The sequence below is a fragment of the Phoenix dactylifera genome, chromosome 8 (genome assembly GCF_009389715.1).
Source record: "Phoenix dactylifera cultivar Barhee BC4 chromosome 8, palm_55x_up_171113_PBpolish2nd_filt_p, whole genome shotgun sequence".
NCBI lineage: Eukaryota > Viridiplantae > Streptophyta > Magnoliopsida > Arecales > Arecaceae > Phoenix > Phoenix dactylifera.
The window spans coordinates 30678933-30821423 of record NC_052399.1 but is presented as its reverse complement, the minus strand read 5'-3'; the positions used below and the strand labels follow the sequence as shown (position 1 = coordinate 30821423).

At 37.7% G+C, this 142491-nt stretch overlaps 11 protein-coding genes across 30 annotated transcripts in view; 5 read left to right on the top strand and 6 right to left on the bottom strand.

Annotated features, from left to right (window-relative positions):
- Positions 1-14832, bottom strand: part of LOC103707572 (nuclear pore complex protein NUP1-like) — a 27485-nt gene extending 12653 nt beyond the window's left edge. Inside the window, exons 1-2 of one of the 2 annotated variants that reach the window (XM_008792109.4) lie at positions 14410-14832; positions 4963-5009 (exon numbers count right to left, since the gene is read on the bottom strand). In XM_008792109.4, the coding sequence (XP_008790331.2) occupies positions 4963-5009; positions 14410-14665 (303 nt within the window). In that variant the 5' untranslated portion in view covers positions 14666-14832. The remainder of the gene's footprint in view (positions 1-4962; positions 5010-14409) is intronic. The other variant, XM_008792117.4, reaches the window with a different exon arrangement.
- Positions 14833-22752: 7920 nt separating this feature from the next.
- On the top strand, positions 22753-34793 carry LOC103707495. 11 transcript variants are annotated; one of them, XM_008792087.4, is made up of 12 exons: positions 22767-23379; positions 23514-23639; positions 23743-26039; positions 26561-26685; positions 27857-27965; positions 28073-28112; positions 30422-30511; positions 30620-30719; positions 30839-30978; positions 32741-32843; positions 33502-34079; positions 34266-34793. In XM_008792087.4, the coding sequence occupies exons 3-12, from the start codon at positions 25889-25891 to the stop codon at positions 34546-34548; spliced, it is 1719 nt and encodes a 572-aa protein (XP_008790309.2). In that variant the 5' UTR covers positions 22767-23379; positions 23514-23639; positions 23743-25888; the 3' UTR covers positions 34549-34793. The 11 variants fall into 11 exon arrangements, 10 of the variants coding, with proteins under 10 accessions (XP_008790309.2, XP_008790316.2, XP_008790301.2 ...); XM_008792094.4 differs by having other exon boundaries at positions 22767-23639; positions 23743-23819; positions 25839-26039; XM_008792065.4 differs by having other exon boundaries at positions 22768-23639; positions 23743-23819; positions 25836-26039.
- Positions 34794-44040: 9247 nt separating this feature from the next.
- Positions 44041-51333, top strand: LOC103707486 (protein WVD2-like 4). The gene is made up of 10 exons (XM_008791997.4): positions 44041-44470; positions 44915-45207; positions 45300-45501; positions 45628-45686; positions 45818-45876; positions 46239-46316; positions 46417-46510; positions 46594-46665; positions 46766-46876; positions 50577-51333. The coding sequence occupies exons 2-10, from the start codon at positions 44956-44958 to the stop codon at positions 51093-51095; spliced, it is 1446 nt and encodes a 481-aa protein (XP_008790219.1). The 5' UTR covers positions 44041-44470; positions 44915-44955; the 3' UTR covers positions 51096-51333.
- Positions 51334-57547: 6214 nt separating this feature from the next.
- On the top strand, positions 57548-79427 carry LOC103707452 (replication factor C subunit 1). 5 transcript variants are annotated; one of them, XM_026804996.2, is made up of 24 exons: positions 57548-57654; positions 58080-58215; positions 58335-58460; positions 58912-59415; positions 59506-59573; positions 59698-59773; positions 59853-59914; positions 60005-60156; positions 63585-63745; positions 63831-64019; positions 64149-64270; positions 64358-64565; positions 65411-65464; positions 65787-65956; positions 68732-68822; positions 69994-70175; positions 70324-70363; positions 71295-71419; positions 73438-73510; positions 73607-73699; positions 77387-77633; positions 78323-78391; positions 78483-78658; positions 78925-79427. In XM_026804996.2, exons 2-23 carry the CDS (start codon positions 58213-58215, stop codon positions 78626-78628), a joined length of 2961 nt encoding a protein of 986 aa, XP_026660797.1. In that variant the 5' UTR covers positions 57548-57654; positions 58080-58212; the 3' UTR covers positions 78629-78658; positions 78925-79427. The 5 variants fall into 5 exon arrangements, with proteins under 5 accessions (XP_026660797.1, XP_008790189.1, XP_008790185.1 ...); XM_008791967.4 differs by having other exon boundaries at positions 63603-63745; positions 79032-79423; XM_008791963.4 differs by having other exon boundaries at positions 78326-78391; positions 79032-79423.
- A 3088-nt stretch (positions 79428-82515) lies between these two features.
- On the bottom strand, positions 82516-85141 carry LOC103707446 (fasciclin-like arabinogalactan protein 16). The gene is made up of 3 exons (XM_008791940.3): positions 83629-85141; positions 82922-83040; positions 82516-82829 (listed from the first exon to the last, which is right to left on the bottom strand). Exons 1-2 carry the CDS (start codon positions 85124-85126, stop codon positions 82967-82969), a joined length of 1572 nt encoding a protein of 523 aa, XP_008790162.2. The 5' UTR covers positions 85127-85141; the 3' UTR covers positions 82516-82829; positions 82922-82966.
- A 4471-nt stretch (positions 85142-89612) lies between these two features.
- On the top strand, positions 89613-99166 carry LOC103707438 (sialyltransferase-like protein 5). Its single transcript, XM_008791928.4, has 11 exons — positions 89613-89829; positions 89916-89992; positions 92124-92210; positions 92339-92416; positions 92491-92582; positions 92685-92886; positions 94139-94229; positions 96855-96913; positions 97157-97305; positions 97992-98073; positions 98159-99166. Exons 1-11 carry the CDS (start codon positions 89706-89708, stop codon positions 98549-98551), a joined length of 1434 nt encoding a protein of 477 aa, XP_008790150.2. The 5' UTR covers positions 89613-89705; the 3' UTR covers positions 98552-99166.
- Positions 99167-104350: 5184 nt separating this feature from the next.
- Positions 104351-114603, top strand: LOC103707430 (E3 ubiquitin-protein ligase RHF2A). Of its 2 annotated transcripts, XM_039129540.1 has the most exons (10): positions 104351-104559; positions 105002-105142; positions 105265-105311; positions 105888-105950; positions 106043-106151; positions 106276-106661; positions 106760-106867; positions 106965-107334; positions 113940-114252; positions 114378-114603. In XM_039129540.1, the coding sequence occupies exons 2-8, from the start codon at positions 105011-105013 to the stop codon at positions 107278-107280; spliced, it is 1161 nt and encodes a 386-aa protein (XP_038985468.1). In that variant the 5' UTR covers positions 104351-104559; positions 105002-105010; the 3' UTR covers positions 107281-107334; positions 113940-114252; positions 114378-114603. The 2 variants fall into 2 exon arrangements, with proteins under 2 accessions (XP_038985468.1, XP_008790136.2); XM_008791914.4 differs by lacking the exon at positions 114378-114603 and having other exon boundaries at positions 113940-114316.
- Positions 114604-119168: 4565 nt separating this feature from the next.
- Positions 119169-120467, bottom strand: LOC103700136. The gene has a single exon (XM_017841168.3). It carries the CDS (start codon positions 120005-120007, stop codon positions 119438-119440), a length of 570 nt encoding a protein of 189 aa, XP_017696657.1. The 5' UTR covers positions 120008-120467; the 3' UTR covers positions 119169-119437.
- A 5164-nt stretch (positions 120468-125631) lies between these two features.
- On the bottom strand, positions 125632-126620 carry LOC103707422. Its single transcript, XM_008791902.3, has 2 exons — positions 126369-126620; positions 125632-125927 (listed from the first exon to the last, which is right to left on the bottom strand). Exons 1-2 carry the CDS (start codon positions 126547-126549, stop codon positions 125767-125769), a joined length of 342 nt encoding a protein of 113 aa, XP_008790124.1. The 5' UTR covers positions 126550-126620; the 3' UTR covers positions 125632-125766.
- Positions 126621-128373: 1753 nt separating this feature from the next.
- LOC103707401 (sucrose-phosphatase 2-like) lies at positions 128374-135163 on the bottom strand. Of its 4 annotated transcripts, none has more exons than XM_008791874.3 (9): positions 135016-135163; positions 134055-134129; positions 133666-133965; positions 133437-133538; positions 133084-133278; positions 132676-132966; positions 132124-132310; positions 128755-128801; positions 128374-128663 (listed from the first exon to the last, which is right to left on the bottom strand). In XM_008791874.3, the coding sequence occupies exons 2-9, from the start codon at positions 134112-134114 to the stop codon at positions 128571-128573; spliced, it is 1275 nt and encodes a 424-aa protein (XP_008790096.2). In that variant the 5' UTR covers positions 134115-134129; positions 135016-135163; the 3' UTR covers positions 128374-128570. The 4 variants fall into 4 exon arrangements, with proteins under 4 accessions (XP_008790096.2, XP_038985466.1, XP_026660772.2 ...); XM_039129538.1 differs by having other exon boundaries at positions 134055-134341; positions 135016-135154; XM_026804971.2 differs by lacking the exon at positions 135016-135163 and having other exon boundaries at positions 133666-133978.
- A 1152-nt stretch (positions 135164-136315) lies between these two features.
- LOC103707368 (E3 ubiquitin-protein ligase DIS1-like) lies at positions 136316-141330 on the bottom strand. The gene is made up of 5 exons (XM_008791832.4): positions 141175-141330; positions 140031-140256; positions 137858-138202; positions 137343-137729; positions 136316-137233 (listed from the first exon to the last, which is right to left on the bottom strand). Exons 3-5 carry the CDS (start codon positions 138155-138157, stop codon positions 136880-136882), a joined length of 1041 nt encoding a protein of 346 aa, XP_008790054.2. The 5' UTR covers positions 138158-138202; positions 140031-140256; positions 141175-141330; the 3' UTR covers positions 136316-136879.
- Between the last annotated feature and the right edge of the window lie 1161 nt (positions 141331-142491).

Genomic DNA, 142491 nt, shown 5'->3' with positions numbered 1-142491 from the left:
GAAGTTGATATCATATATGAGTGAAATTCATAAATTACACCTATAGAGTACTTTGAATTTCAATTATTTGAAAATTCAACTTATATAGCAACTGTGAAGCTTTTCAGTGCCTGGTGTATGTCTTTTTCTTCATTACTTTCTAGTATAACCAGAAAACACGTTGAATTTGGAATTTCTCTCAAATTTTGGAGGTTAGGTGGCCATTTATAAATGTAAGTAGTTATAAAAATATTATATTATTCTATATAAAAAGTTATTATTGTGGAAGATAGTAATTTGTATTTTGTTATTAGCATTAGTGTTTATTAAGCACTACAATAGGGTCCTTGCCTGAGGCCATGGCCTTTCAAGGGTTATAATTGTCATCTGTGAGTAAAAATTACCTCTTTTAACTTCAAAAAATAATGAAAATTGATACTACCTTTATGTACCAACAAATGTAGAAAGGATCAACATATCATATAACATCAAAATAAAACTTTAAAAAGAAAGCATCTATGACTAATGTCAGTCAATTTTGAGCATAATTAAGTCAAAACTGGTCAATTTCAGCTGAAGCCAATCAAAACTGCCGAAACCGAGCGTCAAGATTTCAGCTCACTTCCAACCAAAATAAATCGTTTCACCTGATATGGATCAATTTTGGCTCAAACTTCAAACCTTGGTACCAAAGCAAGTTCATCAGGGTATAGGTTTGCAAAAGAAGAGACTAGTCACCTAGAGTAGAAATAATGGTTGTTCAAGATTAAAGTCCGCCAAACCGGTACTAGGACCCGTACCGGTCAGTGCTTGGTACAGTTCAGTACCGGTTTAGTATTGTGCCAAACTAGTACGGATAGGGACGGTTCACGGACCGGCACACCCAATTTTTTTGGAAGTTTTCAAAAATATTTAATTAGTAATCACTCTTTTTGAACTTTTTCGATTATTTTAAGTCTAATTTGATATTTTTTTGATGTTTTCTTGGTGTTTTTTGATGTTTCTACGATCTCGAGTTAACCTAGATGATGTATCTTACTGCTTTAAAATGATACAAATCATAAAATGAACATAAAATATCCTCAAATCAAGTAGTAACATGAAAATAAAAAAATAATACAATCAATTACATATATTTAAAGTCCAACATACATACCAATTTCTAAAATCGGGTCGAGCGGCGATGCCTCTCGTATATATTCAGATCATTTGCATAGTCAGGAGGCACATCAACCTATCCCTCCAACCAAGCGGCGTTGTAGTCTTATACGTTCATCCCATAAGGAACGTGTGTCGGATTATAAGCACTCTCGAATCTTTCACTGAAGCTCTGGCTCTAAGAGGTGTCCTCTGGCTGATACTACGGCTGTGGAGGGGGCCATCCGAATATGCCGACAGCCAAATCTGGCACATAAGATGCTCCAGGCTATGTAGGGTATTAGCCGTCAGAAAATATCTCAGACGCACCATATTTATATCCATATCCGTACGGGTCATAGGTTGCTTATGGCTGCAGGTAATAGGATCTAGTATACGACTCGAAACCTGATACATATATAGATCCTACTCCACGTGCGAAATCATCTACAGCTGCATCGTGTCCTCTCGAATGACCTCGAAGAGCCCATCTTTTATACACAATCATATCCTTGTGGGCTCTACCAGATCGTGCACCGTGGTTCCTGTCCTATGTAGTATGCATAAACTGAGACTCATCGATGAATCAAAGACCACCCTGCAACTGTGTCTCATAAGCAGTGGTCTCCTGTCCTCCACTTTCTTCCCGGCCGACAGATCATGACACCAGAACTATCATCATTGCTGCTCCTGGTCTCTGAATTTGAGTGTACTAACTCCTCCTCAACTCTCCATTTGAGATGCCGGCGTCTTTTGTTTTTATTTTTTAGTGTGTTGGGCAGCTTACTAACTCCTCAACTCTCCATTTGAGATGCCGGCGTCTTTTGTTTTTATTTTTTAGTGTGTTGGGCAGCTACCTTCTTACCCTTCGTGCCCCTCTATCTAGTTATGCTGGAAGAATATATGTCGCCCTCCTGACTGAGTCAATTGGATAGCGTAGTGGCCTCGTCTAAGCATCTCTCGATTATATCTCTAAGAGGATGTATTGGACGAGTCATGTGGTGATTGGCTCTCCTGTGACCGTGACTGATCAGCTAGAAGAACGCATGAAATATTGCGCTCAGCCTATTGCCCTGCATCGATCTTAGCCTCGCTGGCTATGAAACTGGCCGGTCATGGAGGCGATCCTCGCTTATCAGCTTCGGCTTCTACTACTGGCCCACAAGCTATCCGATCATAGGATCATCCTCATCATCAACAATTAATGTTATATTTTTTTTTAGGCCATCGGACATGCATCAAAGGCTACTTATTTCTTAATTTTTTTAAATTTCGGCCTAGGCTATTATACGCATGATCGCATCAAAACATGAATGATTGGACACCAAATTTTTATGAAGAGTAGCTTGCATGCCCTTAAATACATTTCTGATTTTACGATTTTTTATTTTTATTTATTTTTAAATTTTTATTTTTAATCCAAATATATTTTTAATTTTTAAAAATTATATATAATCCAAAAATTAAAATTTTTATGCCGTGTAGATCGTCCATAGATCCACAAGATATAATAAAATCAAGCCCAAATCAAAAAATTTGGCATGATCTTCCTTTATTTTGCAATTTTTGAGCTATTTTTTAAAGCAAAAAAAAGAGAAAATGAGGTAGGAAAGAGGAAGCACACCTTATTTAGCCTTGGATCTTCTTCTGATAACGTGAATCGGTGTTATTTTTGAAGTATTTGAGAAGAAGAAGTGGCAGAGCCTCTTTCAAATGGTGTTGGAAAGGCCTTCTCGAGCCTTCCCAATGGCCACCTGATATTTTAAATCATCAAGAAGCAATAGTTTTAGGAATAGTGTCAACCCGGTTTCAATGCGATCGGCCGGTTCACACCAAGCTTGCATCGAACTGGCCGGTTCGGACACTTATCGGCCGGTTCTGGTCAGTAAAAGACTCATTTCGACCGGTTCTGTAGGGGTTCGGCTGGTACAGGGCCGAAACCAAAAGTATTAGCCAAACCAACCCAATGGTAAGTGTCGGTTCTGGTCGGTAAGAGACCGGTTCAAACCGGTTTTGTAGGGGTTTCAGCTAGTACGGGGCCGAAACCAAAAATATTAGTCGAACCGACCTCCAGCTAGTACGGGGTCAGAACCAAAAATATTAGTCGAACCGACTCGGTTTCGCACCGAGTCGGCTAGGCACTGCCCGAACTGGACGGTTCAGCCCGATTCGGCAGCCTTTGTTCAAGATGATTGGTGTATAGGTTGATAACATAAAGTAGGATACAACCCCATAATGTGATATATCAGCATGTATTGATGCATATCAAAGCGAGGTGTACCTACACAAGCTGATACACATTAAAATAGTGCAACCGTGAACAATTATGGTGACCTACCCATGTGGTACCTACTACCTACAATAGACAAAATATAGTACATAGCACTTCAACCCTTAGTTCCATTATGTTCTCATGAATGAATATCTCTTGATTCGAGAATTTGAGTACTGAAACTTGCTATGTTATTTACTTTCAATTTTATTATATAAACCTATTTTAGATTTTGAAACAATAAATGAATCCTTAGTTTATTTACTCTATCAGCAAATCAAGATGCATGTTGAGCACCATACAAGACAATATTTTTTTTCAATGTATTTGTTATGTGAGTACTTGTTTTTAGTACACTAACCAAATATCTTCTCCGTTTTCAGTATTAAAACAGATTCCTCTGAAAACTCCAAAGAAATTTTATGCCATGAAAAAAACATATTATGTTGAACAGGAGAAAATGATTTGGCTTAAAAGCAGAGGTAGTTTATCCTATAAATTTAACTGATAGGTGTACTTAACTAGAATAACCCATACTCAACATAAGAAAAAAATCATAAAAAATACTTAATGCAAACTTTGCAAATAATAACTCAAGAAAACGTGACTGGTATGAAGTACAACACCCTGCTTTTAACTTCTAGCAAGTTTCAAGAAAAATTTGATCTGATTAATAATTATTTCTTATAAAGACACAAAAATCAAACAGCTGAAAACCTTCCAGGTCAGTTTCTTCATGAAATATACACAAGCAAAAGATTTTTTTAAAATCATAATACTTGTAAAATGTCACTGACTGCTTAGCCAATTTGCTAGGACATGAGAACCCTAATCCCTTAAGGCAAGGAATAAACAATTCTGTAGGGATGTAATTACATTGTCAAAAAGATAGAAATTTGAGATTTATTTAGGTAAAAAAGAAAAAAATATAAAAATTACACCAAAAATTAATTTTTCCAGCAAAAAAAATATGTTATTGTCAAACAGATAGGTTCAGAACTCGTGCTGTAGGTATACCACCCACAGGAAGAGACTGCTGAAATTCCAGGTGCTGAGTTGTTGAAACATGAGAACATCAACATGACACACAAATGAAGTTTCAGGAATTGTCATGCATAATTGCCGGTAAAGACCCAACAAGATCAAGAAACCAAGGATATAAACATCGATTAAATATTTTCATTAAAATCAATAAATCAACAATTATCGTATTGTTAATGTCCAAGCACAGAATCCATTTTCTGAAAAGAGGTCTCCAATACGATAATTTTGGCAATGTTGACATATAAAGAAAATGACAGAATTCTCTGTTGTAGCTCAAAGTAGCAAACAGCTATAAAAGCAACCTAGAATCAAAGCCAACAATTTAAACCATTACCGTAAAGAAGAAGAACACCTCATTAGTTCAAGACAGATTTCCATATTAAATGAGAAAATTTAAAAAAAGACCCTGGATGTTCTAGTGATGAAGAGAGAAAAGTTCACCATTGGCAGTGGAAGAAAGGCTTACACGAACGAGACTAATATGTAGATATAATACATATATGCAAAGTAATCCATTTAACGTTGCTTACAGTAGAAGGCACTTCAGGATCTTCTTGTCTGGATCGGTGGTTTTCTTCTGCGCATATAACAAAGTTGTAAGCATATTGCAGCTAAGAAAAAAAAATTAGATGCTTCATTTATGAAACAATAGATAGCTAAATAGAGATCACATCAATGTGAGAAAACAAGACAAATAGGATGAATTACTTAGGAAATGTTATAATCACAAACATGAAGAAGGCAGATTGCCATTTAGAAAATAATCAAAAAAAAAAAGACAACATAAGCCAACCCCAAATGATCTTGCACAAATACATGAAGTAACTAACTAAAAGCACATATGTGAAAGGCGGTTGTGGCATATGGTCAGTCAAGGAACCACATAGTGCATATGCAAAATGCAGATGAATATGCAATATGGAGGTGATAAAATAATGTATATAAAAATATGGATATAATAACAATGGCAAATAATAAACATCACCGGCTATTTAGCATTTAGTAGCTATAGAAATATTTATGACATTTTTAACAAATTAACATTATTAACAACACTTACATCTAGCCCAACCATAACCCACGTATAGTCGCCTATCAATCAAATCCACGCCGCTCATATGGGTCACATAAAAGTAGGCCACAAATTGCTAAGCAGGCTGCATACGCAGCTGCAATGTACCAGGCGAACCGCCTTTTGGCCCACATGCAGCTCAGTTGCATACAGCAAGCACCATGGTTTTCACTCGGTATCAGTTCCCATATTGGTAGCTTACTCATGCAGTCAGGTCAGTACAGTACACCCCCGTATTAACAGAGTACACTATTGGGAGTGAGACAACAACTACACATATGGATATGGTTTCATGCTGAGCCTCTATATTGTATCAATACCTGATCGAGTCAGCATGGTACTCCCAATATCAGCCAGTACAAGTCAATACAAAAAACCTTTTTAACCATATATGGATAATGCAATCGGGTCAGAAGACCACATTCACATATGTGGGCCACCCTACCAGTTTTTAAATCAATGGCTAAAAGCTAACCAATGGACAAGATTTTTCAAGAAACAAATGACTAGCCTTGGGTAAATGGTAGCACCATATAAAAATGATAATATGAAGCAACGCATTCTAAATGTCTTCAATATTCTTGACTCCAAATACCTCTATGGGTCATCAGAATTTAAGAGTTATGAAATAGAAAAAACAAAAGTAATCACAACAGCAATCATTAATGCTGAAGTCTTGATGTTCATAGGTTACATGTTCCTGCTACTTCTGACGATGATAAGCATCGGACCAGAAAAAACAAGAAGAAATCTACCATCTTTTAAACAATAAATGCATTCAGTTACATTTTATCATTTGCCATGTACTACACTTTGATGCTTTAATTAGTTGTCACTGGAATTGAGCTCCACACAAGTGCCATAAACAATATATATTGAAAAAATGATGACGTTGGAAAATAATAATAATAATATACCTAGCATTATGACAATTATAAGATTACAAATAGCAAATATCTGCTGATTATATAGAATTGGTTTAGAGGAGTAATTGAAACTAATACTGACAGCATGTGATACCCCTGGAAGATCCACGGGCCAGTCCTAATAAATGAACCGTCTGTTACTTATTTCACTAGAATGGAAGGTCTAGTCATCAAATATGAAATAGAGGCAAGGGAAGGGAGGAGGAAGAGAGTTGGATAATTCTTGTTTTCTACTTTGTTGTGTTATCGTAGAGTGAGCAAGTCATCACAACACAAGTCCACTGCAACTGCAACGCCTCGTAGCATAAGCAAGTCTTAGGTATGGTTTCCTACAACCTAAATAAAAACATGAGTACATCAAGTTTCTAATGAGCAATTACAACCAGGAAAACGACTAACTTGCACTTGTGCTTAATTTGAATACCTTACAAAGTCAACCGTAGACTCATTAGATAATCATTCTAAGCCAACCTCACCCATTTCCAGCACATACCTTTATACTTTTCCTAGCATAGGAACATGTACTGTAATCAAGTTACCTGTGCTATTAGAATTTTAAATGGCATATTGGTTTTATACTCATTTATGTCTATTTTTTGCCTACCAGCTGAACGCAGCTTCCTACAGCAAAAGATATGTTCTTCCCCTTCATCTAGACTATTTCAACATCTAAGGGAATATTTGGCGTTGCTCCTCAGTTACGTGAGCCTAAGGTAGACCTCCCTAGCAAGCCCCTCTCTTGCCTAGATTTGCCTTGGCTAAGACTTTGGCACCAATTTCTAAGAGATTGATGTCAAGTTGACAGCAAGTTGTAGAAGCTATTCAATCCAGTAAGCCTTTCCAGCTTTGAGTTGTTAAATGCACCAGACCACATCTTTTACAAAAACATTCTTAAGAGTTGTTTCTTTGTGACCAGTTTAGCAGCATTGAGCCTTAGAATATTAAGTTTTACGTGTTAAACATGATGCAACTTGAGTTGCAGTAGTCCAAACTCAACTCAATCGGAATGTAGGTTAGATTAATTTGAGGATGTGTGAATAATTTGAGTTGGGCCAGCGTTAGATAATGCCTAACCTATGTTTCTTAGACACACGCATCTAGCTCCAAAAAATCCATCTCAAATACTAACTGAGTCGGTACATATCAAACACTTGGATACATATGACGTTCTTTTATAGCGACTTTTAAAGATTGGGATAGAATTCAACCCTCTTCCAACAATACACTTGATCCCTCATTCTGATGTTAGGAGTGAGTATTTTTTTCCTTTTTAGAGATTGGTCAAGGATGTAGATATTAAAACAAGTTTGCAAAATATTATTTTCTTATATCCTTAAGTGGGATGTTTGAATGAGAATCATGTATGTTGAAAGATCTTAACAGCTAATATAATTTTAAAACTTTAATTTTAATGTTTAAAAAAAAACAATGTTCAAAAGTATAAATATATAATTTATTTAAGATTATATTTATCCTATGTATTCATGTATTTCCTTTTTTCCCTCTTGGCAAGTTAGATACTTGGATGCACTCCTGAATCCGATTCTCATATCCATGCCCCTTCAACATGCATCAAACTGATACCAAGGTAGTAAGTCTACAACAACCTGTCCCATCATGAAGATAATATATTGACTGGAGCTTCCAACTGGACCCAGACTACGATATTACAAAGCTAACACATGTTTCTATAGTAAAGCACCCAACCCAACCTAAACAAGACAAAAATTTAACTATTAATAATTGAAGTCCTACCAGGATACAACTCAAAGCAGAATGATTCCACTAAGCCTAGCCTAACCCAACCCAAACAGTATTTTGGTTAAAATAAGCAGGGCTAGTTGGTTCCAGATCTGATTCAAGTTTTTTATTAAGTTGGATCAAATTATGGTTCCCCATGTTGTTGGTTAATTTGGATCTGGATTGTTCTGCATCACGCAAAATCCATCCAATTTGAACCAAAGTCTTAAATGAGAGATCAATTGTGAATTTCCTAGTCTGGGTTACATTTTTTGAAATTACATTTGGAGTAATTCTAGAAGTTTTAAAGGGTCAAATAGGTATTAAAACATAAGAAAAAGGTCTTGTATTTTAGGGGAAAAAATCTTTTTGATTCCCATTCCTGTAACTCTTTCTGCTGTTATTGGCCTCTCATCACAATAACTACAATAGGATCCACATTTCTATGTCCTTACAAAGGCCATGATGTAATAAATTAAAATTATTTTTTTCAAAATAAACATAGTGACTTCAAAGGAATCACCTAATAGAGCGCCAACTGGTTGAGTTGGTTAAGGCCCCATTTGGCAGAGTTGTTGGCAATAAAGCTTTCGGAAGTAAAGCTTTTTTGAAGTAGAGTTTTTTAAAGTAGAGCTTTTATAAAAAGCTATTTGCTGTTTTGTAACTACATTTCTAATGTATTATGAAACTTTAACATGTGTTTGGTAAACAAACTGATAAAGTACTTTTAGTATGACAAAATGACCATAAAGGATATTGCATAGTATTATACAACAGAACATAATAAAATATAATATATATTAATACATAAATATATAATATAGTATAATATTACTTTAATGTATTATAATATTATTATAATAAAGTAATATAATATTGTATACTATAGCATAATAATATAACATAATTTGATAATATATATCATAATATATCAATGTATTATGATATAATATAATATTATATTATATTTATAGTATAATACAATAATAAAGATATAAAATATTATATTATTATCATTTTTTATAATTATTATATTTTATCATGGGTATTTTGCTCCAAAAAGAAAAAAATTTATAACTCAAAACAGCTTTCCGACGGGGCCTAAAAGTATTTTTAGCTTTGCTACAAAGCTAAAACAGCTTTTCCGTTTTTTACCAAACGCTCCTATTCAATCTAAAAGTGCTTTCTGGCCCTCCAAAAGCTCTGCCAAACGAAGCCTAAGGTCCCGTTTGGTAGAACTATTGGCAGTAGAGCTTTCAGAAGTAGAGCTTTTCGAAGTAAAGCTTTTGAAGTAGGACTTTTATAGAAAGTTATTTGTTGTTTGGTAACTACAATTCTAAAGTACCGTAAAACTTTAATATATATTTGGTAAATAAACTAAGAAAATACTTTTGGTATGACAAAATAGCCATAAAGGACATTACATAGTATTATACAACAGAGCATAATAAAATATAATATGTACTACTACATAATTATATAATATAGTAGAATATTAATGTAATGTAATATAATATTATTATAATATAGTAATATATATTGTATACTATAGCATAATAATATAACATAATTTGATACTATATAACATAATATATCAATGTATTATGATATAATGTAATATAATATTATATTTATAGTATAATACAATAATAAAGGTATAAAATATTATAATTATTATTATATATTAATATTATCATTTTCTATAATTATTATATTTTATCATGGGTATTTTGGTTCAAAAAAAATTTATAACTCAAAATAGTTTTTCGACAAGGCCTAAAAGTGCTTTTTTGGAGAAGCTCCAAACCAAAAGGAAGTTTTAGCTTTCTAGCAAAGCTAAAACAGCTTTCTGATTTTTTTACTAAATATCCCTATTCCATCTAAAAGTGCTTTTGGAGGACCAAAAGGTACAAAAGCTCTGCCAAACAGGGCCTAAGTCATTAGCTGTTGGATACTAATGATCTAGGTCCTAAGCCACCTTCATCCTCGCTCAAGAAACAAACCCCCATGATGAGCCCCCATTAAGCAAGTAACACATGACCATGAATGACCCTGTGATGGTCTTTTATAGCCTTCTTCACTCCCTTGACCACCTTGGAGATGAACAGGTCATACAACTACGATGCCTTGGTGGCTTTACCTAACTTCAATGTTACCTGGATACACAATACAGATGTCAAGTGTCCAAGTGTTCAGAAGTATCCACATGGGAACCTTTTAAAATCATATACGGGGAGACATCTATATCTTATATATGTTCGTGTAAATATGCATTGTTTTATGTCTACATGAGCTAATAAGTAGGAGCCTATGGCTCTTTTAGTTCACAAAATTGATAAAAGGTTAGTTAATTGATATGTTAAGCTTCATGTAGAATTGACAAAAATAGACTTGGACTAATGATGACATTATGATCTAGTGGTACGAAGCGCCAAGGAGCATCATGAAGTGTCCTAAGTGTCCAGGTATTCAACATGTCAATAAACCTAAATTGTCTCCAAGTAATGCTACTCAACTTCGCCAGCCTTCCTCAATTTCCTAATAGCATAAGAAGGGCAACTATTTTATAAATTAGAATGCAATTCATGCAGCCATGTGTGTGCCCAAATATGCGAATGGTGCCTAGCAACCATTGCATTGGAGCTAGGCCTCATGGTGAGCCACATGCACCTACATAGGGCTAAGGGCCCCATATGTTGATTGATGCATATTTATCATGATGATGGTAGATGATAAGTCATATCCGAAGTAAAAGATTCACTTTCGGGTGTCTTTTTGAAAATTAATAAATACAACATGTTTGATGTATTAGCTAGGTATCTTGAACCTAACAATAAGCTAAGCATCATTGCTATTTTTATTTGTTGTTCATCATTTGATAATTCATAAATTTTGATTATCTAATTTTTTTAGCATAGTTCATAAGGAAATATTGTTAATATTGTAGGCACTCCACCATACCCAGGGTTATCAAAGGAGGATTGCCAAAGCTTTCCATAAGAAGGTAAAGATCAGACATGTGCAACAAGGGGATCTGGTCTTAAAAGAGAATCGGGCTCGAATTAGGCTCTCAGAATAATTGTGGATTCTTATTTTTCCTTATCTTTTACTTATTTATTTTTTATATTTAACTTAAATTTATCTGTTTTAATAAATCATAAATATATTCCTAAACTTTTCAAAAGAACCAACCAAATAGGCACCCAGTATGCAACTGTATACAACATATGCACTATGTAATTCAATACCTAAAACCTTGGGAAAGATTGATGCAAAACAGAGGGACCAAGCTCAAGCCTATGCTAACGACATGATTCGTGCAATAGGCACTCCATGAAACTAAAGACGTGGATTTTGCAATGAGTTCCTTCCAAGCTAGATGGCCTCCAATATGAATGCCTAGGCCACCCTTGATTACATATTTTCTTGCTAGGCTAGTGCTCTTCTTGAAAACAATGTAGCTATAGCATATGTATTGGATGCAATGGAAATCCACATAGCAATACTTCAGCTTGCCTAATGGGTTAAAGGCTACAGTTCTTGTTAAGCAAATAAAGATGTCAACACTCAATTCAAAATCTATTAAGCAGACTAGAGTAAGAATTTAAGCCTTGGTGGGGTGACGAGGCATCCCACCTTATTGAGTGTCGGGATGGGATCAATAAAAGATGAGGGTCGGGATGGACAGGATATCCACTATCGCGAGTGTCAAGATGCCGGACATCCCGTTCCATGAGAAAAGAAAGGAGTGGCTCAATATTGATGTGGTTGTTACCCTTGATAATGAGAAAAAATTTGTTGAATGAATCTGGAATAATGTTGCTTAACCGAATACATTAAAATAATTATATTTTCATGATTTTTCTAATATTTTATTCATGCTTGCATTCATAGGAAAAGAAATCCAATATCTCACCTAATTATCCCCACATCCCTTTGAACCTAACTTCTCTCACCAATTTATATCATTCACCTTTTTGAAAGATCTCTATCTTTCTCTCCTTAGAAAAAAATTGTTACCTTATTAGTTCCTTTTATAGTAGCATTGAATAATATAAATCACCTTTTTAAAATCGCTATCATTAGGATCCCCTCAACTCTGAATTATACCTCCAACTTTTCACTCCTTCATGTTACTTGATGCATAGGATAACATCTTATATTTTCTAATTCCTAAACTATTGTACTAGGTGGTAAATGTATCAAGATTACTTTTTCATGTCATTTTCGCTCATTGTTGAAAGATTCACTTGCTCAAATCCATCTATTCAATAAATTGTCTTCTAAAATCACTATATATCATTAGGATCCCCTCAACTTTGAATTATACCTCCAATTTTTTACTTCTCCATGTTACTTGATGCATAGGATAACATCTTACATTTTCTAATTCCTAAATTGTTGTACTAGGTGGTAAATGTATCAAGATTGTTTTTTCATGTAATTTTCGCCCATTGTTGAAGATTCACTTGCTTGGATCCATCTGTTCAATAAACATTATCAGATCCATCTTTTTGAATGTTTTACATTTTAGGGGGAAATAACTTAAAATTGTCCTTATAAGAACTCCAGACACCTAATGATATCAACACTAAACATAGAAAAATAGGGTTTCAGAAATCAGATGTTGTTTCCTAAAATTTAGCTCAAGTACCTATGTGAAAGATGGGGATGATATGGGCCAGTGGGACAGGGAGGGGGTTGAATGGTTGTCCCATGACCAAGAGCCAATCCTTCTAACTACAATAGGGTAGAAACAAACCCTCAAATACATAGAATATATGTAATGGCAGCACATCCCTTACGTATATTTTAGTCAGCGTGATACTTTAAAGTTTTTTTTTTTTTACAGGGTACTCTCCTTATGATGTTATTAAGATACTTAAGTTGATGAATAGCTATGAAAGCTTTATCAGGGAAAAAAACATAACAGCAGTTTTCTTGAAATGTCCAACACTTGAAACTAAGAGTTTCCGACAGTGCCCTCTCAGAAAGTTGCCAAGTGTTTGCACCTTTTGCTAACAAAAGTAAGAAACTCCATCCAATTTCATGCTCTCATGTACAAGCGTCTAAAAGTGGTGGCACTACCCGTAACTTGAATAAATGGAGTGCCCAAACAACCTGTTATGTGGCAAACAACTACCAAACAATGATGAATAACTTTCCTTATGTGTAGACCCTCTGACTTTAATCATATCCTATTCAGTCAAAAATTGCTTTCCCTCATACCACTCCCTTCTTAACAGTCAAGACAGCAGGATTTAGTTGGGGATATATCTTTCCCAGATTAGTAAGTCCAACCTGACCCTTTGTATAACAACTCTTGACCATGAGCATTGAATAGTTGTGTATCTGTTTATGCATAAACTTACAATTGATGGCATAATTAGTGACTGACTTGACTTTAATGTAATTCCCTATGTAACAGAAGAAACTAGGTCTATTCTGAAAACATAGTAAAGAATCCATGAAGACAAGTCATATTATTTGTGTGAATGAATTCAAGAAAGAATATAAACTACTTGGCTCTGTGGCATGCTCCACAGCATACATAAACATAAAAACACAGAAGCATATGCACAAGCATCCATATAATTGAATTGCAACAGCAGCCAGCTCTACAGCCAGAGGTAGCAAGTAGCAAAGGCACAACTCCAATTGAAATTAAGTTACTTCCAGAATCCGTCACAGAGGAGAAAAATAATCATACAAAAATAACAAAACACATGTGACAAATACAACTTAAATCAACAATGGAATCCTATAACAGCAACCTGTTCAGCTGCAAGTAAGCAAATCCAGCCTGCTCGCAGCTTCCAACAAGCTGCAGACATGCACTTCGCTTTAATGATATAAACTTTGAAATCACAAAAATAGAATAAACTCTAAAAATGATACTATGCTAGAAAAACCCTTGGAGGCCTGTATAAGGACTTGGACAGCATCTTTTCTCCTAAAAAATCCTATTTTCCTATCACAATACAAAATCTTATGGTTCCAAGATGACTTAATAATACTTCAAGGGATTGAATTGCTGTTCAAATTTAGTTTTGAAAAATCAACACGAACCGCTCGTCCGAGTGACAAAAGGCGGTCATTTTCGTATCGAGTACAACGCATATAGCCACTACACAAGCAAGAGATTAGACAAGAACCCTAGAAATGGAAAACCCTAACGAAGAAAGTCCGGCTAACCGAGCTAGCAACACAACAGTCAAGAAAGGGTTAAGGAATTCAACCTGGGGCTGCCGGTGGAGCGGCGAGGCGTTTGCGGAAGACGGAGGAGAAGAGGCGGGAGGCGCTCCGGGCGATGATCCGGGAGGCGGGATCGACGAGCTTGGACAGCCAGCGGCTCCCGCCGGGCTCGGCCGCAGCAGGGTGGCGGCCCCCACGTGCCGCGGCCGAAGGGCGGTCGTAGGGCGTCGCGGGAGCCCGGCGGGAGGGGCGTTTCGGGAACTTCCCCCCGGCGCCGCCCTCGTACGCCGCCGCCGCCATGCGATGAATCGAAGGCGCAAGAGAGAAGAGAAGGGAGAGACAGAAGAGAGGGGTGGGGGGCGAGAAAATCCGAGCGGAGACGGAGGCGAGAAAGTTCGCGAGGAGGCGGAGGTGGAGGAGAATAAAAATCCGAGATTCGGCTTCTGTTATTACATACGATACAGTGGATGGAACGAGGGAGAAGGGAGGGGGAAAGGGGGCCGAGGGTTTGGAACCGCCTACGACGCCGCGAGGCCGTATGGATACGGATTCGCCTGTCTTTCTACGTATTTCTTGGCACTACGGTCTTGCTCATACGAGTCCTGAGGAACATCGCTGCAAATCCTAGTAGGGCTACGGGCCCGGGTGTCCGGCTCGAACCAGGTCTTGGCTCCAAGTCTAAGATCCAGACCCAGATCCACCTGACCACTTGATGGGTGGGTCGGTTCGTGTTTCCTTTGAGATGGTTTAGCTCTAAGTTTCTGCAAGTCAAATCGGGTACGTTCGTACTTGATGGCCTTGGTGGATATCATCCACGCCCAGCTAAATTGGAGGTTGAGTCCAAGCCTCATGCCCGACCCCTGATTCTAAACTTTCTATATGAAGCCAACTCACGTTCAAACTCAAATTTGAGCTCGCTCGATCCAATTGCTGCTTTTTGTTCAGCGTTGGAAGGTGAGGTTTTATCCCCAGAGCCTAGCAACTTTAGATAACTCTTTATTTTATCCTAGAACCACATCGACAAAGGATCTAAAGAAAACACGATCTCTAACTTCAATGCCAAAAATTGGTGCAGGCAGTGATAATCTATGACAACCTCCTCCAACAAAAACTTTGGCGAGATTTTTACTAAATCCATATCTGCAATCAGAGTCAATCAAGAAATCAAACACATAATATAATAACATAAAAAAGGACAAAACATTGATCTTCAGAAAAAAAATTTGGCAATAAAATTTTGGCATTTAAATGGATGTTTAAATATCCATTCACATATGCCAACCAGAATAAAAACAGGATCTAACCCAAAGAAGTAATATGCTGATAATGAATTATAAGAAAAATTATCTAAAACTTTTGATAATATTTACAAGATAGCTGCACAACAACAGATAGAATTTAATTTAATTTCATAAATAATAGAATAAGCAAGGAAAAAGCAGTAATTAAATAGAATAAATAATTATGTCACATGATAACCAACATAAACATAAACTTAGGGCAAAATAATAATGCGAGATGATTTTTTACGGACAACATACAAAGCAGATGAACCAAGGCATTTTGCAAGCATAGAAAGAAAAAACAAAAAATGAATTTTATTTATCCTAGGGAATAAAACAGAGGTTGCATCAACATGTGGAAAAAAAATGAATATAACATAAAAAAAAAGTCAGAAATTTTTTTCCCAATCTACATGTACAAAAAAGGATAAACAAGGTAAATATTCATAGAAGTGTTTTTTTTCTAATTTTGCTGTCATTTTTTTGAGGAAAGGTGGACATCGTTCGAATAACGTGACATGCACAAGTTTAGACGCACAAATAAAGCAGCCAGAAGGCTATGCAGTTTTTTTTTTTTTGCAAAATTTATTTGTAAAGGAAAAAATGCGCTAGCTATTGGTTGAGCTTTTCTATGCACAACTCAGAGGGTGCATCCCCTAAGGTCTTTTGAAAAAATAAGAGAGGGCATCTGGCACTATCCGTTGTGTGTTGCAATCACCACTGCAAAAGGTAATCTAATCTGGCTTTGTTTCTTACAATATTACTATTTTCATCTAATTTATTCCTAAATACCCGCTCTATTCCAATTATAGGATGATCCAAGGGCCTTTTAACTAAATTCCATATTTTATTTCTTTCAAATTGATTTAGTTCCTCTTGCAAAGTATTTATCCAATTATGATCTTGTTCAGCTTATTTTATGCTTTTAGGTTTAATTTGAAGCAGATGGCCTGGACTACATGGGTGTAATAGCAGTTGCGCAGCATAACGGATACAACTTCATACAGGACAAACTCTCTAAAAGATACGGGCATGCTATTGTCAAGTTCTTCAATGAAAAGGTTGTGGAATCATTTTGGAATAGTGGGACTACTTTGAGGAAATGAGCAGCAAACCCTCCTCAGATGAGCCTCTTTATGAACAAAGAGTTTCACTTGCACCTAGAGGCTTGCTATCTGACTGTATGGTCATCGTTTTGAGTCTCGTATTCTAAAAGAGATGCAATTTGATTCCCAGAAGACTCTTTGATACAAATGAGATACCTCCTACTATATAAATAAGTAAAGGGGCTCTTATATCTCAACTCCATCAAGTTGCACTCTATTAGAAAAAAGTACTCCCACAATCCGATGAAAGTCACATCGTCCACACAAATGTAGTACTCACATCGATTACATAATTCCTCCCTAGTCGTCACCAAATCCAGAAGAAGTAGTCGCCACCATTGCCCAGTCCTTTCCTTTACTAAAAAGAGATTTTCACACTTCTTTCATTCAAGACAAGATGGATTCTACATTGATCATTAACCAACTCGAATTCATCAACATCAAAGCCCATCATGTGGGAGGGGTCGAGGCATGCCTTAAAGTATAATAGTTTGCATCATCGATAAGAGTGATTTGATATAAAGATCTTCTCCTCAAACATTCCATTTTGTATTTTGAAAAAGAACTTCCCGAGTAACATCTTTTATTTGGAAAAAAGGAACCAACGCCATTAGGCAAGACTACAACGGGTGTGGGAAATGATCTCTCAAATAAGCAGGTCCAAAGCATATGTTTTAAGTGCATACAGCTATTAATTTGAACGTAGGACACCGGCCTTGAAGAAGAGCCCCTCTAGAGAGTTCTTTTGTAAAATAGAGTCAAGACCAAGGAAATGGGGTGCCACTATGTGTGATATTTTGTATAGATTAATCTCCAGACATTGGCTTATAAAAGCTAGCCTAACACCTCTCTTTAAGAGCATGCCCTAGGAATAGAGAAAAAAAAATTCTTTATGACTACTGCAGAGTTTTTCGTTCCTTTGGTCTTTCGATCACTTCAAAGCCATCCCCAACTGTGTTCGAAGAATGATACGCTTCACCTTTTGGTTCAAAGTAATGCCTTTGGCAGCGCCTCATGCTAGTAATAAACATGTTCATAGATGAAATATGCTCCAAGTGACTTAGGCCCTGTTTGGGGGAGCTTTTGGAGGGCCCTCCAAAAGTACTTTTATATGAAAAACTGTGTTTGGTAAATTTTTCAAAAAGCTGTTTCAGCTTTTGCGGGAAGCTGAAAACAGCTTTTGGGAGGAAGCTCCAATTTGGAGCTTTTGGGAGGAAGCTGTTTCAGCTTTTTCGGAAAGCTGTATTTTTGACAAAAATGCCCATATTAAAATATAATAATTACATACCTTGTCCCTTTATAAATCTAAAAATTTGCTGGAGCCAAGAACCCTAGCCGTCAGACTCCCTTCCATAAGAAAAGGTATTTTTCTCTTCAATTTTTGTATGCATCTCTTGAACCACATTTTAGAAGAAAAAATTTTTAATCCTTCTCCGTACTTTCCAAAATCAATTATTGTTTTTTTTTTTAATCATCAACCTCGCGGCCCACGCTGAGGTCCTCCTCGAGCGTGGACCATGAAGAAGAGCCCCTGGACCGCGAGAAATATCAATATGTTATTTTAAATAATTTAATATTATGTTATATTATAAAAAATAATTTATACTAATAATTATAATATTTTATACCTTTATTATTGTATTATACTATAAATATTATATTATATTACATTACATTATAATACATTAATATGTTATTTTAAATAATTTAATATTATGTTATATTATGAGAAATTAATTTATATTAATAATTATAACATTTTATACTTTTATTATTGTATTATACTATAAATATAATATATATTACATTATATCATAATACATTAATATGTTATGTTAAATAATTTAATATTATGTTATATTACCAAATATTAATTTACTCTAATAATTATATTACTATTATGCTATATTAACATAATATTAATTTATATTACAATAATATTATACTATATCGTATATTTATATATTAATTTATGTTATGTTTTATTATGTTCTGTTGTATAATACTATGCAATGTCCTTTATGGTAATTTTGTCATAAAAAAAGTGCTTTCTCAGTTTGTTTACCAAACATAAAACAAAGTACCACAGCACTTTACAAATGTAGTTACCAAACAGTAAACAGCTTTTTATAACAGCTCTACTTCAGACAGCTCTACTTTCAACAGCTCTACTTCCAACAGCTCTACTGCCAACAGCTCCCCCAAACAGGGCCTTAGTTTCTTGGTATCGAAGGCTTCCCAGTCACTACTAAGATGCATTTTGCAGGACATAAAGAATGACAATTCTAAAACTCGGTGAAGACCTATTCGATGGAGCAAGATCTCTCTTCTTCTTTATAGGAAAGTTTGATTAGTCGTAGCATGAAAGTAGATAACCGAGGTTAGAATAGTGGGGATTTGTTCCTCATAAATGATAGGTCGACCTCATGAATGAGTCGAGATGGCAAACACAATTCTTAAGATCAGTAAAGAACCTTTGGTATGTGGAGATTTTTCCCTTTCAAGTTCGATTATAGGAGAGATATAAGGCAAAAGGAAGAGTACTCTCCAGGCTTGGATATAGGTCCACAAGAAATTTTTCGGGCATTTTGAAGCTAGAAAAAAGATATAAGGAGGTCATAGCCCTAATGAAAGGCTTTCTCTATGCTTCTTGTGGTGTTTCTTGAGCTAAGGCAAGCATGCACTGTATCAAGTGATCCTAGCCATAGGTTCAAGCCCCAAGCCTTTGAACTAGCACTACAAGGCTCACCATAGGCCTCTAGAGCGAGGTTTTGAGCCTTATGACCAAAGCATAATTAGAAGTGGCCCTAGGGGGCCTTTTTCTAGCCATATCGAGTTAGAGCCTACCCATCCCTCATTGCAAGAGGAAATATTCTACTTACCATATCACAACACAATCATTGAATTAACTCTTCTAGCTTCTGCCATTGAAGCAATCTTGAGATCTTTCTATTTTTCATTTGGCACAGTACGCTGGTGTGACTATTTAACTCATCTTGATAGCTTGGGCTAACCCTCTTAGAGCATATCTTAAGAATAATTCTAGAAAGTGATCAAAGAGCGGGGAAAGGTGCATTTTGGGCTATTCCAATCAGTATAGTGGGCTCAAAATGAAGATTTGATTGCTATTGATGTATTAAAGCTTTGTTTCAAGAAAGAGAGATTTGATTGCTGTGATATAGGTTTTCTACCTACAATTAAATAAAATTAAAGATCGAAGCGAAAAGGAAGTGAACGTAATAGCTCCAACCCCTATAGCTCTCGAAGCTAACTTTAAAGAGGAGATTCTCACTACTTTCATTCTATCTGATGAGAGCACATTCAAGAGATGCTGCTTTGGCAAAGCATAGCCTTTGGTAAGGGACGGTTAATCTGCCTCCGGATCAATATGAGCATGATCACGTCATGGAAGACTCAAATCAAAGCAGACCTCCAGATTCGACGCAGTCAGATCGGTAGCCTTTGATAGGGTTGGCTCATCAAAGATTGTTCAAAGACAATTCTATAGCTTCAAGGGAAAGATTATTTTTTCACGACTTCGGAATCTGCATTGCCAGTTAACATCATCGATTGTAGCTTCAACTTTGGCAGTCGGCATTCCCTTCAGAGACTTGGACTATGTCAGAATGACTAAACCTTAGCAGAACTATAATTCATAGTGGAAGCTTTAGACCACTCATCAGAGACTAGTTTGAACTCTTATTAGAACAATTCAATATGCCAAAAAAATTTTGACCAAGCTATTGGCTACAACGACTATGACGATGGGGACAGACTAAACCTAAGCAAATAGGCATGGGATTTAGGCTCAACAGATCTGTAAGGCTCGAATAGAGCACTACCAGATATGGCAAGACTAGGGCGGGAAGAGGACTTAACTTAGCCTCTTTAGCATGGTACCTTGGAAGGATCTGGCCATAGCAACAAGAACTGGTCACCCTAGAAAGACGAGAAGGAGGGTGATGAGTGGGTCAAGCCCAGGCAAGTACGCTACTAAATTATAGCACTCGGAGTACCAAGGTATAGATCGAGACTAAGCTCCAAGCCAAGGATCACTTAAATGGGCATCTTTCAACTATGAAATCATGAGTTTAAGGGGCCCGGTAGGGGGACTGAAAACTCCATATTCTATACAAAGATCTAGCCAGAAGCTCTTCATTCAAACATGGAAAAATGCCTATGAAAGAAAGTACTTGGGTCATTCACCTAATACATTAATGTGTCAGTTGGATAGATGGAAAGATTCTATTGTTGAATGACTATGGTAGCACCTTCTTCAAGAAAGGGGTGCTCCTATTTATTCTCATCAGCTTTGGCAAATCCTATCGTAGTTCTTCAGCTGGTCTTGAATTATATGTTAGGCATTTCTACTATAAATATCTATCTGTGTCAGCATCTCTTCCTAAAGAACTACCAAATTGATCAGACCATGTTGATTCTAGCTTTAGCTTAAGCAGATGAAACTTACCTTAAATAAAGCTCTTTTTTTAGTTTTTGCCTATGCTTCAAATGCGGAACTTGGAACTATGCTTCTAGGCCTTAGTCTATGCTGGAATTTCTTTTCTTATGAACCATCCTTAGTATATCTTCCCTCCCTGCCTACCATCCTTCATCTTTGTTGGCTTAATTGTGTTATTTCCATGAGCCCTTAGGCCAAGGGCGAGTTTCTCTCTTTGTTATGGTTTTCTACCTCGGGCACAATAGCCCTAGAAAGGGCTTTATTCCTATGCCTTTGATTTAGTTTCAAGCTCCAATTAAGAGGTATTTCTAGTAGTGAAGACTAAGTGATTGATCTCATTATGGCTAAGCCAAGGCTTTTTCCGATATGGGTTTGGGTGCTCATGCTCCTATCTTATTTGCTTTGGATGTTGCAAGTCATAAAGATATTTCGGTTAGCACTTTATCGATATGATGTTGCTAGCAGAGGTTCCTATGTGCTCGTTTAACCTCTTTGTAAAAGATGGAAAGTCCAACTCATCTAAGTTGATGAAAAATATTACTAACTAGTGAGACCAACCTCTATGGTAGAGCTTGAAATCTTTTGTTCATCTAGATCCTACTATAGCTCCATGCTAGGACAAAGGACTCTTATTTCTTTCTCCCATGCTTTCCGTTGTTCAACAACCAACCATAGCTCTCTATAATTCTTCAGCTACTGCTCATATTGGAAAGAGAGTCTTTCTCTATCTGGAGTTTTTTTTTTTTTTTTTCAAACAATAATGCGTCAATTGGATAAATTCACATATTTTATATAATTATTATGGCCGTCCCATATGGTATACATGGGACCTCAAATCACAATTTGTGCCCGGAGAACCTTAAAGATCCCAACATCAGTTGGTCTCATGGCCACATGCTTGATGATAGGAGCATAAGTCCGATTCGAGCATAAGTCTGATTCTTTATCCCCAATGAAACCTCTTGCCCCCTTGAATGTTCCTCTCTACGAAGTACTCTGTTCGAGGGAATAAAGGCACAATGATCGACTGAATCCATGATGGAAAAAATAATTTTCTACTTTCAACGCGTTAAACTTGCAAATATTTGAAGACCGGAGATTGACCAGACGATGAGATTTTTTCTGGCAGCATTGAGAGATGCCGTCGGTCTCATACGGACAAGACAGAGCGCAACTCTGGAGGCGAGAACCTGCGGATTGTTGTGTGTGGTAAAGGCTTAAAAGGAATTGAGAATTTATATATAGAGAAGCATGCTTTTGAGGAATACTTTTTCCTTTTGAATAGTCTTTTAGAAAAAGAGCTTGCCTTTTTTTGGGTAAAAAAAGTATATGGGAGTTGGTCATTTTTCTATGGAATATGGTCCTACGCTGATGCCCCCAAGTTGGTAGAAGATCCCGACGGCCGCTTCGCTGCGCGGCGCACTTCACGTGACACACCTCGCCCATTCCATTTCCATCCTACCGTAATCCGTCCGCGTTTTGGACTGTCGTCCACCTGTCTCTCTGCTTTCTGCTGTACTAATCGCCTGCCGCCGAAGTAGACTATAAAGCTGTACCAAAAAAAAAGTAGACTTTAAAGCCAAAAGCTGCTTTCTTTGTACGCTCTGTTGTTGCCGTCGATCTTCCTTGTTTTCATTTCTTCTTGTTCGTTCACCGGTCCACCCACCGCTAAAAAGGAAACCCATTGATTTCTTTTCCGTAGGTACGTAGTTGGTTCCATCCTCGTATGCCCACTCTATTCGTCCAAATCCGCTCTTTTCATATCACGATGAAGATCTCTTGGTGCCGGTAGGTGTAAACTTAATTCTTGATTCTGCTGCGCTATCCGGGATCGAAGTGGGAAAAAAAACTGGTGGGAAGGGACAAGGGGTTGCCCCTAGATTGCCTTTTGTGGGGCGCGGGTCTTATCGCCATATATGGTTAAAAATATTTGTCCAAGTTGGAGCTCCCGCGACTTTTCTACAAACCAGAGCTGGAGCAGGAGGCAATCGTACTGGTAGGATGTAAAATTTTGATTGTTTACGAGATTAAAGTGGACAGGGCTTGCCCCGAAATTGGGTTTTGTCGGTGAAACTCTGCTCAAAATTAGATTTTGGATCTGAGTCTTTGGCTTGGGTGGCAAATTCTCGATGCTGGGGATCATTGGTAAAAAGGGCACAGATGTCGGTAAAGAGAACTCCTTGTATATTAGATTTGACTGAATTTCGTATATTTGTGAGGCATCTCTAATCGTTTCTTTGGTGCTTTCAGCTAGATGCTCTGTGGTGCATGCTGGTATGCCCTAATTGTTATTTTTACAGATTTTCTGTGTAGGGAGCTGGGGTGGGTGCTTAAAGTTTCCATGTGATGTGGGGGGACAGTGATAGCCTCAAGACAGCTATTTTGTCGGCAAATCTGGCATTGGAATCTGAAGATTTTGGATCTAGGTAAATAGCTTTCGTGGCTAATATACTAGTAAAGGTGCTGGGATATACGTGCAGGAATGCTATAAAGGGACTTCTCTAGATCAGATCTGATTGTTCTCTGCAGTCTGTGTAGATGATATGCGTGGATTGTTTCCTTTGGACTTAGATATCATGAATTGAGTGGACAAAGGATATGGGCAAGTAAATCCTCTCGCTCTTTATTTTCTTCTTTAAATTTGCTAATGGTGTCAATGGATTTGATAAATTCTTTTGGTTTTCTGTTCTTACAGAAGAAGTGGGTAGTTCCACAGGAGGTTTTGGTAGTCCCAAAATGGATTTTTTATTTTTTTTTTTAGTTTTTCTTTTTAATTTTTATGGTTTCGGACATACAGCAATGAGTTCTGCTAGTTCTTCATTACATGATGATAGAGGCCAGGGATAATCCAGAGAAAAGCTTTGTCCAGATAGAAGTTTTTTTATTATCAAATTATATTGTTTGAATTTCGGATTTGAATCAATACTTGACTGGTTTTTCTGTTGCATGAGATGTGCGAGGAGAGGTGTTGGTCTATGAAGAAACTTCTGTGATTGAACTTGATTTGATATAGGTTCACTGATTTTGTTGGTTTTTCCAGTAACATGTGACATGAGTGCAAAGCTGTTGACCCTACATATTTTCACATGTGTAGTTCTGATTCTTAGTGAGTGGGTGACATCTGCATCCTGCTTCTGTGGGATGCAAGAAAAGGTCTTTAGAATGATAATTAATGGTATAATTTGATCATTTTGGTTAGAGTTTCAGCGTAGCTTCATGCACTTTGTTGATGGTTTGAGACTATCCAGTGACTGAGAAAACAATAGTTTGTGGGAAAGTTCATGAAGGCAAACACTGGGTCAAAGCGTAGAGGTTGAAGATAGGCAACTTGCTTTTATTGCTGCTGTTTGTTAACTGATATGAGGGATAGCACATCTCTAATAGCATGTTGTGTTTAAGAATCTCTTCATCCATTGGATGTGCTTCGGTGAGTTTTCCTTGGGTTTGTTGCTTTTGTGTGATCAGGGAAACAATAGTTAGAAAGAACCATGCTTTTGGAAAAAAGATAGAAGTATGTCATGTTAATGCACCAGTTACAGTCTCGCTAAAGAACATTGACAATAGAAATGATGAGTGAGTTGTTACCATTCTTCCATTCATAAAATACAAAGCATACAGAAAGTTTCTTTTGAGTCATATACGATGAGCTTTGCTCAGTGGATTTTGTGTATGTTACATTGTGTATTTTTCTCATATCCATGGGTACTCCAGTTGGGAGATTAATTAAGATCTTTTTGTATTAGATATGTTAATACTGGAAAGGACAATGGCTTAGAAACTTTGTAAAGCAGAATGCTTTTACTTTCTTTACTACCACTCAGATTTACAATTCCTACGAATTTGTGCATATTGTGGGACCCTCGTGAAATATTGATAGGGTCTTTAGATTTGGCCTTTGTTCTTTGAGCAGACAAGGTGATGGAGCTTAGATAGCTTTTGCTAACAGTTATTTTTTTCAAGCATTTGTCTATGCATTCTTTTTCTTGGACATGAGCATGCACATACACTTTTTATTTGATATTTCAGCCATTCACAGAGAAACTATCAGAATAAACTTTGACTTTTACTTTATTTTTTTATTTTTTTAATTTTTTGGGTAAAAGATTGGTAATGCCTTCGCCATTTCATTAAGAGAATGAAGTGGAACATCAAAAACAGTGAGAAGGAAACAGAAGGCAAAACAAAAGGCATCCCCTGAAGGGAACCTACAGAGGAGGAACTTGAATTATTGGTTTAATTCTTTCATGTGATTTTTCCTATTTAAATTTCAAAAGCTTCTAGCTTGTTGGACTGTAGTTTTTATACTTTTGTCTGTCTATTTACTCTATTTGGTAATTTATAAATGGCGCTTGGTTAGCTCTCAAGTGTTTTCTTTGCAGAAGTTGGGCCTTTGTAGTTTTATTTACCACAAAAGAATAATCAGAAAACTTTTTGCTTTCGGAAGATGCAAGCCTTCTACTGGTACCTTAACCTGCATGTTATTCTCCATCTCAATATAATCGGGATCTTCTTAATAAGTAATTTTATTTTGAATACAGGGAGAATATCTATATAATATTTCTAATGATTTTGGTGATTCAGTTGGATTCATCTCTAACATATCTTTTTATATGGTCCAATAGTAGCATATGGTTGATACATAATTGGCTGGAGGTAAAAAATATTTGATAGCTGTATGGAGGTTAAAATGGAGAAGAAACAGAAAGTTCTAGAACTACGAGAAAGACTGGACAAGACTCTGGCTTTGCCTGATCTTGCAAATGAAGAGTCAATCAAGTCACTCGTTACAAAACAACTTCTACGCTCCTCGTGGTCTGGCATGAAAGGTTGGGATTTTGTTTAATGCACCTTCGAATTGCAACCAATTGTGATAGAATTTGCTGTAATAAATTCACAATTTTGTTTTTGTTTTTATTGCTTGTGTATGGTTCTTATTTTCCATCTTTCTGGTCTAGCAAGAATATTATCACTCAAACTTACAAATAAAGACCCTCATGTTGTCCAGCTGGTTACAGATTAGATTTGCACTTATATCTTCTATGAAATCCATGAAAGCAATATAGTATTACCTCTTGTGATTATTGTTTTCATAGATCAGCCAAGATTTAATATAGAGTAGTAGTACAAATTCTGAATGTAAATATCTGAGTTTTATATTGATCTGTTCCATATTGAGGTTTCTCCTTCAGATGGCTGTAGTTGCTAAGTGTTACATTTCTATCTCATGAAATTGTCTGATGTACTAATTTCTTTTCTTGTGGAGGCTGTAATGCTTAGTAATATTATTCCCTCACGATGTTATATATTCTTGGCATGCTCTAAATTTCTCTAACTTTGTGTTGGACAGGAGACATAGAGCCTGTTGTAGAAAAACGGGCAAGAGAGGTTTCCAATTTTCTTGAGATGTTGAGAAGTGCTTCAGGTGGAATGGAATCTCTTAAGGCTCATGGGACATCACAGAGTGATTGGAAGGTATCAGTATTATCTTGTATTTGTTTTTTCTTCAAAACATGATTTTTGAATTCTTGAAAAAATTTTAATTTAGATTATTAGTTTTGTTTTAATTCTTCATTATCAGCAGCATCAGATGTGAAGTCCTTCTACGTGATGCAATGAAATGGTAATATTAGTGCATCTGTTTCAATGGATATAAAAAATAATTTGATGATTTAGTCTATAGCTATGGAAGATTTAAATCCAGTTTACTCATAAAAAGTTAACCATATATTCATGTAGAATCTGTTTTTCTTATCTACGAGTCACAATGACGCCCGCTGAGTCTAAATATTTAGAACCCTAAACCTACAAAGTAAAAATTCAAGCTCATTCTGGTTGCCCATGCAGACATCCTAATTTTAGGTTACCGAGCTGAGTGGAATATCAATCATTGAAGACTTACCAAAAGAATCATCTGGGTCTCCAGGACATGCCAAAAAGACCAATTCTGTAAAACAATGACAAACAATACCTGTATCTGACTATGTTAAAGAAGGAAATAAGCAATGGCAATTCATCCAGCTGCTGCAAAATTGTTTATCCTGGAAAATTGGAGAATTCTTTTTTCACACTTAGCAATAAACTGTTTTTCTGTGATAACTTTTGTCACTTCATCCTTCACTTAGGCTCCCTCCTAAATTAGTTATCTAAAAAAAATTGTCATTTTCCCCATTGTCCTAAACTTCCCATCATGTTTCCTCACTCTTCATTCCTACAGTTCACCTTCTTCTTCAATTATAGCCTGTTTATAGCTCCATGAAATAAAGTAATACCCTTTTATGCATGTGGAAAAGCCTATCGTCCTCTCCTATATAGTCTACCTTATCCCCCTTCTGTTCTTCGATTTCCTTTAACATTTGCATATCTAAGTTCCTGATAGCAACTCTTCTTCTGATATCTAGTCCTTGTAATATGCTCCTGAACTGTTACATTTATCATCATTAATAATGTCATGATTGTATCTGATATTCATGAGAGTCTGTGGAGGATCCATACATGAATGTTTTCAAGTCATGAACTCGTCTTCTGCCCATTGGTCATCTGGTACTATCATTATTAACATGGAAGTGTCACTGTTCTTTTTTGTTCTTTTCATCATTACAAGTTACATGCTGGCATTATTTATTGATGTTTTTACACCTTCCAGATAAAACAAGATACAGATCGTTTTCGTGTGATGTATCGTGAAGGTCCCCATGGCACCCCATTTCATACTCTTCTTACTGAAGGTTACGTTGATGGACCTATTGATGTCTGTAAGTTGAAGCTTCAGTCTTATAAGACTGTTGTTTTTTGGCATTTGGTTGCCAAATAAAACTGACACTAAAGCATATATAAGACTAATGCTCTTTCTTTCTCATAGGTTTATGTGTTTCATGGGAGTCCACTCTCTATAAAAAATGGTGAGTGGATGGATTAACATGGCTGACATATTATTGCTTATTTATAATTTTTTTTCCTTATGCATAATGTTACATTTTCATGTTTTTGCTATTCATTTGCTTTCTCTTGTAGTTTTCTTTATTTCAATAGAAGCCTGGAGTTCTTTGAGATGATATATAATATCAAGATTTTAATTGGGTGCCCTTGGTTATTGGCCTTTGAGCAACATCAACTGTAGCTTGCTAAATTTTTGGTTTTAAATTTTATCGAGAACGAATATTATGTTTATGCTAGCAGCTCTTGTCCTAGAGGACTTGAATAGGGGTCAAGCAAATTGCTTTTCTAGATCTCAACAGTTTACCAGATTAGTCTTATTAAGAGCCATACTGATAATGAGCAAAAAATTAGCTGACTCCAGATTTTATTATGATATTGGAACTTTGTTTATATATTTTTAAAATTAGGTTTTCAAGAGTCCTGTCATAAGTAGGACTTGTCACAAGAGTCCTACTTTAGATACGTGTTGGGTTGGGTAAGTCATAAAATCATGAGGATGTGGTTTATGGGTATTTTAGGTGTCTTCATGTAGAGTTTTGTGTGGTTCCACTTTTTGCATTTTAGGAAAGGTTTTAGTGATTAGTTACTGGATTATTACAAGGCCTAGTTTACTTGTAAGTCATAAAAACAATAAAGTGGTCTTTGGCTGTCAACTAGAGGGTGCTGTATTTGAAATAATTGAATGAATGAAAGAGTTATTTTGCCAGGTTTGGCCCTTCCTATGATCCTATCCCCTCCAATCTCTCTCTTCTTTATCTCTCTTTTGTTATCTTCAATCTCTGCTAATATTATGTGTCTTTTGCTCTTATAAGTGTCATTTTACTCTTGTTTTTGCGATTACCAGAAAACACCTTTTCTGTGTTGTTTTTGTAACAGGACAGTAGGCTTTTTTTTTTATGTTTTTTGTTTTACCTAAACCCTTTTCTCATCCTCTTCTTAGGTCCGCCTAGCCCTCATAGGTCATCCTTAATTTTTCCTATATCACATATTCTTTTTTGTCAAATGAGGAGCCTTAAAACAATTTATGTGGATAATACTAGTGAGTCTTAGAATATCCCCAAAATATTTCTATCCTTTAGGCCTTGTGGCGCATTCTAGCAAATCTGTGTATACATTCTATTTGTATCATTTTGTTAGCAGCAAACTTATCTGGCATAGTTAAAAATAACTAAGAAAAAAACAGTTTGGAGTGCTTGATGCAAACAACAGTGATGCTATGGTCCTAGGCGAAACTAAGTTTTACGGGTTTTTTTAAAGTCTAATCAAACCCTCCTAGAATTGGCTGCACATTAATCTATGTGGGTCGTCCTGTTACCTATTTTAACTTGAATCAGTTGATTCATGTTTTTGTTCTTTAAATTTTTATTCGGTGAAGTATATATTATACAGCTTTGTCATCAATTCCATTCTATTCCATCCAGAAAGGCTCATATTTCATACCACATACAAAACCTATAGAACAATTACACAAGGTGGAACCACGTTGTGTGGATCAGAGTTTATTTCAATATATTTAGGGGAGTGAGGAGTGGAGTCAAATCCTGTTTTGCTCTGTTCCATTGTACATATTAATAATTACTTGTCCTTAGTTGGTGCAACTCCTAGTCCTCCTTTCATGTACTTGTTCCTCATCCTACTCTTCCTTGTTTTATCATGCATCAATTGTTTGACACATTCGTCTTGGACCTTCTTTATCACTGAACATTTTAAACTCTAGGTCCAGACCCTTCACACTACTTCCAAGAGCTAATTGATCTCTGATTTGTCATTTCCTTATGCAATAGTTCATTTTAGACTTCACTATACTTTGATTAGGCATTCATAAACATATTTTTGTGTGCCTCAAGCTGAGGTAGTGCAACAAGTTCTTGCACTTTGTGAGCCAGAAATGCTCCCAGCCCATAAGTTTCTTACAACTGTATTTGTATTTCCTCTGGTCGCCATAATCTAGTAATCCTTTTCTTTCCTATTTGAAGCAACCATGTAGTGCAACATGAATATTCGAACTAAAGGCAAATAACTTCGTACAGATGTCAAACCTTTCTTAACCCCTACGCATGATGATCTGGTTTTTAACAATAGCATAGGAAAAGATTATAAACAACTCCATATTGAGATGCCAGCAGTGCTTGAAGAATGATATGCCCTCAGTTAATTCACTTGTTTTGATAACTGGAACATTATTACAGCACTTGGGAGCAGTTTGGGCGTTAAGCTGACTAAAGATCATAGCTTCACGGCCCATATGCTGAACAAGTATCTTCTTTTCCAGGTGGCCACAGTACAACTTACCGACATTCAAAATTACCATGTCCACCTGTTTGCAAAAAGTCAGAATTGGTGAAGAAATATCTTTAGTAAGGTTGGTTAAGCTTTTTGTCGGTGAATGATTTTGGAGTCTTTCCTTGTGCTTGGTTTGCCTTAAAAGTTCGATGTATAAATTTTTGTTCTTTCACTATTTGGAAGAAAGAGTGAAGGTTGCCTGGCCAGTTTCAGATAGAGAGGCTCTTCTGCACTACTTTGAAATTGAATACTTGAAGGAAGATCTTATTCTTGTACTAATCAACACGGTAAAATCCCAATATTTTGCTTGTATTATTGTTGAACTAATTCAGTGATTCTCCTGTTGTTTAAAGCTTAACAGTCTAAGCTAGAAATCGATATACTTATGCTGTATATTCTCTTGTAGATTTCAGATTCGGAGCATATAGATATAAGCACTCATGGGTTCAGTAGAGATGGAATTCCTGAAGCAAAAGATACAGTACGGGTAGATTTAGTTGGAGGCTTCGTTTTGCAAAAAGCTAGTGCCAACAGAAGCTATTTCAGGTAAGTTGCATTACGAGATTGTCTAACCATCTAACCACATTCTCTCAGAAGATGGGATATGCTGGTAATATTATACCGAGATAAATCTTTGGTGAGGCTTGCTATGGTTTCCAGTTTCATCACTCAAACTACATCATGTTCAACTTGAGGAAATTACAATTTACCATCATCGTTTTTTCTCCATATTGCTTACAGGATAACTATGCTTAAGGATCCCCATGTTGTGTGCATTATTCAGGTGGCATGATGAAACAACCATTTGCCAGTCAAAAAAGCTAACCATCTCAAGTATCTAGGACTAGGTATCTAGAGAGAAAGGTTATATTTATCTTTGATAATTCTGCCAAAACTTAGCTGAATATTAATTACCAATAATAAAATCGTCATATACAACTGGTTTACCAGGTCTGGGACAAAGATCTAGCCATGACTGAAGTTTGGAAGATTTTATATTGTTTAATTAGGGACCATCAGTTAATTTTGTCTAGCTTCCTTTCTGCCAATGATGGAAGAATAGAGTAAACACTAACCTATTGCTTAATTTTGTTAATTGCAAAAACCATATGTTTTACTTGTCTGCTTTGAAGGATTTCTAAACTGCACAGTATTGTAATATAGATGCCCTTTTCACTTAATATTTTTATGCCATATGAAGGGAAATAGAGCTCATTTGTGTGCTGCAACCTTTCTCTCCAATTCCCATAATGGCTCCAAAGCTTCCACCCTATCTTAGATCACTTGTCATTGCTACTGTTTTTATATACATACTAATATCAGTATAATAGAATACAATGATTTAATGGATAGAAACAAACTATTCTAGAATATTTTAGTATTATTGTCCTAGGATCTTCCAATCCAAATATCCCCTTTCCCAATCCCATGGTTGCTCGTGATTGTAGAAATTTGACAGGATACCCGCAAGAACGTAACAATGATCTCTCTCTCTCTCTCTCTTGTTCTTTTTTTTGGGGGAGGCAAACAAGGATCTTCTTCAATGACCAACTGTATCTACTTGAATAAACATTCCAGCTTCAATATCTTGCTTGCACTCTTGCCCTTGTTGACACTTCTGCCTTCTCCATCAAACATCATATATTTTTTACCATTGTTAGTTAAATGGATATGCTGTATTACTTTTCTGATTCTTTTCATCTTATGTTGCTAAATGTGCAGCCATTGGAAATGTAGTCTCTTTTTTCCAATTTTATGTCAAAAAGCAGTACTTTCCAAAGTTGCTTAGTTGCCATATTCTCCATCTACACATTGAAGCAAAAGAAACAGTCAGATTAACAGAAGAATCTGCTCTCAAATTTTTATGTCCTCATGATATTGCTCTCAAATCCACTTATGCTTTAGGCTTCTAAGCTCTGCTATTTTCCTCCATAAATGTTCTCTACTTAGTAGTTGTTATGGCCAATGAGACAATATTTAACCTTGCCAAAAGATGATAAGTGTGTAATAGCAAAGTTATATGGAAAAATAGCAGTCATTTACTTTTCAAGTGTATGGAGTACTCATGAATGCCTGTATTTCGTTCATGGATAGTAAAAGTAACTTGTCGAGATGCGTACTAGTTTGTTGTTTATTTATTTCCTGCTATTAGAGTTTTTTTTGGAAATAAAAGAACCTTAAAGTAAAAGTAATTAGCAACTATACTTCGTTGATGATCTTCATAATATTACAAATCAACACCCATGCCCTAGTTTTAATATTTAGCTTTTTTTATCTTCTTTTTAATTTAGATTTTCTAGTTGTCCAGGGCTATAGCAAATATGGACATCAAGCTGGATTTTGTGCCTCCATCACTTATCAACTTCATATCAAGGCAGCTACTGGGCAGTGGATACAAGCTATATCAAAAGGTCTTATTTTCATTTGTTTAACGTGTACAGCTAGGGGACATTCATTATTGCTATCTTGTATTATATGTTCCACTTATTCAAAGAGAAAGGGGGAGGGAGTAACAGTTTATCTTCCAAAGATAAAGTAAAGCCAAAGACACAGCCGTACCCCATAAAAAAATATTATGCCACATAATAATAGCTAAGATTTTTTATATATTACAATTCAATTTCGTTATCATGAATTTCAAGTCAGCAGAAGTATAGTTTCGTTATCATGAATTTCAAGTCAGCAGAAGTATAGTTTTTCAATGCTTACCTCAAGGGTGGGTATGGTTGTAAAGAAAATTAAGTGGAAATCTTGTTTTTATTTGGCAAAAATAGTTTTTCATTTGTTTGTTCAACAGAAAATTTCAGATTCTTGAGAACGTCATGAGTATGTCTTTTGAAAATCTTTCTATTACATGGAAAAATTCTCCTTTTCCTTCTCCTTATTTTTCCTTGCAATTTAAATGACCTATAGCAGAGGGATAATCTAGTAATACCTGACTGTCATCGATATTGCATGCTTCTGCTGCCAATATTTGGCATACATTTAGTTTTTCAGTGTTAATCGTTTAATGCTGGAATCGAGGTCATCCAAAAATAACCTAGCAAAAATGATGAACATCCTTTGCAGGCTGTTGGAACTGTGGCCACCAGTGATGATGATTACCGCAGGGCTTTAGAAGGACCAATGTATATTCAGGTTCGTGAGGGCCTGGATTCACACAACAAATTCAAGACAGATTTAGTGGGAACAACAGGGGAGAAACTTACAGGCCCCATCCCTGGGGAGCATACAGTAAAAACCACTGTAGAAGCAACTGTAGAAGCAACACTAGTAACAGATAGTTCATTTGTCTCTGAGATTGTAGAGGAGGAGCCAGAACGGCATCAATGTTTGGAATTGGATCAAGTCAATAGTGCCCCTGCAACCAATCCAATCGCTGGTCAGGAGCATGTTGTCAGAGATGAAGCTTTTGTCAGTCCTGAGGTGGAACATGCTCTAGGCATATTAGATAGTGCAATTACTATTATTCGAAACCGAGGTTCTAACATCCTGACCAACTGTTCATCAGCTGATCAGCAGTTACTAGCTTCTGAAGCAGCTGCAGAGGCTGGTTCTGCCAGTGGTGGAGATGCAATTGAAATCGGTAGCAACATGGAAAAAACCTCGGCCAGTTCTGAAGCCAGGTCACTTGCGAAAGGTTCCAGGTCAGTTTAACTAATACAATGATACTTAAACCAAGTTGGATGCTAGAATTTTACATTCTTTATAATTTAATACTTCTCCATAAGCATATATTACGAAGTATCTCTGTCAAATGGAATTACATCTATCGCAGTACTGATATCACATGCAAGTTGATGTTCTCTTATTAATGCCTATAATCCTTGTAGAAACAGCACCGTGGAGTCTGCCCCACTATCGAAGGAGAGATTTGCGATTTTGGGCAACACAGAGGCAATTGATTTTAGGATTTCTTCCCATAACAAGTTGATAGAATCCAAAGTCACCATGGCACAGCCACCAGTGTTGGAGAGCATGAGAAGGGTGTGCGACGAAGGCAGCATCAAGACCGATTGTTTTCACGAGAATGGTCTTTATGAAGGAACGTTGGGGCGAAACAGGGAAAAGAAAAATTGGTTCTGTTGCTTCAGTTCAAGTTTCGTTAGAAGTTGAGAGAAGACATGCAATTATTTCAGTAAACTGTGACAGAGAGCTGCTGCTCTTTAGAATACAAATGAGATGTTATGGGATAGCTTAGAATTTGTCGTGTTGTTTGAAAACTTACCCCCTTAATTTCTCGAAAAGAAAAGATTCTGCCATATACAAATAAAGATGTAATGTCGTCATGTTTGTGGGGAAGATATATCATTGCTGATAGTTCAAACTCAAAATGATGAATCATTAAGTGTTTGATTGCATCTGAGGATTTAGCATCCAGGTTTAGTCTTTATGATTCATGGAAGCATCAGTCATGCATGGAGCATGTCTCCATGGCTACAGAAGCTAATTTTAATTCAATCTGCTTGATTAGGAATTAGTTTTAAACTAGAAGCTAATTTCAACTTGATGATGTGTCTTAAAAATCATTAATGTGAAACGATCCCTTAGCAAAGTCAATGGGATAGCCTCTAAACTTGTTTATCTCTCAAGATTTTGCTGGTATAAAAATATATTAATATCTTATGAACTTTTTTTTTTGTTTGAGTATAATACTATTTCAATATGTAATTTAAAATTTCTGGATGAGGCTAGTAAGTTCCTCTTACCAAAATGCTATCACTTGTCATCGTAGTTTCTCTTATGTAACATGTGGAAGTGTTTGATTTTCATCACCCTGTGAAAAAACACATGTTCATTGTTCTTTTTTTTAAAAAAAAAAGAGAAAGAAACTAGCATTACTGTAGTCTAGTTTACATGGGAAAAAAAGAAAAAAAAGAAAAAAAAAATGATCAAGAATTAAACAATAGCTAGGAAGGAAGAAACCCTTCTTGATCACGTTTGCATCATCTTGAATAAGCTGTATTGTTCCTCAAAAGAATGGAGCAGAGTTTCCACACATATATTTTTACATGCTTCGATTACAGGCATGTATCCACGAGCAACGATGGAGCAAATATTCCAGTACAAGAATAAAATCATCTTTTAAGAAAATTTTTATCATCTTGCGTCTGATACTTTTCTCGATCACAGGGCAAAAGAATATCACAAAACTCGTACAACACTTGGGAACCAGTTTTTTCTTTGCAAATTTGTCAAAAAAAAATCATGAAGCTAGAAGAAAAAAATCATCTTCAAGATGCGGTACGGTTGCTCGACACATGGGGCATGAATTGCTGCGCTGCAGCCAAGGCGAGATGCAGTTCAAGTGGAAGGCATGGTCGCACGGCAGTTGGATGGTCCGGATCCACTCCTCCTTGATCTCCTCGAGGCACACCGCGCAGGTCCCGATCGTCGATGATTCGGCATTCATGACGCGGCTCAAGTCCCGGAGAGGACGATCCAGGATGTCGTCCACCTCTAGGTGGCTCCGCAGCAAGTGGAGGTACTCGACGTCGGCGACCACTCTGATGGGCCCTTGCTCGCCGGCGCTCCCCGCTCTGGCCACCGTGGCCCGAGCGAAGCTGCCCACGGCCTCGCCGAGCATCAGGCCTAGTGTACAGCCGGGGGCCATTGCGGACGAGAACAACGGGGCGACGGTCTCGAGGGCCGCCTCCGGCGACGAGAAGTGCTGCGCCGGGTCGCCATGGATGGGGAGCTGATATCGACCCGCCGGCGCCTCGGCGGGCTCCAACAGATACGATCTTCCTTGCTCGGGCGAGGGCACCGTGAATCTCACTCGGAATCTCGGACGAACCTCCACTACCATGCGAACATCGTCGTCCTCGCTGTTGCTGCTGCAATGAGATGACTCCGACTGAAGGTGAAGCGTGAACTGCGACCGGCCGTCTACCCGCCGGAAGCGATGCAGCCAATTCGAAGTAGCAGGTGCAAGACCGTGTGGGCAGCAGGCCATCGCCGTCGCCGTCGCCGTCGCCGTCGCCATCCAACAAGAGAACAATATATCCCAGTCGCATAGGTTGAGAGGGGTATCTGATCATGGCATGAATTGGCATCATATATATAGGACATACAAATACCTATCCGTCTTCGGACTTATATTACTTTCCTCTTCCTAATAGGAATCGGTTTTCCATATATAAGATGATGGATATTGATGACTTGTCCCTCAGCAAAGTCTCTGATTAGAATCCACGGCATTCAAGTGCACCCACTGTGATGTAGCCACGTGGGAGTTTTTGATTTCTTTTTTTTTATTACCAGGTGATAAAACACTTTCAAGCATGTTCGCAAAGGATATATACAAGTTACTGATTAATTTTAGGATTGCTTGCCATAACTATGGGATCGATTCTAAAGTCGCTATAATGCAGCCACAGTACCGAGATTGGAATCATTAATTATGAAAAGGAAAAATAGTCCTGCTGCATAAGTCCTACCCCAATTACAAAATGAGAGAACGCATGCAAGAGGTAAAAAGTAAATTGTAGTATAGAATTGTTTGCTTATAATTTTTTTTGAAAGTACAAATTGAGGAGATATTGCAGGATAATTTAGAGTTTAATTTCTACTTTTTATTTAATTTTTTTTGAAAAAATGAACTAATTCGAACAACATATATGGTGAAACTTTTTTGTTTCTTATATTTTTTAGCAAAAAATATTGTTTTCAAGGAAAAAACATAAAAAATAGCAAAAAAATTAGGCAAATATTATCTTCGATATTGATTTCTATTCGGCATTTCACTTGTGTCCATCTAAAGTTATGTTGTGTGCTCTGAACTCAAGAAGGAAGAGATAGATCCCCACCCTTCCTACATAAAATTTGGAGCGAGCAAATTTCCATCTTATTACTATATTCTCATGCCTTCCTTTTGTTTTCAAGGAGCTGAAATAAAATCCTAGCAACTAGCATCATGATTATTTAAGAAAATATATTTCACCATTACATCGCTTGTATCGGATAGGAATTTCATCCCTTATTAATGGAGGGAGGGGTAGATGATTAAACTTTAAAACAGTCCTACATTATCTACAATAAATCAAAGTAAACCAGCATTTTCATGTGTCTTTTACATGAGGTAACAAAATTATTTGAAAAGGCACTATATGACGTCTTAGCTATGAAGAATTATCATATCTCATCTAGGCCGAACATGCATCGATAAATGTAATGTTATGTGTAATTGTTAGGATAGCACCTACTATTTCACAACTACTAATAGAAAGAGTGAGGGTGAAATCTGATCAAGCAAGAGAGCAGCCATTTAAAGGTGGATAAAAAAAGCCAAAGGAAGGTGAAACAAAGGAAGGTACTGCGAGCAGTCGAGGATGCTAACACCCTTGGTCAAGTCTTCCCCGTTGGAGATGCTGGGGAAGATGAAGGCTCACCGGAGGAGATGAAGGCTCGTCGAGGTTGGATGAAGCCTTGCTAAGAGTAGCAATCCCTGCAGCATAATGATGCTCTAATCCAAGGTAAATGCAAATGAAGAGAGATAAGGAAAACTCCTTTTATAGGCATATGGATGGCCTAGATTAAAGTGATAGTACAACTACCCTAATCATCATTTCAAATATTTTTGAAAGTCCCATCACGCCCAAAAAAATTGTACAAAAATAATGGCTCTTCAAGAAGATCAAACGACGCATTAAATACCACTTCCAAAACCTTCTACGTGATTCTAGAGATATCAAGTATGATCTCGGTCAGTTCGATAGAACAACTCCCTTTGCGTGAAGTGAAAAATGACCTTAGGCTTGGAAGTGGGGTCCAAATGATGTGGTGAATATTTGCCAACTTGACCTCGGGATGGACTAAAGTTCATGACCTCGATATGGTCCGAAGCACTTCACCCTGGTACTGACCTAAGTGAAGTTCCACCCCAATCAAGCGGAAAGGAAGCGCCACGTGTCCCATTGAAGGCTATTAGAAGGTGATTAATGCTAAATCAATAATGCAACCATGATCTCGATGATAGTTATGCAAGCTTGACTATAATTGCCCGATTAGCATAGTTATCATCGTGTGCATAACGAGGGAAGCCATTATTATGCAACTACTACATGATGATCTATTATCGTGCAGTTATTGCATGATCTGACAATCTTACTGACCCTATTCTTTATATATATGAAGAACTGGAGGATCCTCAGATAAGTCATTCTCTCTCGATTCCATTCTCTCTCTACAAACTTTCTTCCTCTTCCACTGTTTCTCTAGAATTCGACTGACTTGGGCATCGAAGGATCCCCCACCGAAAAATCTCCGCCAAGAGGATTTGTTTCAGCCTACATATCCACCAACTATCAGTACAAAGCATTTCATTTCGAATCATTGCCGACCTCAATCTCACCTCGAGACTCAACTGACCTTAGTTGATCTCGGATTCTAGCGGCAACACATGCATTAACATGAAGGAATGAAATATAATTCAAGATAGACACAGGTAAAGAGAGAATGACACCAACATTAGGCTATCCAAAAAGATATGGATCAAAGGGTGGACAAAGAGTAGCATGTATTTAGGTTCCTTGACCTTCAAGGACCTTCACCACTGTTACACCACCATTCAAAGAAAATAAAAATGGATAGGATTGTAGCATTGGGCTATGATAAAAGCGAGTAGCACTGGGCTATGGTAAGACTGTAGCACTGGGCTATGGTAACGGTGTAACATTAGGTTATAGTAGAAAACTATGTTACACCTACTCTAGAATAAAAGATAGACTTAAGCTAAGATAAAAGATAAATATTCATTGGATTGATTATCAAAAAAGGAGACATCTACAAAGTATGATCTACTGATTTATAGTGATACATAATAACTACCTTTAAACACAACAACTGTCCACTTAAATGGTTGCTTCTTATGTTTGGTCTCTATTCTCGATGGTTCTGGTAACTACTACCAACCATCTTCCTACTGTGCTCATACACATGCATGGTCATTCTATGACCGATAGTCATACCTTATCAGCCTTTAACTTATCCTGATGTAGCTTATGTTGGCCATCTTTCCTCATTCCGTCTTAAGTATAATCCTCTATTTTTTAAGAATCTGGGATTGTCTCGATCTTCTATCGACCATCTTTCATGGCCAAGACTTGATCTTTTGGCCTACTCATCTACATTATGACCGAATTCTACTTGCCCAACGTAGGTCTTCATCCTTAGTCCGATTTTCATGGTTGAACTCTATCTAGGCTCAGCAAGAGTCACACCATTCTCACCTATTTTGATTCAATCAAACTTAATCCATGTGCCTTTTTCTTCTAGCTGCCAGCTAAATTATTGAGATATGGTATAAACAATGCTTCCCACATCTCATTGGCTGAGGATCATGAGGCTAACAAAATATCCATTATTGCCTCTTCGATACTTGCATAATAACAATCTCGCAATTATGATTTTGATCTGTTGATTGAAGGCTGCTCTTTTACTCAACTATCTACCTTTGGTAATCTGCGCGTATCCTTTCCACTAGTATTAGCTACATCTATATATGAGCCCACAACATGCTGCATTCATTTTACATCCACGATCATCAACAATGAATCACGGTGTGTGGAATGCCTTGAAGATTTGGCAGGTCAATGACGGTGAAGGATTCATCAGCCTAAACCAAGAGTGAAGTGAGAACCTTGCATATCGACCCATTCAACCCTATGCTTAGCCTAAACGTAACAAAGTAACGGGGCTCTCTGTGTGCTTATTTTCCATCAACACTTGGCTTATCTTTTAGCAAATACGGCTAATGATTTTCTACCCAGACTGTCTAAAGTTGTCATTGTTAATTAGTTATTGGCCAACCCGAAGAAACTAGATTAAATCCTTTGGAGCAAAGCTAATTGATGTTCGTAGGGCATGAAGCTTGGAAGAAGAATAGGCAAAGTTTGAATACAGAAATAAGAAGAGATCTAGTCTTGGGTGTAGCCTAAAATGCAGTTAAATGCTTACACTTTTCAAGAGGAGTAGGTAAGATCAAAAGACTCATGAGAGGATGTTAGATGAGAATAAGGCAACGCATTTTGTATCAGCCTCTTGGCCAAAATTCAATAGAATACACTCTTGACTATAATATAATACTATAATTTATTCCGTTTTTAGACCGAATTCATTAATTCTCCGATCTTCTAATGGTTATCTAGTGATATTGAGACCCATACCATCCAAAATCTACATAAAGGTCTTTGATCATTTGTAATGCCTGAGGTTGAATTAGCCCCTACATTGTTATATTACCCCCCAACATATGTGTTGTGGTTCAAATCTGGCCCGAGGGTGACCATGCAGGTGAAGCCGAGGGAGCCGCCGGTACTGGAAAGGGGAAGACGGGAGCCGTCTTCTGCACGACAGCTGTGGACCTGCACAAAGCCTTCCGACGATCAAGTTAGAGTGGGGTATCTTTGGTCTAGCCAAGAAAAGGTCTCCTAGAAACTACATGACCGAACTATTTATGGCTTCGGTGGAGTGGCCCGGGTGACGAAGGTATTGTCAGTCTCCATCATGAGGGGGCATGGCTCTAAGCCGGATGGCGCGCAGCTCAGGTTGGCTAGTGACGTGCGGTACAGCCCATTTTTGAGAACAGTAGGGTGTTGACAGTCACAGCAAGGTATGGCTGAAGTAGGCAGGGTGTCGTCTGACTACTGTTGGCTGGTTATAGAGACATGACACATCAGTGTGGTGGAGTACGGCCGCGTAGGTGGGCGTAGGCTCGCACATGGTGCGGTCGTTGATGAGGTCGAGCTCGTTAAGTAGTCGCATCATGTGTTTGACGAGGTCGGCCTGGCGAATACTGGAAGCAGCTCGGTTTCGTGGGTTTTGAGGTGTGCTCGGAGGTGTGCCCCGAGCTCGAGGATCGGAGTATATTGCTGGGGGTTTAGCGTTCCGAACTTGGTCGGGATGGGCCGGCGTTTGTCTAGAGGCACCCCAAACTTGGTCGGCGAACGTCCGGAGTTGGTGCAGCTTCCGGCGAAGTTCCGAGGACGAGCTGGCCCTGGGGCCAATGTAAAGATTCATCTGATTATTGTTGGTGTTAAATGGGCCAAAACTAGGCGGCCTTTTAGTTGTGGGCTGGATGACCCATTTTTTCCTCTATCAATATGGTACACACATCATATAGAAAACTTTTGGAAGCTTCATTTGATAAGCTTGCCCCCAATCTTTGTGATGCTCATGACTAATATTATGAGGCCACTCTATGTTTACCCTTCACTCATGGGCAAACGAACAAGAACTATTGTTGGCATGCTCTCTACCTTGTCATGACCAATAATCTCAAGTTTCAGCTAAGTATTGATGAAAATATCCCTCGATGGTTTGGTCTATCGCAACTTCGCTGGCATAACTTTCATGATAACTCTTAGCAAATTCCAAGGTCTTCATGCTATAGTCTTCAGCTATTACCTCCTGATGAGCTGAAGTCTCTAACTCCAATTCCTCGTGCACTGCGGTACATTCACATGCTAGATGATATTTGCATTCATCCATTGCAAGGATGGTAATGAATGTCTTCACTTAGGACTCACTATACTATATTATGGCCTTACATATCGACTTTCAAATATAGAAATAACTCTTTAAACCGTCATTCCATCAGCGCTAAAAATGTTGCTTCCTCCGATAGTGGCATGATGGCATATATACAGTTGTCTTAATAGAAATAGCATGATAATGACTATGCAGCATTCCACTAGATATAGTATGATAATGGCCACAAAGTTTCCCATCGGGTGTGTCAAAAAATATGTCGACGCCCTTTTTTTCCCACCGGATATGCTAGAAATCTTGTTGCCTCACTTTCCATCCTGTTTCGAGCAAGCCATAGAACTCAGGATCTCTGAAAAGCTTAGTTGGTCGAGGCAGAAGGTGACCTACCAAACTTGCCAAGGCGAGGTTTGGATGCATGCGTGGGCATGCCACCGATATTGGACTAGCTGAAAAGATATGGGTTATAGGGAGGATAGAGAGCACCATGGGTTCATGTGCCTTAACCTTCAAAGACTTTCATCACCATCACACTACTATTCAAAGGAGATAGAAATAAAAAGAGTTATAGCGTTGGGCGATAGTAGGAGTGTAGTCCTGGGCTACAATAAGGGTGTAGCATTGAGCTATGGTAGAAAACTAATTTACGCCAATTTATAGGATAAACTGTATATTAAAGGTAAGATAAAAGATAAAGATATATTGGATTGATTATCGAGAAGGATCCATTTATAAAGTATGATTATTTATACTAATACATAATAACTTTTCCTTAAGCACAATAATTGTCCGTTCTGATAATTACTTCACACATCTAATCTTCTCTCTTGGTAATTCTGCTAATTGCTGCCAATTATCTTTCTACTGCACACGTGCACAAGCAGGTTCATTATTTAATTACTAGCCTGATAGTTAAATGTTATCGACTTTTAACTTATCCTGACGTAGCTTGTGTTAGCTTCTTCCCTCCTTCGAGCTACAATATAATCCTCTATTTTTTGAAATTTGGGATCATCTTGGTCTTCTATCGACCTTCTTTTATGGCCAAGACTTGATTTTTCTATCCGCTCATTTATATTATGGCTAAATTCTATTTGCTTGGCCTGAGTCTTTATCCTTAGTATGATTTTCACGATGGAACTTTTTTCAAGCTTAGCAAGAGTTACATAATTTTTATATACTTTGGTTGAATCAAAATCAAACTTAATCCACATGGCTTGTTTTGATCGGATGGAAAAGCAAAAATTTTGACATCGAGCTCTCCTTCATCCGTAATATATGCCTGATGAATGCCTTCGGCATGGAAATGATGTTATTTTTTTACTATTTCTTAGTTATAGATCAGTGCTTACAAATGAATCCAAATCATCATATTCAATAAACAATTAGCATGGATGATTTCAAACGGCATTTGCTATTTTTGATCGCCAATAAAAAATGCTATATTTTTTTTGTCATGTGTAAATACTTGTAAATAAATAGCTATGTCTTAATTATAGCTTTTATTTTCAGTACAATAAAAATAGATAATCTCATATGGATATTATTATTTGGATAAAAAGTAGTGCAGTCATTGTTTAAGCCTTATCCTAAAAATAAAAACATAAATATGAAATAGAGCTTACAAAAAATTAAAGGATTCCCTTCCATCTCCACATCATCCATCTTAAACATAGGCTATTTTTTTTAATCATCGTATGCACCCTATATTGTGCTAACAATATTTTGTCATATTTTAGAAATAAATAAATATTATCTATTTTTAAGATGGCTATCCATAATGGTACCATTTAGAAGTTGTGAAGGTTCCGAACCCTAACAAAAACATTCCAGCCATATTGAAGATTTAATTTAAACATGACATTTCTGAAGATGGGTAGCGAAAATATCAAGTTGCAATAATTCCCTATGCTCATGGTACCAGGGTTTCCAACCAGCGACGGGTTTCCTTGCGTCTCCCATCTCGGCTCATCCATCGGATCCAAATCCCGTACCCATGCGATCGGCATCCGCACGCAGCTGGCAAATCGTGTCTTCTTGGGTGAAGTGACGTGGCAACAACCAATAAATTATGGCTATTTAGAAAGGCGGTATGATTATTTAGCGGAACAGGCTGTTCTCACGGCGGCAGTTCTTACAGCCACCACAGGTCGACAGCCGTTGCACTGTTACAACGGCCGTTATTTTTAGGCTTCGCTCCCCCCCACCCTACGTATATACCCCGGCGTCGCGACGGGAGGGGCATCGTTTATCTCTTGTTTGAAATAAAAAAATCTCGCCCGACCTTTTTGTCGTCTTGGGAGAGGGGTGGAGAGGGGCGAAGCGAATCGCAGATCGCCGGCGGCCGAATCGGGGTCTCCGAGATCGCCGTTGCTCGATCTCAACGCGGAGGGAGGGGGCCGAGAAGAGGATCATCTCGGATTTACTGGATCCGACTTCCGGCGCTTCGATCTCTCCGGGTCAGTTCAGATCATGGCGGCTCTCGCTTGTTTCGCTAATCGCTCGAGGGTTTTCTCTTCCTGAAGCTGAATTCAGTGGTTGAGCTCCGTAGGTATGGCGGGATCTCTTCCTACTCTTCTTGATCTGCTTCCGCCTCCTGTGTTTCTCGATTTTTTTTGGAGTTCTCCATGCCGATTCGAGAGAGGCGGCGTTTTTAATCAACCGCGAGTGTTTTTTAGTCGGGATCTATCTTTTTTCATGGAGAAATCGATGTAGATCTTTCGAAAATGCTGACCTTTTTTTAACGTTATGCTGGTCCGCTTCACTAGAATTAGCTTCAGATGCCGGATCATCTCGAGTGCGATTTCGATTTGAAAGCATATTGGAGGCGCATTCAGTAACGGAAGTTGGGAACCGGTCTAGTAGAAACAGAAGGAGAATATTAGAAGTAGAATCTTGGTTTCTTGTTAGATTTGTAACATGTTTCCAGCTATCACGTAGTTATTAAGGCTTATGCTTGTGCCAAGGATGTGATTTTTAAAGTGAACGGTTGCAGAGTTCGGTAGCTGGTTGGTTCTAGATTTCCACCGTAGTGCGATGGAGGCTGGCAATGGAGTTGAACTGAAGCTCGAGAATGGGGCTTTGGCAAAAGCTCCAGAGGCCAACGAATTCAGTTCAAATGTAAACGTAAACGAGAAGAATGAAGTTATTGAAAATGGTGCTGATGCTGTACAAGCTAGCGGTGTCCTGGTCGGAGATCCATCTAAAGAAGATGGTCCTAAGTCATCCGGACGAGGGAATGAAGGCTCTGAGGCTATTGTGGCAAACAAAGCCTCGAATCTTTCAAAGGTATAAGACTGCTGTTTCTTTCTTCTTGCCCATCTTGTTTCCAACTCAGTGGGAAATGTAAATCAGGTGACGAAAGATGAATTATTTTGTAGAGAACTGGATCTGATGGAGGCAATCGATTGAAGAGTGTTAAAACACAGAAGGATCGAGGTGGTCAGAATGGTGCCCCTGTAGAATCACGAAACAAAAAACCTAGCCTTTCACAGAGCCTTTCATTCCCTGCCGGAGGTACTCTTGCCAGCAGTCTGAGGAAGAGCACCACTCCTGTGAAGCAGGGGAAAGCAGATGTAAAAGGTTTGGGCTCAAATGGCTCCAAAGTTCGACCCTTAATTACCAATTGTTTGCTTTCATCTTTCTTTCATTTGATACACTCTGGCAGTACACATTCTTCTATGCTTAATTTTGTGGGCTGAAATGCAGGTGAGCTTCCTTCGAAGCAATCTAACTTCGCTGCTGAATGCAGTACTCAGCAGTCATTGGTGAGTCTCTGAATGCAGGCTGACAAACTGCTCTTTGTTAAAGAAAGACTTCAGAATCTGAATAAATGTTGCATTTGGCTCATGGCATCCTCCTGTTTTACTGACCCTTTCCAATCCATCCTTGAAACCAGAAAGTGAAATCTGGCTTGGTGGACGCAACCATCAATGGTACTTCTTCTGAAGCCGTGAAGTAAGTTCTTCTCTATGAAGCAGGCTTTACTAGTGGTTTTCCTTCAGTTGTTTCTCTCCTAATGCGCTATAAAAGTAATGAAGTTTGTAGAGATCATTAAATGTTCGGTAACTTTTTGTATGGGGCCGCGGTGTTCAGCAGATAAATTAGATTTGCATGAGAAACATGGTAATAGTAAATATTTAACAGGTATGATGTCGGTCAAAGTCCAAAGCCTGACATATGCACACAGATATCAAATAGTAAAAGCATAATACCACCAGTGCAGGACATCCATCATGCATTTCAATCTTTATAGTTTGCCATCCCAGTTCCCTTCTATAATTGAATGACTATCCCACTTGACCAAATTGGTTTGACAGATCACATGATGGAAATACAAGGCCCTCGAGACGCTCCTTACCAGCAAAAAATGATGATGATGCCCACTCCACTACCTCGTAACGTTTCATGCTTGCTTGTCCATTCATTTCTCAATTCGGACTTTCTCTATATATGTTCTAGAAATTGGTCTTTAGGCTTCCGATATTTCTTATCCAGAAGTACCACCACTCCTCGTGCAACAGCCCAACGAAAGAGCACTGGTTCTGTTTTTAACTTCAGGTTGGACGAGCGTGCCGAGAAACGCAAGGAGGTCAGTCAATAGATTGAATTCTTGCTTCTTTGTGGTATGTTTTCTCTTAGCAGCCAGAGAAGTGATAGATATTGGTTTCTCAGTTTTTCTTGAAATTAGAGGAGAAGATCCATCAGAAGGAATTGGAAAAGACTAACTTGCAAGCAAAATCTAAGGTAATGTGCTCATATAAACATTGAAGTATTTCTTGTTTGTTCTTGAAAGCTTTTCCGTATATACCTATTAACTAAGTTCTCTAGAAATACTATAATACAGGAAAGCCAGGAGGCTGAGATCAGACAGCTGAGGAAGAGCTTGACTTTTAAAGCCACACCAATGCCAAGCTTTTATCAAGAACCTGGTCCTCCAAAAGCTGAATTAAAGAAGGTAGTTCCATAGTCATTCTTCTTTTCCCTTTTATCTTTCCATTGTGCATGCATGAGTAGGTGCATTTTCACCATCTACAACTTAAATTTGATATGTGGGAACACCAAATGTAGTATAACTGATGCTTAAAAACAACACTAACTGTACTATATTGTTGCATTTCTTTTTATATTAATCACTTTGAAATAAATCTTGGGCTTTCTCATATTTGTGTAGCCAAGCATAATTTGGAGATACCTTCTATTCTTGTTTAAGATTAAGAGTTAGGTGGATACCTTTTCATCTTCTTTAAGATTGACAAAACAAGTCAAGCAGTCCATCTCTGTTGCATCAGATATGTTTTCAACTCTGCATAACATTTGATTTCTGCTTTTTGTTGTCAAGAGAAATATGCATTGCAAAAATAAGTGATATATGGGCATCGCATAGCAATCACACATGATTTCATGGGTTTTTTTGATAGTGTGATATTCTGGGGCAACTGGTAGTGCTGATTGATGTGCTAGTTCTAGTGCTTAAATTCAAACCGATGACTTAGTACTCTTGAACCATGAAGAAATTTTGTAGTTTTAAACAGAATAAAGGATAGGGCTCTTAGTTGGGAGTCAGATTGATTTCTCACTAAAAATAAACTTGAATGTTGATCTAAAAGGTATGCATTCTAGGGCTTCAAAACATATTGAAGTAAAAAATATAGCATTAGTAAATGATTTGGTGAGTTTCTTAACCAGGGTTACCTAAATTGCTAGTTGCATAATTGTTTTGCAAGAAGATGTTTCAAATGGATTTGCAATACAATTTGATCTAATACGAAAGATGGAAAAATAAAGAAAACATTTAACTTTCTTTCAATGGATAAAGTTTGAGGTGTGCTTTGTTATGGAGAGTTTGTGATGCTTACATTATGGAACTAAATTGTTTAAAAGCTGCCGAGAACGGGATTCTAAAATAGTAGGAGATTTTCTGTGGGTGGGAGATAAGTAGGAGGCCCGACGAGGGATAATGTGTGAAAGTGGGAGAATATCCTTTGTAAAAGCTCTCAGATGGTAAGTAATTTGGAAACAAAACATGTTAGTCCTATATAAATCTCAACGGCTGTATAAACCTCAATTTTTCACATGTATTATTTATCACTTTTTACTGATCAAAGGGTTTAGTTTTTTCTCACTCAAATTTTGTAATGATGTTGGATTCCAACAGCCAAAAATCCTAATCAAAATTAGAATACATTTGTTTTACTTTTACAAAATTTATTGTCTAATCCTACATCTATCATATTGGGCTCATTAGTTGGCAGTGAATTTTGAATTACAAACCTGAGTCTGTACCAAGTGAATAAACAAATTAGGAAACTTAATTCTGGATAGATATCCTAATGCAGACTGACAACTCTCATTCATATGTTATAACTAGTGAGTGTCTTTGAGAAGTTCAAGTCATGATGTCAAAATTTTTAGAGTTAAATGAAACAGTAGATAGGACTTTTTGGCAGAAGTTGAACTGATATTTGATTAATGTTTATATAAATATTAATTGAAAGATATGCATTCTATGGCTGCAAACATGTTGGCGTCCAAAAACATGTGGCATAATGCATATGCTTAAGCTTCTTCATCTCCAATTTAGGCCTTGTATATCTTGGTTTAATATGGTGTAACATATACACTCTGAAGTGAATCATTTGACCAAATTTAGTGTTTGGAGTTGGTCAACATGAGCATTCATTAACTTCCTAAATTTAACAGTTGGAGGGGTACTTTATATTTGGCCACCATTGAAATTTTAAGTTTTTTTAAGTTTGGACATGTTATCAAGGGGACGCAGTTACTTGGACAAAACATACAGGCAAATAGTAATCTCACATGAGTATCATTTTATATATTTTGGGTTACACCTTGCCCTTTATATTTCACCTAGCCCCTTCAACTCCATATTAACGCATTCAGCACTACGCATTTTAGACTTATTTTGATCAGAAAACCTGTTGAACTTGGTGTCGGAAAATATGTTCTATTGTTCTCTAAAGTTTCCAAGGTTTGTTCCGCTGTCCGCTCTGATTGCAGTGTTTGATGTGTAACGCGATTTTTCGTCCCTATGATTTGCAAGACTTGATGCCCAGAAGTCTTTTCGTATAATGATCAGCCAGTTTGATCGTTTGTATCAGCACTAGGTAGTACCATCAGCAATACAGTTGGTCAATTACGTGGTTCAATAGACATGTTGAAATATCTAATTTTGTTCTCTTGTTGTCCCAATTTAATTTTATGAGTAGTGCAGCCACTCTCCCCCAACTCCCTTCCTCTGTCTTCAGCTTGTATATTAGCTTCTGAAAGTCTTTCGCCATTAAATGCTCCTACCGTTATCATTACTCTTCAGCCATCATCCCTAACCTTCATGTCCATGTTGTCCACACTTTCATGATCACTCTCCTATCGTCTTTCATATAAGTACCCCCTTCAACAGCCAACCGCTGTTTCTTGTTGTTGCTATCCTCTTTCTGTAAGCAATGATGATGATGATGATTGTGGGTGAGATGTAACATCCTAATTGCGATTAGTTTGGAAGCGCCATTGCAAATGAAGAAAGTCCTAGAGGCATCTTGCTTAACAAATACAAATGCATCATAATCACCCTTAAGGTTGTTTCACCCAGGGTAGCCTTGGCCAAAAATTTGGCACCAATTCATAATTGGATGATGTCAGGTTGAGAGCTGCTTCACAAAGGCTTTCCAAATTCCGGTAGCATATATCTCGATCCATAATATAGACTCCATATAGTTGTTAAGATTTGCTGTTTATAGTTGTATTTTGAAAATGATGGTACGTGAGAGTGCTGCATGCTTTTGATAATGTCCTTACATATAACAACTCCAAAGCCATATTGAACTTCTAATTTGAAATCATTGAATTGAGAACCTTTCAACTTTAGTAGGATGAGGTTTGTAGAATATTTATTCTCTCTTCAGATAGCTGGTCAATGAAATCCATAAATGGCATGGCTGATAAAGTCATGTAACATGAGTATTGGCGTGAAAATTGAAACCAAATATTCATAATCATCACAAACATTGTTTCTCCTCTGAATTTACACTTCGTCATGTTTTTCAATGATTTGGGTTTTTGTTGCCATTTGCTGGTACCAAAAGCAATAACCTGCTGTCAGGGCATGTGCAGTTCTTGCATCTGTGGTATTCCATATCAAAGCAAAAAAAAAGTTGTTTTGAATAAAAATATAAACAAGATATTAGTAGTTGTTGTGCTAATGTGTAGGGTGTTGATTGCTGCAGCACTTGAAATTTGATATTGTCACAGCAACCCTGATGTGTTTAGCAGCTTTTATTACTACTAATGGAGTACGCCAATAACCCTGAAGAGGCTTACAACCAAGTTTTCAGCCCGTGAAAAAAAAAAACTAGAATTTTCTTGATTGCTTAGCACTTCTCGACCCTTCATCTAGCATATTTCAAATTTTTTCTTTAAAATCATGCTATAGGTTGTTCCTCATCTCTCTTATTAATTATTGCACAAGTAGTAGGTGCTCTTAGAAGCTTTGTGTTCATAATGATTACATGAACATGTATTGCTTGTTGCCGTGTGCTTATATTTTGACATTGTGCGCATCCATGTTTAGATAAAGCTGCATGTATGTTGCAAGAACATGATTGTTTTATACTGCTACTAATTGTTTGATCGCATAACAGATCCCACCGACACGTCCTAGATCGCCAAAGCTGGGACGGAACAAGCCATCTGTTGCTGCCACAGACAACCCTTCTGAAGGTTCAAGTGTCAGCCCACACCCTGCTTCTGACACAAGCAAGTCAAAGGAAGGTGCAGCAAACAATAAAGGAGCGTCCACAGCCTTGAAGAAACCGACTCAGAAATCACTTTCGAGGATGCCATCTCAGAAATCAACAGCTGCAAAGCCTGAGACCAAGCCCCTTGGCACAAAGCCAAAAGTCTCAAACCAAAAGCCCAAAATTGAGAAACCAAAGGTCGAAGAGAATGATGACAAATCAATGGAAGTCCCTCATCCAGAAGCAGGCGTAGCAGTTGAGTCTGTGTTTCTGGAGAACATGAGTGAAGAAGCTAAAGCTATTCCAGAGGAAACAACTGGAGAAGCTAAAGCCATTCCGCAGAACACAACTGAGGAAGCTCAAGCTATCCTTAACTTTTCTAATCCTGGAATTGCTACCAATGAAGTTTCAGTTCAGGGTTGACGAATTGAGCCTCCTGTCCTATATATTTGTTTGTGCACATTTGTGAATAGTGAGGTTTGTGCTTCCTGGAAAGTATGATGCTGTTTTCATGTTTATGCATTTAATTGTTTCCTGAGCGGATATTGTTTTGATGGACATAAGTCGGTGTAATGTATATTATTTGATTATTTTTGTGTTTTGAGTCATGTATATTAGCCTCCTATGTGTTGATGGAAGCTGATAATGATTTTGGATTGGATGTGAGTGAGTTGATTATATTGCCTAGAAGCCAGGCTTTTCTGTCTATGCTGATTACTATAGCTCAAATCAGATTGGAGCTGGTAGAGCACTTCTTGCTGGAAACTTTCCTGGTACAAGCTGCCTTGCCCCTTTCGCAGTCTCACTTGAAGTGACTGGTAGTCTGGCCAATCTGGCCATCATTTTCTACTTCAAATTAATGCTGTATATGCAGGCTGAACCTGCTTCATCCTTTTTTTTTCGTGACGTGCACCGTCGGATTGTCCTGCAGCTGTCATAAGATCTGTGCAAACAGATGAAAGAGCGAGTTTGGAGTGCTTTGAGATCTGTACGAGGCATGATCCAGCAGTTGATGCTGTGAAGGGAGATCAATCATTCTTTTGCAGAAAAGATACAACCAGAAACCTGCTTTGGGGAGGTTGTGTTTCTGCCATTTATAAAGATTATGCCATTAAAATAGCTGCCATGTAATGAATGTGACTGCTACGATGCATTCATACATACACATATAGATACATCATATATGCATACGTATATACACTTGTACATGTAGGTGTTTCAGTGATATGATTTATAGGGTTTTTTTTTTTTATGCATCCATATTCCAATTTAACAGCTTGTATCTGGGTCTTCTTATTCATTTTCTTTAAAGATATCTTTATCATGGACTTTATGGCTATTCCCATAATCTGCTACAATACATGGTTACCGTTGTCATACAAGGGGAATGGGGTTATGAAAATCCTTTTTAATTCAGTATCATTTTAATTTTTTTGCCGATTCCATGCAATCCAGAAGTTATTAATGCATATGACAATTTTAATTGTTCACCAAAAATCAACAGCTTTGACAGAAAATAATTTCCTTTTGTTCTCGTCGTTGAGTATTTCTTCTATATTTTATCCTGTAATTATTCTTTACCATGGAAAACATGTCCACCTACCATGTTCTGAAAGACCAAAATAATGGAAATATCCTGAGCATTTGAAGCGTTTACTTAGAAGGCTAATTGGTCTCAAAAGCAACGGCAACAATAATAAATGTTTCAAGGTATACCATGATTCAATGAGGTTGTGTTGCCAAAAAAAATTATTCATTTATTTTTCATGTGTGAAGAGTATATATTGAAAAGGCTAGGTTAATCTAAATCATCCATTTTACCCAAAAAAAGAAAATGCTAGGTCAGTATAATCCAAATCGATGGGGTAACGAGACCAGGAAGCCACCCACCCATCCCTTTAGAATATATATCTATTAGAGTTGAAACCACAGAGTTCAATAGAGATCTACAAAGATGATACATGCATGATGCGTGGGGAGATAATGAAAATCGAAATATAATTCAATGATAATAAAAGAATAAAAAATATATTAGAAATAAAATAAATTTAATAATTCTTGACAATTTTACTATCAACATCTCAATATTCAAAAGATCATTAATAATAGAAAGAGAAATTGTTAAATATAATACATGAACATTTGTAGTAGGATAGAAAAAATATATGCTTATATTGAGACATGAGACATCCGTTCCTTTTAGATTTGATGCAGAAGATCCTGATACCTTCTCTTTTGAACTTATGCAGTTGTCTTCATTTTGATTAGAGGGTTCATCTAGCAATTGTTTTAATGCACGAAAAAATAGAGAAAAAAATTAGTAATATGTAAAGGATTTAAATAAATAAGTAGAAAAATAGTTTTGTTAGATTGACTATATTGGATAGTAAGCTGTAGAAGAGAATGACTTTCTTCAATAGGATCTGTTTGAAATATGCTGTATATAGCCCAATTAGACCTTGTAGATGAGTTGTTGTTGTTTGTTATTAAAACAAAAATGTAGCATTTATATAGTATTTTTTCAACAAATTCTTCTAGCTTTATTGGTCCATCCACATATAATATAGGCAGAAATATTATTTTAATATAATTGTTACCACAAACATTACCTATTTATAAAATTTCATGGTTGAAATATCTCTAAGTATAGATTGTAGCATTTGTTTATAGATTTTCCCATCAAAACTTCCGTATTTCTATCAAAAATGGTTAAAGGAATTCCTCCAGTATGATCATGTATTTTAATATGTATCAAATATTTATAATCGAAAAATAAAATGTTTAGTACATACTTTTTTATATTTAGTAGAAAGTAGATTTTTTATCTTAATGATGTTGATCGGATTTTCCTTTTGACAAAAGTAGCACCTCGGAGCGCCTGCAATGTTGCGTACCTTCGTATTGCAAATTGTGCAGGAGTTGTACCATAAATCTCTATCTAGATCAATGTGAATGATAGTCACTAAAATTCAATAGTACAATCCCTATAAATATAAGCAAGCATTAATAATAAATTATTAGTAAAATATTAATCCATATAACCGACATGTACTATCGATGTTACAAATTATGTCAAAGAATCTAAATATTGAATCATCATTCTCATAGATTTATGGTAGCAATGCTTTTCCAATTTGACAGCACAAAAAGAACATTAGATCACTCTTTGAACTATTGCTACTCCTTTCTTCAATTCACATTAAAGCACTACAATAACGACAAACAAAATTTGGCTCTCCAAAACCTCATATCTCGGTAAAAACTCATTTTCTAACTATTTGAAAGCGGTCATCATTATTTCAAGGCACTCTTAATCCAATATAGATATCTGAATTATCTGATAAAGCAAAAGAAAATTAGATTTAGTTTTTGATTACATAAGACTATTATATTATGTAAGATATTGTAGTTGATTTTGTTACCTTGATTAATATCTCCTTCCTATTATAAGTTTGATGATCCACCAAATTCTCCCATAATTCTTGGAAATGAATACAGGCTACATTTACCTACTTTATCTCATTCATGAAAATTAATATTTATGTTATTAATACAATACTCATCATCATTAATATCAGATATATTCGAATTAACCTCAAGATAGATAATAGGAGACATGTTAACTAGGGGTGGCAATCGGGTCGGGTCAGGCATAAACAGGTCGGGTCAAATACAGGTCGGGTCAGAAAACTATAAATCTGAATCCGACCTGTTTATTAAACGGGTCAGGAATTACAAACCTGAACCTGACCTGTTTATTAAACAGGTAACCCGACCCGACCCATTTAACCTGTTTAATAAATAGGTAATCTGTTTACCCAACCCGACCCGACCTGTTTAACCTGTTTGCCCAACCTGACCCGTTTAACCTGTTTAGACCTGTTTAATCTGTCCAACCCGACCTGTTTAACCTGCCCAACCCGACCTGTTTAGACCCGTTTAACCTGTTTAGACCTGTCTAACCTGTTTAACCCGTTTAACCCGTTTAACCTGTTTAACCTGTTTAGACCTGTTTAACCTGCCCAACAGTTAAACGGGTTAAACGGTTTAAACGGGTCAGACATCTAAAACCCGTATCCGACCCAATTAATAAACAGGTTAAACGGGTCGACCTGTTTACGACCCGAACCTGTTTAGGCCAAACCCAAACCTGTTTATGGCGGGTCGAACACGGGTCGGGTTGGCGGGTCGGGTCATATTTTGCCACCCCTAATGTTAACTTCTACCCATCATACTTTTTCTTTTCCTTTTGATCTCCTCTACTCATCATATGAATCATCAATAACCAGATACAACTCTTAATACCCCTTCTTCACAACGGATGCCACTAAAATTACTTTTACAAATATTTTCTTCATTTCTATTAACAATTTTCTCTTTTCATCCACACTTTTTAGAACATGATATTATAAAATTTGACCTCCATCAGCGTCATTAGTTTCATTATAGATACCAATCCTTTTCATTTTCAAGACATAATATTGCCATACATGTGTTATCCCTTGTAATTGTTTAATACTATTTGTTGAATCATTATTTTTTTATTAATCAACATATTTAGCCTTATTCTTTTGTCTTGTTATGTAATAAGTGACATAGTTTGTTTCTTATTTATAGCTTGAGAACTCATATTTGTAAGTCTAATTAGCTTGAAATAATTAATAATTCATGAACATCAATTTGTATGATATTTGCTACATAAATAGCTTGATGGTCCTACATGGTTTAGGACCATTTGCTCTATATCTTTGGAAATTTTGTCATATATAATTGGTTGATGAGGATTTTTTATTTTTTCACTGTGGCATTCAAAGGTCAATGCGACCACAAATTAGTTAAATTGTATATCAAATAATATTCATCTAACAACATACCACTATCTTTAAATGTTATTTTAACATTAACATTAGATGTTAATGATATTTTGACATTGAATTGAATATGGAGCAGCTAATAGTTTATTAAAGTTGGATCTCTATTTAAATATTAAATGAGGTAAATTTTAACACATGAGTTGAATAAATCATCAAAAAATTAAAGCATACCTTTAATAATTCGAGTATGATATGATATGTGAATAAACTTATGCCGCATGACAACTATATTATCTCACATACTAAAACGTTAAAAATTAAACATGAAATAATCGTAAATTCTATAGCATGGCAACTACAAATATAAAACTAAGGTTTATATCTATGAACAAAAAATTTTATTTATTTATTTATTAAAAAAACTATTACTATAATTTATAATTAAATATTTGGAATACTATTAAATATTAAATAATAATATTAAATTTTAAATATAATTAGTACATATTAATTTTATCTTAAATTTTTTTATTAAAGAAGTATTTAAAATAATAAAAATATTTATTTAACTTCTATATTAAATGTTAATATAAGAACTTATATTAATATGAATATTTAATTTGTTCATAAATAATATTAAATTGATATTGATATTAAATATAAGAATTTATATTATATGAATAATTAAGTTGTTCATAAATAATATTAAATTGATATTAATATTAAATATTTAAATACAAAATGTTAATATAAGAACTTAAATAAATATGAAAATTTATTTTTTTTCATAAATAATATTAAATTCATATTAATACTAAATATTATATATAAATGTTAATATAAGAATATATATTAATATGAATATTTAACATGTTCATAAATAATATAACATGATAAAGAGATTATAGAAGGAAAAAGCGAAGAAAAGAAGATAAAGAAAAGAGAGAGAGAAAAACCCTCGTGCGCACCTCGGCTAGGAGGAGGATGAGGGAGGATGAGACCATAAATCTTCTTCTGCACAAAATAAAGAGCATGGCGATGGGCTTTGTAAGAGTAGATGATATACAGATCGCAGTATATATTGCAAATAGAATTAGAAAGTGAAAAAAAGAGACAAAGAATAGAAAGAGATGGAAATCCCTAGACCTACCTCGGCTGGTGGGAGGGCAAAGGAGAAAAAGACTGCAAATCTTCTTCTCTGCAAAGTAAAGAGCAATGGGCATCACAAGAGAAGTAGGGGTCTAACATATCTCATCATAAAAACGAAAATAGAAATAAAAAAAATAGTTCAATGAGTATGTGTAGGAACTCAACGTTTTTAAAATTCCGATCTTGTGAGATCTAACTAGATGGGAAGTAGGAGCAGGAGTTTTCTTTTCTTTCTTCTTTTTAGATGGGAAAAAGCTTGCAAAAATATTCGAGGTCTGGCAGGAATTAAAAATCTTGTGTAAATTCGAATGAGTCTTTCCAATTGGTAAAAAATATTCATAAGTCCCAAAAAATATCTATATTAAATTTTATTAATCTTTTTAAAGTTTTGTAAGGGCTCTAAGTTTATCTTTCTTCTTCTGTATTATGGTTTTGGAATCAAGCAAAATGAAATCATATTGAGGCAAATAGTACTGCTGATTGTATGGCCTCCTTCGCAGCTCATCATTCTAAAGATTTTACTTGGAAAGACTAGATGTCTATGTCTTATCCTCTATTTTTTTTGTTTTTTCCTTCTGGTTTGTTGGCTGCACCCATGGGTAAACAGATGAAGAAGCAGCAACCGCATGAGCAGTATAATAATATCTGTTGTCGCACGTGTATAAATAATAATAAATTTCTTTGCAGATCCAATTTCCAAACTCGTCTAAGGTGAGCCGCGTTTAAAATCTGGAAAGATCCGACACGGATCCGATCCCGTCCCCTTCCCGAACAAGCTTTGGCGGCCTCCGGGGTACACACGACACGCTCGTGTGCCGCAGCAGCATCCGTCCGTCCCCGTCCCCTACACACCAAAATCAGCGCCTCGAGATTCGTACCCCGAGCTTGATGATGAAGGGTAGCAGTAACCCCATCCTCCCCCTTCCACTCCCCCTCTCCTACTCGCACTAGTATCCCCCAATCCCAATCCTCTCTCCCTCCCAGGAAAACGAACAAGAAACGGATCGCAGTCTGATTCGGTAGGAATAATTGATCCCTCGATCGAAATGTCATGCCCTACTTTTGATTACATTCCGTCCATACTCTTCCTTTTTTCCCATCCTAGCCAGCTCTCTCCCTTTCATTCTTTCTTTCTTTCTTTCTGTTTTAATTTCTTACCCCTCCCCGCCCCCCCCACTCCTTTTCATTCATTCATTCTTTCTTTCGGTTTTAATTCCCCCCCGCGCTAGATTTCACGTTTCTTGATCGTTATTGCGTTCTCAAAACCACAATATCATTGTATCTGTTGAAAAGATTTGATCTTTGGAGTGTTTTGTTGCTTTCCGACGGCGTTCCGGCCATATGTTTCTCCCTTTCCCGTCAAGAACCCTAGATTCCTTTCTTCTTTTTGGGCCCCCCACCTCCGCAGCGATTTTTAGCGTCTGATGTTCTTTACTCGTCGCAGGACAACACCGCGCCCTAGTTCCGGTGCAAAAGATTCGATCTGGATGATGGTTGGCCTCGTCTTCTGAGTTAGGTCAGAGCTTTGGACGGCATACTCGCATTAGATCAATACTGGGCGGACACGATTCCGGAACATGGTGAGTTGGGTTTTAGGGTTTCTTGTTTCTTTTTTCACTATCTGGAATAACCACTAAATTTGCTTGCTCTTTTCTTTTCTTTTTCGAAAAATTGGGCTTTTGGTTTTGGGTTGATGAAGTCGTCGGATATAAGGAAATGGTTTATGAAGCAACATGACAAGGGGAACGGGACTGCTTCCAAGCCTGCGGCAAAGCCTGCGATGGCTGCTTCTGAGAAGCCGCCTGCACCTGTTTTAGACAAATCGGTAACGCTCTCGTCCTTGATCCTTGTTCTGGGCTTTTGGCAAATAGAGACAAAGAATGGGTGATTTCCAGGATCAGCTCTTGTCAACAAAAGACAATTATAGAAATGAGCTTTCAGTTCAGATTCAATAGTTTCCTCTATATTACTTGGGAATCTGTTGGAATTTGGTATCCAATCTAAGTTTATTTTTCTTTTCAAAAGGACGGTGAAGAACTCAAGAAATGCATATTTTCTGATTTCAAGATTTTTTTTTTAAAGGTTAATTCATCAAGATGAATATATGTGTTAAATGCCATTCTAATGTGGAAATATCTGATCAAAAGAACATGCTTGAATCTGTTTCTGAAATAATAGTTACACTTTCTTACAGTAATGCTGTACCTGGATATCTAGGTTTTGTTAGTACATCTTAATGCAAGCATTGCATTTGGACTTTCTTGTGGGATACCCAGGTGCAAGGAGCTCAAGAGAATTCTGGTAGAAGAAAAACTAGCAAGTACTTTGCAACTACCACTGCAACAGAATCAAGCTCTAAAAAAACAACAAAAGATGAAAAGGTCACTGAAAAATCACCTGCAAAGAGGAAGGCCCAAAAAATTACCGAGGATTTTCAAGATGATGTTAAACCAGTGCCTGCAAAGAAGTTTCACAAGGATGAAGATGATGATTTTGTGCCATCCAATGACAGGAAAAAGGCAGCTGAGGTCAAACCCTCCAAGAAATTGAACAGTAGATCAAGTGGAGGAATTTCTAAGAATTCCGTTGATAAGAATGATGTTGATTATGATGAAGATGAGCTTGATGATAAATATGTTGAGACTCCGGTTAAAGCTGGTGGGAGAGGCAGGGGTGGAAGAGGAGCAGGAGCTGCTGCAGGAGGGAGAGGCAGAGGTGGTGGGAGAGGTGGGTTCATGAATTTTGGTGAGAGGAAGGATCCACCACACAAAGGAGAGAAGGTGATTTAATGAAAAGCATGACACAATCTGATGGAACTAACACAATCTGTTTATTTACTCTGAAATATCATTGCTGTCTTGCTATTTTAGGAAGTACCAGAGGGTGCTCCTGAATGTTTAGCTGGTCTGACTTTTGTTATAAGTGGCACACTTGACAGGTAATTTGCTAGCAATGATAAGGGTTTGCCTGATATTTGGGTCAACAAGTGGAAATGTTACTTGAAAATCACGATTTTTCCACATATTTTTTTTGTACACAAACCATTTACTTGTAACTTGCAGTTTGGAAAGGGAAGAAGCAGAAGATCTAATTAAGCGCCATGGTGGTCGGGTCACTGGATCTATCAGCAAAAAAACAGTAATTATCCCAGTATCTTGCTATTATTTGTATCCTATGTTTGCATGTTCTATTTATAACTGGCATGGTTTGCTTACAGAGTTTCCTTCTAGCTGATGAAGACATTGGTGGAAGGAAATCTTCAAAAGCCAAAGAGTTGGGGTGTGCTCCATAACTTTGATTTTCTAGTATCTCCAAGACATTGGATGTTCTCAGGTTTTCCCTAATTGCTTCTTTTTTGTGCTTTTGCAGTATCCCCTTTCTTACTGAGGATGGATTGTTTGATATGATCCGAAAATCAAAGCCTGCAAAAGCACCTGTGCAGGAAGAACAAAAGAAGAAAACTTTGGAGAAGGTTGAGAAATCACCAATAAAGAGTACTCCACTTAAAGTTGAAGCAAAAGGTATACTAGGAACTTGCTCAAAACTGAATTCCTCTGTGTGTGTGTGTGTGTCTGTGTATTTTCCTTTTTTTTTTTGGGGGGGGGGGGGGGGGGGGGCTGCTTAAAATTGTTTCGACTTATACATCATTGCATCTGTCTTAGTCGATGTTTTAAAAGGTGGCTGTCGTATGCAGGTGGTCAAGGGCCTGCATAGTGCATATGCATTTTTGCAGGTTGCATATGCAAACACTTATGCAGTTAGTATTTTAAATATCTAAAATAAATAAATATGTTATATGTAATGACAGTAGCAATATTTTTACAGTGTTAATATACATTTAGCTGTCCTGCTTGAAACCTGCATGCAACCCAACCATTAGCGTGAACATACTTTATTCCCATGGGCCTACATTGTGGTCACACAATGATAAGTAGGCTGCATATGCAGCTATATAATACCAATCCTCTGGCATATGTGTCCTCAAAGTGTTAGGCAAACCATCTTTCAACCATGTGTTCCGAGCACATATAGTAGCTGCATATAATAAGGTAAGTAGTGTGGTTAGGGGGCCGCATACAGATATGCAGTCCTAAACATCACATTTTAGAATAGTGGAACTATTTGATTATTATGTCGGCATACCTTGCAAACACCCGATCCGATATTTTCATATTTCACTTATTCATTTCCAGTATTGCTCTTAGTTCTGAGTGATATTGATCCACTTGCCTTTTCTTAGATTTTGTGGTCTTTATTTTTTGTTGAGTAGACTTTGTGCTTGTTTCCAGCTTGCTTGCTGATTTAATTTCTTAACAAGGTACAAGATTGACAGCTGATTACTGAGGGTTTTCCAAATATCTCTCATATTTGTATTGCTGTTAAGAAAAACTGTATTTAACTTTCCATTAACATAAGGACTGGCGAAGGTCTTGAATTATTTTGATCTTACCATTTGGCTGTTGTATTCACATGAAAACTCCCAGTACTCTGGCAGATAACTCATTTTTTGGTGCTTTGATTCTTTTATAATCAGTGTAATTCCTTCATTGGGCTGAAGTTTAATCTGCAATCTTGTCATTTGACATCCATGCAATAGCAACTTTTTTTTTTTTTTGAAGTTTTGGATGCATAAGCACACACCACCTCTACTGAACCTCCTTGCATTATCTTTTTTAACTTTTAGCCATTCTTTTCTGAGTAAGTTTATAAAATGCATTCCTCTGATTCTCGCTTAGATATAATATATGCCTATTTGAGTAATAAATAGCTCCGTTTGTCTGTAATTGATGTATTTTATATGTGTACTTGTGCCTGTTGATCACATACAGCTGGTAGGCCTGCTAGTTGTTGCTATATGTCCTTTGATATAATATATAGTTAAGATTTGTTTATGCTTTTGGTTCATTCTATTTGTGTTCTTTTTTTTTCTTCAGTAGTATTGTTTCTTTGATGAAAATTTATAATGCTGATGTTTTTGGTGTTATTTTGTTTTGGGATGTTAGGTAATTGCTTAAGGTGGTTATTATGTTCGGTATCTCATAGCTGTTGCTTATTCCAGAAAATGAATTTTTGTCAAAGATATATGGAATATTACTTATCAATTCACTTTTTTTTGTGTGTGTGTATGGCTATCCATGGACCATGCCCATACTTACATAAATATTTGTAGTTACATTTTTAATGCATACATTATCCATGGACCCTGCCGATACTTACATAAATATTTATAGTTACATTTTTAATGCATACATGTGTGCACAACATTATGGATTGATTTAAATCATGCATGCTTGCGTAATGGTCGAATGGAACTTCTTTAAGTAGCGATGATTAGGAGTAGCGAATTATGGCAAATAAGAAAAAAGGCCTCTTGACCGCTCATAGTTGTCAAATATACTAGGTGACTTTAGATGATAGACCTAACCTTTTTTGGTCTAGGTGATTGCCCTTGCACCTCGACAATTGCCCTAGCGATAGACTTGGTACAAAGCCACTTGATCTTTCTTCAGTTCACCCATAATAAATTCAGTTAATCTCCCTCAGTTCAACTATTCCATTATAACTTGTAAAGATAGAACTTAAACTATTTAGGGAGTTGAGGCTTCTTTTATTTAATACATTAAGCTTCAGTATAGTTCAGTTTTTCAACCTAAAACTGTACTAATTGCACAAATATTGTCCTAGATAACGCATAACAAAGTGAAAGAGTGTGAAAAACCTTCTCTTGATGTCTTTTTTCTTCCTTTTTTTTTTATTTTTTCTAATATTTTTGACTGAAACTATGAAATTTGGAGCACAATTATCGAAACTGCAGAAACTCTTGAAACCAAACTCTACCAAGGGATTTCAACTGAAACTAAAACCAAGTTTTAGAACTTCGGTAAGCATGGATTTAAGTTCTGAGAAAGGATACAGAGGCTCATGATGGTTGTTGTAGCTCCTAACAATTAATGAAGATAGATATGTAAAGCCAATCCCAGATAATTGAAATTTGGAAGTCTTGATGGCTATGGTTATTTATGACAATGATTTCAACTGGTAGGGGCGTTACTTTCTTTATCCTGTGACCCGTTAGCATCATCTGCATGGAAGTTATGAGGAGCACAAAGAGACTGGATGTAATTCTAGATATTCATTTATACAGGGATGGGTAGCAAAGATGGATCATATATTTAATTGCAACCCTCTGCAGTAATATTTGTTGGCTATTGTAATGGTTATGGTTTGTGCATTAAGGTACCAACTATTGTCTGTAACTTCTTAAATTCCCAAAAGATGTGATTGATCATATGATAGAGTTATATCGAACATGCTTACATCTGGTAATCATTAGTCGATTCTTGGTTGCAAACTCTTATAACTGGTTGTGGTGACTTCATCCAATTAGACCATCGGCAGAATCCTGGTCCATGCTTGATACAAAGTTCCCTGGAGGTTGGTTCTGTGATTCATAGAACAAAATCCAACCTGTACCAGATCTGACCAAACCAGGCTCATATAATATGAAATACCTTATGTTATTACATCTTTCCTTTATCCATTCCAAAACAAGCAAGTATACTAGGGTTCAGTTCTATATTCTCAATGATGGATGTAAGCAAGTTCAGTCAGTACTGAATCTCGATCTGATGCAGCCTATTTGATATGCTAATTGACAAAATGAAGGGACTGTGACTTTAACATAATTAGTGTCTTGCATTAATATGTTCACAGGTACGTTGTACACTCATGCATATGTGGTCATGTTGTCTCCTATAAGTTCTTTAACATTATCTATTGAATTTTGGAATCAGATAAAACATTATCAATGTCATGTCTGCTTTACCCCTTTCTAAGCTCCAATTCTAAGTAATTGCTATTCATTTATGTAATTGTCCTGGAGATTTTATTTTCTTTAAATTATAATTCTTTTACAATGTATCTTGATGCATTCGGTCTCCTTAAGTAGATCAAGTTGGTTCTGTAGGAAGAAAAGATGCTGCAAAAATTGTTAAGTCAAGCACCTCTCCTGACAAGCCAAAAATCCAATCTGCTGACCGCAGTTCATTGACATGGACCGTGAAATACCGACCTAAGGTTCCAGATGACATCATTGGCAACCAGTCACTTGTATGGAACTCTGTCTTTACCTTTGTTATCATTTTCCTAACTGGATTTCATTGCAGAAACTTCAGCATTATGTTGCCATGTGTAGGTTAAGCAACTTCATGATTGGCTAGTGCATTGGAATGAACAATTTCTGCATACTGGCCAAAAGGGAAAGGGAAAAAAACAGGCTGATAGTGGATCCAAAAAAGCTGTACTCTTAAGTGGATCTCCTGGGATTGGGAAAAGCACTTCAGCGAAGTTAGTTAGTCAGATGCTTGGATTTCAGGCTATTGAGGTGCGTTTCTGTTGTTTTATAGTTCTGCCTTTTTCATGGGATATGTAGGTAAGTTGGGTACGATATGCATTTTTTAGTGATATTTTGCTCTTATTTTTCTCCTAATATTTCTGCCAATCTCTTCTGCAGGTTAATGCAAGTGATAATCGTGGCAAGGCAGATACCAAAATTGTTAAAGGAGTTGGTGGAAATACATCAAATTCTATCAAAGAACTTGTCAGCAATGAAGCCCTAAGTTGTCGCAAGAACTGGTTGGTTTTACATGGGTGCAAGTCTTTTAATCGCAGTAGAAATAATGGCTTTCTTTGTTCTCATACTGCTGGTAATCTAAATTACAGGTCAAAGCATCCAAAATCTGTACTGATCATGGATGAGGTTGATGGTATGTCTGCTGGAGATAGAGGTGGTGTTGCTGATCTTATTGCTAGTATAAAAATATCTAAAATCCCGATCATTTGCATCTGTAATGACCGCTACAGCCAGAAACTTAAGAGTCTTGTCAACTACTGCCTGCTGCTTAACTTCAGGAAGCCTACTAAACAGCAGGTTGTCTGAATTCGTGTGTTGTTTCCATAAAACAGTGGTTGCTTATCTACTTATCATGGCTTATGATCTCTATTGCTTTTAATTTTTGTTTGTTCTTGGATAGATTAAAGTTGTAAGTAAACATTTCATTAAAGGGGACTCGGCTAAAATGTTGAATTCTTTTGATCATGTTCACAAATCACAACCCTTTGGACACCTCTTGTTGGCATGGTGGGGATAGGTGCTGATAGCAGGCTCATAGATGACCGTTTGGTTGCTATTAATTGCTAAAAAACATATGAATACATGAGCATAGTGTGATAAATGCACTATGCTTAAGGCTCAGTTACTTGTACAAGTACTGCTGTATTAGAAATTGATCAGAGAGTTGATGCAATGTTTTTACCAGCTCTATTAAGCTTTGAATGTAAATTTGTGAATATTATCACATAGTTGTCTTTTAGCTATAGTTTTCATATTTTGTTCTTGACTTTGCTTGTTCTTTTTTGAGCATGACTTGGCTTGTTCTTATGTCTTGTTTACCTAGTTGTCTAATATATTTTTTTTCCAGATTTTTTCGTATGGAAAATTTATCACATATAATAGTTAACCATGACTTGACATGGGATATAAAATGCTGCCTCATGTTCTTAGAATAATGAATGATCAACTGTTGCTGACTGTTAGGATGTTAGTGTACCTGATAAATTGTGCTGGCGGTAAAGATGATTGTTTGATCTTTCACTGGTAGAGCTAGTTTTATGGTGAAAATGGTAGTTCCTTGGCTACGTAGATTTCTTTGTCTCTAGTGACAACTTGGAAAAATGTAGAAATATAACAGCTGATTTCTAGCTTTTGCATGGCAGATGGCAAAGAGGTTGAAGCAGATTGCAGATGCTGAAGGTCTTCAAGTTAATGAGGTGCCTTGTGAAGTTAACATCATCTATCTTCTTTTATTCCGCTGTCCTTGTTTTGATTAATCATGTACCATATGTCTGTCTGCAGTTGAGGTTGTTTATGACCACATTGTTTGCTTATTCGGGTTTAGTGTATAATCATGAGTTTCTCATTTATTTCTTTTATTGATGTTCCATCTCATTATGATTAACTAAACTCCAGCTGATCTACAAGTCCCAGTTCCTTTTTCTTATATGTTTTTCATTTGCTATCACATAAATCTTTTTTTTATAAAAAGACTGATATATACTGCTTTATCCCTCTTCGATCCCCCTTTATGAATAGATTGCACTTGAAGAACTTGCAAACAGAGTGAATGGAGATATGCGGATGGCAATAAATCAGTTGCAGTATATGAGCCTCTCGCAATCAGTAATCAATTATGATGATATCAGACAACGCCTTCTTAGTAGTTCAAAAGATGAAGATATTTCACCCTTTACAGCCGTTGACAAGTAATTATTCTTCACCACCTGTTTCTTTTGTGATTTTATTTTTCTTCCTTTTTATTTATAATTTTCATTAAGTCTTCAGATCTGTTATAAGTGAAACTGTTTTTTTTTTCCTGTGACTCCTATAAAATTCATCTTTACTAATAGCTTAGATATTTTTCTTCATATGATGGCCTTTCTTTTTATTTGATTTCCTGGGATCAGTTCAACTTGCATTCAGTTTTCTTTTTCCAATTTTTTACTTTGTAGATTGTCATGTGTGATAGTGGCAAATTCGCAATGTGGAATATTTACACAAACTAGCAGAAGCTGAAGTTGCCCAGTGGGTCAACTTCATATTCAAATGAGTGCAAAGCATTACTTTCAGATGATCTTGGAAACTTGGCTCATAATAGTTGAAAAAAGTATAAGACGATTGGTAATTCAAATGTAATCTGATTCCTTGGGATTCTTCCATCTTGTGATTTAATTTCAGCCTTTTCTGTAGAAGTTTACAAGTTCAAGTTTTATGGAAACACAGTTCCTTGTAAAATTCCAGCAAATAAAGTATTTCCTTTTACTTCATGCATACTCTACAATTCATGCTGACCACTAGATACCTTAAGTCCTATGCCTCTATCAAAGTGTTGTAGGGGTTTGTCCACCTTTATGATTTTGTAGATAATATTTTAATGTTGGATCTGAACTACTGACCATCTAATCCTAAGCACCACAGAAAATTTCTAACCTTAACAGTTTGCATGCCCTTTCTCCTGTTTACTCCTTGCATCAAAAGGGAAAGAAGATGCGGTAAGACCACTTAAAAGTAAAAAGTGAGCATGGCAGTAAGTCTATGTATAGTGTAGAAATTCCCAGGTTCCAAAGGATAGTAACTAAGCACCCAGGGAGCTTAAAATTCCGATGTATAAGATGGAAAATTGTTTAAAAGAGGTTTAGATGAGGCCTAAAATCCAGGGGAAAGACCTGTATGGATAGGAGCAAGCGCATTTTGTTCCAGATGATATCGACTCAAGATGGATTAATGTGTGGTCAGAGCATCATCAGAATCGGATCTTTGTGATGTTATATATTGTAGAAATCAAAGTGAACAGATATTACAGAAATATATTTGAGTTTGAAACATGAGGTGCAAGAAGATCGAGTGAAAGAAGATCGAGTTAGAAACTGGTACATCTGGATACCAGTAGACTTGTGTAGTCAGCACTATATCAGAGCAAGAAGGTGATTTCAGTTGTTACGTCCACTTATAGAAGTGGATTTGGTCAAATTGGACCTTAGGAGTTAAGTTCCAAGACTCATTAGGAAGAATAAAAGTGAGCCTTTATCGAATCAATATTTGATCTAGAATCATTTGATGAATGTCATCTCTATCCTTAATCTTTACGATGTGGGAATTCATGTTGCTGGATTGTGGCAACATTTGATTAACTTTATGAAGAAGGTATGGCAAGTCAGTCCAATAACGGGGTTACTGAATTCCAGCAAAAGTGTGGCAAACTTTGTGGAGGATGATGTGGCAAGACAATCTTGTAGTGGAGATTTTCCGAGGATGAGCCAATGTGATGATAGATTGGTAAGGCTACCATGTATGTCTTGGGTTTCTAAAATGATGCAGTGATTCTTATCGTGTGCTGTGTATACATTTTAATAGGCTTTAGTGCTTCACATATTACACTACCATAGAAGACAGGATCTTGTGATGTATGTACATGTAACGTTATTATATATATTTCATAAATTACAGCTAAGGTGCACTCGCATATTATTCATGGGCCTTTGGTTCTTAGCGATCAGCTTATTCTTTGGTTTCATTGCTATGATTAACAACTGGAAGAAAGAATGGTTCTGCTTTCCCTTGATAAGAAAAGTTCAAAAGAAGTTTGATAGAAGGTACTTAGGTGTTTTGTTGCATGGTGTAATTGAGAGCATTGCATTATCTTGTTTCTCAACTTCCATGGAGGTTGGGAAGACCGTATGAGAACGTCTAGTTGTTCTATTTTATCAATTCTAGGGTTTTCATATATATTGCTGGCTGTGGGCTACCATCTTCACATAGGTGCATTTTCCTCTTTTGCATTTCTTTTAACTAGCGCCATTGTCCACTTTTAGCAATGAACAAAAGGGCATCCTAGTGCATGAGGTTCCCACCGCTTTAGAGTCTAGGGAGGGTCAGCTGCAGCGTTACCCCCATATGTGGAGAGACCGTTTTCACATTTTGAACCTGTGACACCCATGTCATAATGGAGCAACCTTATCACTGCGCCAAGGCATGCCATCTTCTTGGAGAAATGAACAACAGGAATATTAAAAAAAGAACAAAATAAATTGTCTTAATTATTCTTCTTTCACCACACATTGTGTATTCGATTTAATTTTATTGCTAATTATCCTTTACAGACTTCTTACTTTTATCTTTGGTAGCTTTAGTCAATGAGTAAAATTAACTTGAATTTTCAATGACATATCATGCTTGCATATCCAACTTTATCTTGCTGATCATGCTTCACCAGCATTGTTTTTTACTATCATCTGTCATCTGGGATATGACTTATAGGCCAACCTGTTAATGCTCGTATCTGCCAGGTTCTCATCCTGTTGATTGAAATAGTTCCCAATGTCATTCTACCAATTTGGAGACCATCTTTGATTCGTTCTTGATTTTATATCCACTAAAACTACCAAAATGCTGATTTCAGGGCCTGCTTGACTTCGAAAATTTTGATGCAGTGTAGCTGATATACAGAACTGCTTCTGCCTTTAACGCTGTTTCATTTGTAGGTTATTTGGTTTCAATGGTGGAAAATTGCATATGGAAGAGAGGGTTGACTTGAGCATGAGTGATCCTGACCTGATCCCTCTTATTATTCAGGTTTGCGATAAACAAACGAATGTTTTTTCCAAACATGGATTTGATATCATTAATGAATAATGTGTCTTTGTAGATTTTTCTTTGGATAATCTGTCATGGTTTTTCTGCTTGAAGTATAAAACCTTCTTACCCGAAGTATCCATCCTGTGACCTTGACAGAGATTTGGTAGCTATATGATTTATATATTTTTTAATTGGTTAACTTGTATTAAGCATTGCTATCGTTAACTTGTTAACATGTATTAAATATTTTTAATCTGTTTTGACTCCTTTACCTCACTCAACATAGGGTTGTAGGTTCGAAAATGATAAAGTACTTTTGAAATATTAAACAGAGGAATGGTTTGTCAATACCTTTAAAAAAATGGCTGCTTGGGCTGCCTGGACTTAGGCAGTCCCTTGGCCACCCTGCATGTAGCACAACTCCTTTGGCAGCTGGGAAGTTCAGTACAACTTGCCAAAAATATCAGTATATTTAGCTTCAATTTGGGAATTTTGATATTTGACTCTTTATTCAGGTGTATTGAATCAATTACACTGCGCTAGTACATCAAAGGAACTGTAACTCCTAAGTCCTGACCCCTGAGAGAAACAATTGAAGCATGAGAATCGTGAAATTTTGAACTTTGAATGCCATTGCTATACTACTGCTGCCTCTGTCATTTTAAGTTTACATTTAATTGTGGCACTTGAATTAATGATCTAGTTGTGTTAATGATTTTTAAAGTTTGATGGGCAGGCTAAGGTTATATAATTAATTACTTGTTGCGACCATTTAAATTGCCCACACACATGCTGATTGAAATGCACTTCAGAAAGTTGACATTATCATGACTGTTAAGTTTAATTAGTTTCAGTGTTCCATAATTTCCTTTTGTAGGGAAGGTATTACAAATTTAGAATTTGGATCAGTTAAAATCATGGCATATAGTGGTGATTGTGCTTGATCAATTAGGGACTTAGTTGAAACTGCATCTATATCTTTTTATGGTTTTTAATAACGTAGAATATGGTAGTTAACAGTTTGGAGGCACCATCAATGTGGATGTCTATTGTCTTTGCACTCTTTCCCTAACTATATGCAGCAAGGGGAAACTAAAGTTTCTACAGATTTTATTAAAAAAATATTTTGTACTTAATTATCCTGAGTTGCTTTTTCATTAAATGCCAGGAAAATTATATCAACTATCGTCCATCTTCTATTGGAAAGGATGATAATGGAGTCAAAAGAATGAGTCTGATTGCCCGGGCTGCTGAGTCTATTGGGGATGGTGACATAGTCAATGTTCAAATTAGAAGATATCGCCAATGGCAGCTATCCCAAGCTGGATCATTTGCCTCTTGCATAATTCCGTATGTTAATTGTCAAACACTAAACAATGCTTCCTTTAATGATGTTATGATCATCCTGCACAAAGTCTTTTCTCTCAATTTCTCGGTTTATTTTGTGTTTTTGTATGTTTGTTTTTTTGTTTTATTTATTTATTAATTATTCCACCAGGGCTGCTTTGATGCATGGTCATAGGGAGACCCTTGAACCGGTAATTTTTAAATTTCAGCAAGCACTTATTTATAAATTTATAATTTGCTTAGTGCAAGGGATTTATTCCGCAATTATTGCTTTCTAGTATGTTTTAAGTCAGTGTGTCACTTTTACTACTTTCTATTGTTGCCGAAGTGTAGTCCGCGCTTGTTTTAATTATTACAAGAAGGGTTTCCATGGATACCCTTCTAAATATCAAATTTTGCATGAATATCCTTCCAAAATTGATATTTGCATGTATACTCTCGTAAAATTTTGTTATTGTACAAATGCCCGTAATATAACAGTTGTTCTAACGGTGTTAAGAAAAATCATATTTATATTAATTAAAAATAAAATAAAATTTTAAATTATGCTATTGTCCTTGTCTTCTTCTCCTATTGGGATCACAATCTATTTGCATGTCTATCCATTAAGGGTATTTTAGTCATTTTAATCTGAAACCGTTAATTTTTTAACGTCGTTAGATAGCATGGGTACATATGCAAAAACAAAAATAAAAAAGGGTAGAATGGCAAAACAAGTGTTTTACAAGGGTATACATGCAAATATCAATTTTGGAAGGATATTCATGCAAAATCCGATATTTAGGAGGGTATTCATGCAAAAAACCCTTATAAGAACAATAATGTTTTCATCATATCAGCTTAATTCTGATATGCAAATTTTTGTCTTGATGATCCATTATGGAGATAATGACATGGGCACCACCAGGTTTGAAGATAAATGGCATTCATCCTCCATTTCTTTAGAATTTTACTTTACTGCAATTATTTCTTTGGGAATGTTAATGAGCATCTTGAAGATGTTGAGGCTTACTTGCTCTTATGAAAAATTGCAATAAAAGAGAAACCCCATCAAAACATGAAATATTTTCCATAAATGCTACTAGTAAATTGGTCTTTCATTTTTCAGTTTTTCTGGTTCAGGGAGAGCGAAACTATAATAGATTTGGTGGATGGTTGGGAAAGAACTCAACAATGGGAAAGAACTTGAGGCTTTTGGAGGATGTCCATATTCATATTCTTGCTTCCCAGGAAGCTAATATGAACAGGTAAACTACATGATTTTTTTTTAATAATTAGCTCATTAGTTGCTGGTTCTATACTCCGCTTAATACATGTGAGATCTTTTCGTGTTCATGCACCATCAATTAAGTGCTGTATTCTCTTGGTGACATTACACTTCAGATCTAGATCCCTTATTTCCCTTTGAAAATGCCATTACTTTTTGAAATTTCTAGAAAAAGAAATAAACTTTTCCTTTCTGACAAAACTGATTTCACTTAGCACTTCATATTTTCCTCCATTACTTGTTCAGGTGGTTTTCATTAACCTGGAATGTGGCCATAAGGCTATAATATCTGATTTCATAGTTTATATGCAAGTTGAAAACATCCTTAATGCATGGTATGTGAGAATAAGTGCATGTAATTCATCATGACAATTCAATTCAACAGTGAATGGTGACTTGGCTAGTGTATGACAAGTCTCAAAAGTTTTCAAAAATGTGTTGTCCTGGGCTCAAACACCATCATAGTTTAGGTGGAGATTAAGTGACTGTATGATCTCATCAGCAAGTCAAGTCAAACACACGACTAAGAAGGTCATAGAAGTGTATATATGCTATATAATCTATATGCATATGCAAATCCAATATAATCCACATAAGGACCCATGAAGAATTGGCAAATTTACAGTTTCCATATTATGGTGGGCTTGCCAATATGATCAAGATTACATGGTTTGGCTGACAGACATGAAACACATTTAATGCAGATTTGTCTCAAGTTGGCTTCATTTATGCTGTGGTGCTTATAATAAGAGTTTATGTATTGAATTCGTGAATGCTTGATACAGATACTTATGCTGAAATTAGTTAAAAAAATGCTATTAACTATGTTTCAAAAAGGAGACTTTTGTGAACATTGATTCCTGTTGATTTCTTATAATCTACGTTTTCATTTATAACATTTAATGATACTGGTAATAACTGGAATGTTAATATTAAATCGTGTCAATATGATATTAATATTAAGTGGACCATTCTGATTCTGATGTAAGTAGTAAAATCATTGTTAATTGTCAAATAACATAAGCACTATTTAATACTGTATTTTTATATGAAAGAGCTATTCCTGGAAGGACTTCATAAAACTTTAAGTTAGTCATAAAGTGGACAAGTCAAAGATGAACAATTAAGCTGTAATTGAGTTCAAAATTCTGCAACATAGTTGCAATATTAGCATTTAGTGCTGGATTGAAGCAGTGTATTGGTGCCAAGGCTTTGATGATTGAGTTGCTTAATCTGTGCCTGCATGCTTATGTAGATATGTCCGTGATGACATATTTCTACACCACCCTCCAGGTAAATCTGTATTCTTCCATTTGTTTTATTTATCGTCTGCAAATCTTGTTTGTAGTTGTTCGAAACCTCCTATGAACTCAATAGTTTTCCCTTATTGTTTGCATAACTAAATGAGTAAGTCTACATGTTGTAGATTTTTAGTAACTATAGTGTTTATACATGACTTTCTGCAGATTTTGCTAAACCATCATGACAATTATTAAATGAAATATTGTGTATCAAATGGCAATCAATTTGTTTTTGTCAGTTTTTGATTGCATGAAATCCAAAATCAGAGCATGGTTAATCCAACGCTTTATACAAGAAAACTATTGACCAACTACATCTTTGAGACGCGATGAAGCATTGTGGCATGCCCTTCTAGCCATGTTCATAAGTTTTTATCCTTCATCCTGTTTGTTTGATGTAGTACCTTTGATATGAATTACTTTCTTTTGCCCTTCCTCTACTTTGTCAATGTGTTATGAAATAGACTTAAATGAATATCTCTATCTGTATGCTGCAACAGTTGTGTGAATATCTATATCAGGACCATAAAGAAGATGAAAATGTTTGACTTAAGCACATCAGAAGTTTCAGGATTATTAGGTCAATGACTTGACTAGCACCACCTGAATGTTTTGAAATACCTTCTACTCAGTAGGCTTGAAGTTGTATTATCTATAATGGAGATGCTACTCTTTATCTAATATCTAAATGCACCAGGGAGACTTTGCGGGTGGATTACTTCACTCTTCTGCTGAAACAACTGACAGACCCTCTGCGAGTGATGCCTAAGGTCTGATGTTCTCTGGTCTGCTTTGGTTTCAGAGAGATTTTATGCTTAAGGAAAACAGAACAATTATTATGTATAACATGTGAAAACAAATGCCAGGAGGAAGCTGTTCAGAAGGTTGTGGAATTAATGGACACTTATTCCCTAAGTCAAGAGGATTTTGATACCATCGTGGAGATGTCCAAATTCCGGGTTGGTCTATTTATGGTTCAGAATTTTCAAAGAACCATTAAATATTCTCAATATTTGCTAATAAAAATGAGCCCATATTATTTTTTTGACTAACTATTTTGTTGGTTGCTTTTTGTATTCCTTGAGGTCGATGGTTGACATTTGTTGTGTCTGCATTAGATGATACTAATTGCTGTTGGTATCATGGTCTTATTTCATGAATCGGAATGATCCCAACTTGTTATGCATGAAATATTTGTATGTCTGCATTTCAGATTGAGACTAGTAAAATGAAATCATAATATCTACGGATTGTATTATTCCTTGGAGTACAAGTTCCAACTTGTTCATCTTCTCTACATATTAAACCAAGCGAAATTTATGATCAACTTAACTGTCCTTTGAATAATCATATCTATCATTACTAATCCTCTGGCACAAGAAAGCAAGCTCCTTAATGGTTCTGGACTTCTAAAAGCAAATAGTAAATAAACTAGCTTATAACCCACGCGGTGCATGGGGTGCAATTTTTTCTCTTTTTTCCAACTGTTGTTGAAATGCAATATAAAATAGACATAATAGAATAAATAACTGAAATAGAATAAAATATAATATATATAAAAGCCAAATTATTTTCTAAATATTTTTTTGATATTAATATTACGATATACTATCAATATATAAAATTTTAATAGTATATGTATAATTATCAATATAGTAAGATAATATATTATGATAAAATAATAAGATCATGATCTAGCTTGCGTATAAATAAGAAATAGAAAAATATTGCATATTAAGGATATTTAAATGCAATATAGTGGGATTATTGGTGGTTGTACTTTCACTTTTAAATAAGAATATGACCACAAAAATGCAATAAAATATTAATGTAATATAATGAATCATGCATGATATGGGCAGGGTACCGTACTAATGAAAAATATTTTTCACTAATATTAACATACATTAAGCAAATATGGTTATTAATAATATTATTAGTTTCTATATTAATGTAGTGTACTTATGCAAACTCCTTTATTTAATATGATTTGATAAGCTAATAAGTTTGTTATTAATGTATTAATAAGATTCTTATTTAATACAATATTAAATAGGAGCTTAACTAATAATATTATTAATATGGGCATCACATGGCACACGGAGAGCTCTAGTATCTGTACAGGTGGTGAATGGAGAGCTATGCTGAAGCAGAGCCTTCATTTTAGTGTATGTATATATATATTAGATGCTGGAGTTCAGAAGTTAAAAGCTAGACATAAATATTCATATTTTTGTCATTGTTTCTCCTTTTCATTCCTTTGCCTGCTATAATCTTCCTGTCTCGAAGGATTATTATGTTCAAATATTTGGATTGGTGATATCTTCCATTTTGAGCATATTCAGCATTCTGATCAACTTTGTTTAGAGGTAGTAAGTTGAATCTTATGTTGCCATATAAGATTCAACTATAGGATATGGATGATTTTTTTCTTTTCTGCAGAATGTAGAAAGGAAGGTGGTTCTGAATTATGCTTGTTACCAATGATGATTGGGAAAGTATCATTGATCTTTTTCGTCTATTCTGTGGGCCTATGTATACATCATTTTGATTAAAGTAGAGGATATTTTAAGAATTTATGTGGTGTTTGTTTCCTCAATATATTATTTGTGAGCTTATGGTGGTGAAAATATTTTGGTTTCTTGGAGGTCATGTTAGATTCTTATATTTTAATTATGAAGTTTTGCTTTTTTTCATCATTTATCTTATCTGTAATTCTCAAAGTTTCTGAATTTTTCATTTTAAAAATCTCATGATCTATTATCTGGTCTCTAATGTTGTCTCATCTACTATTTATGATTCAAACCCAATGTTGACAACATTGCTAATGGTTGTTTTTGATATAGGAAAGAATTCAACATGTTTACAAGGAGATGCAAAACTGAAAGAGTTGAGCTACCCTTTTATAAAATGGGATACCCTAGGCCATGTTGCTTGTATCTTGTGGGAATAAAATAAAACTGAACCATCTCAACATCTTTGCTATGAGGTTCCAAAAGGCTGGAATGTTTCACTATCTATGAATGATATCAAAAGAAGAATACAGTCATTGTGTTTGTAGTAGATTCTTTTGGAGAAGCTAGTTATAAATATTTGATCTTATTGGGGACAAGGAAGAGATCCCTTCAAGAAAAATTAGTGAAAGTAGGGTGTAAGTCCTCTTTTCTTTCATTATTGAATAATAGGACCGAATTATGAAGCCTCTATTCATATTAGTGAGGTCCACCCTTTAGGTCAGATTGCTATTATAGTTGAAAGAGGTTACATTTTTCCTGAAATAGAGATGTCTAGTGGAAATAATCACAAAAAAAGCTAAAAATCCTACAAGAGGTAGATATTGACTTTTACATCAACTTTATGTGCAATTGTTTCGTCTAATTCTTCCGGAATCATGAGATGTGCATGGTTAAAGTCTTTTCGAAAAGAATTTTTCTTTGACTGATTTGTTTTGAGGCCTAAATGATGGGTTTGGCCCTGATTGCTAGGTATAGGGGACCTTTTAGGGATTGGCATCACATTGCAGAGCTTAAAAGTTATCTGATTTTAAAAAAAGAGCACCTCGATAGGATGTTATACAAGCATGTTTGAGTCTCGAGCGGTTTGGTATGCAATTCGGCTTCTTAATGTGACAGATCTCGCTCTCAGACCTTGTTCAGTCCTCCCGATAGTGAACAGAGTGGTTGACATCGAGTTTGGTGATCCCCCTGCATCAATATTTATACGACCAAGCAAAATGAGGATCTTTCTTTATAGAAAAAGAAAAGAAAGATGTATGCGTGATGATGGAGACAGTTCAAAAGTAGAAAGCACAAGCAATCACATGTCCAAGGCAAGTGGCATGTCTGTGTATAAATTCAATCATAGCTGATAAAAAGACTTGTTGAATTTTGACTGGTACTTTATTTCTTTCTCCAGTGAAGGGTTACTTTTTGCTATCTGATGCTGCTTATGAATTGGCCTAGTTGGAATGATGCCGTATAAGAAGATATACAGAAAATCAGATCCCAAAATGAGCAACAGCAAGAATTGGAACTAGAACAAGGACTTTGTCAACAATTCTCTAGGAATGAACTTGTAGGGAATTTTTAAAATCCAGAATTAGTGTTTATCTAATATTTGAAGAATAACACCCCTTTTTGGAACTTAGAAAGCACAATTTCTTTATAGGAATTTAGAAAGTGCAAGATCTTTGTAGGAATTTAGAAAGTGCAAGTCCTTGGTCAAAGAAGAATTTATGGAAAAACTTTTGGACTGTGAATTTGGCTTCACGCTTGTGTTAATGTGGCATTTGTTTGGTCTTTCATTGTTTCATAGGCATTCAATTTCTTCTTCTTCTCTTTAAATTGCAGTTCACTTCTTGGCTGAAATATCACGGTCCTGGTCTTAACCCCTTGACTTTCTTTGAGGTTGGAGGATAGGGTATCTAGCTCTGACCTCATGGCAAATCCAACTTGCTAGATTTATTTTTAGTGCAGCAAGACATTCTTTGCAGACAAAGTAAACTTTGGTTCGCTTTTCAGTCTGTTCTACATAACTAACATCCAGCATGTCTGTGTGCGTGTGCATCTGTGCTCGTTTTTGTGTGTGTTTCTTTTCCGAGTATATTTCTCTCGTGAGCATTTCTAACACTTGTCAATTGATTTTAGGGCCATCCTAATCCAATGGAAGGAATTCAACCTGCAGTTAAAGCCGCATTAACCAAGGCATATAAGCAGGGGAGCAGCTCTCGTGTGGTGCGAGCAGCAGACTTGATTGCTCTTCCTGGCCTGAAGAAGGCTCCAAAAAAACGAATAGCAGCAATGCTGGAGCCAGTGGAGACTGGTTTAGCTGAAGAAAATGGAGATGCTGTGGCAGAAGGTGAAGAAGAGTATTCTTCTGATTCAGAAGATACTGGTGAGTGCTTTTGCTTTTCACTTTGTGTGTTTTATGTGAAACTCGTAAGCAGACATTCTCAGAAATTTCGAATAATTTCAAGTTATTGAAATCTGGAAAGAAATCTTCAATTTTCTGATTATTTTACCTGGATCTTCTCCGAATACTTCGCAAAGAGTATGCCTACTTGTTTATAGGCGATACTGCTTCTTTCTAGTTGCTTCCTTTGGTGTTTACAACAAATCTAGTAAATTGGTGAATTTCTAGATGCATTTTAACATTCTTATGGATCATCATTGCAGCCTTCTGCCCGTTGCTTCTACAACTTGGGCATCAGATTATATATATATTTATATATTTGGTTGACTGAAATGACACTAACATGGCTTGACCTTGTATTGACGGATGTGGACACAGGCTTTTAGTATGTTCGTGTACTTGTACCCTCTCATGTGTTTACTATTTTCAAAAGCATGTGCCCACCCCCACTTTCAAGTGGGACACCCACAACCCAGTTAGACTTTCGGCATATTATTGTTTTTCTGTAATTCTTGTGTTTTCGGGTCGAATATAAATTGAAATGCTGAGAACTATTCAAGCATCATGTTAGTAATACTTACAAGCAATAATTGATATTTCTTCTTGAATAACTTGCGTTTAGGACTTCCATTCTAAGACTCGAATCTTGTCTTTCTTCGATTTTTTTTCAGATGATCTTGGAATTAACGCTGATGGCGGGGCCAAGCCACAGCTGGATCTCCTTAGCAATAAACCTAAAGGTTTCAAGTTGCATATTTACCCTTTTCTCGACATAATCGAAAACATCTTTTATGAATTCTTTTGGTTGATGTTCATTTCATGTGTCGATAGGAGTTCAAGTGGAGCTTGATTTGAAAAGTAATGGGAAGTCAAAGTCAGGTGCCAAGAAGACCCCTGCAGGCAAATCCAAGGGGTCTGAGTCCGCAGAGAAGGGCCCCCGAGGTTCAGGTGGTGGAAAGAGAAAGAGGGCCGCTTAGCCAGAGCATAAATTGTTTAACATCATTTTGGTAAGGCATCTGCCGAGCCTCGGGTTTTGGATGTATAGCTGTTATGGATTATATGTTGTCCACAACCTTCAAGTTCTATGTTTTGATGTGCGTTGTATTTGCATCATGTCATTTAGCAATTTCTCATTTGGCCTCTTTCCAAATTAAAGTGATTAATGTTTTCTCGTAAAATGGATTACTTGCCCATGTATCAATTTGTTTTTCCTTTTTCTTGTAAGGTAGGTTTTTGTTTTGGAGTTGCTGTCGAATGTTTACTTTTTTAACAGAGGCAAGAAGATTTCTACTAAGTGTTTTGGTCTGCCAAGGGCTGTCCCCTTGTAGTTTGTTTCGAAAAACTGCAACAGGATATTGAGATGGAGATTATATTTTGCAGTCAGGAGTGGGACGTGGGAGTCCAGGGGTCTCAAGATCATGGAGGAATGGATGGACCATCCTCGACGAACCCACGGCTGCAGCTGCTCCCATTTCCCAAATGTGAACAACTCTTCCAAACACAGCTCTCTCTTCTTTCAGCCATGAGTCTTGATCGGTAAGTGGCGGGGTGAAGTGAGTACGTTCCGGAAACAAGATACTTATGAGCATTAGAAATATCTTCTAGAAAGTAGTTGAAATATCTATAGCGCCACAAGACTTGCAAGCTTCTGTAGTCCATTAAGAGTTTGAGTGAATTTCCTGCAATCTTATTGTGGGAGGAGCTGTTCCCCACTTATGGCACCGATGTCCTCTTTGCATCATTAAGGAACTTGTTGATCTTGTTCGTATATTGCCACAGCATCTCTTCCACGGCATGGCTATAAATCACTATGTCGTCAAGGCATACAAACCTGTTGAGGTAGGGTAGAAGAACTTATTCATGCAGGTGTAGAATGTTGGAGCATTTTTCAAGCCAAGTAGCATAATCAAGAACTAAGATCCTGTTTGGTCGATCCGTACTTGATGGTATCCTCATGGCAGCTCAAGCTTGCTGAAGAATTGAGCCTCGCCAAACCGATCAAAGAGATCTTTCCCTAGTGGAATGTGATGCTTGTTTTGATGGTCACCTTGTTAAGTGCTCTATATTCAATGTATAAGTGGAGGCTCCCATCACTCTTTTTCTAGAAAAAGAGTGAGGCTCCATGTGGTGCTTTTGATAGCCGAATGAACCAGCATCTAAAAGTTCCGAGAATATCCTTGAACTGCTCGAAGACTTGCAATTTCGGGTGGAGGGACCTCCTTCGTGGGCTTCTCCTTTGGCTCCTCACTAGTATGCCACCTCAACTTCCTTAACCCCTCTGCATAATTACATGGCGGAAAGAGATTGCTCCTTTGGCTCCTCACTAGTAGTAGGGATTATACAATGGGCCTTCTCCTCCATAATATCTAGGTCTCCAAGATGTAGCATGGGACTGTGATGTATGCAAATCAGGCATGCCCGCATGAGATCAAAGAGTATAGTAGAAACTTGAATCAGAAACAGAAAATAAACCTGAAGATGGGACAATTGATAGCCTCTACCAACTTTTTAAGGGTCTTCGGCCTTGCACCTCTGACCTTTGAAAGTTTTAGAATCACGAACTATTGGTTTAGTAAGAGTAGAAGTGGCTTGCTTGTGGTACCTCTCTTCTTTAAAGATTGGCTTATGGATAGCACTCCTAAAGATGATTTTCTCTTTCCTTACAAGGAGCCTATTGTAAGTTTGGATAGTTTGACTTCCTAGAGGGCATTATTTTACTTCTCATCAAATCTAATGTTCTACTGGTTACATTACAGCGCTGATTGTAGTATTCAACTATTCTCCACCAAATTTCTTTGCTTCACCTGTAAACTTTCTTTTGACAAATTCTATGCAAATTGATCCATCCGTACGAAAAGTAATCTTCAACGAAAAAAGAGCCTTGCTGTAGTATTCAACTATTCTCCACCAAATTTTTTGCTTCACCTTTAAACTTGCTTTTAACAAATTCTAATGCAAATCGATCCATCCATATGAAAACTAACCTTCAATGAAAAAAGAGCCAATCAGAAGAATGACAAGTCTCGGGAGAGAGATGAAAGAACTTAAAGAGAGAAGCTCCAGAGAAACTAGAGAAAGATACCTCTCTCATCTTGGTCACTCCTAGAGAGCAACAAGGTAAAGAAGAAAAGTGGGAAAACCCCATGGCAAGGACAAAACAAGGGAGGAAAATGGAGAACGAGATGGGAGACAGGAAAAGCAGGAGGTAGAGCAAAGCAATCAATTGGGAGAAGCAACATGGCCACCCAGTTGCTACTCAAGGCAAACTCGATCGATTCCTCTTGGTTGTCCGAAGAGGGGTCTCATCAACAAGCATCCAGCACAAGTTCCTATGGAAAAAAGATGGCAGAATGGCTTGATATTAATGCCACCCACCTACCTACAGCCTACCATGCACGCAGTCGAAGATCTCCGGCCATGCTTCTTACAACTAGCGGACACGAGTCACCTCTTCGACAACCTCGTTTGAAGCATCAATGGCAAGACGAAACAACCATGCTGGGTAAAATCAACTATAGTGGGCGGACATCCTTACCATTATATTCTACTCCATACCATTTTTGAAGTATCGGTCACACCAATGCTGAAGTACTCAAAGGACGACATGAGGATGCGGAGACTTGACTAAACACTCGCTCTTAGAACCCTATTAAAGGCCAAAGGTATGGGTACCAACTCCCTGCAGCAACCCAAGCCATACCAACCATCCCTTCAGCACAGACAGAAACAACCCCTCTCATCAACTACCACAGTTGCCACAATGGTTTGGAGCTAATTGTTAGGAGCTCGCTGCAAAGCCTTTGTGCATGCCTTTCACCCTGGAGTTGGCGGAAATATTAATCTATCTGGACCGCGCCGTTTTTGCGGAAGCCTATGGTCAACCAATAAAGGTCGACCATGTCGCTGTCACTTTAGGCCATAAGGCTAAGGTCGTTGGATCCTGGATGACCAAGAGATCAGTGACAGTGAAAGAGCACCTTGAAGATTTGTGTGAGGACCCTTGAGCACTTATACAGGATCAAGGAATCCAAATAATACCTTTCGGCTAGCCATTTTTGGAAAAGTCCTAAGTTCTTACAATTTGCGGCCTCAATGCATGCCCGCTTTGTGCCAAAACCAAGAAAACGGCAGACCATCTGACAATGAACTGCAATCTCTCCTTTTTTCTTCCTCATAGACTTTTACTAGCCGATGTGAAACTATAAGAGTCTCCCCTACCCATCCTTGTGAGCCCTCATCATGGATTGGCTCTCGAAAGAGGGGCACACTAATAGTTCGGGTCCAACTTGACCCTAATATCCTGTAATGAGAAGCTCACATGACTAATAATAAGACTGTGACGTACATTGAGCCTGGCTCTGATACTGCCCAATGAACTCCCACCGCAAAAGCTTGAGCCATTGGATGGACGGGCCTAGGTTTATATACCCATGTAGCATCTTCTTAATTAGTTGATGTTGGACTATGATAGATGGCTTGCGCAAGTTTTTGCTTCAATCAGTAATCTCTACTTGTCCTCTATCTAATTTTTATTTTCATGTTTTTTTTTGGGGGGGGGGGGGGGGGGGGGTTAAAAGAGGCAAGCCTCAAATACTATTTATTAGCAGAGTGCAAACAAAGCTGCACACACTCGGACTCCACGTAGAGGAGATAATAAAAGACCCCGGTAGAAGCCATTACCAAAACAACTGAAGAAACAGTGCTGCCAATGCCATAGGATTAAGCTCTCCAATACCATCTGTAGAGAACCTTGATGATAATGCTGGTAATAGTGCTCATACGTTGCAAACAGCTAGCGATGACTTATATATATCCAACACAAGATATAGCTCACAAAAGAAAAATCAAGAAACAAGAAGGAAAATAAAATAAAAGACATCTCATGTTGATTTATTTATTCTGTAGACAAAAGTGAACCAAAGATATGCTGCTCATCCTATTTCCTCTTTATTGATATTCACATGCGAGTGGTACGATATAACCAATCACCGGTAACAAGTGAGGAAAATTGAACATATGGAAACACCAGCAGCAAGCTGCACCATAGAACAAGAACAACAAAAAGGAAATCAATAAAAAAATATATGTTATATGAGAAACCCAACTATATATCCTCCAATGCGATAAGCTGTCTGATAAATTTTATACATGACCCTGCTCGACTACCTCAGGCTGCACCTGTTTGTCACACACATTTCACTTATCAGTATCCATTGCTTCATTCATTGCAAAGAACACAACTATCAGTAGTATTCATATATATGCGTCACCTTTTATTCTTCTGTCTATGCTGTTTTCCTAGTTGGCCGTGTCGACTACTGGCAGGTGATGAAACGAGCCCGCTGTCCCAAGGCACCCAGCATCTGGCACCCCACTTCAAGCAACTTTCCTGCAACCAAATATAAGCATACTATCATCACTAACAAGAACAATTTTTTTAACACCTTAATATGATTCACATTATTATATGTCGTTGCTACAGAAGCCACACATGTACTGAGTTTTGATGGTACGTGCATGCGACTGCTTTATGACTTGGTTTGCAAGGAATCCGATGACAAAAATTTTGAAAAGGTTGCAAAAGAAAGCTACTGCTCCACGCTGTTGATAAGAACCTCCTACAACTACGAACACAAAAGACGAAAAAAAGCTCTCCCGTCCCCTATCACCGTCGCTGGCTGGATTAATTCTCCGAGTCCAGATACGAGAGACGTTATATATGTCTTCTTCTCCCCTATCACCCTTCTATTTATTTATTTATTTATAACTCCTCTGGACCACCTTCCAAGCAAATCTAGCAATCCCATTGTCCCCAACATTTCCAAACAAAGACAAAAAAAAATAATGGGGAATTCCTGGGAAATTTCGTTTAAAAGAATTTTCCTTAAGAACATGAGGACCGACAAGGGCAATTTTTTTTTCAGATATTTTCCTAGAAAATAGAAGGGAAGGAAAGAAAAGAAAAGAAAAAACGAACCTCGCCTTGGCTTGGCAGCGGCAACTGTGGCGGCGGGCGCGGGCGCCGGGGCCACGGAGTCCTCCTCCGGCGGGAAGAGCACGGAGTCGATGCCCTGCACGGAGATCCTGCCGTCGGTGTAGATGTCCGGGTCGAAGAGGTAGGCGGAGGCCTCCCCATGGCCGAACTTGACCGAGCCGTCGGCCTCCCTGGCGACCACCTTGTGCGGCACCCGTAGCGTATCGTACCGGACCTTCCCGAAACGCCGCACCGCGTTGTACATGCTCTCCTCCGTCTGGTACTCGGGAATCAGGTGGTAGTACACCATCCGCTCCGGCGCTCCCGGCTCGCTCAGCTGCTCCATCGTCAGCTTCCCCATCGCCTCGTCGTTGGGCGCCAGCACCGTCAGCACGTACCCCTCCGAGACCAGCCGCCCCATCTCCGTCGCCAGCGACGTCAGATTCACCAGCACGTCCGCCAGTTCGCCGTACCCGCCGTACTGGATCAGGCTGTGGATGAAGTCCCTCACCTCGCTCTCCCCGTCGAACACCTGGACAGCGGACCCCGGCGCCGGCGCCGGATCCGACGCCGGAGACGCCACGGCGGGGTCCGGGGACGTCGTCGGCCCGCCGGCCGGGGAGACCGGTTTCGAGGGGAGGAGGCGGTTACCGGTTCTCCGGGGGTCCACCTTGGGCGCGCCGGTGGGCAGCACGGCGGCGACGGAGGACAGCCTCCGCCGGCGGTTGAAGTACGCCTCCTGGACGGATCTGGGGACCAGCATCTGCTCGATGCCGTGGATCACGCCGTCCGGGCGGACCACAGCGTCCGGGTGGATCACGACGGTGGTGTCGACCCTCTTCTCGGCCGTGCCGTCGCCGGAGAGGCGGAGGCGGTCCCCGGAGAGGGTCCGCTGGTCGACGGGCACGGCCGCCCAGGACTCGGAGGCGACGACGCGGGAGGGGATCACGTGGTAGAGGATGAGGGTTTGGAGGGAGTTGAGGTTGCGAGGCTCCAGGAGGAAGCGCTTGAACTCGGGGTCGAGGGCCTCGTTGCGGGGGGCGAAGATGGTGAGGTTGTGGCGGCCGACGGCGTCCTCCAGGGCGCGGAGGAGGAGGGCCTTCTCCACGAGCTCCGCCAGCTCCGTGTAGCGGGAGTCGAGCAGCGCGACCAGGACCGAGTTGGAGTTGATCTGCGGCGCCAATGTGGGACGGACGTCGGCATTTTCCGTCAATGCCGACGATATTCCGGCGAGGATCGTCAGGAGTACGGCGAGGAGGAGCGGCGAATGGCCGGAATCCATGGCGGCGGCAGAGAAAGAACTCGAAGAAGAGAGTTGGAAGCCTTGGACAGTGCGTGATTGCTGTCCGATGGGGAGAAGCTCGACCAGATTTAAAGGCGCAGGTCCGTTACACCAAGGAGAAAAAGTAAGGACACATGGCGCGATGAGGGACAGGCTGGCGGTCGGAGAAGGGAGCGGGTACCACCGTGTAACAGGACACGTCGGTTGGGCGGAGTCCATAAGGGATAGGTGGCGAAATATGGAGGCGTTCGGACGAGCCGGTGGGTGGAAATAGGAGCGGTGACTGGTGACCACCATCCGCCCGGACGCTCTCGCGACACGCGGGACGGTGTTTTGAGTTTGACCGTTGGTATTGGAAGCGCATGGATTTTCAAATGACCCTTTTGCCCTTGTATCTCCTGTGGAGCCCGGTCGGTGACGCGGGTGAAATGGTCATTTAGGGTCTAGTAGGCGGGTTGCAGGATCTCCGGACTGTGGACTGGCGGCAAGTGGCAGCAATTCTGGGAGCGCGCAAGACCCTGCGCTAATATCACGATCCTACCCTGGGAGTTCCTGCAAAAATGGCGGAGTTCCAGCTGGATCCCGGTAGAGCCAAGACTCGGCCTGAAGGTGGCAAAAAGCTAGCTGACCCCACCGACCCCGTTATTAACTTCCGACTTAGCTCACTTTGGGCTAGGGCTTCCTAGCCAAACTATTATATTATTTTTTTTTTGCCAAAAAGTATAGAGAAATAAGTGGCGTAAAGATGAGGGAGCGATATCAGACCATGTTCATAAAAACTTTTCTAAATAATGAGCAGCAAAGAAAACAATTTAATCGCCTTCCGGTACACATAAGCAGCCAAAAAGGAGTAATAATCTTTCACCAATCTCTAGATATCTCTAAGCAGAGTGGGTGGCATCGCCCCATCGCTCTACATACCGAATCTACTCGATCACCATGGCAAAGTCTTCTTCCAAAAAAATATTATCCGCCCTTAAAATGTTACCTGCTCAACTCTTTTTCAATTTTTTTATTACTTATTTTTATTATTATCACTATTATTATTATTTATTTTACCAACGCAAGTTTAATTAAGTGAACAGCTGGAGGATATGAGAACGAGACCAAAGCGGATGAGGATGGAGATTTGGAAGCCGGAGGGATTTGACTCTGTGGCACACGGACATGGTAGGATGGAGAGAAAGGAAGGGAGGGACAATGCAAGTAGAGATTAGGTGTCGGTGTGGCAAATATACCATAGTTGTCTCCCTAATTTTCTTTTGTTAGCAAAAGGAGAGAGAAAAGGCGAGCCCGCAACGAAGGAAAGAGGCCATCATGGAAGGAGCCGTCTACGAAACGTAGGTCACGACCATGGGCTCATACGCTGGTGGTTTGGTTACCTTTTGTCTCTGACAGCAATATTATATTATATCATATCATCATACTGCTTGTTCCCTTTTGGCTTCCTTTGCCCCCTTTTCCATGTCACGCGCATAGGTTTGGGCGTGCACTGGAGCTCCTTACAAAATAAGGATATAAAACATTGCTTCGACGCACGGAAAGAATTATGGAATGGTACGTCTGCTCGTCCTGCTTAATTTTATAGCATTAAGCAAGTAGCTTGGGATTCCATTAATTCCTATGGAGAGTTTTTATTTTATAGACAGACTTTTTTTTTAGTGAATATTCTGAGTCACCGCAGAATTGCTCATTTATTTTAAGATTTAATTTTCAAAAGGAAATAATAGTGAGATGAGGTCTTAAAACTTTTCAGGTACATATGAATTGTATCTAGGGTATAAATTAATGTCACAACACAAGAGGATACTGTCTATACGCTTGGCACAAGTTTACTGTTTTCATGGCTTTCCCGCGGACGCCGCCGGAGCGGGGCTTTTGCAATGCTAGCTTACCTGCAAGCCAGCGTTGAAATAAATGGCTGGATGGATTTTGCCGAGAGCATGGAACGAAAATACCACCTTCTCGCGGACCAATTGCGCTACAATGCCAAAGAATTCTCACCCAAAAGAACAAAAAAAAAACAAAGAAAAAGCCTTCAGATGGAGGGCGTCCTCAATTTGCAAGCAGTCATTGGCACACGATTTCTTCTTTCACCATCATTTTATATCATTATTATTGTCATCCTCATCCTCATTATCATTATCATTATCATGGTGGCTTTGATGATGTGATAAAATAAGAACAAATGCTCCAAAGATAGACTAAGAACTGTACGATCAAAAGGATGAAATGGGTGTCCCGCGGAGGAAATGACTTGGCCACTAGAACTGCACTATCGCTATCCGACTATTGGCCGCCTTGATGCTTTTTTTGGTTAGTCATGGGTTTTTTTCACTAGGTTAGAGCATGCCCAACTTAAGAATCTTTGTTTGCTGCATGATATTTGGTTGATGGGCGGAGACAGAGTGGTTCTTGAGGCCAGCCAAGCACGTTTTTAGAGAGGTTAATAGTACTGCGGAAATGAGGATTTGCTTAGGACATCTCATGATATTTTATTTTCTAACTTTGTTGGGTGTGTCCGAACTCGTGCAGTTTGACATGCCTGCCTTAGAAAGAAAAAAAAGAAAAAAAAAAAAAAAGAGTCTTTGTGAGGATGGTTGCGGAGAAAAAATAAGTGATTTGGGTTAGACTAGAAAGATGCGGTAAAATAGTCGATGCATGCATGTAAGATAATAACCGTCATGTATCAATGCATACGTGGGAAGAGGAATGGGGCATGAAACATTATCTACCTCCGGAACTAAAAACCTTTTAACAAAATAACAGGTAGGTCGAATATCCGATTCTAGTGCATGCATGAAAGGCTTCAATGAAAGATGCGTATGAAAATAGATTGAAAAGACAATAAAAGAATAGAGAGAGTGTGTGTAGCCTGGACGTAGGATCTGGTGGAATCTGAGTTGCTCCAAAGTGCATAACTCCTCCAATTCCAGCACCTTCTCGCAATGCCCTCTTGAAGCATCCTCTCACTCAAGAAGCAGAATGCATGCGACTGCAAGTGCCAACCAAATTTTGAGAGAGGGGGTGGAGGGCTATTTATAAAGATCTCAGGAGGTTGATAAGCAGACTTCAAATATCCAACTTGAGGATCAAAACTTTCACAATGGGAAGGTTATATGCACAACTCAAGATCTTGCTCAAAAAGACTAGCCAAAATTTTTATGTGCATTCTTCAGTCCTATTAATTAACTACACAAGACTTATCTAATATATAACCAATATAAGACTAAACATATGCCCATACGGATCATCACAGACTTTTTATGTTTAATCTCCAACATCCTCACAAGCTAAGGATCTAAATCTACTTAAAAATTATACAATTCTAATCACAAACACCACGTTCAGCTTTTAGTCAATGCAAATAGGCATGTGCTATAGTATTTCCTAGTCTACATAGGTCATGGGTTGATTCGCTTTAATACTATTCGTAACAACACACAAAATAAGTTGAAAGATATTATTTAGGTTTTTTTTTTCCTGATATTGGTGGAGTCATCTCTTTGTCCACTTTAGAAATATTTTGGTAGGTCATGAGGTAGCGTAGCTTGACCTTGACTCTGCTTGAGTCTTCTCAAGCAAATGCTTGTGCAGGTCGTAGGCTTGATCTAAGGTTTACCCATAGTTCTCTTTGGGCTATGTTCTCTTGATTAAGGTTCGATCAACTTGCTAGTCTGGTTACACAGTGAGAGGAGAAGGTTGGCGATTTGGTTCTAGCTTATTATGCATAGTACTTTTTAAGGTATATAGAGTTCCAAGGTCTCAGGATATCATCTCCATTAGCATCGATTAGTTAACAAGCATTTTTAGGATACCCATGATTATGTACAAGATGATCCACTCAACTACCTTCTTGTCCCCTGGGTAAGATTATAAGCTCGTGTACAAGATATTCCACCCATCCTCCCACTGCCTCTAATTTCTTTAGGTTTTAAGTTTTTGAAAATTTGATTTTTTTGTATTTTTGTGCATCTCATTTTGAAAATTCTTCTTTCTTCCACTTGCCATGGTCCCAAATGGGGATTAAGAAAATCCAGCAAAGAAAATGTCAAAGGGTGATGCCTTTGGTTCATCAACTCTTAATTAACCATGGTGAGTGATCTCATAGATGATGACTGAGGCTGAGAAAGTGTCTTATTTGGCATAGAGAGGGAGAGAGGCTGACATACATGTATGTATGCTCACAAGTGAGTATATATGCTCCACTGATAAGTCTATACAGCGTGGTATGTATAGGCTATTTTCTAATATATATATAAGTATGTATGCATATGCATATAATTTTATGCATCATCATACTTTTTATTTATGATTATCTCAATCAGCAACAATGCAACTTAAATATACTAAAGATTAATTCATTCATTGCAAGTATCAAATCCAATGGTTTTTCCAAGCCATTTTTAACAGTGAAAACATTCATTTTTAACAATTCATAAATAGGGTTCGTGAATTAGGTAACTATTTCTCAAATGTAACCAAGTTTCCAACTAAACATCCATTCCTCCCTTTCCGCTAGGTTCCCTTGCTTTGAACCAATTGCTGCAGGCAGATATATGATCGGTCCTGCTTCAAAATTCGGAATGTTTTGAGATCTACGCAGAATGCGATCCAACGGTAAACAAAGATCAATCCTAATCTGTTGGTGCCGAAGTTATTGGTTCATCCTAACCGTCCATTCCGTAGTCCCCAGTTACGGGATCGCCCGGGGGACGAAGCGCTTCCAAGTTCCAGCTAGACTCTAGAGAACAGTTGGACGCTGGAGTGATTTCCGATCCCGACCGACTTGTTCGCGATGCCGAGCCCGAAGAGCTCTGCCGCCGCCGCCGCCGGCCGCCGGCCTACCGTCCTCCTCCTCCTCGGGGCTGCCCTCGCCTTCTCCATCTTCCTTGTCTCCATCCAGTCCTCCTACTTCACCAGTGAGCCTCGAAGCCAAGGAACCCTCGCTCCTCCATCTCATCTAAAAATCTGATCCCATCTCCTCTGGATCTTCTTCTGGTTGCAGGAAGCCGGAGATTGGAGACGAACAGTGAGGAGATCCGGATCCTCTCGGATTTCCAGTCCCGTGTTCAACAATGCGTGGTACGTTATCTATCTCTTCGCCACTTCGATTTTCTTTCGGTTTTCTCGCCTACTCACGCTTTTCCGGATTCGATTTTCGTATTTTATGAGTGTATTCACAATTAAGTTGGAAATTTGAATTATTGGAAATAGTGTTAATTTTTTAGAAGAATATGGTAGTCTTAATCATCCTTAGAATGGCAAAAGGAAGGGAGGGGAAAGCAGCAGTGGTTTAATATGATTAGTTAGAAGCTATTGCATTTGGAATCAGATCGGTTCCATGCATTGAGTCAAGGTTAGGATCTGATGGTTTTGGTTTTTCGTTGCTTATGAGCTGTAGAATTGGACATGCGATCCATGGGAAGACCTCTACATTTTCATTTTTTTTCCAATTAAGGTTATATTTTTGGCATGTTAAGAAGCACTGGTTTTAACTCAAAAAAAAAGAGAGAAGAGCTTAGCTTTAATAGCTAATTTGGTATAGGTAAGTGAAGATTCCCATTGTTTCTGGTAAATGGCAGCTGCAGTGATACGTGAGATGGAACGAGTTAGTTTCTTCCAATAAACCACATGGGTGTCACATATGTATATTCTAAGTTCCAGTTTGTACTGTATTGGGTAGGCAAGTAGCATGATCAAATCACTCTGCTAGTCAATCCCCTAGGTGAAGTGCATGGTAGGATGCAGAATTTTGTTTTTAGGGGTTATACTTCAATATTTTAAGGGTAAGCAGTGATCTCCTGTAGAGAATAATATACTCCTCCAAGACTGCTGACTGATTTAGCTGCCATACATTGCACTTTAGAGTGCCTCAGACCCTGAAACCTAATTGTGTAAGCTGATACTTCAAATATGAGAAAGGAAAATAAGATGAAAAGGAGAGAAGAAAGGAGAGGAAGGCAGGGGTTCCTTGAAGCTTAAGAAATAATGTGTGGGACTTCTTGACCACAAGCTTTAGCTCTTTCTTTTGTTAAACATAATACTTGAAATCAACTCTCTACTCTCTAAAATCATAGCTCGTGGTGCTTAAGATCTTAAATGAAGAAACTAAGAGAACATAAAGTGAAGCCTTTGATAGATCTTGACCATCAGAGGTAAGGCCTCTGCTTGAAGGCATAACTAGCATATTTGACCTTAGATAAAAATGGTACCTAAAGAAACTTCAATATGTCTCTTGAAACCTCATATCAATGTTGCCTATGTGATTGTTTGTTAGTTCAGACTGTAGTACCTGTTTAGTATTGTTTCCTGTACATTGCTGCTTTGAAAATCTAGCATCCAGATGCTGATTAAGGTGATTTCAAGTTCATTGGAAGGCTCTTTTAAGGGTCTACTAGCAGTAGATTTTTTTTGTCTCTAAGATCGTAACATACTTTTCTCAAAGTGTTCACTCTTTTTCTCCTCCTTTTTCAAAATGCATCAGCTACCCACTACCACTAGCCTAGGGCTATGTGCACTAACCTTGGATAGGGACTTTGGCTTACCAAGTTGCATCACCACAATCAGATTTTAACTGTGCGTAGCTGCAGTAAGAAAATATGCTAAAGAAAAATGAAGTTGATTCTACTGCCAGAATGTACTGCTTGCATTTGACATCATTTTCATTTGCAGCAAAACGTCCTTGTCATGAAAGTTCTATGAAACACGTGAATGATATACTTAGAAAAGAAACAGCATAGCACCTAGCTCCTTAGTATGCAACAGAGTTATCATTACATTATGTCAGCAGCTTAGTATCCTGATTAACTGCTTTTCTAGTTACTCATTCAAAAAGCAAAGTAAAACATGATCATGAGATTATGAGTGAGAAGGCCTGAAAATACAAATTTGATGGACTCTCTTTTTTTTTTTTGGATCATACCAAATTGATGTTTCTGTCAAAAAGCTTGCATTTGCATGATGATCATCTATGAGCCTGATGCATGCGTATGTATCCAAAATTCTTAAGCTACAAGAAAAGAAGTAAAAGGAGAACATATTATTATTTGATCATCTTCATGCATTGTAATTTTTAGATTGTCAGCTGATTCACAAGGATTAATTTGGTTGCTTGTATTCTTGTATGTTACATATTGTTATTCTCATTATCTTTGTAAGTGCACTTTCGATCTTCAAATATTCTTTAATTGAGTGACCTTGAAATTTGGTTTAGGCAAGCCGAGGACTTGGCCTTACCGCAGACATTATCGACCACTGTAGATTGGTGCTTAAGTTTCCTGAAGGCACAAACAGTACCTGGGTCAAGCTTCCCTCTAAACTTATGTTCCAGCATTGTCACTTTAACTTTCCATATCTCATTATATAAAAAGATATGCACTTTAAGTAACCCGTCTTGATTTTATTGAGTTCTCGTTTTCCCCTTCACAGTACAATAAACAGTTTAAAATTTTCGAGCCACTGGAGTACAAATATGATCTCTGTGAAGCTATCCTTCTATGGGAGCAGGTTAGTTTCAATATATTATAATACTGATTCATTTTTTGAAAATTATCATGTACTGAAGCCATAAAGAATGCCAGTACCGTAACATGACTACGGTCTTGACAAGGGAATACCTAGATGTGCGACCAGGTGGATGGCTAGAGTATGCTGCAAAAAGGATTGCACAGCTGTAAGATGCCTAACATATCCAATTTGTTTGTTTGATTTCATAGTTGCTGGTACTTAGTCAGAAACAGCTGAAATAGGCACGTTTTCATTTTTGGGGCTGCAGGGGTGCAGATAAATGCTACAACCGTTCTCTTTGTGAGGAGCATCTTAATTTGATTTTACCAGCTAAGCCTCCTTTTCATCCACATCAGTTTAGAACATGTGCGGTTGTTGGGAACTCGGGAGATCTCTTAAAGACAGAATTTGGGCAAGAAATTGATAAGCATGATGCTGTCTTTCGGGACAATGAGGCTCCTGTTAATGAGGTAACTGCTACATGCATTGCTGTTTTTCTATTTGATCTCATCACCTAATTTCTATATTTCTTTGATTTTGTATTCTATATTTTTTTAAAAAAGAAAAGTAAAGATCTAAAATTATCATAACTTCTCTCACACATGATTTCCATCTGCCTTTGTCTTTTGTGTTACTTTTTCATATTTTCCTGCATTGTTCACTAGTACGTGAAAAAGGAAAAAAGAAAAGGGATGCTTGAAACCCAGGCATGGTGAAGGCCTCCATGATAGTTCGCTTAAATCATCATTATTCTTTCAGGATATATTAGTGATGAATGCACTCAAATTTTGGATGTACTGATGGACTGGCTTCTATGCTGTAGTGTACTAGTCCTGGTGTTTTCAAGAAAAGTCACTTATATTTACCAATCATTCTTGAATTATCTATGTGGTTTGAGGGCTTCCTTTTGAATTCTACTCTAATAAGTTAGTTCGACCCTAGTAAAATGACTTGTTATGAAAATGAGTTTTGAAAATGTAGTGGTTTCTTTAAACCTTCTATGTATTTTTTGGCTCATTCATTTTTATCATGGTTTGTTGTCAGTGGACTGCAAACTCCCTGTTATCGCTTAATGTTATTCATGAATCAGTGGTTGGTTTAGTTATTATCTTTACATGGAAGCATGATTTTTGATTGGTAAATTGATGAGATGCTCGTGTATTGATGTATCCTGTGTTAGAAATTTGCAGAAATTAAGATTCTAAACTAGCAACAAGAAAAAAATTAAGAGAAGCAAGATGAAGAAATTTGGAATGACCAAGCAAAATGTACAAAGCTTAGATTAGAAATTTGCCAAATCAATCATAAAATTCATCATTCTAATTATGCCCATATAAGAAGACAGAGTAGCTTACGAACTTTTCATTTGATGTTCCAAAACTAAATCATAATTAACTGATGGCTCATTTTCTTGATAAAACCTACATTTAGCCACCTCTAAACAATTAGAATCCTTGTATTTAATGATTCAACAGCTAACCTTTCACTTTAAATATTATCTGAACACTTTGAAAGATTCAAAAACACTATCAAATGGCTGGGCTTGATTTCCAGCCATGATGAAGGGCCTATGTACCAGGTTCACATCTGGGCCAAAATTCCTGCCTTGGAGCACACTTGAGAATGTTCATAACATACTCACATTACTGCTGGTCCAGCTGATGGATTTGAATCTACATCATATTGCTATCACCTGATCTTGCATTTGCATTTCTTCTGCAGAAATATGCCAAACATGTGGGCCTGAAAAGGGACTTCCGTCTGGTTGTAAGAGGCGCAGCTCGCAACATGGCTGCCATCCTTAAAGGATCCTGTAAGCTTGATTGCTTTATACACAAAAATCACTCTAATGATGCTATATTTTGTAGCTAATATCTGTGAAAGTCATGCTCATTCTGAGATTTGTTCCTCAAAATCTAAAATTGATGAGTTAGCTGCGGATGATATTTCAGATTACAATCAGCATTGCCTTTAGCATCGGGGGCCTTCATTATCATAGACAGCTATCTAGATGCAAAAAAAAAAAAATGTGTAATACTCTCAACATGACGACGAACTTGCATATATTTAGTTAAAGCAAAAGTAGGATTAGAATTCATACTTGTATCTTTTTTACCTCTCATAAAGTTAATAGTGTCATGCCATGTTTATTTTTTTTCTTGAGATTAGGAGGAGCTTAAGCCCCACCTTTCTACCTTTATTCATAGCCCACCCCTTGAGGGTAACTTCAACCAGAAATGAACCCTTGACCTCTTGCCCAACTGGCAAGAGATGGTACAGTCAGAGCTAAAGTTTGGTGGTCTCTTTTAGTTAACTATATCACTAGTTCTTCTAAGAAATCGTATAGTGAGAATGCATAGGCATCTATTTGCAACTGATGCAATCTTTGTATTCAACATGAATAATGTACTATTCTGGCATGTCATATCGATGAGTATGAGTCTTGATGCAGCGGCAAAGTTGCTGCATTGTGACTTCGAGGTCACAGGTTTGAAACACGAAAACAACCTCTGCGAATGCAGGGGTAAGGCTGCGTACATATTACCTTCCCAAGCTTTGCATTGGTGGGAGCCTCATGCATTGAGCTTGGAATGTCATATTAATCCATTGGTTATTTGAGTTTATAAAGTGTGGTTAGAAAGAGATATATGAATCATTAGTAAAAACTTGAATGGTTTTGTCCTGCTAGTAGGGTGCAATGTTAGATATATTTGGGCAACAGTCTCATGGCCATGTGCATCTCTAAGTTTCCATTTATGTAGTTCTCTAATGAACTTTGATTCCTAGATGCACATTCAAGCATCTTATCTTAGCGTCACATGTGGGTATTTTTGGAAATCAATGGGAACATATGGATTGAAGTAAAAAAAGTCTAAGCTTGTTTCTGCTGACATGGAGAACCATTTTTTTAAACTACCACAAGATGATTTGGTGCTATTTGAGAGCTAGAGACATCGTAGCAATTGCTACACCGATAGCTTTACAATCATTTTTGGGAAACTCCAAAGTGTAAATACCACTTGCAGCTAGACTAGTATGCGTCTAGTTCAATTGGGCTTAGAGCAACAATTGACTTTCAGCCCTTAATATTTTTACTAGTTTAATAAACCAGTAGCTCCTGCGTTGTGTGTTGTTCACAGATGATGCTTTATCTTTTTAACAAAATTTATATATAAAAAAAAGCTTACCTGATAGTTCTGGATACGCAGATTAGAAATTATTCTCCTAATGCTAAAGTGTTAAAACAAGAGAAAATTGCTGGAATAATTTGAAAAGGTGCCTCCAGTTAGACAAGTATTGTACAAGAATTAAAAAAGAGTAAATTGTTTAGCACTATGTTGGATTATTAGGGCTGGAATGAAGTTTGAGCCCAAATTTGAGTGCTAAGAATGCAGTATTTGGGAGGTATATGAAACCGAGGGTCATGCCAAAATCTGGCTAAGGGATACACCAAAACTGTAAGTAAGGAGCAGAGTTCTCAGTCTATCTACTCCTTGGTTGGATTGGCGAGTGCAGAATATTTGATGAGGAGACTGCATTTGGACACTCTTGGCTACGCGGATGAAGCATCTGGCTGGAATGAAATTTCAGAGTTGTTGCATTCAAGAGGAGGCTGGTAGAGGATGTTAGGAAGGTGTCACAATCACATGCTTCAGCCTGGATGTCTGTGTCGAAACCGGCAGCTAGAGACAAGGTAATTCAGAAATTTGAAGACATGGTGTCGGATTGGCGAGTGCAGAATATGAGACAAGGAGACTGCATTTGGACACCCTTGGCTATGCTATAGTGAAGTATCTGGATGTAATGGAATTTCAGAGTTTTCACAGCCAAAAGGAGGCTGGTAGAGGATGTTAGGAAGGCATCATGATCTCATGCTTCAGACTGGATGTCTGTGTCGAAACCGGGAGCTAGAGACAAAGCAATTCAGAAACTGCAAGGCATGGTGTGCTAGCCTTTCATCTTTTTCCTTCATTGTCCCAGTTCACTTACTTTCTAACTCTTTTTTTCCTCTACCTAAGTGATCTTACATCACTTTGTACTCGGTTTTGGTTTGTTCTTTTAATGAATTTGATGAGATTACCATCTTTTCCCTCAAAAAAAAAAAGCGCCATATTCTTGTTTTCTTCTCCCTATACTTCATCTTGTTTAATAGAAGAGAGAGTGAATAGATGAATAATTTAGAAAGTAATTTGAGCAACAATTTAGAGTAAGTCGTCTTTTGATTGAAGACGTCCATTTGATTTGTATGGATAGTAACAAAAAAAGGCTTCAATTATTTGGACGAAGGCTTGTCATTTAATGTGCATTGGCATTATATTATGGTTATATAATTCTTATGTTTTCCATTAGCAGCTATGTTGCTATCTTGAGGACCTATATTATTATCTTTAACTATAGATTCCACGAGTATTTTTGATCAGAAATTTATCAATTGCAGCTGATGAGGTGCTTATAATCAAAAGTGTGACACATAGAGATTTCAACACAATGATAAAGGTAAAACTGTTCCACCATTAGACTGATTATTTTAAAATGTTCATATATTGTACTTGTCTTTTATCAGCTTATTGTTCTCATGCTCGTCAGCACAATGTTGTTCCTTCTGCTGACAACACATGTGAGTAAAAGTTGTGTAAACAAATAGTACTATGCTATGTGAGAGCATTGAGAAATTTCTCTAGAGAATGGAGAAGTTTTGTTACTGCATAATGTAACAATTTGTATGATATATTTGTTCAGGAGCTTCCAAATCCTATTTATCTTTTTCAAGGTATTGTGCTACGACGGGGTGCAAAAGGAACCGGAATGAAATCTATAGAACTTGCGCTCTCCATGTGTGACATTGTTGACATATATGGTTTTACAGTGGATCCCGGCTATACAGAATGGTCAGTTTATTTTATTTATTTATTTTTTGCTGCCATGCTTGTAGTTGACTAAGCCAAACTCTATTAATGATGCAATCAAATTGTGTGAAGCAATTGAAGAGGAGGTTGGGCAGGAGGGACCCTGATCCTTCCTATTCACTCTAAACCTCATACATATCATGCCACGTAATCACTAAGAATTTTTATGCTCCAAAACCTGATAAGAGGTTCTCTCAACAATACAGCAACCTTACCGTTGCACCAAGTCTGATCCTCAGTTTCAATTCTGATTGTAAGGACAGAAGAATACTGCATAAAATGCTAAACATTAACAGACTTGAGTTAACAGAGCGTGAGTTAGTATAAGAATGGATAATATGGGAGTTTTACTGGAATTGTTGAGGATGTTGACCTTACTTTAAACTTTTTATGGGCTCTTAGTTGCAAACTGTTTTTACACCTGTTGCTTGAAAATTAGATGTTAAGACATCTGATGAACCCTATGTTCAAGGTATTTCTTAGAGCGGACCTGCTGGCTACTACCATCTCAGTATAAGCTTTAATTGTCAGCATTTTTGTCATGTCTTCCTTTTGTGTGGATTAGAACTGCATGTCTTGCTTCCTTGGATGCTGATTCTGATTTATATTTCACTTCATACCAGTTTGAGTGATGGATACAGATATCTTAAAATTTTATTTTATATTAGGACACGCTACTTCTCAACCCCCAGACAAGGTCACAATCCATTGCAAGGCCGGGCATATTATCAACTTCTAGAATGCCTTGGGGTAGGTTTTCAAAACAATGGTGCACCAACACATTCTTCGCAAAGTTCTGCTTTTTTTTGACTTAGTCTGATGATTGCCCATGTAGGTTATTAGGATACACTCTCCAATGAGAGCCCAGAGGAAGCAAGATTGGTCAGACGTGCCAAGCAAAGAAATCAGAAGAGGTGCTCACATTGCCGCTTTGCGGCTGAAAAGAAAGCAAGCTGGTGAAGCAGATGACCTGGGACCCTTTGGCAATTGTAAGGTATGGGGTTCAGTGGGACCAGATGGTGGTGGACCTGTTTCGGGATCACCGAATATGAGCGACACTAGGAAAAACTCAAATTACAGTAGGTGGGAAGTCCTGCCATTTGAGAGCCTGAGAAGAGAAGCAAGAGAGCACTATGTTCAAATGAATGGAGTTTCTCTCTACAAAATGGATGGAAACAAACTGGATGATCTTGTCTGTGTGAAACACACCTTGCCATCAAAGGTTTGAGAAGATGAGGACCATAGTTGTCTGATCGATCTATATTCCATAGAGGAAGCCTGATTGTAATTGAAGTTGAGCTTTATAAGATCGGTTTTCCTTTGTAACAAAGGAGGCTTAGGGCATCCCTCTTTCAGGGTAAGATGGGAAAATCTGGTCAGATCACAGCAAGATATTTTGCTGTTTCACATTCCATTAGAATTAGATCATACCAGAAAGGGGGCAGGGTTAACATTGAGAGTCTGAGATCTCTTCTGGGTCGAGCTAAAAGTGATTCTGGTTGATGCTTATGAAGCTATGAAGTTAAGGGTTGGCCGCATTGGAAATTGTGTTAGAAGGTTAGATTCTTCTCTTACAGCATTTGATACCATGTGTGTTGTATTGGTTTCGATAGATTGACTTACAACTCAGAATAACCGAAAGTTGTTCAGTCACCAGGAATTGAGGTAACAGCTATTTTTCATGCCAATGGAAGCATCTTGATTTTATTTTTTGGTCTCGTCTTTATTTCTCTTTGTACTTTTCTGTGGTAAGTGCATCTTAGCACTTCAACAGTAAACTTCATGGTAGCTAATATATTATTTTCTTAGGAGTATCCTTGGAAATAAAGTTCAACTCTTACTATCTCCTACTATCCTTCACCTGTTTTATCAAATAGTATATCTTTCGACAAAAAAAATGAAGGTATGAGTTCGAAAATTTTAATCTTAGAAGGGAAAATGGGGCTTATTTGGTCAGAATATCAGGCATTCACATGTCAGTTGAATTACGTGTAACCACTTCGGTTCCTGCAGTTGACGCCTGTTTGATTCAATATTTGATTGCTTGTAACTATTCCAGAAAAGCATTTATTATATCATCTCTATCTATAACTATATCTTCCATTTCTACTATACATAATGGAAAGTTACAAAATTAGGGAGGTGCTTCTCCATCCAGTTCCACTGCATTATGGAACTCGTTTTGTGATGAGCTGGATGCCCTTCTGTTTTTACTCTGTTTTCCCACAGGTTGATGAGGCTGGTTGCGGGGTTTCCTGTCATCTGACAGCAAAATTCCAGTTTGATTGTATTTGGTTCAAGGGTTAAACTGAGTAAGTTGGAGGAAATCGGAGCATGTTACTATTTCATCTTTCATAGAGTAAACTCTGACAGCAGATTTGCTTGGGTCACAGACCACCAATTCAGAGTGAGGATGTTGTTTTTATATATGAGCCCAAGGATCATAGGTTAACATACATTTAGATCCTTGCCTAGCTGATTGGATTCCTACTTTGGTCATGAGAGTTCTTTCTCCACTTGCATGAAACTCACTGCTTTTCTTCTACTTCATGATATCAATAATGATGCTCAATTGAGATCCTAATGATGGAGAACGTAGCATGAGTCCAACAGCAGGTTCTGAAAGAGATCCTAACGACAAATTTTGACACCGAATACCTTCAGAGCTCCTTAAAGAAGCAAGCGCTTGTAAGAGACCGCAAGCAAGTCGAGCCTTACATTGGGCTAATAGCCGATGTTGAGCGTTTTGGATAATCTTCGATCAGCTCATTGCAAAGCTGCATGCAAGATAAATATTTACTACTCCCGCTAATAGCTGATGTCGATGTTGTCGTCGTTTCCTTCACATAAAAAGAAAGAAAAACAAAGTAGCTGCCTGCAGCTGCTGCCGCTTCTGCTGTTGTCGTCGTCATTGTTGTTTTCTCCGCTGAGGGAAGGCTTCTACAACTCTGCCCCTACCCTGCGATACATCATTGTCGGGTATCCTCCCTTTCCTTCCCAATACTTTGTGCCATCATTCCTGTTTTTGCCGGAGATGAGGTCTTTGTGCCTTCACCTCGCTCTCTCTCTTTGCCTGCCTATGCCAGTGTGCTCCTAGGCCAAGATTTCACAGGAATTCCGGCCAACCAGAGCTCTCCCTATTTTGATGGCCGGCTCTTTTTCTATGCAACCGGCTTTCGTGTTGAAGGCTTGATAAGCTAACTGACCTGCACAGGGTGGGATAGCCCAAACGAAGGTTTTGGCCCTCCGTCGAAGGTTTGGCAAGCTAGCCGACATCCACAGGTTGGGAAGGCCAAAGCAACCGATGAAGGCTTGACGAGCTAACCAACGTCCACAGGTCAAGACAACCCAAGCAGAGGTTCCGACCCTCGTGCCAAAGACTTTGTGAGCTAGCCGATCTCTCCATGTCGGGATGGCCCAAGTGAAGGTTTCAGTCCTCGCATCGAAGGCTTGATGAGCTAATCGACTCCTACAGGTCGAGATAGCTAGAGCGTTAGTTTTGGTCCTCGCGCCGAAGACTTGACGAGCTAACCAACCCTTACAAGTCGAGATAGCACAAGAGGAGGTTCTAGCCCTCATACCGAAAGCTCGACAAGCTGACCGACTCCTACAGGTCGGGACAACCCAAGCAGAAGTTCTAGCCCTCACGTCGAAGACTTGGCGAGCTAACTGATCTCTCTAGACCGAGATGACCCAAATGGAGGTTTCAGCTCTCGTGTCGAAGACTTGGCGAGCTAATTAACTCTCTAGATCAAAACGACCCAAGTGGAGGTTCCAGCCTTTGCACTGAAGCTTTGGCGAGCTAACCGACCTCTTTAGCTCGAGATGGCCTAAGTAGAGATACCGGCTTCCGAGCCAAGGACTTGGTGAGCAAATCGACTTCCTCAGATTGGGACAATTCGGAAGATCCAAGCTCTCCACCTCGGCCAAGCGAAGCTAAATATGGAGGGCAAGTATCTAGCAGGCCGATCGATCCATCGAGCTAATCTCTCCAGCATACCAAGCTATAATAAGTGAAGAGCCGATATTCATAGCTTTTAGCACAAAAAGCCAACTCTAGCAGCTTTTAAAACAAAGAAGGGTTCAACGACCAGCCGAAGTTTTTGCACTTGATCGCACTCTCGACTCATAACTTTAAAAGATGAGCTCGAACCTGTCTACAGTTAGCTAGGTTGACTACTTTCTTTGGCCGAACTAGAATGAATGGCTTGTAATCGAAAGTGGGGGGCAAGTGATGTAGCCTAAATTTGACCCACCCATCATGGGTCAACATGTGGCAAGCATTTGGAAAAGATTTGAATCTAAAACAAATTTGAATTCTTTGTGGGGTCTAAATAAGGAAAGAGATTACAACATATTTGAATCTAGATAAGGAAGGAAGTTATGGCAATCCCTTGATTCTTGCCTCTAAATCATAATGGATCCATGCTCCCTCCTATATATAAACAAGAGCAAGGGACTCCAAAGGGGAAAGGAGGGGGATGGGTAGAGGCTCCTAAACACAGATGGTGAGAAACTCCCAAGGATAAGCTCCTAAGCTCTCATGGCGACAAGCTCGAATGGTGAGAGGCTCTCGTGGAGAGGCTTTCAAGCTCTCGTAGCTACCTCTGTACCCGACTCCTCTTCCGTGCATCATTGGGCATCAGGAGTCGAGTCCTTGTAGATTAGGTCATGCAACCTCCGATCAAAGCCATGCCGAGCTCTCAGGCTGCGCATCCTCGGAGATCAAGATGCGAGTCCCTAAAGATAAGGATACACGATTGCATACCAGAGCCAGGCCGAGCTCCCATTTGTGAGTCCTGGAGACCGAGATACGTGACTGCCGACCAGAGTCATGCCGAGCTCATGTCCACACTCCCAGCCCACGCATCCTTAAAGATCAGGACATGAGTTCATGGAGAATGGGATGCGTGTCCACAGACCAGAGCCATGCCGAGCTCTCGGCCGTGCTTGTAGTCTGTACACCTTGGAGACCAGGACGTGAGTCTCTAGAGACTAGGATACAAATCTGTTGTTTAGAGCCATGCTGAGCTCCTAGGCTGCACTCCCATGTTGAGCACTCCAGGTCGAGCTCCCATGCCGAGTATCTCAAGCCAAGAACTCAAGGCCTAACGATACAGGGAGATTACTCTAATTTTGTTATTCTCTTGCTATTTCACGCTGTTATTCCAAAACACTGTCTGACTTAAGCATTGGAGGAAGCCCGGCCGGAACCACCCTAGTGAGCCTTTCTCTTCGCTTTGTGAGCAGATTCGTGACTCTTCACGGCAGTTGGAGCTCCGTCTTCTACCATCATGGACCGAGTGGGTTGATCTGCGTCCTCCATGCCTCCAGATCATCAGAACATGGTCAGGCAGAATTTGGGCATCGACATCAGGATGGTCAATAATGTATATAGGTTGCATTATATTACATATCCTATAGTACAATTCCTCGCTTGCACAAGTTTTGCATACTTCAAAATCTCAGAAATTTGCAAAGATTTACAGATGTCTACTACCACATATGTGCGAAAAAATTAGTTCCGAACATGGCCTATTTTAAATTTTCAACACAATTTTAAAGATAATGCATCTCAAAACTTCCAAGGATATGGAAAATTTGACATCATTCATCCCATGGATATTGCACCAGCCATTTACTAGAAGTGTTTTTTTCTTGAAAATTTTATTTATTTAAATAACTAGAGGATTTTTATCTTTTCTATTTTATACTCTTCTAAATTTCAAGATTATTTTTTTTTTGTGTGTGTACTTTAAATCTGTGCAATGCCAACTGGCTTATTACATTAAGCTTTAACAAATCCTTAAGCAATTCACAATTTGTAAGGGTACAGATATTTTATTTTCCCAAGCGTGTTAGACCAAGTCATGTTAGGATCGGTTTCTTAAAAGTCTAGGATGGAGACTAGCCATTGACTAAGGAAATATGTGCTCATGGTGGTTTGAACATTAATAAGCCTAGTCTTCTCTTCACGATTTTCTTGGATGAAGATATATTTCAAGATCCCTTTTCTAGGAGCCAAAACTCAGGCAGGCTGTAATAAGTAAAATATCTAAGGGCAATATAATTGAAGCTCAAAAGGATCTCTACAGGGTATCATATTCCCTTGTTATAAACCAAAAGCTTATCATTTAATATTTGAAAAATATTTTTTGTTTCTTAATGTCACAAGTAAGGCTACAGATTTATATACCATAGTGGAACTATCCACATGGTAATCCCTAAGAAAACAACACATAATAAGAAAGATGAGAGCTTCTTTAATGGACCTTATAGATATTAAAACTCAGATAAGATTTCTAATGTACCATGTATTATAATAAATCCCAGTGGGTGACTAATACCAAGATGAACAAAGATATTATTTATCTCAACCGACATTAAACACTTTAGATATACATATCAAAATATCACTTGATACCATATTAGCATAACTTGCAATCTCTCGCAACTTAGAGCTATTTTAATTGAAGTACTTATATCGTATTTTTGACTAACTGAGCTATATCAACTTATATCAATACAAGATCATGCTTTCTATGCTCAAACAAGATAAGGATAAAAACCATGCTTGGTGCAAAGGCAGCAAGTTATAGCCACCTTTTGAACAATCATGCAACCAACATCCACAAATTAAAGCCATAAACCTTTTGAACAATCATGCAACCAACATCCACAAATTAAAGCCATAAAAATGTGCAAAAAGGAAAATAGCAAAGGGAAAGCAAGAAATCCTAGAAGGTGGACACCTAACCCAAATGGAAACTTGAGAACAAAACCTACCCTAATATGGGTGAAAGGTTAACAATCATAGAGGTTAACAGCTAATAGGCCAAGTCAAGCCACCCCAAAGTTCCAATAAAGTCTTGGTTGGACCCCAATCCATTCCAAACCACCGGTGGTAGCGTTGGAATTTGGGCCCACCAATCCACCCTCGCCTCCCTCCAACCCCTCCAACCCGGTCAAAAGGTGGGAACGCCTCCTCGGGGGCTCAGATTCGTTTATTAGGCGCAGGGAAAGTGAGGAAAAAAAAAGGATCCCCCTCTCTCTTATCTTTCCAGTGAGACCGACGCCTCTCTCTCGCTCTCTCTCTCTCTCTCTCTCTCTCTCTAGGGTTTCTTGATCGCCACCCAAGGAATAGTGCCGTTTTGCTCCGCGAATTGGAGCTCGATCTCGACGAGGAGGGCGGAGCCATCGATTCCTCAGCTCTGATCGAGGGCGATTCGTCGTCTGGTAATCTTTTTCGGCTCCTCGTTCGCTTTCATTTGTATCGGTTTCTTGGGGTTTCATTTCATTTTTTATTTCGATTTTCTCCATCCGGCCATAGCTGTCCGTTTCATTGGCTGGTGATTGATCTATTCTTTTTCTTTCCCTTCTGTGTTTTGGATTTGGTATTAGGGAGGAATTTCTTCGATTTTTGATTGGTTTGCCCGGTTTTTCCTTTTAACTGGTATGCACCGATCGAATTTTGGGGAAATTTCCTGTAAAGGTTCCGCCTTTGATGGGGTTCGGGATGTAATTAGCTAGAATTCTCGATGGAATGCGCCAGTTTTCTTGACTTCAGTTGATCTACATAGGACTCTCAGATATGAACTTCATGTAGTTTATTTTCTTGATAGCTTGTATTGTTCCCCTATCATATTTGTTATTATTATTGTTGTTATTAATTTGAAAGGAATCGAGGATGGAGGAGACTGGAAAGATGCAGAGCCACCTGACGTCAGCTGCGGCTTTTGTGGAAGGGGGCGTCCAAGATGCTTGCGACGACGCATGCAGCATCTGTCTTGAAGCCTTCTGCGAGAGTGATCCTTCAACAGTATGCGACCTCGGGGACCTTTTCTCGATTATGATAGTTTTATGTTGTGATTACTTTTTTTTTTTTTTATCTACTATAAATTTTCTTTTTTCCTAAGAAATTTTCTGTTTCTGGACGTTCAGGTGACTAGCTGCAAGCACGAGTTCCATCTTCAGTGCATTCTCGAATGGTAATGCCATCGATGCTATCTTTCATTGGTTTCTTTAACTACAAAAAGTTAGGTGAAGCACGTATTCTGTTGATATTGTTGGTTAGTTGAAATAGTCGGGGCACAAATAATTCTTTTGCTGTCATTGCCCCTTTTTTGGATTAAAAAAGTTTATCAGTCTCTTCTCGTCTTCGTAGTTTCAACTTCACTTTTAAGGGGAAAAAACCAAAATATGTGACTTCATTTGTTACTCATTGATATCGTGTTAACTGCAATGCGAGCGATCGCTATCTGTTGCGGTCATGATGGAACTTCCGGATTTTGTGGAGTGGAAGTTGCTGTAACCTTGTGCAGGATAGGTCATTTGTCCAACCATATCTTTTGTTGAACACCTGCTTGCTATCTGGTATTGCTGTTATCCGAGTTACCTATACCATGAACTTTCTATGTGTCTGCGATAATATTATGCTCTAGCATTTTTTCCTCTTTTGCACAACAAGCAGTGGTATGGCTTGGATCCAAATCATAAATGTCAGGTTGTTGGTTAATCTTTTTTGTTGCAATTTCAGAGTATGATATGTAGTCTTTCGGTTGTAGGTGCCAGAGAAGTTCTCAATGCCCTATGTGTTGGCAACCTATCAGTTTGAAGGATCCCACCAGGTTCTTTCTGTTTAATGTAGATGTCTGAAATTTATTTTATTTGTTAGAATTATGTTTTTTTGATCCATGTGCTTTGTGATTCTGAATGACAGTCAAGAACTACTTGAAGCTGTGGAACGAGAAAGGAATGTTAGAGTTAACCAAACTCGAAATACTACCATTTTTCATCATCCAACACTTGGAGATTTTGAGTTGCAGCATGTGGGTAGTTGTATTTATTCAAGTTACCTTGTGCTCATATGGTCGTCTCAACTTTAGGGAAAAAAAAAACATATAATACTATTGGTTGGTCTAAGAATTTTTTTTCTTGAAATATTCAATGCAGTTACCCGTAGGTGGAAATGATGCTGAGCTGGAAGATCGCATAATGCAGCACTTAGCTGCTGCTGCTGCAATGGGCAGAGCACATCACATTGCCAGAAGAGAAGGGCAGCGGGGTAGGTCAGGAGCTCATGGCCGCCCACAATTTCTGGTTTTCTCTGCGCATCCAAATACGCCTGCTGTTGGCTCTGCCTCTTCTGCCCCAAGAGGTGCAGAAAATGAACCGGCTCCTGCTATCATTGCTGCTAGTCCATCAGCTTCCCTTACTGTCACAGGAGATGAAGTCACATCCCAAACTCCACATGTGATCCCTGTTCAAGCTGATCAGGCTGCTGTCTTGACATCTGGCAGTGCTGCTACTGCCAACAGGTCTAGTCTTTCTGGCAACAGGTACTTATGGAAACAGATATTGCTGTATATCTTTGTATATCTAGTTTCTAATTTTTTCCACCATTTCATGCGTAGCCTCTAATAACTGTTTTTAACAGGAATTTTGTTGGTCAGTCAACACCAGTTAACCAAGATAGAGCAGGACCGTCAGACTTCCAGTCCTTTTCAGAGTCTCTGAAATCACGTTTAAATGCTTTCTCAATGAGGTATCCTAAAAGTTTTTATGCTGTTCTCAGATAAGCAGTTTTAAAATGATCATAACTTGATCCAGGACATCTCACTTGTTCTTTTTCTGCCAATCAGGTACAAAGACTCTATCACAAAGAGTACTCGAGGATGGAAGGAGAGACTGTTTTCGCGTAACTCTACTGTGGCAGATCTTGGGTCTGAAGTTAGGCGAGAAGTCAATGCTGGAATTGCTACTGTCTCACGCATGATGGAGCGCCTGGACACAAGAGAAAGTAGAAGAACATCTGGTGCTCCTCCTGTGCAGCCTGACTCCAATGTTTATTCAGTTAGAGAACCAAATAATGAAAGTGTTAGAGAGAACCATGATAATGCTCTTCCAAATAATGGTAATGCGTCGGCTTCTTGTGCTGCAACTTCAGGTTCAAACTAAGCTATGCTACATCTTCTAAAGATCTGCAAATTCACTCAGCAATCATTCTTGAAGGTATGTGCTTTTGATTTTGAGGTACCAATTCATGGTCAGGAGCATATATATTCCCCTGCGTTGAGGTATAAATCAGATTGTACTTGGAATGCGGTGCTATGGTCTCTTCAATCTTTAATATAACCAGTTCTGATTTTTAAGTGAATTCATATGGAAATTATGTATTTGCATGTTTGATATGTGTATATGGCTGATGGTATCGATGAAATAAGTTCTTGTTCAATTGCTGGCTGTGTTTGGATGCAGGACAGCTAACCAGTAGTTATTTTTAATTCTGGCTAGCCCTACTTGTTCACTTATTCCTGGGTTAATAACATCCCTTGTTTGGTTGAAGTTTGATGGTTACTGGGATAAGCTTGAAAAAAAATATGAAAAAGTAAGAGGTAGCAAAGAGAGATTTGTGGGTTAAACTTATATCTTTTTTTTTTTCCTTTTTCGGAAGGGGTGTGTGGAGCGCATGGGTTAATGGCTAATAGTCGATTAATTACTGTGACATGCATCATATGAAGTGGAAGAAGAGCTAGACAGTTGTCCATCAATTGATTGAGTTGTTTTGAATGATAATGGAATGCATTTCTCAGCGGGTTCGCACCTGTATTGGAAGTGGGCTGTGGCTGGTGGTTACGAGAGAGATGACTTGGTGATTTGGTGATACCACATGCAGATTTTGCACTTGGTTGAATTAAAGAAGCAGGCTGAAGGAAAAAGATGGCACAAGTTTACTTGAAATCAATTAAAATAACATTCTCAGATGTGCTACTTTGGCAACTGAAATTGATTATTTGAATATAGTTGAGTATTCAAGCACTTAGGTTCTGTATTAGTTCATATAGCTTGGAAATTGGTTGCCCTCCTATCTCTGCCAAGTTCGCAACATACTTGAAGATTTAGCAACTTAGATGCTTTGTTGCTTCGCTCGGTCACGAAATTAGAGCAAATTAGTGGGTCTGCTCTTGTCCATCTCATTCTTCACTGCGCTTGTTTGTTGCTCATTTTTCTTTGCCACATTGGTAAATTTACCTGGCGGTAGCTGTGTTTCAGTTCTGTTCTTGATTCAGGTTTTGGGGGTCTTATGTTTTTCTTTGTTTTTTCCCTTATATAAATTCTGGGGCTTTGATGGATTCTTGAAAATGAAAACCTTTGTTTAAAACAAATTGTTAGCTTGAGTATGTTTATGTTTTTGGCATATTGACTGGAGCAAGGGACATAAATGGGCAGTTTGCTGCATTTGGCCCTGCTTCAGAGTTCAGACAGAATTGAACATATTCATATAAAACAAGTGGTGTCAGATAGAACATCATATTTCTACTGGAACATAGTAACTAAATTGTACCCCAGTTATGGGTGGTATTACTTATGGCCTGTCAAGTAAAATTTTAAAATTATTACCCAGGCATTTTGTTTTACTATTTTAATGATTTACGTTTGCATTTCCAGATATATTTCTTTGTTATAAATGTACTGATCTAGCAAGTTAGACAAGGGTATATGTTCAACATATTATTCAATTGATTTGAGGTAAAAAGACCTAACCTGCATTCTTTACTAATGTATTGAGTGTTGAACTTTTTTTAAAAAAAAAATATGATCTCATATAGTATTTTTAACCAAGTCCCTATATGGCATCTTTTGTTGTGGGCCTTTTTTTGTTCCTTTTTTTTTAAAAACCATGGAGATTTGCATATATTTTTTGGAGTGTTGGGTGTGATAAGTAATTCCTGATAGTCCATTAATTATGTTTTGCCATTTTTTTCCCATGAAAGAATATGTTGCCTCCAACCCCTAGTCTTTCTCGGCATATTTCTGTTTGTCAGGACTCGTGATAGTAAATGGCTAAATTGATGCCCTACAGGCACTCACTTTTCCCTTCTTGAGTTCTCAACTTCAAACACTTGGTCCTTCATCAACTAATTCCATCACTCTCTTCCATGACTGTCTCATGCCTAACTCCATTCAACTTTCTACAATTAGTTCTTAATTTGGTCATGTTTAACTTTTCTTTGTTTTTTCATTGTGTCAAATAAAGTTGCCTTGTTGGTTTCTTGGCTCGCCTTCTCATGGGAATTTAGCCAAATGCTTTGAGATTTTCTTTTTTTTTTTCCCGTCTCATCTGATCTAGTTCTTGCTTGGATTAGTCTTGTGAACACCATGGTACAACCACATGATCTTGTTTAAATGTGAGCTTCACTGGTAGTTGATGCTCAAAAATCAAGAATTTTGCCACATTCTCTATGCTTGATGACTTCAACTTAGGCTTTGTGCATTTGTATATGGGTCATAATATTGGGTTTTTGACGTGGCAAATTAGTAGATAACTGTCACTTTGAAAATACTGTAATATTGGATTTTATTATTTCCCAAAACAGGCTTCCTATATAATGGCTTCTAGTGAAACTATACCACACTCCACCACCAGCAATGAATAGTAATTGTATTCATGATGCTGCTCCTCTATGATTTGCTCACATGACCCTCTGCAACTCTACATTCAAAACCTTCTCTCTCCCCCTTTCCTCCCCACTCATTTCCCCACAAGAATGACAGAAGAGAAGATAACTTCCTTGCATTTTAGGGTTTTATTGCTCATTTCTACATGGGTATTGGGTGCTATGGAGCCTCCATGCTATATATGTACCCATGGAATTGGTTGTGATGCAAGTTGAAATGAGGTTAGCACTGATATCCACAAGTTTAAAGAATTGGACAGTAGTGGTGTGCTCCCTCTGCAAGATATAAAGAGTTAATTACATGCATCTTGGTTTCAAACTGCCTCTTTTTAAGTCAAGGTGGTGATAACACCTTTGTTTGGGTTCTGGTAGGAACACAACTGTAAGCTGCAAATATGAATTAGTTTCAATTTTTTGATTTCAGGAGTATTTTGAAGGTGTTAGAAATGGGGAAAACTGAAAATATGTCAAAAGTATAGCATAACTTTAAGATCAAACAAATACTAGAACTTTTAAAGTTTAAGATGTAAACATTCAATATATGCATATACATAGATGCATGCATGTTATGGCCCTCTTGCAAACTTGTATACATGCGAACTTAGAAAATAAAACATGGATGTGCCAGGCCATAACAATAATATGGCAACTCAAATATTTTATGAAAAAAGTCAATACATTTTATAGCCTGCCTGTTGGTTATGGGCTAGTCATGAATTATTCACCTAAAATTTGTGACTTGTTAAAAATTTTGTAATGGTTCAATGTTCTATGTTCATTCCCTTGTATAGTCAGTGAGTCTTTTATGATTATGTGCATGGCTTTCTACTTTGGAGAAGATTGTAAATTGTTTTAAGCTCCATCATATTTGTCTCGTTGTCTTTGTTCAAAATACAGTCTAATTCATTGCAGCCCTTATTGGGCTGCTAGTGCTTGATCAGTAACGGTCCTTCATATTAAAGGGTTTAGATTTTGGCTGAAACTGATCCATATTGGCTAAGATCCAAACTGAAACTAGACCACGGTTGCAGGTTTTGGTCAATATGGCAGTTTCTGTCAGTTTGAGCTAAAACCGATTGGTTTCTATTTAAACTAGTCATAGATGTTTTTTTTATAAAATTTCATTTGGAGCATATAGTAACATTTCGGTCATTTTTTGTTTATATTAGTTTATAGGCTATATAATATTGATTTATAATTTTTCCTTTTTCTTGAGTTAAAAGAGGAGATGGATAATAAATTTAACCCTTGTCAGGCCAAGGCCTCCAAAGAAACTCTTACTACAGTACTATATAGAGACTATGTCAACAACTAGATAAAAGACATTTCACAAAAATAATATTTTTCACTAGAAAATTAGTAATAACACTTTAAAACTAAATACATATGATAAATAACCATTTAACCCTATAAAACTGGAAGAAACTAAATTCAATATATTTTTCAGTTCTAAAAATTAAGTGTAATGAATATTTGAATGAGTAACTTTCAAGATGCAATTATATACGTAATATAAAGTTGTTAATACAAAAGTACTAATATACTTAATTTCACTTATATGTAGCATTAAATTCAACCTATAGTTGTTAAAGTTATAAAATTAAGAATCTATATTATCACAAAATGCTTTAAATTGGTGTAGTAACATTTCTTAGCTTTTTTTCTTTTTTTCTTTTTCTTTTTTTTGACTAAAACTCCTGAACTTGGAGTCAGACTGCTAAAACTACCCAAAGTGATACATTACAGGCTTTTCAAACATTGCCTCAAAAGCTCTTGCACCTAGATTGTATGCTTCTTGCATGACACCATTGAAATGTGTTATAGTTCTGGCCTCCACAAAGCTCGGTTGCCTTTTGGGCAAGGTGGGAAGGATGGTTTTACAGAAGTCTGCACGTGAGTTTATTGGCCATGAGAGGGCCATAACAGATTCCACCTTGACCTGGGTTTGATAATTATTAATAGCAATTGCAAGGGTGAAACATTTGTTTCTTGACCAATATTTCTTAAGGAATCTTGACATTCTTTCGAGAAGTCAAAAATAGAGATAATAACTGTACAAAATCTGCCATTTCAATGGTCTAAAAGTTTGAGTTGATGGAGGAGTTGTGCATGTCATCCTCCTCTTTCTGATAACAATTTAATTTTTTCCCCTTCATTATCCTTGTCATCCTTCTCCATTTGACTTTCAGGAGGTTAATGGAGGAGAGGATAGAGGAGTAACATGTCTTAAATTAAGTACCATGAAAGGGGTTCTTTTTGCGCATGTCATTTCCATCACTTAATTCACTTTTGATGCAACCGTACAAGAGGTCTCCCTCAGCGTTGATGCAAATTGATACCATGTGGCCAGCATTTGTTTGGAGAGAGAAAGGTAGCTTCAAAGCAGGTTTTCTTTAGCTGTTGAGACAAAATCATTTTGGTGGAAAGGGGTAGGTAAATCATTTTGTAGATTCTACTATGAAGGCTAAACTAGGATGATACTCTTTTTGTATCACTTTTTCTTGGCACACTGGAACACCTTGGCCTTTAGGTGGGCCGAGTTGTGCTTCTAAACCAATCTCAATCTTTGTCCTTTTTGTTACTTTTGTTAGGTCTACTATGTTAATCTTTAAATAAAGCTCTGCCTTAGATCCTTATAACAATAGATGATACCTATAATCTTCCATCAGAATGTTGCTCCTATCTTATTTCATGGTCCAGAAAACCGTTTGCATGTCAGTAGGATTCTGTCAAACTGTCATGGAAATTGACTTTTACAAAGTTGCAGGTATTGACAGAACTAGTTGTCTGCAACAGCTAGTGATAATAAGTAATTAAGGTCTGATGGTCAGAATTGGCAAGGAATCAATCGAAACCAATCAAATCATCTAATTATTGAAAGTCACATGTTGATATTTTGGGGAAAATTTCACTTGAATTTGATTAGATGGCGAATGGAAAAGATCTATTTATGAATTCTGGAGTATGTTCATGTTCTGGAGAATTTTTCATTTTCAGAGGGACTATAGCAGGTGCTTGCTAGTCATTATAACAAGCCTGGTGGCTGTCTTCATGGAGTTGTAGCTGCATTAAGGAAATAAAAGAAAATGAAGGGTTGGTAATTAAGAGGATCTGTGTATAATCAATAAATTCTTATTCCAAAATAGCTTAGAATTTGTAAATTATCATGAACATAAAATGTTATTTTCTATGTTTTGACTCCTAAAGTTTGTCTGGACTCTGCTGCTAAACTGAATTTCAGTTTGGTTCTGTCAACTTAATGTAGTGTAAATTGAATCTTCAAAATTTAGCACTCAGTTAAAATCTTTTAGAGTTTTCTTTTATATTTGTAAAATGTGTAATTTGTCCGCATACGGGACCATTGGAAAAGCATATTGATGTAACTGTATGTTGCCATTCTCAAGAGTATAAGTGACTGGCAGTTGCCGTTACCAATCGAAATTAAGATAAAAAACATGAATTTTTTTCCTTGGAACTTGAATTCTGTCAACTTAATGGAATTTTTATCAAATCTTCAAAATCTAGGACTGAATAAAATCATAGTCATTTTTTTGTACAATATGTAGTTATTCCAGAGATAATGTATTATTGAATAAGTTCATTGTTCCAGTTGGATGCAGTCATTGTTAAAATTATTAAGTAGTTGACTTTTGCACTTAACTCCTGATAAAGACGGCTCTGTTTTTCTTTGAAATATTATTTCTTCTCATGGGAAGTTCGTATTGAGGTAATGTTTGTTAAATAATAGTTTGCTATTTGTGGAGTTCTCCAGTACTCATCATATCTACTCAGCCAAGTTGATTTTACCGTGAAATTCTTTTTGTATTGCCTTTATGACCTTTTGGTACGCTAATGTTGCCTTTCTAGTCTGAAGGATAACCAATATGATATTTCCAATTAGGATGCCATAGATAAAATTGAACAAACTCTATTCACTACTTGCACTTGAATTAGAATGCTACATCAATTTTTCTTGTCTGTCGAGTAGAATTTATGTTTTTCTTTGCATACCACATGCTTAATTCTAGTTGTCAGTCACAAGTTAACTTTGCTTCTTCTTTTTTTTTTTTAAATTCCTGCCAGAATAAAATGCTCGGTACATGTTTAAAGCAAACATAATTGAAATCTCAAATTTTGACTGGAATGTGGTCATTTCAGGTGGTACAATTTCAAAACAGCCATGAGATGCTGAGGTGGAATAGACATCCTTGGATAATTTGCTTGCCTGTTTGGATGATGGACTTGTATGTGGCTTTCAGTATGTCGGAGTCATGGAAGGGGAAGGGCGAGAAGCTTACCCGCTAAAGCCTTTTTCAGGACTTCAATGCATATGCCCTTATCTAATTCAACTTTGTAAATCTGTTGATCATAGAAAATCTATTGACTTTAATAATGGTTATAATACACTTACCGCAGGCATATATTCTGTTATTCTAAGACATGCCAGTGGTTGCTACTGTCGTCGTTTCAGGTGCAATATCACTTGCAGCTCATCTCCATTGAATTTACTACTAAATGAAGATGCTTTATCTGTAGTTTATGTGGTATGAGACCTTGGAATAATTTGATCAAGGCTATGCGTTGCTCGCTACGCAGGCGTTGAAAGTGAGTTGACAGTGAATTATGCCAGAACCACAATCTTTTTAAAGGAGATTATTTTTCAATAGTATTGTCCGTACTGGAGGCTTGGATGAAGGCAACGTGATGCTGAACTCTTGCAAGGTTCGGTAACGAGGTACGGCAGATATATACGATGACATCCCAAGAACTTGGAAAACAATGAAGAAGGCTCAGCTGCAATGCAACAATTATGTTCTCGTTACTTGAAGTGAGATAACCGGTGTGCTATATTATATTCGGATATCTATCGGTAATCCATCTAGTATACTATATAATACCAAAACTATTTTTGATATGTTCCATAAAATATTTTTAAACAAAATAAACTATATTATAATAAACTAATATATTAATTGCTATTATAGAATTAATAATAATTGCATAATATAAATATGAAGTATAATAGTATATTTTTTTATCATACTTTAAAGTTATAATTGAATAGTAATAGGATAATAATATGATTAATAATATATTATAATATAATATATATTATAAATATATTATATATAATATCAATATAATATTATTTTTTTACTAAATTGAGGGATGTTTTTGTTTCTAAATTGTTGTTCGAGGGTGATCTTGCCTCTGGTTAACCATCATTCAATTTGAGAAGAGGTAATTTGAAACCACAACTACATAAGCTTATCATGGAGCAACCATATACGGTGATTTGAAATTATGCAGCGCCAAAATTAAAGCAGGAAGGAAGACTCCATTGACATCAAGCACAACCACCACCACCACCACCATAACAGTAATAAAACCATAGCAGTAATAAAATCAGTTTTACAAGCTTGGCAAGTATTGCGATTATTATTGAAGACACCATATTTATGAACGTTTATCAGATTTTTTATAGCCCACTAGGTTCCAAGTTATACCAGTTTAAGAAATGAAAACCAAAAGGATGGTGTCTAATGGACAACAGGCAATATGGATCAAGTTGTCTTCTGAAGGTCTTTCTTCCCGGCTCCTACAAGCTTGTTCGAGCTGGCCATTAGATTAACACAAGCAATATTAGTCAGTATAGAGTCAATTTTGCTGCACCAAGGATCTCTTGCTTATCCTAACAGCTGTTGGATATGGGTTAGATCGACTAAGAAGCATAAATGGTATGCGTAGCATTTGTCTGAGTTTTCAAAAAGGCAAGCAAATGACAAAGCAAATAACACCTGACTGGGTTCGTCCATATGTTAGTTTATAACCAATACCCATGCCGTTCTGAGGATGCTTTTGTCCGAGCTTACTGTGGATGGTTTGATTGGCCAGGCTCGCAGCTTCTTTTATAGTGTAGATGTTAGATTTGGGCGGAATATCCCGACCACAACTATGTGATGGAAAATATGGAACAAAGGAAATCCAAATGTCTTTAAATTTGCTGCCACAGCTAACTAATTTATTGATCGATTTTAATATCGAAGGGATTTGGGGGTTTCGGGCTTCTGCTATCCCTTCTAGAAATTGTAAAGATGGTGAAAAATTTGACATTGTCTCGAGAGATTGCTTGTAATATTGTAACTCATTTTCATCACCAAAATAATATAAATCATTTCATGTTCTCAGTACTATATCTTTAGTTTTCTTCAGATTTCCTCTGTTTTTTTTTTGAAAAAAAAGCCCCCTTTCGTCTAGGTGAACGAACATGTCATTGCATTGTGTCAAAAGAATTCTAAGAAAGCAAACCTTATAAATGAGCTATATATTTCTCCAGATTAACAAATTCAGAAGTCTCCATATTTATTCAGGGAAATATCAGTTTGGCAAATGATGTCTGCTCTAAAGGAGTTTCTATAGGAACGTAGTTATTAATGTTTTGAGTGTCTATTAGCATATGTTTTATATGTGTAATCCATAATTGAGTATTTAACAGTACCAATGCTAGACTTAAGTTTAGAAGAAATAATAACAGGTCAATATTGAGTCGGCAAGCAGTCATAAAAGGCATATCGATAATAAAATGGATCTAAATTGATATATATCAGTGCCGGAGCATGACCCATTTCATGCAATTAGCCACAACCTAATCTAAATATCATGAGGATCGGACGAGGTATGCTACTAGTGAAGGAAAAAAAAATTTAAGACGGTCTTACATGGGAAACTTTGATATGAGACTATAAAGCACGTTACAAGTAGTTCATTCAAGCCTCCATAGGTATGGTTATGCTTAACAGATATTTCAATTGTCCTTGTGCCTTTGTTGCATCAAACACCCATAAGTACTCCTATATCTTCGTGGAGCAGAGAAAATGAAGCAAAAAAGTCCATAAAGTCAATATTTTCTATTATCTTGACATTTCTTTATGTCTGTTAATGCAGGAATATTTCAATGGATCCGTTCCACGACCACAAATCTATAAGGATTTGTTTAATTTGCAGAAAGAATTTCTTTTCACTAAAATATTTTTTCTATAAATATGACGGCTGAAAAAATAATTTTGGCATGTTTGATTGAGCATCAACTTTCTTGAAAAAATTGCATAAAATACCTATTATATTCTTAATAAAAGAACAAACTTTATTCATGAATCTTGACGACTTAAGAATACTTTTGGAAAAAAAAAGAAACCTCAATTTCTAACCGACGATGAATTTTTTTCATTTTATAATATTTTTTTTATTTTTTTCAAAAACTTCAATCAAATAATAAATATTTTACTTTTTTATTGATCATACTTGTTTTTTTTTTTTTTAATTTTTCACAAACCAAATGAGTCTTAAATGTGGCCAGGATTTTTCAAAGGATCCCTGTCACGACTGTTGTCGAATCCAGTCGCTCTTTGGAGGGCCCTTTTTTTTGTTTTGCTAAAGAGACGGCCCATTCAAATGACATGGGAAAGGCATACCTTTCCCCCGCCGGTGTCCTTGCCATCCGTAGTATAGTTGGGTTCCCACCTAGAAACCCACCGGTACCCTCCCCCTCCCTCCTTCCTCATCCATGTTTTAAACCATGACTCATCTCCACTCTGATCTCTCTTTTTCTTCTCATCGACCGACCATGAAATGAAGCACATGAAAACAACAGCATGGACCATCTCGTTCTAATTTCTGCAGGCTGATGGCTTGGGGTCAAACATCTACAAAGAGTTAGTGTAATGCAGAGGAGACAGTAGGAGACAAAAGAAACGGAATAAGCTAAATTTAATACCCTCAGCATAATTTTGAGGATTAAGATATGAAAAAGACTGAAATCAGGAGCAGGTCACTTGGTATCCAGCATCCAGTAATTTTACCATCTGAACCAGTGACAAACTCAGAAAGAAATCAAGATTATGACAGAAGATGCAGCACACTGCGAGGTTTGGGTATAGTAATCCAATGGATGAAGTAATAATGTGTGCGAATGTCTGAAAGCAGGATATGGGCTCTTTGCCACTAACCCAGAGCCGGAAAGGAGGATTTGGGCTCTTTGACACTAACCCACGTTCAACTGTGTAATGGGCCCAGCTGGCGCAGACCAATTAGTTGCATCGTGCCAAGCCAATGATGCTGTGTCCTTTAGCCCATGCATAAAGACAACAACAGCCACTCACAATAAGCCCACACGTATGGTAGTATTGTAATGCAAGAGCATAGTTTCACTGGCAAGAATAAAAGAAAAAAAAAAAGTATGATCAACAAAAAAAATAATAATAATAAAGAAAGACTTTTGTCTGGTTATAGTTTTCAAAAAAGAGGGATAGAATTCTCCTGGCGGGGCGGGGGCCCAGTTGGGGGCTGCTACGCGGGGGTGGGCTTGTCCTTTCCTCCCCCCTATCCCTTTTCCGCTTTAGCAAAAAAAAAAAAAAGGGATAGAAAAGTAGCATTCCTATATGAATAAAATTTCTATATATTATAGGAAAGAAAAAAATTTACAAGGAATATGAAAAAGCTATTTTTTCACTGATTAAAAATTTTTATTTTTTTTCAAAACTATTCTTAAGCCATCAAAATTCATAGATAAATTTTTTTTATCAAAATAGATGTCCAGCCAGATATAAGCTACTCTGTAATGTACTACTTTCCTATGATCTACCAAATATATCATAGCCAATTTTTTATGTATTGTATTTCCAAGAGACAACTTTTTAGGAAAAATATTTTACATAAACCAAACGAGATATCGCTATAATAATAGCATCACATATTCAATTACTTTTCTGTCATCTGGTGCAGAGTCCTGAACTCATTAAACCAATATGACAAGCGTGTCGCTGAAGGGAAAAAAGATGGGAAAAAAAAGTTCTTTGCTGCATGGGGGACAAAAGTGAAGAAGATCTAGGTCAAACAACCACCATATGGCCCAAGAAGAACCTCATAGCCTGGATAATTTGTGAAATGATGACTTATGTGAAAATATTTGAATCAACTGCTCAGCCAATCTTGAAACTCTGAAAGCTCCCGAATCATAAACTCAGTAATGCAATATTATTATATTTGACACCTTGAAGGACCATATAATCACTTCAAATTCTGATTTGATCTACTCTGAGACTTGATTTGTTATTTTAGAAGCACCCTCCCTTAACCCCAAAGCTGTAACACCAAGGAAAACAAAGACAAAAGTATTTTACCATCAATTCCAGCTAGACAAACAATCGTCCAAATAACCCCTCTGAACACCCCCACATACGCAGAGAGAGACAACAAAAGAACAACTCATATCTTATCCATTCAATAAAAAAGACATGCCCTCAGCAGCACCAGCGTCAAGACATCCATATCCCAACATTATTAATATATATATATATATATATATATATATATATATGGAGTGCAATATTAAATGAAAGAAACCTTCAAACCAAATCCTTTCATTTTTCTTAATGCAATCGAACACGGAAACCACAGCATTCACTCCATCGTCATCGTCACCATATCATCATCATTTACGAACCCCCTCCCCAAAAATATAGAAAATATTTTTTTAATAATGAAATCCAATCTCTCATTGTTTTGGTTTGGAAGTTGATGAAGCCCGGCAATGGGGAGAAAGATCCCACCCTTGTCCTGTTTCCCCTGGCCCTTTTACAACGGACGCAAAGAAAGCTTCAGATTTTTATTACCACCTCTTCCCTTTGGGACGGGCTCCGCCAGAAGCCTGCGCTGTAGAACAGGGCCCGCATCTCCTTCTCGAGCTCCGACAGCTCCGGCGACGGCGACCTCCTCGGCCACGCGTCGTCCCCGCTGGCCAGGACCAGGAGGCGGCCGCCGTGAATGCTGAAGTCGTCATCGTCGTCCATGGCGCCCACTTTATTCGGCCCGGCCTTCTTCCTGGCGGCGCCGACGATGGCGCTGCGCTTCCTCCTTCGGCGCACTGCCTGGCGGAGGAGCCCGGCCGGGAACTTCACCGCCGCGAGCACGACGAGGTTGAGGAGGCCGCAGGGGCAGCAGCAGCAGATGGCCGCGCACTCGGCCGCGGTGGCCCCGGCCGCCTCCGCGAACCGGTTGGCGGGCTTCGCGGGCTCCTTGGGGATGAGCGGCTGCCGGCGGGCGAGGGACGGGGAGGGGGTGACGGAAGAGGAGGCCGGAAAGGGGGTCGCCGATGCCGAGGACGTCGGCGTCGGCGTGCTCGGCATGTAGGAGAGCAGGGACCGTTGGGCGACCAGCTTCGGCTCCATCGCTTCCCTTCTCTCTTATCGCAGTCCCACGATCAACCCCAAGATCCCTCGGTCAACCAAAAATCGCACCTTTCTACGTCGCTCCGATTAAAAGTCACACCTTTCTTCCGTCTCCTCGATCAAAAAACGCCTTCTTTTCCCGCCTCCTCGATGAAAAATCCCACCTTTTCCGTCTTCTTCCCAGAGGATCTCGGAGGCGGGCGGAGAGGCGGAGGTCAGAGGACGGAGGTCTCCATGTCTTTTCTCTCTCCGAAGCCCGAGCGGGGTCGGGCGATTCCGGGCGACGGCGACGAGGAGGACGACGGTGGCAGCGGTGGTTCGCGTAATGCGAAGATCCGCCTTTAAGTAAATCGAAATCGGTCTAGAAATGGCGAAAGAGAAAACCGAAACCCAATCCAAACGCCCAAAAATAGCGTCGACAGAGATGGAAAGAGAGAGAGAGAGAGAGAGAGAGAGAGGCGGCCAGGATGGGGTGGAATGGAATTATGGAGTCGGAGAGGAATAAGTTAGACCTGCGGTATGGTTTACGTATGGGTCAGTGGGTCACGAATGCCTTGGGGATGATATGCCGATATTCTCCGGTAACGGACCCCTTTGGCAAACCGTTTCCCCGTTGCCACAGATACGATTATATAGCAGCAGTTATTTGCCCAAATTGATCAACGACTCAACTTAGATAATAACTAATTTTTTTCCCAATAAAAACAGAAAAACAGCAGTTATTTACTTGACTCTTTTCGGGTTTGCATGCAGCACATAATTGCTATTTTCTTCATAAGCATTTCTCATCAGGAAGAAATGAGAAAACAGCAGTTATTTTGCTATTTCGGCTGTAAATTAAGCTTTTGAAATAAAATAATATAGTTCTTATAATAGTCTTTGTTGGTTGTTATGATGGAAAAAAGGATTATAAAAATTTACATAAACTGGCATAGTTTCGTGCGGGAGTGTAGACATAATAACGGAGGACAGCATAACCGTTATGGCGGACGTTACTTGGTTAACTGGGACCTGCGGGACAGCAGAAACCGAGGCGGGTGGAAAAAGGCCCGCCGGCGTGGAAACCCCTTCCCCATCTCAGCAAACGCGACGCGCCAATTGGTAATAATGCATCAACACCCACCACACGAACACCCACTCTCTCACCCTGCTACAAATATGCGGCACCTGTCAAGTCGAAGTTGGGCTCCACATACGTACCCGTGAAGGGGGTGGGGAATTGCGGCCTCGACGCTGGTCCCGATATTTTCCTCATGGCCAAAGCCAGTTTAGTTGACCGGGAAACAGGCGCTGAGCTGGAAGCGATTCCCAACACGTCAGACTTGATGTGACCGACCCGATCGCCGACTCCCCGTTTGACCAGACGTGCCTCAGCTCGCACGTGCGGGCGCTACATCTTTGACCGAGCACGGGGGAATCGGATTTCTAGAACGCCGGGGAAACGAACGCTTGTCCGGGTAAAAGCGCGGGCAAGAGTATCGCAGCCGCCCGCCACAGTTTTAAAACAGCAGCTTTTCGAATGACCAGTAATTACAGCTGCTATGCGTAAACCCTTCTCGATCTAAATCTTTTGCAGGAAGATGCGGTAGATTTGAAACGAAATAAGTAATTGGAATATAAATTCCTTATTAACAACAAGCAAAAAACTGCTACCAAGTTCTAATTTTATAAAATTTCTATTTGATAGGTTATTAATTTTAATGATTTTAAAATTCTATTTCTAGTTTTATTCTATTTAGTTAATCCTTATTGAATAATTATTTTTATTCTTTAGTAGTTATCCAGTCTTATCTTTTAATAAGTATTGTTTTTTGAATTTGAGTTGGAAGCAAATATCCTATGCATACAATGCTGGAGACCTTTGGTGTCTACTTTAGTGTGACATGAGAAAAGAGAGAAGGAGAAAGTGAGAGTTGTCATTCTTATTGAGGAGTGAGAGAGAGCTTTTAGTGTGGCTCAATTTTTTTAATAAATATTTTTTTCTCTCCTAATTATTTTTTTCAGCATCTCCTTTTTGTTGTTTTTGTTTTGTTTTTATTCTAGATCTTAGGTAGGCATGGTCAATCTACTCCGCGTAGCATGCTGTTCTACATGGTATCAAAGCGAGGTTGGAGAGTGGTTAACTAGTTTGTTGCTTCGATTAGATTTATTCGAAGTGCAGTTTTTGGAGCCACAACTTGATTGTTGGTAGTTCATGTGTTTGTAGTTCAGCATGATTGCAGAGCTTCCAGTAACTCGCTGAGCAGTGGTGCATGCATGTGGACTCTTATTTTAGTAATTCAAAAGGTAAATCATCATGATTGTTGCTATAACCTTCTTTCTTAATTGGTTCAATATGCCCAACTTTACTAACATTAATATTGTTACTTTTGCTACTACCAATTCTCTTTGCAAGTTGAACAGCACCTGCTATCCAATTTGGAAGGCTATTGTCAAGTCTTATTTGATAGGAAGTAAAAAATGATGCCAACAGATACTTTCAATAATGAGGCTGCGAGAAGAAAGTAAAATCTAAATTCAAGAAAGCTAATGTGGATTATTTAAGTTTTAGTTGATAGAAAAAATTATCTCCATATTCAAGATATACAAGAGCCAAAGAAAGTATAAGATATTCTTACGATTGTCCACTCACATTCAAAAAAGATGAGACATCCTAAACATAAATTACTTGAAGAGTGAATTTTAGTTCTAGGCTTTCCTAAAAATCTGGATGAACAAGTACAAAATTGCTTTAAAGATAAAGATTTGATTCAAGGGGGAGCTTGACTAGTTAAGAGATTGGTTCAAGTTCGGAAGACTCAAAGCATGACAAAGTTGATCAGCTTGAGAATCAACCAAATCTAGAAGAAAATATGAAGCAGAAGGAGCTTAATCATATGGATGTTGTATTAAGTTTAGAAGAGATCATGACTAAAGTTGCTTAGGAAGAGTCAAAGGATGCTATAGTTCACCCGTCTATAAAGATCTATACCGAAGAATCAAATAATGTAGAAGAGTGTTGTGTTGAAGCTATCAAATATATGAATATTTTTTTTTGAGATTTAGTCAGCTATGAGGTTGAAAAACTGACTAATTTTGAAGTAGTTTCAATGATCAAGTAGGAAGAAGATATGCTTGGTAGAGATGATTCATGTTATGCCTCAGTACTCGATAAGGTTTTTAGTATGACAATTGATTTTGAAGCTACTCCAAAGTTCGAGCTATTAGAAGACTCTATTTATGAGAATTTGATTTCATATGTAGGAGCAAATCATATGCAGATACTTGAAGCTGCTCAAGTGGAGGTAATGGTTGATGCTCATATTGATTGCAACTGGCAACTTAATATTTGTTGGCATAAGCTGGATGTTCTATAAAATCTTGATATAGTGATCATGGAGTTTATGCTCAGGAGAAGTGTTGGAGGACCCCATGGATTTCGATATATGCATCGAAAAGGACAATTCAGCCAAGAAGTTATTGTTCGAGCCAAGGAAGGAGTTCTACTATTCAATTATTAGTTTGACAAGTTATTACATATTGTTATTACTGTGGTAATAACAACAAAGGCTGCTATGGCGTTTTACAACATTGACAAAACCAATATTGTTGGCATAGATTTTACAATGAGGAGAGTTTTGAGATTCATTGCCAAGTACTATAAAATTCCTATTTAGTTGGTCATTAATTTTTAATGATTTTAGGATTTTATTCCTAGCTTTATTCTATTTAGTTATTCCTTCTAGAATAGTTATCATTATCCTTTAATAGTTATCAAGTCCTATCTTTTAGTCGATATTGGTTTTTGAATTTAAGCAGTAATCAAACATCCCACCAATGTGATGCTCTATTTAAAAAGACCTTTAGTGTCTCCTTGAGTGTGGCATGAGAAAAAAGAGAAAGAGAGGGTGAAAGTTGTCCTTCTTGGTGACGAGTGAGAGAGAGCCTTTAGTATGACTCAATTTTAATAATAAAATATTTCTCTCTCCTAATTATTTTTTTTTCCAGCATCTCTTTTCTATTTTTTGTTTGATGTTTGTTCTAGATTTAAGCCATCAATGGCATGCAAATGTTCAATGATATGTATGACATGTTGATAAAATCATGCTCATCTAGTTGGTAAGATCAGAGATATTGGGGGTTAGGCATTTCATCGAATAATTGGCGGGTGAAGTTTGTGGCAAACTGACAACGCACACCAAGAAAGTAAGATAGTAGCAGGCACAATTGAAGATAAGGAGACCTCTCTCTCTCTCTTCTTTCGTTTGATAAGGGAAGGACTCCATGCATGATGATCTTTCATGCGAAGGACCGGATAGCAGGCTATGTGGCCAATCACACTGAGGTTACACTATGAAATTCTTCTATATATCTTCCGAGTTAATTTTTAAATATTTTATTTTTTGATTTTTATGGATGTATATTTTCTAGTTCTAAATAATAAACTTATCCATCCTATCAAAAATAAAACCCTCAGAATATGCAGTCATGACATCAGCCGAGATCACTGCTCAAAGACAATGCGTAGGACACTCTTACCCCACCGTTCAACTCAAACAAAAAAAATGCGGGGGAATAAATTAGAAGCATGCATGAGGAAAAGATATGGGTAGTAATAAATTAGATGCATGCTACGAGCAATGCTTGATCTGCTTAAATGGAAATAATGTAGTTTCACGTAAATTTTCTTTAAACGAGGACAATTACCAATCCATGTACATACATTATAGGAGGAAATGTCGTTTCATGGAAGAGTGAAAAAATATAATTTGGCTGCAAGATCTAATACACACAAATAGTTTCACCACCTTCCAAGACGTTCTATAAGAAGAGAATAATAATTGAGGGATCAAGCCTAAGCCATAAACTCTATGTGGACAAGCTACTCACCTAATGTCAATCTTTAGCCTCTTGGACAGGAGGTGAGGAGTTACACTTCAAAATGGCATTGGCCCCTAGTTCGCAGGCTTGGTCCATCCAGGAGCCTGGGTTCCACCATAGTGAAGTGAAGTCGAGACTGTCACCGAACCATTTAGGATGTATTTGGATGGAGATTAAGTGGAAAGATGTCCTTCCAAAGTGGAATGGTATGCTGCCAAATGCCAAAATGGGACAGAAAAGAAGGCCTCATGTTATTACGTGGGGCCTCAAGTCTTAATTCCACTGTACTGTTTTGATGGAGTAGCTTTGTACTGTGGAAGAAGGAAAGCCATCTCTCCCAGTTATTTTTTATTCCCATATCCAACAAGCACTCAAAAAGCGAAAGAGAGCAATTTGGTTTCTATAATAAAATTCAAACCATTATGAAGTCCAATGCACATAAAATGCCCATTGTTCTCTCCATCTGACCAAATGTCAAAAGGATCCTATCCGGCGGAATAGGTCTATCCCTTCAATCAACGGTACACGGGATATCTATCTCTTTTAAAATTTAGTTTGTATTAAATGTGATATTTATACAGGGTAAGAATAGTGTGCCCCTCAATGAACCATGCCAATCTCAATCTCAAACTAGCGATGACTGTATCCAGTTCGATGTTGTGCTCGTCTAAATATATCGAAAAAGTCAAATTGAAGGAATGGCTTTAATTTGCTAGTTAAAATGTTGGAATTTGGATACAAACTATGACTAGTATATCTTTTTATTTTTTTAAAAAAAAGACTTATTTCATCAACTATAAAAAGTATAGATTCCCTTTTGCAACGGGTTTGGCGGCAAGCCATCCATTGTGAAATCAAATAAAAAAGAGATTTATTAACAATGACGATATTTTCCTATGCTAATTCATAAGTTCTAGAGACATAAATGAGTTGCTCATTGCTCGATTTTGCTTGATGGGTGTCATTGAGTGATGCCTTCTATACTCCTTGCTATTTGATGATGGTTCAATTACATCGGGCGCAAATCTAACCTTCTTCTTTGGTGCCTTTTTCACACCACCTATTAAATAAAAAAAAAATATTTATATCAGCATTCCTGGAATAAAATTACGGACTTCATTCAAAAAATAAAATATAATGACCAAGAAAATGTACAAGGATGAGAAAATTTGGATTAGGATTCATGCCAACCCAACATCAACTCTTTTCTTTTGTTATATGTGGACTCGGGACCAACCTTAGTGGTGTTATTGTTGAAGGCCAAGTCTTATAACACATTTAAATTCAAATTCCCTTTTAGATTTACATGAATAATATATAGAACAAAATGTGGCATGTCTAGTTTTACATAAAATATATAGCATGTTCTAAGATAAGGCACAAGAAAATATGGGCAATAAGAAAAATAAAAACGAAATAAGGCAATCTCAAGGAGAAGAAGAATCATCTGATTGGACAAAAATTAAAAATCATTGGAATCAAGGGAGGTGATTGTTCCTACCAAGTTCCATTTCCAACTTCTTGATGAACTCAGAAAGGAGATGCTTCTGAGCTTGAAGGGCCATGAAGGCTACACTACTCGATACCGCTATGACCGCCATGATTCCAATGCAATTGGAGCTATCCATCTCTCTCTTCTCCCTCTTGGGCACGCCTGTGGAGATCCAGAATGGGGAGGCCATAAGAAGATAGACTCAAAATCCAGATTAAATAAATGGATAGGGAGTAAATGCAAGGAAAGAGGAGAACGACTAGAAATAGGAAAGAAAACCAACCACTCCTCTTTCTGAGATGCAAATGGCTCTGCCTCAAAAATTACTGTGAGGTCATTGTTCACCACCCAAAATATCTAATGAGATCGTTGACCTTGACCGACAGAATTATTTGCACAAGGTCCCCACTTGGACTTTTTTTTGACCACTTTGGTCTTATTCTATCGAAATCTCCTCGCATTGGTTGGTTGGCTTGACCAACCTCCCTTCATCTTCACAAGACCCCTCCTTGTCTTGGATTGGAAAGATCAAGATATGAATCTAGGATCTGCACTTGGAAAATTCTCAGAGTAAATTACACAAGGTTGGTTTATTGAGGGATAACAGCCCTTGAGACCCGAATCATGATCCTCCGTTTGGAAGCTCAATTCAATATCTAGAGATTGTATATAATTGGATCAAGTCAATCCAGTATCTATATGACATGCATGCATGAACTTAACAAGACACCTAGGTCACGCATGAGTATAAAGTTAAGACCTACCCTTCAATTGGATCATATATCGAGGATTTCAAATGACTGGATTTGATCCATGATGATAAATTGACCCGCTCTGATAAATATTAGCTGAAGAGTCTAAGTTAAGCATTAAAGTTATAGATATGAGTCATATGACTAACCAAAAATGAAACGAGATATTTAGTCACAAATATTTTTGGAGTGCTTACCTTTGTGAGAGTTGTCATAAATTCTACGATTAGGGGTTTAGCTAATCTTAACAAAGTTGCATGAAAAATCAAGATACCATGCACAAGACCTTTAACATGCATTGACCGTATAAAAACCCATTAATCTATACTATATGTATAATATTTAGAAGTGTGAGACAAGGATCGACCTCAAGATTTATCCACTACGGCTTCTCCAGAATGATACAATCAATACTAAGTAGGTTTCAGGTCACGCGGACACCTTATTTCAGAGTTGTTTCTCTAATTTCTTCTTGAAATTCTTATGACTTATTTCTGAAATTGTTGGGCATACTTTGAATTTATGGTTGTATGGTATTATTAGCAATTATAGCAGCATTTTTTAAAATAGCCTTTCGTAATCTTACTTGATTAAGAGCCTCAATAAGTTGAAAATATTTCAGTTTTATGTTAAAAAGAACCTCAATAATTTGCTACAGCAAATACTTATGGAGAGAGGGAGAGAGAGGGAGAAGGTAAAAAGAATCAAAATCCTCATCAAAGAGGTCAATATAAACTTAGGTGTAGCATGCAATGGAGATTCATGTGTACCAAGACTTCTTTTGGGTTGATTGCGGCCATAAAGAAACACGTGTCATTGAGATCTCTACGAAAAGAAGACTAAAAGAAATCGCATAGGCATCATATTTGATATAGCTGTAGCTTTTCAAAGGATCTATCATGTTTGATAGACACTAACTAGTGAAAGATGATGTTCTTTTTTGGGTTTTTTTTGCTCATGCTGATCTAGTATGAATACATCCGAGAGGAAACTAGAGAATCCTCTTTAATATTCTAAAGCTCAAGAGAATGCAGGATCACAAAAACTAAACAATATCTCTATTTAACTGTCCTGATCATCTCTAACAAAACCTGGCAATGTGGAGAATCATGGTTTCTACACAATCAGTTTTATTTTGGATTTTTGGTATATAATGGTGACACACCATATTTTATTTGAGCTAGGGCAATCAACCACCAGGAAGTACTACAATATGATGGTTCCAATCCTAAAATAAGCAAACCATCAAGATAGGCCAAAGATCTACAAATTTCTGTTATTCTCGATATCATTTCTTCAAAAGCATCAGAATGATGGTGTTGCAATGATAAGTATTTGAGAAAGCAGATATATTCCTAGAACAACGTTTGCGATACGCCATGAACATTATGTTTTGAGGACTGAAAAAAATAAAGACTATCAGAATCGAAGGGACCATCTCCATGGCGGATGTCTTGTCTTAGAAGAACCACATCCTTTGATCTCTTCCTGCATATCCATCCATCCAGGTTTGATGAATATGTACCAAAGCAAACCCTTGTGGGGTCTCAGGCTGCAACATCACCCATATTAGCTTGTCTCGAAAATTTTGAAATTAGAGAGCAATTTTTAGCTAAAGGAGAAAATTGCTTGTAGTCAATTACCTTCGAGTTCAGCAGAACAGTAGTCAGACAACATTGCCGCCCTTCATCTGCAACAGAGATAAACAGATAAAAAGGGGTCCATGCATGCATGAGAAAGATTACCCATAGTTGTATCAGGTTTAGTAAGACCAACTACATACTATCACTCTTGAGTAATTCACTTCAGTGGCATATTTGCTTGTAGTTTAATGCTGTTCTCCAGTCAATAGTGGGTGGCATTCATGGAGAAAGTAGAGGGAAGAGAGAGGGAATAAGCAAGATTTAACATCATTTTCTCTCATTCTGTTGCTTTTGTTTCAAAAGAATAGCTTACAAGGGTAAATAAAATTAGAGAAATGCAGTGAAACTCAACTTCTACAAGAACTCCCTCTATTATCCTCAAGATATTCCCCTTTTCCCCCACTGTCGACCAGTGCCTGCCACCTCAGTCTTGTTTTCTCTGCAGGAACAGAGAAAAGTTCTCGAAATATCATTCCTTCTTTCATTGTTCCCTTCCTCTCAATTCTTTGCCACGGTAGTCGTTGCCTTATTATTTTTTTCTACCTATTTAGGAAGCTCTGTTGTCTCTGTACCATCGAAGCAGTTCACCACTAACTACTTGTTAGTGATCAACTACTCCGTTATATAGTTTTTGTTATGTAATAAAATCAAGCAACCAATTTAACATCAGATGTGAGAAATAGAGTGATATATTGGGATATATGATTTGCATAAAAAACCCAGATCAGCTGCACCTGCTCACATCAGAATAATCAAGGAATTAATGACCTGCTTGTCAGCAAAAGAAAAAGAAATTTTGAGTTAATTAACTTAAAGAAGTTGTTCGTCTAACTTGCCTAAAATGATGCTTCCTTTTCTGTTTTGTCCAATGGCCTAAAGGTTTCCACCAACCAGTTTTCTTAAACATAAAATAAATAAGAAACGTGGTATTGTAAAACTTCCATCCATGGTACCTCTTTAGTATCTGTATATAAGACCAATCAAGTCTCCTATAAAAGTGGCACTAATTACAGCACATTTCATATGGGAATGTGCAAATGTTTGTAGAGGCATAAATCAACTGGTAAAAAAAAATGTGCTTGGCCAGGAATTTACTAAGAATTACAATTGCTATGAGCCTATGCCTACTATACGTCTAGCAGGAAGAGAGGAGGAAAAAAAATCAGTCAAGTTAAATCCTAAATATATAGAGAAGCATCCGATATCTGGCGAGATTGGTCACGACATCTCAGATTCAAGTTATAAGTATATTTAACAAGTTTATAATAATCAGAAAAAGAATCGTGATCACACAAATCACGAGAAAGTAGAACATTGAAGGAAATAAAGATTTACTCTTCAAAGACAGGCACATTGATTAAGTTAGCATAGAAACAAATAGTAAATGGTCAAAACAGGAGAAAGTCAAAAAGCGGTATATATAAGACAAAGCAATTTAGATACAAATGGGCCCTATGCACATAATACCAACCCAAGAGTGAGCATGTTTTCATGGGACAGGATTTAACTTGATTACTTGGCATATGTTTTAACAAGCAAATGTGAGAGGCTGAATTTACTCTTAGTAAGGCAAGGCAAGCCAGGAGAAGTGAGCTTTCCTGGATCTATTTTATTAAAAATTATATGAACATAATAGAAAAGATAAACATAACTATCAAGCCTTCTCCAGACTATTTTGAGCAGGCTTTATGAATCAGCATTTAACAAACATTCAAACATGACAAAACATAATATGTCAAAAAGAAGATAAAAGGAGCCAATAACAACCTTAAACTGGGGACTTTCCCGAGCACTCTTAAGGAGATGCAGCATGGTAAGGTGAGGCAGAAAAAGATCGAGATGCTATAATCGCAGTCATTTCTCGGTTTTTATGGTTGGTAAGCAATGTGAGGACTTTTCTCAAACTCTAGCAGATTTGGTCTTCAGCTCATAGAGAATACCAGTCCTTAGCAGGAGAATGGATGAAGATGGCTTCAGAAAGCTGCAAAAAATGAACTAGTTCTGGCATTCAAGGCAATGACAATCATGGAGGAGTCTACATCTTCCTGGATTTGGGCTCTGCTTCATCTTTTACTGTTTCTGTTTCTTGTTTTTCCTTTCCAGTTAGGCTGGCTCATGTAACCCTTCTTTCATATTCTTAATGATTTCTCAACTCTCTCAGAAAAAAAATTAAAAAAATAAATTAACGTTCCATAAAGTCCATATATCTTGGCGAAAGGATATCTAACATTGATTGGTTTTTAAGGTGGGGTGAAAACTACAACCAATGCTCTTTCTCTGTCATCGCTTACAGGATACTAACTCCCAGTGGTAGGATCAGACCCACTCCAGCTGAAACCCACCTTCTCTGGACATCCATTCTAGCAATCCAACCCCCTTCCCCAAGAACTTATCTGGGGACCGCAACCCCTCTCCCTTACCTTTATTTCTTTATTTCCCATCTTGTCTCCAATCCATGGGCGACATCAGCCTACCCCAGATGAAGCCCGCTTATTCTCTCCCTCCCTTTCTAGCAATCCGACCCCCTCTAGCCTGATTTATCCTCAGCCAAACTCCTCTAGCAACCCAAATCCTCTTTGGCATCCCCAACCTCAATCACCACCATCACTTGGCTTGCCTGACACACATGCAAGCTCACATGCAAACAATCAATATCAACACGACCATCGTCACCTACCATTTCCTCCTATAGAAAAAGTCTATACGCTTTTCTCCTTTCTTAACCATCATTATCACTACCACCAACACACAACACATGTGCGTTCACCTATCACTCTCCTCCTACAGAAATAAGGAATTTCTATACGCTTTTCTCCTTTCTTAACTATACTTAGTTGAACTACCTTGCCCAGATTTGATGACCTAAGCATTTTCCAATTCTGCAATCTCCTCTCTTATAACTAATTCTGAAGCATGTCTTTACATTTAAAGGTTGCCATTCTTTTGTTAAATTTAAAAATGGTCAATGATTGACTTATCCAAAAGAGAGGATCAAGGATGATTGAACATTCATCCAAAATATGTCCATCACTGATTTGCACCTTTTTCACGCCCACCAATCCCCTCAACAAGCCTACAAGTGTTTCAAAAGCATGTTTGCTTCAATGTACAAGAAAATACAAGCCTCAAATCATTAATGCTCATAGTACTTTTCTTGTTTCTAAATCATCAATACAAAGCTCATACATTGACATCCAAGAATCATCTCAACATTTGCACTTAAAAAAATAATGGATACTACTTCAATTTCATATGAAAAATGCAATCAAGACATCAAGACTGAATTTTATAAAACACAAAAAACAACTTAATAATGAAGAATGGAAGAAAGACAAGTCTGCAAGATGAAGCACAAGATGTCTAACTCACCAGAGAGCTCCCACTTATCAAATTTGACTAGCCAAGCATCTGAACCAATCTGGGAAGACGAAACTCTATCCACCCACACTCTGAACTGTTTTCCTTGTTTATCACCATAGCAGGGTGCAAATGCATCGATGCACTCATGAAGAGAATGCTCAACTCCAGAGGGATGGACAATTATCCCGCTTGGGTGCTATCACCAACATACATGAAGAGTTGGAGATGAAAATACAAGTTGATGATGAATGATAATAAAACCAGAAGGTATATCTTTAACACTTAAATGTTTATAAAGCATTAATCTGATTTTCATAATTTTTCCAAAAAACTTTTCATGCTTAGAAGTAAATACAAATGAAATAGGAAAAATGAATTTACTATTTTAAATTTACCAGCTACTTGACTTTTAAAATTCAACCATCAGGTAGAACGAGCAAGTTCTTAAAACATTTTACCATATGAGTTCATGATGAGACAATTGACTCATGTAGAACCTGCTGATGCCTTAAGAAGCATAATCACATTTAGGTTGATAGACATCAGAGAGAGGGAACCTACACTGATATTTTTCATATTCTGAATGGTAAGTTCATGGTTTTCAACTTCAGCTCGACGCCATCTTTCATACAACATGTAAAACACTACAACTTCATGCTCAGGGCTGAAAATGTCAACCTTGCAACTTGACAAATCTGCAGTATCTCTGGGAGATGTGTTAGGACCCAGCTTAAAATGGCCTATAGCCTGGATAATACCAGCAGCACACCTCTCAGTAGCATGAATTATTTTAGGATTATGCTCAGCATTTTGTGCATGCCACTGCAACAATTCTTCTTGAGCATTGCTGACCTGCAAATTGATCAGAAATGAAAACATAGCATTTTCCAAAAAACCATCAAACACCAAAAATAATGTGAAAATTGTATTCTGGGAAAAAAAATAACAATATCCTGTTAGGCTACTGACCATCACACCATAAACTTCTGGAATGCTGAATAATTCTGCATCATTGCCAGAGTCACCACAAACCAGAGTATTAATTGGTGGCTTACCATCTGACTTGAACTTTCCGAGCAAATATGCAAGAGCCTGTCCTTTGCCAGCCCCTTGCGGTAAAACATCTAGATCCATGCCACTGCTGTAAATTATTTTCACATCTAGCTGATTAACAATCAGAGAAGCAAAAGAAAAAGAAGGGAAAAATGGTTTTCAAGTTAGTCATTTCTTCCATGGATATGAGCCTAAACCGACAAAAATCCTTTGTAAGAAGACAAAATTTTGAATAGAGATCAACATCTTCCATTTTCAAGCAATCTTACCCCACGTTTCACCAGACGTTCTGAAAGACATCTCATCACTTCTTCTGCCTGCCCCTTCTGCACATAAAAGCTAACCTTGTGTGGTCGCTGCTCTGTTGATGACTGCACAATGTCACAGATATCATATAGCTCAGAGACAGATACCATTATCTTTCTTCCCTATGTCATATCATGCAGAATCTTTCCACTGTCCATAAGAACATCATAAACAACAAAACTGTTAAATTACCTGGAATGATAGTTGAGGATACTTAGATGCTTCCTCAATAACAATGTTTCTGTCCCACTTCTGATTTAAATAATGCTCCCAACCATCATCTGGCACCATTAATTCACCATATGTTATCTCTGTACCTACTGACATTATTGTTATATCCGGGGTTAACATGGGTTTCTCCTTCTTTAGTTGCTTGTACAATGTAGGGGATCTCCCAGTTGAGAAAACCAGCAGAGAATCACGACGGTATTCAGATTCCCACAATGCATTAAACCTAAGTAGTGATAGATTCTCTGGGTCATGATGATCAACCTGGCAGAGAAATCTGACCAACCTGAACATCACATAAGCATGGTTGCAACCGAAAAGACTAGTGATTGGAGGGACTGTATAAAGTGTACCATTGTCTGATCAAGATCAGAAACAATCATGAGGCCGGCACGACCATCAAGGCGATCCATGCTGTCTAGCTATGACTGTCAATTCAAACAACATGATTAAACTTTCTAGGCAGATTGAAAAAATCCAACAACTCATGCAATCATGCATCAGACTTTGATAATATTCCCATCTTTGTCAAGAATGCATTGATTTTATCTTGACCCTATCAGTCTGCACTTCGATAGCCTCTATGCAGGAATTGACAAGAGATAACCATTCAAGATGGCTTATTTCGTCTCCATGATAACTGAAAGCAGGTTGCATGTTGGGAAATATGTTTGAGTTTAACTACAGAAAAATTAAAAAGAAAAAAAAAAACAAATGCAAAATGATTAACCATAACAACTTTCAGCTCATAATCAGAACAATTGTTATTGATTATAATTGATGCATTAACATTGGTTTCAAACATAAATTATCACTTTTTTCAATTTTATACGTCACCAAAATAGATTAAAAAGAAAGATAATGTATTCCTGGAATATGCCGCATTCTAATCGCTGTCTTACTCCAAACGCTACTTACGGAAAAGGGAAGAATTCACTCTCTAAAAAATCGCGAACCAAATTCCGAGGAAGTGCATGCTGCACTACTAACACACAGAAATCATGGATCCAAGATCGAAAACCCTTACACTTCAACAAAAAGCATGACTTTCTATCTAAATTTTTTACGAAATCCAACAGTTCAAAGGGAATCCAATCATTCATATCACAGCTCATCAAGATGTCTTCTTTTTGGCGAACAAAGCGGGGGAAAGAGAAATCCACTAAATCGCGGCATTTACTTCAATAAATCCGAAAACAAGATCTAGTTTTTTTTTCGCCTTAAAAAAAGGGCATGAAAAAGAGGGGAAAATCGAAAGCTAAGAAGCCATAGGAATATAGGATCGAGAAAGGTAAAGAAGGAGAGGAGGATTACCACGGGAAACCAAGTGATTCGCGATCGAGATGGACCTTTTTCCTTCTGTTATCGTCAGGAGAAGGGAATGTGTTTCGATCCAAATTCCTTGGCGCTTCGTTAGCGGTGCAAAGCGACCGCGACGACGATCAGGAATCTACTTACGTATATTCTCCTTTTTAGGTTTTCCTCAAAAGAAAATTCTTTTTACCACAAATTAAAAATTGATAATACTTGGACTTCTTTTATACGTTAGTTGCTACAGCTTTTTGCATATTAATCTCTCAAATTGCGTGACTCTTTACATTTATTAAACCAAATCTGAATTGAATATTCTTAGCTTATTCCTCTAATAGTGTTTAGCTTCCACAATTTCCTTTAATGGTGTTAGTTTAATCTTTTGAAGCACAATTCATTTTCATTTAGAAAAAAATCTAATTTGGATTATTGTGTTTGCATTTTTATTTTTACATGTTCTTCTATATATCCTATAAATAATTGAAATTTCATGATGTAATCAATGAAGGATTAATATGCATAAGAGGGATCAATAAACAAATACAATAGATTGTAGGAACCAATATGCAAAAAGATCTCCTAAAAGCTTCAAAGTAGAGGTGAAAGCGCACATGGATGGTTAGAGCCCTTTGCAAGAGAATTATATAAATATATGCGAGGAGCCCTATTGTTTCATATCAGGCATCAACTTTTTGCCTACTGACATATTTTTGGAATAATTTTCAGTAATTATCAGGTAAAAGAGTGATATCCAAGTAAAGAAGCATATTTTAGAGCTGCAAGCTTATCTACTGGAAATAGATGGTTGAACCAAGTGATTTGAGATTGAATCATGTATGTATCAGTTTAAGAGCCATCCTCATTAAAAAAAAAAAAAATCGAAGGAACAAAAAGTTTTCTCATAGCTTGTTGATTCACTTTCTTGCCAACAAGTTAACCACATGGAAAACCAATCACAACATATAGATTTCCAAATATGCAGGTCATCATGACCCTCCGAACTTTCATTACACCTATGTGGAGCTTCCATGTCTCAACCTTGAATGGTGTATTCCATTGCATTCACAAAAATATTTAGGCAACTCAAGAGGAGTGCTGTGGTAGCTTAAAAATTAGAAGAAGATGACTCGACCATCGTCTTCCACGAGCCACGTTGCTTCATTACATGGCACAAGTTCATGCTGCTGTACAATTCACCATTTTAATTCCAAGGGAGAAATTAGAATACGACGCTGTGTGGTATACTCTTATTGCTCCTTTTTAAGCAAGGTGACCGATGCGATATACCACATGGAAACTTTTCTTTTCTGTTTTTCTATTGCACTAGCAAAACATTATATTGAATCATAAAATATCATCGAATCCAGTTCAACTAAAAGTAGCCCTTCCTAACTAGGATCTATTTGGATATTTCCATAGAAATAAACAGAAAATCTTACAGAATTTATGGACTAAGCTGCCCATTTAAACATAACTCCATCAACCAAACACCTTCCATCAGGACTTGGGTTAGAATATGAGCAGGCCTTTAGAAGATGCGAGCTAGAAAGGCGGCTATGATTATTGCAAAATTTTCAAACCAATCATATCCAAACAGACGCTTGCTACTTTTGCATTCCAACAGTATGCATTTAAACCTTGTCCTCTTTGGGAGCCAACAGAAAATAAAACAGTGTAGTTACCCAGGGAGGCTGTGATGGAGAAATTTGCGATCGAGTGCAGTTTCCAGACCTCCCAACTAGATTCAATCTCATCTGCTGCAATATAACATTTCTCTGAAAGGCTCCATTCATGGAATGTAGCTAATAAGATGGTAGAGCTTTCACTTTTTTATGAAAGAATACAGCATGCACAGCTCTATAGTATCTCACTTTTCGCTGTCTCCTCCATTCTCCCTTCTCGGGATCTCCCTCCAAATCCTGCCTGTGACTCTCAGCTTCAACTCCTTCCGATTGCCACCTGAGAAGTAGAGAGCCAGGCTCCTCTGAACTATGAGGCCATCGTTGCTGTCACGGACTGTCCTGTGGTGGGTCCGGATGCTCTGAGGCACTCCCTGCCATGCCAGCTTCCTTCCACTACCACCAACCTCAAGGCAATACCCAAACATCCTTGCTTCAGATTCCTCGCCTATGAAACGGAGGAAGGCCATGTAAACTGGCTCGCATCCTAACAGAAATGCTTCAAAATGCAGACAGAAATAGTGGCCGAAGCAGCTGAAAAGCTGGAGGTAGCACAAACAATAATGATCAGCATCGACGAGACTGACTTATATTTCGTGAGTAACATTCACAAACATAAAAATTTCTTGCAGGAAAGAATGTCGAGCTTACTGTTAGCGTCCATGATACATTGTCCACCGAACATGGGTCCTGCTTCACATATCGATGATTGAAGGTGCAACCTGCTTGAAGATCCACCTTATGGCTCTCTCGGAGATGCCACAAAAGGGCAGGGATACCTCCTGTGAAGGGACACTCCGAACCCGGATGCGGGCATGCATATGGCCTGTAAACACACTGTGCTTCATGTTTCGGCTTGCTGTAATAGGGAAACATTTCCTCACAGCCTAGGTGATGGTATGCGCATGGCACGTGGAGAGAGAGAGCCAGCTTCTCGAGTGCTAAACATCTTATATTGCCAATTTCCTTTCTGCATATTGGACACTTATTATTGACTTTGTTCTTGCAGGAAAGGCACAGGGTATGCCCACTTGGACACTGCATGAATAAAATCAAAGGAGTTAAACCATTCGAAAAGAGCATTCAGTAGATAAGCTTGAATTAGCTGGAATAACAGAAGAAATCCACATGCCCCCAGGGTATATGAAGCTGAGATCCACACACACCTGCTGAATAGGTGGAAACATTAAATTGCTGCAAACAGGACACTCTAACAATCCATCTATATCACTGTTACGGAGTACAATAGACTTTTTTCCATGCGGTACTTTAGGCTGAGGGGAAGCCTGCTCGTTTGAACTGATCAATTCGCAGTTAGAATCCCCAGATACTGAAGTTGATTCATCCATATTTTTTGACTGAATAGCAGAAGATGAGCCAGGGAACATCTGTTTTCTCCCCATCTTGAGATAGGTCATCTTGTCATGCTCATGGAAGAAAAGCCGCCTTTCATTTTTAACTCTCATACATCAGTCCAGTGGAACTCATGGCAGTTGTAGTCATCCAGGGACCTGCATTTTGTGATGACTATGAATATGATATAAATTAGAAAAAAAATCTACAACTGTAGCATATTTGCAAAAATACAACGTAATACCGACAATCTCTCTCACTCAGATGTACTTCACAAGCTTTACATGCTTCTTCAGGGAAGCAATAAAAGATGGAGTTTAACAAATCACAAACTAGTGACTAATCAAAGAAAAAGAAAAAGAATTTAAAGCAACCAGGTCACCATTGCTAAAAAAAATCAGTCTATCATGAACTAGGGCTTGCCCCCGTGATCATAACTCTTTGCATAGCAACCAAAGATTTTGGGTTCGAATCTTTGATGGTGCATCTCCAAGTACCGGGACCTAGTTAGTTATAGGACATATGGGTCTCTCTCTCAAAAAAAAAAAAAAAATAGTCAGCCTGTTACTTGCAGATTGACATGAAATAAATGATGACCAGCAGAATATGCAGCATTTATATCTAAATAAATTGGAGGGCCTCCTTAGGGAGGAGTGCAGCACTAGCAATTAAGCCATTTACGAACCGTTTGATCTCTCTCAAGGCCCTTCATTCTTAGACAAATTTTATGAACATGACTCTATGTTTAAATTAATTGGATTGGCAAGCACAAATAGCTTGTCTATTTCGATCTCTAAATTCTCTTTTGACTGAAATCTGTACAAATAATAATTAATCTCCAGATACACCAGAATTGCCTATTTCTTTCTATTTCATGCAGCACATGCTAACATGCAAAAGCAAACTAATGTAGATTATGTCATTGAAGCACCAAGTATACAATGTCGTACATATACATAAAGAGAAAAAGCTGACGGAGAAACAAGATGGTGAACCCCTTAGGAATTTCATTGTGCAGGTTTGAGATGGTTGCTATAGATGAATGTTCTGTAACTTAAACTAATTCAAAATTTGACTAGTACTAGCAATAAATTTATTTAACAAAAAAAGGCATGTGGGTTCAATTTGGTTCCCAATGCCAATGCAACAACCCAACAAGACACTGGAGAGAGTAAACTTCCTAGATAAAAAAAGACAAATTTTCTAACCAATAGAGATCATCAGCAGCCACTACAGCAAAGAGAATCGATTGTATTGTTCATTTCAGTTTTCACATGGGATCAGATACAAAATGTTCACGTATGCTAATAAAATACAATAGTAAATCCAAATCTTTTTCCCACACTAGAGTTCATCTATATAGGGCTCAGAAAAAGTTATGCTGGTATTTCTCCCAGAAACTTATTAGAATAACAAATAGTATAGCTATTTCACTTGTATTAAAATTGTATGGGAATTTTCATACTGCATATGTTGATGTTTAAAACACATATAATCTCATATAACATCAGGCTACCTCACAAGGAGTTAAAGCTTTAAATTTGTTAATTTATGACGATGTCAAAAAAAATTCTAAAGAGAAGTTATTTAGGCCTTGACAAATTGCAGTAAATTCTGTTAAGTTTATAAATCAGGCGGCAGCAAAAAATGGTGATGTCAACTTCTTATTGTCAGATGGTCAAAATGGAAGACTCTTTCATCTTAATCACTTGAAATACTCAGACAAGACATTTGCCCCATAGAGGTCACACTAAAATTATCTTACTACCAATTTGGAGTTTGGAGTCACACCAATGAAAAAACCTAAGCAACCTAACAGACTATCTCCATAAAGGATGTTCTAAAAGGATCCCTAAGCAACCTAACTGACTTCATAACAAATGAAAAAAAAAATAGACAATATGTTGACCAAGTCATTAAAGAAAGACAAGAAGAACCAGATGGTTATCCATGTAGAAGAGCAAAGAAGATGTTTTCAGTCCTTACGCTTAAATGTCCTCAGAACTTGTCGGTTTAATGGACCCTTGTGCAATTCCAGATCACTATTGCTGATTCTCCATCATCCAAATCAAACTTTTGTACTATCAGTACTTGGAAAAAGATCCACTCTCGTCCTCATGCCATTTTCCAAAAAGTCATCTGCACCAATTCTCTTGGGAGGTTGAGCTTTCCTTAGAAAATCTCCATATTGCATTCCTTCCAAATTTCCCACCTATCAGCATACAAGGCATTTTCAACTGGGAGCTAACTCCTCTATAAACTCATTGGTTCTGATTCAATGCTTACATAAAGGGGACAGGATATGTATGCTAAGCAAATAGAATAACCAACCTCAATGCATTGAAAAGGACAACATACTGGAAAGAAGTGACCTGAACTTCTCTACCACATAACCTCCAAACATGATCCAGTTGGTTCCCTCTTTTATGCAGAGGATAACAGGTTAAGATCTTGTAGAAGCAACAAAGTCAAGCAGTTGCCTCGATAAATAGATTCCATAGAGGGGAAAAAAATCAAAGGCCTATTACAGAGGGGGAAAAAAAGATTCCTCGAGAAATTTTAATTAGCACCCTAATACTTAATGGCATCAAACATCCTTAAGTTGTAACCGATCAAGATCAAAAAATTCAAAAACGTACAATATTACCTATATTGAAAGATCAAGAAGTTCTAATATCTATAAAGACAACAACAAAAAAGAAAGAAACAACAAACAAAAACAAAAAAACTCCTTTTTGGCCCTAAAAAAAAACTGTCTCATGGCAAATCAAAAATGGGGCCCGATATTTCAAGAATTAAAGAATGAACACAGAAGCACCAGACCAGAAATCCAAATTTTTCCAATAATTCCCGGATAAATCCGATACCCTCCACCATTTCAAGTTACGCGAGATCCCAAACTGCAATTGAATCCATCATTCAAAGAAAACAAAAACATAGATCAAGAAAATGTGACAAGAAAAACTACAAAACAAGAGGCAATATCTAATCTTTAGGAGCACAAACCCCAATCCAAGATCTCCTTCAAGATCCCAACCATATTCATAAAAATGGGAAAAAAAAAAAAAAGAACGACAAACGAATCCAAAAGAACACCTCAAAATGCATAGATTTCAAAACAAAAATTTACCAATGGATTCGAAGAAGAACCGAAGAAAATCGCTCCTCTTTTCCCCCTTTAAATCGTCAATTTTCTCTCTTCTTTTCCCCTCGTTATCCGCTCCCGAATTTATTAGGATTTAGGAGACGGCGAGAGGGAAAGAGGGGACGGAGGAATATTAAAACGTAACGGTAGAAAGAGAACGGAACGGAAAAGGAAGAATCTCCGCCGGTCCACCGGTCCCTACCGTACGAGCGCTTTAAACTACGTACCAAAATGGCGACAATGCCCCTATCCTTCTCCCACTTTTACAACCAAAAAACCAGAAACGATAGCGAGAATTAGGCGAGAAGCGTGGATGGGCTGAATTGGAAATCTGATTTTTGGCGGTTAATTGCGAGAATCTCCCGGAAATTTGGGAGGTTAATACAAAGTAAAACTGTCATTGTTGGAAGTACGCAGGACGATAACGGCTGTACGAAGCGTATCGCTGGAAGTTGAAATGACCGAATAGTCCTCTCCTGATGGGAAAATTAGACCGATACTTGGGGTAGTGGCGGTATTTTGATGAGCCCTTTTTAGTCAATCAAACTGCGCCGACCGTTTTTAGGCTACCCCGGGAGGCCGCGAATACTGTGGTTAATGCTTAGTAACCGCACAAGAAGAATAAGAAAGGAAAGAGAATTTAATGTTTGTTGATTAAAAAAAAGAGGAGGAAACAAATGGAGTAGAGATGTGCCATAAGGTGATGCATGGTTAATGTGAGACTAACACATATATCTAAATAGGTCTATATTTATGTCCTTTAGTCCACTTAAGCTGTGAACCGAGTCCGATTTGCGTAACAACTCATGATCTAATCGAAAAATACTAATTGTAAGGTATTATTTGAAATCTTTAGTTCTATATAAATATTCAAAATTTAGTCAGTACATAATCGATATGACACTAAGTATACGCTAGATTCTCACACTTTTTAATATTTTTTTCCTCTTTGCTGCCTTCATAAATTTATCATTACATCTTTAACTTTCTTCATAATTTGCCCTAATATTTAAGAGTGTAACTATGGTAAATGCAAGAAGTAACTATGGACATGATCGGGCTTCCCCTATTCAAAATTCTAGGAAATACTGGCCTAAGCTAGGTCTATCTGCATCTCAACATGGAATTTTCTTTTATCTTTCCTTTTTCAAACCATTTCTAGATGTGATGCTCTTTGATATGTAACCTAATATGATTTGAGAACTCAAAGGCTGATACATGGTTCCAAGCTAGCCTAAAACTTGTTTTCGTAAAAACTTAGTCTGATTTATTTACGAAATTCAAATCAACATTGATTTTTCA

Excerpts from the sequence above, each read along its gene's own strand:
- LOC103707495 (XM_008792079.4), top strand. The coding sequence starts at position 25,889 with ATGGAGGTTAAAATGGAGAAGAAACAGAAAGTTCTAGAACTACGAGAA. Across the intron at positions 28,113-30,421 it reads TCCACTCTCTATAAAAAATG|GTGGCCACAGTACAACTTAC; the intron begins GTGAGTGGATGG and ends CTTCTTTTCCAG. Across the intron at positions 30,512-30,619 it reads GAAGAAATATCTTTAGTAAG|AGTGAAGGTTGCCTGGCCAG; the intron begins GTTGGTTAAGCT and ends TTTGGAAGAAAG.
- LOC103707486 (XM_008791997.4), top strand. The coding sequence starts at position 44,956 with ATGGAGGCTGGCAATGGAGTTGAACTGAAGCTCGAGAATGGGGCTTTG. Across the intron at positions 45,502-45,627 it reads GGGGAAAGCAGATGTAAAAG|GTGAGCTTCCTTCGAAGCAA; the intron begins GTTTGGGCTCAA and ends GCTGAAATGCAG. Across the intron at positions 45,687-45,817 it reads GCAGTACTCAGCAGTCATTG|AAAGTGAAATCTGGCTTGGT; the intron begins GTGAGTCTCTGA and ends CCTTGAAACCAG.
- LOC103707452 (XM_026804996.2), top strand. Across the intron at positions 59,774-59,852 it reads GATCTATCAGCAAAAAAACA|AGTTTCCTTCTAGCTGATGA; the intron begins GTAATTATCCCA and ends GTTTGCTTACAG. Across the intron at positions 71,420-73,437 it reads CAGGAAGCTAATATGAACAG|GGAGACTTTGCGGGTGGATT; the intron begins GTAAACTACATG and ends TAAATGCACCAG.
- LOC103707446 (XM_008791940.3), bottom strand. The coding sequence starts at position 85,126 with ATGGACTCCGCCCAACCGACGTGTCCTGTTACACGGTGGTACCCGCTC. Across the intron at positions 83,041-83,628 it reads CGCTGCCAAGCCAAGGCGAG|GAAAGTTGCTTGAAGTGGGG; the intron begins GTTCGTTTTTTC and ends ATTTGGTTGCAG.
- LOC103707438 (XM_008791928.4), top strand. The coding sequence starts at position 89,706 with ATGCCGAGCCCGAAGAGCTCTGCCGCCGCCGCCGCCGGCCGCCGGCCT. Across the intron at positions 89,830-89,915 it reads CCAGTCCTCCTACTTCACCA|GAAGCCGGAGATTGGAGACG; the intron begins GTGAGCCTCGAA and ends TTCTGGTTGCAG. Across the intron at positions 98,074-98,158 it reads AACTTCTAGAATGCCTTGGG|GTTATTAGGATACACTCTCC; the intron begins GTAGGTTTTCAA and ends TTGCCCATGTAG.
- LOC103707430 (XM_039129540.1), top strand. The coding sequence starts at position 105,011 with ATGGAGGAGACTGGAAAGATGCAGAGCCACCTGACGTCAGCTGCGGCT. Across the intron at positions 105,143-105,264 it reads GCGAGAGTGATCCTTCAACA|GTGACTAGCTGCAAGCACGA; the intron begins GTATGCGACCTC and ends CTGGACGTTCAG. Across the intron at positions 105,951-106,042 it reads AGTTTGAAGGATCCCACCAG|TCAAGAACTACTTGAAGCTG; the intron begins GTTCTTTCTGTT and ends TCTGAATGACAG.
- LOC103700136 (XM_017841168.3), bottom strand. The coding sequence starts at position 120,007 with ATGGAGCCGAAGCTGGTCGCCCAACGGTCCCTGCTCTCCTACATGCCG.
- LOC103707422 (XM_008791902.3), bottom strand. The coding sequence starts at position 126,549 with ATGGCCTCCCCATTCTGGATCTCCACAGGCGTGCCCAAGAGGGAGAAG. Across the intron at positions 125,928-126,368 it reads GAAGTTGGAAATGGAACTTG|GTGGTGTGAAAAAGGCACCA; the intron begins GTAGGAACAATC and ends TTTATTTAATAG.
- LOC103707401 (XM_008791874.3), bottom strand. The coding sequence starts at position 134,114 with ATGGATCGCCTTGATGGTCGTGCCGGCCTCATGATTGTTTCTGATCTT. Across the intron at positions 132,311-132,675 it reads AGAATATGAAAAATATCAGT|CACCCAAGCGGGATAATTGT; the intron begins GTAGGTTCCCTC and ends TGTTGGTGATAG. Across the intron at positions 128,802-132,123 it reads TGATAAGTGGGAGCTCTCTG|ATGAAGGGCGGCAATGTTGT; the intron begins GTGAGTTAGACA and ends TCTCTGTTGCAG.
- LOC103707368 (XM_008791832.4), bottom strand. The coding sequence starts at position 138,157 with ATGAGAGTTAAAAATGAAAGGCGGCTTTTCTTCCATGAGCATGACAAG. Across the intron at positions 137,730-137,857 it reads TGTTTCCACCTATTCAGCAG|TGTCCAAGTGGGCATACCCT; the intron begins GTGTGTGTGGAT and ends TTATTCATGCAG. Across the intron at positions 137,234-137,342 it reads ATGTATCATGGACGCTAACA|CTTTTCAGCTGCTTCGGCCA; the intron begins GTAAGCTCGACA and ends TGCTACCTCCAG.